The 144,179-nt window shown below is 43.3% G+C and overlaps 1 protein-coding gene across 1 annotated transcript; it reads right to left on the bottom strand.

Annotated features, from left to right (window-relative positions):
• Positions 1–41,728: 41,728 nt before the first annotated feature.
• SEL1L (SEL1L adaptor subunit of ERAD E3 ubiquitin ligase) lies at positions 41,729–101,394 on the bottom strand. The gene is made up of 21 exons (XM_045015065.1): positions 101,245–101,394; positions 90,609–90,646; positions 88,087–88,312; positions 78,140–78,307; positions 76,708–76,813; positions 73,982–74,144; positions 70,664–70,717; positions 70,525–70,584; positions 69,192–69,273; positions 68,365–68,519; positions 66,738–66,794; positions 64,915–64,983; positions 64,069–64,146; positions 62,409–62,471; positions 60,597–60,684; positions 60,102–60,250; positions 58,597–58,762; positions 54,502–54,576; positions 51,757–51,929; positions 47,721–47,849; positions 41,729–46,327 (listed from the first exon to the last, which is right to left on the bottom strand). Exons 1-21 carry the CDS (start codon positions 101,315–101,317, stop codon positions 46,124–46,126), a joined length of 2,376 nt encoding a protein of 791 aa, XP_044871000.1. The 5' UTR covers positions 101,318–101,394; the 3' UTR covers positions 41,729–46,123.
• Positions 101,395–144,179: the final 42,785 nt, after the last annotated feature.

The raw sequence follows: 144,179 nt of genomic DNA, 5'->3' as shown, positions 1-144,179 counted from the left end.
CTTTAAGCGCCTCTCTGTTATCATTTATGTGACACACAAAGCAGTTGCAATATCAAACAGAGACATTTAAGAGAAACGCATAAAGTTTAATGGTTATTCCCAGCTCTGCCAAAGATTTCATGTGGAACCTCGGGGAAGTCAATTAACATACCCCATACCTCAGTTTCCCCAATATGTATAGTTACCATGCCTAGCACAATGAAGGTCTGATCTTGTTTGGGACTTCTAGACACCAGTGTGACACAAATAAAAAAACCCAATAATAATATGCCCTAGCACTTATGAGACACTTTACATTTTTAGATCATTAACCATTTAATTAGTGATGAGAGGAAAAAGCCATTCCAGGCATGAATCCGCATGATATCTAACCTGTACTCAATAGAAACAGCTGAGCTCTGCTGATAGTTACCATTTAGAAGTCTTTGCTTGGGCTTTCCCACTTAGACCCATGTCAATGGACTCTGGGGTTGTGGAGACAGAACCTATTGTATCACATGCAACATCAAGTCAGATAAGTCTTTGATTTCATCTGAACTGTGTACTTAAAAGAGAGAGACGCAGTCAGGTAGTTTAGGATTCAAACTTAGGCTTTGTTTTTCAAACAATAATAGAAAGGTTTTTGTTACATTTTAAAACAAAATAATTGTAAATGTATTGTCTTATAAGGGGACCTGTGCTGCAGAATACCTACAATCTGTAGAATGGTATTAAAATACACAAAAAATCATAATTACCCTGCATTGCTAGAGACCCTAAAGCAGGGGTAGGCAACCTATGGCACAGGTGCTGAAGGCGGCATGCGAGCTGATTTTCAGTGGCACTCACACTGCCCAGGTCCTGGCCACCAGTCCAGGGGGGCTCTGCAATTTAATTTAATTTTAAATGAAGCTTCTTAAACATTTTAAAAGCCTTATTTATTTTACATATAACAATAGTTTAGTTATATATTATAGACTTATAGAAAGAGACCTTCTAAAAATGTTAAAATGTATTACTGGCATACAAAACCTTAAATTAGAGTGAATAAATGAAGATTCGGCACACCACTTCTGAAAGGTTGCCGATCCCTGCCCTAAAGTAAGGGCTTTGAGCTAGTGTAGGAGAACCAGAAAGTGAAACTAACTAGAAACTGAGAGGTAAACTGACTAGGTAAGTTTTGCTTTCCCAAGATGAGTGAAGTGCAAAAAAGTAAACAAAACTGCAGTAATAGTAAAAAGGGAATTGGATTCTGACCTTCTTTTTGCAGTAATAATCCAAAATGTTAGTAACACCAGTGATGACTCCAGGAAAAAAACATAATTTTTATCTTGACTGTGTCCCCCTAATAAACCTTTGCAGATGAAACAGTTCTAGTGTAATTGTGTAAACTGTAAAGCGGTAGTTCCCTCAGACAATTCTCCAAGTGAGCCTGAGCTCCTCCCTCCTTGGCCTGAAGCAGAAGCCAACAACCAGCTGAGCACATCACCTCCTCCTGATTATTAAACAATCTCCACACTGGAAATTTACACTAAAATTAAATACAATCCCCCTGCCCCCACCCCGCCAGCTGCATCAACTGGGCAAGACAAAAGTGATGCAATGGGGAGTGAAACAGAAATCGGAAGAAATAAAGTTTGAGAGAAAACAAGAAAAAAATGAAGCTAGAGGTTCCAATTATTATTTATCCTGTGGTAGCACTCAAAGGCTGTATTCAGGATTGGGTCTCATTGTGCTAGGCACGTACACATGCCTAGGAAGGCACTGCTCCTGCTCTGAAAAGCTTAAAATCTAAGTCTACAAGTGATATATGTAGGGAAGAGGAGAAGAATATAATATGTACAATTGTTCAAAATGTTGTATTCATGACTTATTGTTTCAATAAATACATAACTTAATTATCACCAACTGCCCCTCACCCAATTGCTGGTCAGACCAATTCTTCAGGGCATTCTCTAGCTTTACCCATTCTCCGATTCCCATGTGCACTGCACTGTTACATAAATTTTCCTACTTTGAGCCCCGGCCTTAGAGGTACAGTCTCCATTCAGTGCAACTCCCATTAGCGTGAAAGCAAGTGATGTGCAGCAAAGACACAAGGCACAATGTAAACAGAACTGAAGTCATTTGCAAAACTCCCACTGACTTCATTGGGAGTGGGAGCAGGCTGTACCCCCTTCCGTTTGCCACCTAGCTAACAACAGTACTAAGAATGTTGTGGCATCTTTAAATTGCTGCACAAACATGAGTTCATCCTCTCAACACCTGGCTGAGATAGGCCAATTTGGTTATACCCAGACAGGAGAAGTGATTTGTCCAATGTCACACAGCAAGTCACTTGCAGAGCCAGGATTAGAGCCATGGAGTTTGATTCTCAGGACTGTACTTATTCCTCTAGAACTCAGGAAAATCTTTTCAATTAAACCTCACGTGGGAGCTCAAGTTCAGAATCTTTCCATCTTACTGAGTGACAGTAAGAAGAGATACTTCAGGTGCCATGTGGATAAGAGAGTGATAAATAAGGGTTTCCCTCAGGGATACCTGTGTCAAAGCTAAGATAAAAAAGGTCAACAGCTGCTGTTCCCCAACCCATAATATCACATCTATCTGCCACTGAAACACTTCTATTTCTGACAAGAGATGCAGCCAAAGGGTCTCTCCTGAAAACGGTATCAGTAATATTTAGAAAATTCAGGAGGCTAGAGCCTGTCGCTATGTGCCTCTTGCTGCGACTGCATCTGAAAAAAACCAAAACTGTGTTCAGTTGTGGGTGCCTAATTACTAAAGAGAAACACATTAGATAGCATTCCAAGGGCTGGCGAGATTAACAAAGGAAGAAAGATTGTAGCCCCCATATCGTATATTTTATGCTTCCAAAACTCAATGAGCAAGGACTTCAGCCTGGGCCTTAAAAGAGCAACACTACATGGAAGGAGTAGGGGAGAATAAACAGTCCACAAACATTTGAAGCTCCACGGATGGAGACAAATTATTTTGAGTGATTCAAAGGGGTATAACTAGGTGTAATGGGATAAAACTAAGGGAAAATATAGGATGAATATCAGGACAAATCATTCCTGACAGTGAGATGTGTTCTGCTCCCAGGCTCCCCAGGGAAGTGGCAGAAACATGCTTGAGACATTTAAAGTTTGATTCTGCTCTGAAACCTTTTCTGTAAGAATGACTCATGGGGGGGATGTCCCTGTTTATTGCGTCTCAGTGCTCATTCCAAGTGTAATGTAGTCTCCTGTTACATAACTGCTTTACAAGTGAAAAAAGATAATTTTCCAAACTGCCAGCCCTGTAGACTCAGCCTGGAATGGGATAATTGAGCTAGGTTCCATCTTTCTCATAATAATCACGCTCTGTAGGGCAAATGCTGCTCTGACTTTTCAGAGTAAAACCGTGCTTTAGAACTAGACTGGAGCACTAGAAGAAATACAGTAGGGAACAATTCTGTATTGATGGGTGAGGGGAGAATGGACTAAGTTATTTAACAGCCTATTTCTGTGAACAATCACTTCACCATGCCAGAGATAGAAAATAATAAATAAAATAACAGCATGTGGTATATACTAAGGTTAGGCTGCAGACCACACCTACGTAAGGTCCTGAATTCTACAGGCCTAGATTAATTTTGAATCCTTTGTATAGAGAAACTAGGGAAACTGCTGTTCTGCCTGAAAATTCTGTGTTTCGCAAGAAGTTAATAGTAGGCAACCAGCAGTCTGAATACACTGAGACCATGACATGTGGTTAGTAACCTCCACTTATCAGAGGACAGGAGGCATATTCATCTCTGCAACTTCCTTGTTCTCTCAAGGCCACCATGAGCCACAATTCTACATCCGTTTCGAGACCCAAAGCTTCCAGATATCATTGTTACAAGCTGCACATATGTTCCCTGCCCTGCACCCACTTTGAATTGAGAGAGTCTAACTTGTCCTGCTAGGATAGTGAATTAATTGCAGAGCTGGGAGTCAGTTGCTGCATGTCTGGACACAACTGCACTGGTAAACTGTAAACAGCTCTATTATCTGGGAATGCAGCTGGCTTTACAAAGGGATTGCTTGGAGCCTTTCCTATAAAACACTAGGAAAACAAAGTTCTGAGACATCTAGGGTCAAATTGTTCAAAAGCAGCCTCTAATTGAATACTTGAGTGTGGGCATCTGTTTTTTGGAAATCTCCAAAATAGTTTATTATGTCTCTGCAAACTCTGAAAATTTTATATCCTGTTTCTTAGGGTACGTCAGCACAGCAACCCCTCCCTCCCCCCCCACCATCCCATGGCAGCAAGTCTCAGAGTTCAGCTGACTTGGGTTCACGCTACAGGGCTAAAAATAGCAGTGCAGGTGATTGTTCCCTCTCAGGCTGGAGCTCTGGCTCTGAAACCCAGAAGGGGGAGTGTCTTAGGTAGGGTGACCAGATGTTCTGATTTTATCAGTCCCGATATTTAGGGCTTTGTCTTATACAGGCTTCTATTACCCCCTGCCCTCTGTCCTAATTTTTCACACTTGCCATCTGGTCACCCAGTCTTAGGGTATGTCTACACTGCAGTTAGACATCCACAGCTGGTCTGTGCCATCTGACACAGGCTCACAGGGCATGGGCTGAGGGGCTCTTTAATTGTGGGGTAGACATTCGGGCTCAGGCTGCAGCCCAAACTCTGGGACTCCCCCATGTCACAGGGCCTGTGCTCCAGCCCAAGCCTGGATGTCCACACCACAATTAAACAGCCTCTTAGCCTGAGCCCCACAAACCAAAGTCAGGGTTTTTAATTGCAGTGTAGACATACCCTGAGAGCCCAAGGTCCAGCCCGGATGGGAACGTCTACACTGCTATTTTTAGTCCCGTAGCATGAGCCTGAGTCAATTGACCTGGGCTTTAAGGCTCACTGTCGCGTGGGGAGGAGGGGGGCCATTTTTCAGTGTAGATGTACCCTAAGTATAGAAAGTCTGTGTGAAATGAAGGTGAGCTTTAGAGACCTCAGACAAACTTAACCAGATGTGTTCCATTTGCTAAACCCTACAAAGCTACCTCTGTATTTCGCTCGCCCTCATGGTGATTACCACGGTCTCTCTCCTGTTTAACATGCTAACTTCTCTCCCTTGATCTATTCAGTGAGGTAAGACGACAATGCATGATGTACCGTAGTTACTCACCACAGAAGTGTCTGCATGTCAGACACTAGATGGTGACATCATTAAATAAAGCTGGCAGGAGGAGAATGGAGATCAGAAAGCAAGAAGCATCTTTATGCTTCCAAATTTCTTAGTAACCAGCAGTAATAAGACAGGAAATGGGAAAACGAATATGATGGGCTCATAAATGTTTGCCAGAATGTGGCTGTGGTTGTTAAAGAGATGAATCTTTCTAGTCTAAAATTGCCCTGCTTTTATAACTAGAATGCAGTGCTTCTCTGTCAGCCGCTAACGTTCTGGCACTGCATTTGCATCTCAAAAGAAACTACTGCCTTTTGGTTTTTTTAAAGCTAGGATTAAGCATTGCATTTGCAACTGAAATTTCAACTCCATCAGCAAACAGGGAAGACAGCACAATTCCTCCCACGCGCCAAGACTGGATTCAATTACACAAGCCGAATCAGGAGCTGTATCTTTTGAATCCCAGTAAAATTCATGCTATCGTTATGGTGAAGGTCAGGCGCCACTTTAGTTATAGGCAAACAAGGCAGTTGTCTAGGGTGGCAGATTTGACCCAACTGGCTCTCCATTCTTAGAGAGGCACTGCCAGGCCAAATTTGAGTAAATGGCATTGTGACTTGCCCATGGGTTACACCATCACTCACATTTGGCCCAGCTGGCCCTCTGCCATGATGAAGGGACAAGCAAGCCACGTCTCCCACCGTAGGCCTATAAGGAGGGGAAGGCACACTGAAGTTTTGCCTGTAGCATAGATTGTCTGGAGCAGTTCCTTTGGTGGGGGTTGGGTTAAACTTCGTTGAAGCTGGTGGGTGTAACAGTCGTCCTTCATTCAGGCTAAATATAAGAAGCAGTTAAGCTCCTGTTACAGTAACATAGCTAAAACAATAGGAGCCACCGTCTAAACCACAGCCATATGTCAAGATCTGTCAAGGGAGCAGAGCTACGTGGGTTGAGCGATTTCATTAGGACAGGAATCGGCAACCTTTGGCACGCAGCCCATCAGGGAAATCCACTGGCGGGCCGGGATGGTTTGTTTACCTGCAGCGTCCACAGGTTTAGCTGATTGCAGCTCCCACTGGCCACGGTTCACCGTTCCAGGCCAATGGGGGCAGTGGGAAGCAGTGAACAGCACATCCCTCAGCCCACGCCACTTCCCGCAGCCCCCATTGGCCTGGAACGGCAAACCGTGGCCAGTGGGAGCTGCGATCGGCTGAACCTGCGGAAGCTGCAGGTAAACAAACAATCCCGGCCTGCCAGCGAATTTCCCTGATGGGCCGCGTGCCAAAGGTTGCCAATCCCCGCACTAGGAGATGAATGAAAATGTAGAGGTCTGGGTATTGATTTGGTGAAGCTGTGCATGAGCAGATAAAGGGACAAGAAACACCACAGAAGCAGACTGTAAGGGGCTGGGACCTAGATAGTCTTGCCTAGCAGTCACAGCTGAGCTGGAGTTTACATGTCAAGGACAGCTACAAGATGGCAGTCCGTGAGCAGGGGTTGGAGGAATCGCCAGAACCAAATGCAACAGACCCAAGATCAGATGTTGTACTAGGCTGGAACCAGAAGGCCAGAGTCAAGGTGATGGCAGAACCTGGAGATCAGAAGACAAGGTGTAGTTGGGAGTAACAGCAGGTCAGAAATCTATGTGAAGGGCCCTACCAAATTCACGGTCCATTTTGGTAAATTTCACTGTCATAAGATTTCAAAAATCTGAAATTTCACAGTTTCAGATATTTAAATCTGAAATTTCACAGTGTTATAACTGTGGGGGTCCTGACCCAAACAGGAGTTGGGTGGGGGTTGCAAGTCTACTGTAGTGGGGTCACGGTATCGCCATTCTTACTTCTGCACTGCTGCTTGCAGTGGCGCTGCCTTCAGAGATGGGCAGCTGGAGAGCGGCAGCTGCTGGCTGGGTGTCCAGCTCTGAAGGCAGAGCCACCGCCAGCAGCAGTAAGGATGGCATGGTATGGTATGGTACTGCCACCCTTACTTCTGCACTGCCGCTGGAGGTGGGTCTGATCCAGCCCCAGGAGTGGCCTGTGCAGGGGAAGATGAAGTTCCGCCCCTCTGCAGCCCTGCGGGGACTAGCAGCTGGAAACCAGCGCCCAGTAGGAGCCCCCAGCCAGCGCCCCCAGCCCTACTCCTCCGCAGTGCTCAGGAGTTAAGGGACCTTGGCCTAGCTGGGTGTGTTTGCTCAGGGCTGACCATAGCACACACACCCTGACCACGTCGCCCCGGGCAGTCGCCCATGTCACCCACCCATATGGCCAGTCTGCCCTCCCCAAATATGACAGCCGCCCCCATACCATGCAACCCTCACTTCTGTGCTGCTGCTGGAAGTGCTGCCTTCAGAACTGGGTGCCAGGCCAGTAGCCACTGCTCGCCGGCCACCCAGCTCTGCAGGCAGCACAGAAATAAGGATGGCAATACCGTGACCTCTCAACAATAGCCAGATGTCATGGTCTGACACGCATTTTTCACAGCCATGAATGTGGTAGGGCCCTATTTATGTGCCTGCCCAGACAACTTGCTGGGCCACCCTCCAGGATTAAATAGTACACTTGGGGCCACAGCATACTGTCACTCTGGACCTTTTGGGTGGTATTTCCTGCTGCGCTCAAACTCCACAGTATTCCCTGGGTGGAGCTCTGTCTGCTCTCCTGGTGGCAATGTGGGCCTGTCAGCCCTTCTAGGCTCTACAACTCTGGGTTCTAGTCCCATTGATCCTTATACAGCCAGAGAAGGCAGCAGAAAACCTTGGACAGCTAGAAAAGCACTTGTAGCACGATCCTGTGTTAAAGGTAAGAGCTTTTTGGGCAGAGTTCTGGCTGTAAAAGGAGGCTTAGAATATTGAGCAAGGAAACCATATCCTGTTTGAATCCAACAGTTAGATTGTATCTACACACAGCTTTTAACCCATGTTAACATCTTCCTAGAGAAACTGCATTTAAACAGGAGTCTTGTTGGAAGGAAGCTAAAATCATTTGAAAACTTTGTGCAGATGGGACTGCAGAAAGTGGAATGGTCTCCCACGGGAATTAGTGGATGCCCCATTGCTTGAATTGTTTAAAGCTAGATAGGATAAAAACATCAGAAATTGTACTGCAGAGAACAAGCCTGCCCTGGCAGAGGGAATGACTGGAAGACCTAATTAGTCTTCCCCCACCCTCTAGTGTCTGGGAGAGCCAAGTACGATTACGCAATTTAGTATGATGCTCGGACACTGTCACCCTCCTGGGGCAATCTACAAATAACCTTTTTGTTTTCACTCTCTATTTTAGATACCCTAAATACAGGAAGATCAGACTGGATTGTGGTGTGGGTTTAGCCTGACCGCCACCATTTCAAGGGAATAAAGAGCAACTGTATGAAAAAGATGGGGCAAAGTTTGCTTTTAAAGGGACAGCCTCATGGGAAATATTTTATTTGCAGTTAAAAAAAAATCAAAATCAAATTCACACACAGTAGAAGACAAAAAACACACACACATTTTATCACTGTGGTATGATCCTTTGCATGATTGTTGTTGTAACCTGACAAAGTGAATATGGTGGACATGAGGCTGCCTGGGTGTTAGTAACAAAGGGAAATGTTTCCAAAAGAGCCTATTGTGGACACACGGTTGCCAGATCCTCAGTTTGGAAGAAGGCAAAACATTTCCTAGTAAACTGGAGGCAGAATTTTTTGCCATTGATTCTCTCTAGTCTCCTAGGCTAAGTGATGAGTAGACCAGGACCCAAAGACTTTCATTGCTTTGATGAATGGGGACAGACACCTTTGATGGAAGGGGAGAAGAGTGTCCTAGCTACTTCTAAACATTTCCCCTTTCTGACCATTTTGGTCTTGCCCTTGTTCAGTCTGAGCCAGCTGCTCTTTACCATGTGCTGATCTCCTTTAAGGCACTGTGAGATCTTTGGTTGTGGCTGTGGTAAGGGGGTATATGTACTGTGTGTTATTGGTGCATCATTGGCAGAGGAACCCATGGTGTCTTACCACCTCCCAACATGCTCTCATGTAGATATTGGAGAGAGGAGGGGAATGGTGGCAGCACAGATCGCTATGAGATTATACAACTGAGGGTTTTTGGGGAAAGTGGATCAGTTGCCTATTACCACACTCTGGCTCCTGTTGGGAGAGGAATGACCAGAGCCAAAGTAGTGCTGCACCACCTACATTGCACGAGAAGGTCAGCAGCACTAAGTGCTCAGATGCATCAAACGCTTCAGGGAGGTTATGTAGCATAAGCATTGAGATGTAGCTTCCACCCACTGCCAGGAGGAGCATGTCTTTTAGTCTCGTGAGGGCTATCTCCATGCTGGAGCCCAATTGTGAAGCATCTAGGATGCTGGCAAATGCCACTTGGTGCTAGAGCTCAGTGGTCAGTACCCTTATACATTCAGGTTCATCTGTACATTCAGCTGTCAGTCCTGATCTTTGGTTGTTCAGTGGGTGGAACAGGGAGAGCATGCTGGTAAGCATTGTGCCACTCTGTTCTTTTAAAATCATACCATTAAGTGTTGTCCATGGTCTGAAAGATCAGCATGTGTCGTAAGATGAAATGAATAAAAATAACAGAGTAGGGGATGTTGGTCATTTGCTCCCATCACAGGGCATTATTGCTGAAGTAGACAGTCTCTGTTCAGGAGGGGACCAGAAGTGGAACAGGAGCGGGTGCTCTGCTGGTAAGGTGCCCTCACAGAAGGGAGTAGGCCCTTGGTTAAGAGGGCTGTTGAAAGTCACAGAAAGACATGGATAGGAGAAGCCTCTGATGACCGCCTGACTTATGCTTGGCTCAAGTGAAGTGCTATGAAAGTTCTCCGTGTACGTGCATACTCACACAGAACCCACAAAATCTTCTAAAACTCAACCTCCCCCCGTCCCTCCAACTTCTTGCAGGGGTAGGGGAAAATTCCAGTTTTCAAACAAGATCCAAGAATGCGACTTCATTTTTTAAAATTCCACATTTAGAAAAAGCAACTGACCAACCCCTCCACATCAGTCGCCGTACTTGGAGGATTTGAAGTTACCAGAGGAAAAGGAAAGTGGTTGTGGTGAAAGCACTTTGCAGCTCCCTGCTTCACAGAGAATTTATTCACTCTTCACTTGCCTTGAGAAAGAAAATCTGCTGCCTTTTATTATTACTAAAGCTGCAGAGTCATCGATTTCCAATGGCAGACACACAATTAGTTGTTTATTCAATAGGATAAACTGGTAAAAATGCATTTAGCAGTAATTTGGGCATTCTGAATGCCTAATAATAAAATGCTTTGTATTTATACTGCACTTTTTATCTGATGCTATCAAAGCACTTTACCAAGGGGGGTGTCATTATACTCATTTACAGATCAGGAAACTGAGGCATTGAGGGGGGAAGGTCACATGGCAAGTCAGTGGCAGAGTCCTGGATAGAACCCAGCTCTCCCGATTCCCAGTCTCTTAGATAACAGAACATTACTACCTTCCAAATGGCTGGATATGAACGCCATTCTAGACTACAGTTTTAGGAGCTGATAGGTCATATTTAATGGGAAAGTTAATTTCCCTTAATTCAGATCTAAGACCTCACAGCTGATTTATGGCATGAGTGCTGTATTCTCTCTTCACTGTAGAGGAGATATAACATCCTAAAATCAAAGTTAAAATCAAGGAAAGGGTTAGAGATTGAAGTTTCCTTGAACTCTTATTGCAGGAAAGGAGCAGACCCATTCTCCCATAACGCCTATTTTATTTTAGTAATCAATGTTATGTATACAGAGCTAATTGTGTGGTAGGCAAGTGTGAAGGCAAAGGGCCTTCCCTGAAAACTTAGTATTTGAAGAGCTTCCCTAGATCAGTCACAGGGAAAAGTTTTTGAAAGCACCTAAATCCAACTGACTTTCAATGAGATTTAGGCTCCGAAGTGCCTAAGTCCCATTTGAAAATGTTATCGTGGACTCCTCAACGTCTCAGAGCCTGACAGAGAGGCAGAGAAGCAAAGAGCAGAAATATTTAAGTGACAAATTTATTTTCCTACTACTTGATCCACCTTGTTGATCTGGATGTTTATTCCTGGACATGCTACCTTCAAGGTAGCAACAAAGATAGGGAGAAACAATGTGTAACAGCAGTTAGAGCAGTGGGCTGGGATTCAAGAATCTGGGGTTTTATTCCCATCCCTGCCACGGACTCACTGTTTCACCAGCAATCATACATACATCTGACTCCAGCATATTTCATGCAGACACAAACAAAAATATTTAAGACACCATCCAAAATCAGCAGATTACAACACTGAGCAGTCTCAGTTTCAATTCCTTTAACTCTGACAAGGTTTCTGAAAACAAAGAATTAAAAGTTCAGGGTTGGCGCCTGTTTCAATGTGGTGTGGAAGAGCTTATTCCAGCTGCTTGGAGCAGCAATCCAAAAAGCCTGTGTCTTTCTCAATCAGTTTTAGCTCCAGGCACTTTCAAACCAATAGACTGGATTGAATGAAGGGTGTCTTTGCAATCTGCTTTGGAAAAAAAAGTGAATATAAATAGGCTGGTGCAAAACTCTGAACACACATACATACAGTGTGGTAGACCAAGGCAGCTGCCTCACTCAGAGACTTGGACAATTAAGTCAAATTGGAGAGGTCATAATGATGGGTCTGTGGTTAAGAAGAAAAAAAGTACAAACCTGCTGAGTGTATCTTGCAATAGTTCCACACTCTGCTGTGACAGTGAATAGACAACAATTCGAACCAACAGGGTCTCTTCCCAGCCCCCATTCATGCAGCTTACTGTACAGTGCTTTGAAAAGGAGGTCTGGGAGCGTTTGTCTGAAATGGTTCGAATGCACCCAAGACATGAGGAGGAGACATTTTCAGGGAGATATTTCAGTTGCAATATATTGCAAATGACAGGGTAGAGGAAAAGTGTAAGTAAAATCTCTTGACGGTATCTTTTAGGGTCAGCAATCCTTGAGAGCAGATAGTCAAACTGCTAAGAATTAAACACCATGGCCCAGTTCTTTTGTAGTACAACTCCACTGAAGCCAATATGCTGGTAGTGAACTGTGATTTAGAGTTTGACCAGCTCAAGTTCTGATTCTGTAGTTGGTAACATTTCTTTTCCTCCATAATGTTTAGCAGTGCAGTTTCCACATGCCTCAGTCATCCACATACCACAAAACCACCATGCAGTTCTGCAAAAGCAGTACCTTCTGCTCACGAGAGGGCCATGTTTTAGATAGACGGAGAACAAAATTATTACATAATCCTCCCACCTCAAAAATAAACTGAAGATAGCATTAGCTCTGAGCTGAAAGAACTGACAGCTGGTAAAACCCAGTCTGGAGCCCACAGGCGGATGGACTCCGTTGCCAGAAATGCCAGTTAGAACTTTGCATGAAATGAGCAGAGTGACTTCCAGCTGAGACACTCTGAGCACAGCTCCTACCCGCTCAGTAAAAGGGAGGTTTCTCTCCAGCTCACCGGACAGGTCTGCTGTTCACAGACCCCAAGAGACCCGTTTTGAAATTCAGCTGCAGATTCCACTGCTTGCTCTGGGGAGAAAATGAGGATGGCTGCATACTCCTACAGCCTCTTTCCAGGATCTTAAAGCACAGGCGCCAATTTTATCCTAGGTGACAGGCAAAGGAGTTACACTGGGGGTACACTGAGTTACATTTGGCCTAATGACTTTACCGAGTCACTATCTTGCCACTCTTTGGTCAGGTGCAGCCACTGAGTTTCCCTCCTCACTGGGAACTGTACAGCTCCTCGCTAGAGGCATATGTCTTCAGAGTGGACACTAGGGGTGAAATCCTGGCCCTAATGAGTTCAATAGTAAAACTCCCGTTGTCTTCAGCGGGGCTATGACTTCACCCCTAATGTTCACACTTTTCCAGGAAGATTCCATGCTACACCCCAAAATGCAAACACAAAAGCTTCCATCTCTGTTTCCCAGGATGCTGATCTATTTGGTCACACATATAGGTCAACATATGCAGTCCTGAAGACAGAACACATACTCACTGGGTACACTGCCTCTGTATAGTTAACAAATTCACTTAAATGGGCCTGTCAAAAGGTTGTCCCCCTCCTGTGGAACTTGCAGTCCTCTACTGAACCTTTTGTCAGCTTGTCCATGAGAAGATGGGGGTAATTAACAAAGCACAGTCATGAGACAGACTGTCAGATGATGTGCAGTGTAAAGAAATTAAAGGACCAAAATCTGTTTTTGCCACAAATACTTTATGACACAACAAATAAATCATAAAAGCAACTTTCAGAGACTCTTAATCAATACATGAATAATTAATAGTAACTTGGCATTTATATAGCACCTTCTATCTCAAAGCAATTTAAAGATTAAGGCGACAAGTCCCACCACTAGAGCTGGTTGGGAATTTTTTGTAAAAAATGGGTAGTCTGAAAATGCCAGTTTGTCAAATCTGACACATCAATTTTGACAAATCAAATTGATAATCAAAACTGCTAGAGGCTGATCTCTGTTAAACTTAGGGTGACCAGACAGCAAATGTGAAAAATCGGAACGGGGGTAGGGGTAATAGGAGCATATATAAGAAAAAGACCCAAAAATCGGGACTGTACCTATAAAATCTGGTCACCCTAGTTAAACCTAATGACCCAGTTTCTGCATACCATTTCCTATCCAAACCTAGAAAGTGAAAGCATTTTAAGATACCCAGCATTAACATTGCATGCATATTATTTCTCATGCTTTGTAGAAGCCAGATTTCACACAGCTTCAGAGCTGAAAAGCAAGGAATATAAACAGAATGTATTTAACCCACCCACTGTCTGTATTTAACTCACCCACAATCTGTATTTCCCAAGCATGGGAACATTATCAGCCATTAGCTCTTAACAACAAGTTAGTCAACCAAGTAGCACAGACATGGGTTTTGGTCACAAATGAGATGAGTTTATTCTCCTTTATTAAGTACCCATGAGGCATTTATCCAAATCACCACCCAACTGTGTATTAACACCACCCTGTATTTTAGCGACGCATAGCATTGGAATAACAGGAGATTCTGGAGATAAGGACCGAGGTACATTGGCAAAAGCTCTGGACAGACCAAAGACTCAAACAACTCATGGTGCTGCAGATCAGGATCGAGGTGTACAGGCACACTTGCAAGAGAAAACTTGACCAACGTTTGTTGTCATTAAGCTTAATTACCAAGGTTTTCTTTTGTATACCCTAACATAAATCAACTGAAAAATAAAGTTAAAAGCTAGCTGCGATCACTGTAGTTGTGCATTTGCCAGCTGCATTCCCGTATCTAGGTAGTTCCTCGTGTTGAGGGCTGCCACAACGCTACCTTTAATTAGGGTGACCAGATGTCCCAATTTTATAGGGACAGTCCTGATATTTGGAGCTGTGTCTTATATAGGCGCCTATTACCCCCCACCCCGTCCCGATTTTCCATACTTCTGTTTGGTCCCCCTACCTTGAATAAGACTGACCTGTTAGTGGGGATTGCAGTGCTGTTCCACCTACTTACTATTGCTGCTTGTTTTTTATTTGTGATCTCCATGGGAATATCATTAAAACCTTTTAATATTATTTAGAAATGGATATAAATGAAATCACTGTAACCAGCACAGGCCAGAAGTGTTGCTATGACAGGTTATTAAATATAGCCCAGGGAAACCACCACCTATAAAGGTCACACTTGTGCAAATTTGCTAGTGTAGAAATAACCCAGCCACTTGGAAAACTAATCTAATTTGGGGCATTTTATATGCCCTGTATATGGCATACCCCAGCATCGTTTATCTCAATTTAGAGTAAATATTAGCACTGGTGGAATAATCTCAAACATATTTGCAAATTACACAAATTTGATTTGCTACTATTCTTGGGGACATAATATTGATTACTTGAGAATATTGGAACAAGCTCTAGAACTCACAAAAGTGTTTGTGAAGTTCAAAAGTTCAGTGTATATGTATTGGAAGACATGTATTTTAGGGAGCAGAAGAAAGTAATACCATGCAATCAACCAAATGCCATGATTAGTGAATTAACATTTTGCAAACAACCCTATAATTTGAAAATTATTTGCCCACTCCATTATGTATTCAAAGCCTACATTTACACTAAATTTACTTGGTCCTGCCTCAGCGCAGGGGGCTAGACTTGATGACTCCTCAAGGCTCCTTCCAGCCCTACATTTGTATAATTCTATGATTAGCAGAAGTTAGGAATGATTCATAGATGAATCACGAGCCAAAAAAATGCCTGCATTTGCTAAATTTTTGCCTCAACAAATACCATTTACCATCATTAATAAAAATGCCCTCAAACTAGTTTCATGAAAGTTATTTCATGGGATAATTTCCATTCAAAAGTCTGACTGGTGCTAGGAAAAGGGGAAGTGCAAAGTATTACTTGATCCAGTCATATGGTCACATTCTAGCTTTTGGAAAAAAACAAAATGAAAAAAACACAGCAGGCTTAGTACAAGTAAGACTCTGCTAACAAGATTAAACAAGGGGAAGCAACCAGAAAGGGAAGGTCCTTGGACAAATTAAAAGCAAAATAATCAGAAAGAGTCAACATGTGAAAATGCAACTTTAGCGTGAAACTGACATTAACATGAGGACATGGGGGCAGTGGAATGGACAATGTAAAGATTTTCCCTTGTAGACAGACAGACAGACACGAGAAACTGCAAATACTCCAGACATCAAGCAACTTAAAGTTGAAAAAATTAGGAATGCAGAATTTCCATGTGTGTCTATGCACATTGTATGTGTGTAATATATACACACACAGAGACACATATGGAAATTCTGCTTTTCTAATTTTTTCAAGTTTAAGTTGCCTGATGCCTGAAATATTTAAAATATCCTGTAGTAACATCAGTAGCAATCATACTGACAGGAAATCATTAAAATACATTTCTCTGGAATCACGAAGGAAACCCCGCCCCCCCCCAAAACAACACAACACAACACATGAGTAATTGCATAGAGCAGCTGAGAAGGAGGTGGATGGGAGCAACTTCCACATATCTTTTATAAGTGACTCATTAACCCTTCCCTCCACACTGTACAATAACCCCCTGATGTTTATACAAGAGAGATAACATACTCTATATTACTGTAAGATAAGAGCTCATTTGGTAGCTCAAGGGTTGCTAGTTTGCATGTAAACGACAATCATCCTATACAGGTATCAAAAGGGTATAAGAGGTTGAGGAATGGTCAAAGAGAATATAGCTGGGAGTAATGGCATGAAATTGAGGCAGGGAAATTTAGGCTGGGTATTGGGAAAAACTTAGGTCTGTGAGGAGTCTCCAAGGGAAGCTGTGGAAGCCCTGTCATTTGAGTCGCACACAATGTATAAAACGCTGAAGGGAGCAGTCTTGCCCTGGCCTCTGGAGGATGACTGGGTGATTTTAAAAGATCTCTCTCATCTCTAATTTCTAAGTTACATGTCTCCACTCCAACAGGACTGTAAATCTGATCCCTGCTCTCTCCCCCGCCTCTTGCCCATCAAGTGACTTTAAAAGAATGAGGTGTGATATCTGCTCTTGGTTTAGAGGGGAGAAATCTCCACCCTTTTTACATTTTTTCCTCATAGAGGCGAGCGTATTCCCTGGACAACTTGCTGGGCTAGGACAACATGCAGTGCGTTCTGTACTAAAAGATATTAACAAACGCACCTTGCTAGGCTATAACAATGATCCTCCGCGCGTGTGTGTGTGTGTGTGTGTGTGTGTTGTAAAGAGCTACTGCTGCTGCGTGTGTGTGTGTGTGTGTGTGTGTATTGTAAAGCGCTGCTGTGTGTGTATTGTAAAGGCTGCTGTGCGTGTGTATTGTAAAGAGCTGCTCTCTCTCTCTCTGTATTGTAAAGGCTTGTATTGTAAAGGCTGCGGTGCGTGTGTGTGTGTGTTGTAAAAAGCTGCTCTGTGTGTGTGTGGTGTGTGTATGTATGTATGTATTGTAAAGGCTGCTGTGCGTGTGTATTGTAAAGAGCTGCTCTCTCTCTCTCTGTGTGTGTGTGTATTGTAAAGGCTGCTGTGTGTGTGTGTGGTAAATGATACACTTCCGAGAATGCTAGGTGGTCAGTAGTGAACAGTGGTTTCGGAGGAGGGCTCCGAGGAGTAACGATTGTCCAGGGAGACGCCTTCCCAGTCTCCACCTGCCCTGCCTGCTCTAGGGCACTTTCTGTGAATAAAGCCAGAGACACACTGGGGGGGGAGGAGAGGTCACATTACCTTGGAAACCGCCTAGAGAGTCCTCAGCCACCGCAAGCAGAGCAGGGGAATGGGCGAATCAAAGCGCCAGCAGCAGCGGGAGGAAAGTTGAGCAGCAGGCTCTCAGGTCAGCACCAGCAGCAACCCAGAGAGGGAGGCACAGAGCCGCTGCCCCTGAGCGGTCCCTTAGTGAGGACTCCAGCTCTCTCCTCCTCCCCTCCCCTTTAGAGGAAGGGAGCTTTGCAAGAGCACAGCCTGATTGGGCAGCATCCTGAGCCTGAGGAGGAGAGGCAGGGAAAATGGGGATTGGCTGGAGGGGGGAGTAGAAGGGGGGGTGTCCCCTCCCCTCTCTCACCCAACACTGTGGTGCTGCTGGCCAGGCTCTGGTGCCCAGGTTCTCACCTCTGGGGTTCGCTGCTCCTCCCCTTACAGTCGGTGAGCTCCTAGATTTGCACAGCCAGGTCTCAGATCTCACCCTGCTTATCAAGTTTCTTCTAATGCAGGGATGGAATGTACAGGCCCTTACCTGGAGGAGTCATTTGGGGGGCGGGTAGTAAATTCACAGGTAAATGGCAAAGCCTTTCTATAGATCATAAAATAACATAGTAGCATTTAAACCAACTCCAGATTCCTGGTTCACATCCCTCCCATGTCACTGTTTGAGTTTTCAATATAAAAAGAAGCTACATGTGTTAGTAAAATATTGTAGCTAAAAATATCACTTAACATTATGGTTGGGACACAAACAGGTGGTTACAAGCGAGTGAGTCAGTGTTTAAATGACACTGTCAAGGGATCTGGAATCAGATTTTTATTCCCTTGCTCATAATATTATTAACCCCCCCCTTTTTTTTTAAACCCTACACTTTGAATCCAAAAGCTGTTTTCCTACAACCCTCACCATATGGCTCAGATTCAGTCACAAACACACTGGTTACTGCAAGATTGCTCCTGAATGTTTGACTGTCTGGCCCAGTGGTGGACAACCTGCGGCCCATCAGGGTAATCTGATTGCGGGCCATGAGACATTTTGCTGACATTGACTGTCTGCAGGCACAGCCCCCACAGCTCCCAGTGGTCACGGTTCGCCATTCCTGGCTAATGGGAGCTGTGGGAAGTGGTGGGCTGCCGGTTGCTCACCACTGATCTGGCCTATTGCACTTAAAGGTCCAATTCTACACCATGGAAATCAATGGAACTTTTAATGTTAACTTCAATGAGAGCAGGATCAGACCCATAAAGCCATCTTCCAACAGATGGTCCCAGAGGACTTTATAACTACACAGCCTTCTCGATGTAAGCTTTTGGGGGCAAGGGCTGTGCCTCTTTTTGCATTTCTACAGTGCCTTGTACTATCATAAACATGCATCCGACGAAGTGGGTATTCACTCATGAAAGTTCATGCTCCAATAAGTCTGTTAGTCTATAAGGTGCCACAGGACTCTCTGCTGCTTTTATCATAAACAAATAATCAGAACAACCAAATCCCTGGGATGGAGGGAGTATTCTCTTATTTTATAGCTGGGAAACTGAGGTACAAAGGTTACATGACTTACCCAAGACCATGCCAAGCAGTGGCAGAGCTAGGAAGAAAACCCAGAAGTGCTGTACTGTATCCATGAATCCATATCTCTCTCAGAATAGATATAAAACATGAGAGCAAAAGGAGACAGTGATGGAACCGTGCGATTGTGTATGTTTGGATAATTTGCTAATGCCACAGCTGATCTCTGATCACTTTCCTGAATCTCACTGATTGTTTGTCCCTTTCCAAATGTGGTCCCTGACCAACATCAGCTATATTTCCTGTTGGCCTGTCCCCTCACACCCACTCATGCTGTTTCTTCCTAATACTGACCTTTCACTCTTCTTATCCAATTTTCTCACCTAATCTCAATTCTTCTAACATTTCCATCACTATCACACAAATGAAAAGCACAACATAACTGCACCATTATTATTACTAAAACCAGGTGAGACAACTTCAGTACTTCTGGCTTCTCCTGCCTGGTCTCTGTGTCCTTCACCGAGATTGTCAAAGCTGCTTGGGGCTTCCTGTCTCTACACTATTGACAGGTATTCCCATCCCCCACTAATTACATAAATATAAAAAATAAAATCAAGAAAAATTTCCTTTGCATGAAAAAAATTGACACACGGGTGCCAACTAATGGCAGTGAGGTGTTGTTACACTGCTCAGTTGCATAACTCAGTTTAAGGGTATGTGAGGGCTCCAGCAATGTACATCTGTGCTTTCTTAGGAAAGGAAGAGGAATACTAGTTGACAAAACTAATGCCAGGTTTATACATTGCCCAAAGGTCACGAAAGATTTAGGGTACTAGTTTAACACTATAGATGGATATAAGATCTTCTTTGCAGACATTCCTACAGCATTTACTGATCATTCACTTTGACAACGGGGATCGCATTTTCAGAGGAGCCTCTTAAATTTGTGCCTGCAAAATCTGTGCAAGCGCTTATGTACAGTTACTTATTCTGCATGTGTAAATGCTTCTTTTCAAATGCAGAATTAGGGCCCAAACCCACAAGGTGCGGTGAGCCTCCTACAAGGTGCTGAATTCCCTCAGTACCTATTGGCTTCCCTAGGAGATGTGTGCTTAGCACGGTGCATGATCAGGCACTTAGGAGACCCACTGAGAAGATTCCTTTCATTTATACATGATATGCAAGAGTCATATTTTCCATGTAAGCTTAATTTTCCCTGCAAGTGCCCCTTTCAGCATCCTTGCCATAAGACATAGCCCTTTTGCTCTTGTTGGGCAATCCAGCTCAGGTCACAGAACAGCAAATAACTGATGGAATCTTAAATGTTTATCCACATGTGTCACATGAACAGCAATTCCCATGTGCGGTTCCAGCCAGCACAAGATGTGCAAGCACAGAATTAAACAAGGGACTCCAATTGTAGAGTAACATTTTAAAAAATTGAAAGGACAAGGACTGGATCAATGAAGGGACTTGGGTATTGCAACACCGAGCATTGCAATACTTAACTTTTAGGCCCCTTGGAAAATCACTGGAATCCACAAGTCTGGGTTAGGCATGTAGGTTCCCTGTACAATCCATGGGGAGAGAAACACACTCAAGAATGGGATTGACAAAAGCCAGCAAGTAGCCTCCTAAATTAGCCAACAGTAGATACCGATGGGGGGGGGGTCCTAAACCCCACTCCCTCAGAGAATTAGGCACCTCAGCCTGAGTTGAAGGAAACCTCTGCTTCCAAGCCACAGTGGGGAACCCCTCTCCTGGAGTCAGGTGCCCATGGGGTGTAAGCTGTCTCTTGCAAGAATGGTTTAGGCACCTGCCTAACTCCACATGATGGGGTAGGGAGAAGGACAATGATTCCTTTACAACCTTTAGCCCAATGGTTAGGGTATTCATCCAGGATGTGGGGACCCCAGTTCAATTCACCCCCCCTGCCCAATGTGGAGACAGGATTTGAACAGGAGTCTCCCTGCTGTCAGTTCCCTAACTACTGCACTAGAGTATCACTCTCTCTCTGGCTCAATTAACATTTAATTATTTTATAGAAAGTGGAATGTCTTCAACAAGAGAGATTGAGGGAGTCCCACATCAGACTATCCCATAGTCCGGTTGTTACAGAGCACTCACTTAAGAGATGGAAAACCCCTGTTCAAATCCCTTCCCATCAGCCAATGGGGGAATTAAACCAGGGTCTCTGGCATTCCAGGCGAGTATCCTAACTTCCAGGCTGAAGGTTATAAGGGAGCCAGTCTCTCCCTCTGGCTGTTTTGTGTGCAGTTAGGCATGTTCTGGGCACAGCTGCTGGATCAGGCCCCATCTGTGAGCTGGCCAGGGCAACACCCATCTTCAGCTGGTTTGAGGACTGTGCGGGGGCTTAGACATCAGATACAGGTCCAGATTCCTAGAGCGAGGCATGGTGCATGTGCAGAGGCAGAAATTTAGGTGCCTAGGAAACTTTTACATAGAAGGTTTAGGTGCCTACAGGGTTAGGCAACAGCTGAATGAGGTTTTGTGGTTCATGATAATGCCTAAATCTGGGGTCTAGGTGCCTAAATCCTTTTGTGGATTTGGATCCAACCCTTTTTGTTTTTATTCAGATTACAGCTTGGTTCCTTGATTCCTCAGTCTTGCCTGCTCCTTAGGTGGTACTCCATTGAGCAATACATGAAGTATTTTTTTGATCTCAGCATGTGCACATCATCTCATAGTTAAGCAAACCCAATTACCACACCACTTCCACATCGGAATAAAATTCAAATTTCTTGGTAACTCCCCCACATGGCACCCCATATTCCAATACTTTAACTAGTACATTCATTGCTAGCTACAAATATACAGATATCTTAACTGCTGGGTGCCAGATCCTTAAAGCTGCATATGCTCCTAACTCCACTGAAATCAATACACAACAATGATTTACACCAGGTGAGCATCCAGCTCTGGATTTCTCAACGGCTTAGAATAATTGAGCATTGCCTGCAAGGTGATTAATTTATCTCCTTCTCACCTTCTAAAGAAAAACTCTAGGGAAAAGAATAACCCATTTTATGTTCCTTCAGCTCTAACACTTTGGGTAAAGAGTGACACCAATGATAGCATTGTCATTGATTTCAATGGGGGTTGGATTTCACTCTCTGTAAGATTAAGGGTTTGCCTTCACTGCAAAGTTATAACTTCAGTGCTGCCCCTTATTGGAGTACATTCCACACACAAAACCCTTTAATTTAAGCCTGTGGTGCTTTTAATCTGAATTGGCTGGCCCATCAGAGGGTATTGGCTAAGTTTAGAATAGAATCATAGAATATTAGGGTTGGAAGAGACCTCAGGAGGTCATCTAGTCCAATCCCCTTTTCAAAGCAGGACCAACCCCAACTAACCCCATCCCAGCCAGGGTTTTGTCAAGCCGGGCCTTAAAAACCTCTAAGGAAGGAGATTCCACCACCTCCCTAGGTAACCCATTCCAGTGCTTCACCACCCTCTTAGTGAAATAGTGTTTCCTAATATCCAACCTAGACCTCCCCCACTGCAACTTGAGACCATTGCTCCTTGTTCTGTCATCTGCCACCTCTGAGAACAGCCTAGCTCCATCCTCTTTGGAACCTCCCTTCAGGTAGTTGAAGGCTGCTATCAAATCCCCCCTTACTCTTCTCTTCTGCAGACTAAATAACTGCAGTTCCCTCAGCCTCTCCTTGTAAGTCATGTGCCCCAGCCTTCTAATCATTTTCACTGCCCTCTGCTGGACACTCTCCAATTTATGCATATCCCTTCTGCAGTGGGGTGACCAAAATTGGACACAATACTCCAGGTGTTGTGCCAAATAGAGGGGAACAATCACTTCCCTCAATCTGCTGGCAATGCTCTTACTAATACAGCCCAATATGCTGTTGGCCTTCTTGGCAACAAGGGCACACTGCTGACTCATATCCAGTTTATCGTTCACTGTAATCCCCAGGTCCTTTTCTGCAGAACTGCTGCTTAGCCAGTCGGTCCCCAGCCTATAGCGGTCATGGGATTCTTCCTTCCTAAGTGCAGGACTCTGCACTTGTCCTTGTTGAATCTCATCAGGTTTCTTTTGGCCCAATCCTCCAATTTGTCTAGGTCACTCTGGACCCTATCTGTACCCTCCAGCATATCTATCTCTCCCCGCAGTTTAGTGTCATCTGTGAACTTGCTGAGGGTGCAATTCATCCTATCATCCAGATCATTAATAAAGATGTTGAACAAAACCGGCCCCTGGGGCACTCCGCTTGAAACCGGCTGCCAACTAGACATCGAGCCATTGATCACTACCCGTTGAGCCTGACAATCTAGCCAGTTTTCTATCCACCTTACCGTCCATTCATCCAGCCCATACTTCTTTAACTTGCTGGCAAGAATACTGTGGGAGACCATATCAAAAGCTTTGCTAAAGTCAAGCTATATCACATCCACCACTTTCCCCATATCCACAGAACCAGTTATCTCATCATAGAAGGCAACCAGGTTGGTCAGGCATGACTTGCCCTTTGTGAATCCATGTTGACTGTTCCTGATTACCTTCCTCTCCTCCTAGTGCTTCAAAATGGCTTCCTTGAGGACCTGCTCCATGATTTTGCCAGGGACTGAAGTGAGGCTGACTGGTCTGTAGTTCCCCAGATTATCTTTTTTCCCTTTTTAAAATATGGGCACTATATTTGCCTTTTTTCAATTGTCCGGGACCTCCCCCGATTGCCAGGAATTTTCAAAGATAATGGCCAATGGCTCTGCAATCACATCAGCCAACTACCTCAGCACCCTTGGATGCATTAGATCTGGACCCATGGACTTGTACATGTCCAGCTTTTCTAAATAGCTTAAGTTAGCACAACTCACCAGCTGCTCATACAACTACTCTGCAGTGTGGAAGCAGGCGAGCTCCATTTGAGTGCTTGTTAGTCCTCGAATGCCTTTCCACAGTTCCCCCTGTGTGTGCAGATGAGACAGACAAGTTCTCCCCACATGCACTGGGAAAGAATTCAGAGTGGCTCAGCTGACTGCCTCACAAATAATGCCCCCAGAAGTTTTGGTTCTACACAAGAGGGAATGCAGCACCAGCATGGTAATGGGGGGAGAGGGGGAAATCATGATGACTAGAAAATCCTGAGAATTCAGTTTCAAAATTGTTTCTTCTTGTGTGCAACACTAGATGAAGAGATATGTCATGTTGTCAAAGGCACCAAAAAGGGGTTTAGGAAACTAAAATCTGAAGGAAATTACACCAACAATGTCAAGATACATAAATCTGCAACCGGGAATAAATATGTGCAAATGGAATACTTTAATGATACTTAGACTTTCCTATTTGTGACTTACTGGGAACATAATTTGGTTAGAACTAATCTTTGTCGTGCCTCTACTAGCACACACCAAAAGAGAGTATTTTTTTCATTGCCTATCAGACTACTTCATATTAGAAAGTTCTGTTCCCAACTACTACTCTTCTATTCAGATTTAAGAGATACTCAGACTATTTATTCCTGCGCTTGTCCTGCTGGGTTGTGACAACGGCTGGATTGGCAAATAACTAACTTTTTTAAAAGGATAAAAATTAGCAGTCACTCTTAGGATTTTTAAACCCATCTTTTCACAGAGAACTTGTATTCAAAATTACCTTTAATTACTGAACCATTTATTACATTCTGACTGAGGAAAGTGTAAAAGGGAAGCTTAAAGTTAACCATGTGTTTAAATGCTGGCCTGAATAGAAACTGACTTCAGTATGTGGCAGGGGTGGGCAAACTATGGCGCCTGCCGGATTGCCACCCCTGTGGCACTGCAGGCCCTGGGCCGCTCATGGAAGTGGCCAGCACCACGTCCCTGTGGCCCCTGGGTGGGGGGGAGGAAAAAGAGGGCTCCACAGAGCCCTCTGCCCCCTCTCCTCCAGAGGCTGCAAGGACATGGTGCCGGCCACTTCCGGGAGTGGCGTGGGGCCAGGGCAGGCAGGCAGGCAGGGAGCCTGCCCTGGCCCGTGTGCGCCACTGCCACCCCGGAGCCGCTCCAGGTAAGCAGCACCGGGCCAGAGCCTGCATCCCGAACCCCTCCTGCACCCCGCACCCTTCTGCACCTCACACCTCTCCTGCACCCTAACTCCCTGCCCTGAGCCCCCTGCTGCACCCCGCATCCCTCCTAATCCCCAACCCCCTTCCCTGAGTCCCCTCCTGCACCCCAAACCCCTCCTGCACCCAACCCTACATTCATGGCCCTGCATGCAATTTCCCCACCCAGATGTGGCCCTCTGGCCAAAAAGTTTGCCCACCCCTGGTATGTGGGGATGAGCTTCCCTGAACTAAGGACTAAGAAAATAAACTAAATATGGGTTATGAAATATGGTTTGCTCATTCTGAATATTTGTGATTGAAGAACAAAGACCATTTTCACTCCACTATTTTCTGAACTAGGACAACAAAGAAGCATGCGAGCTAACACTGCATATTGACCATGGCATATTATTCTGTTCCTGTGATATTTCCAGTTGGTCTGCATTCTAAGTTTTATTTAATACATGGTTAGAGTATCTCAGCTTATTCTGCGAGTGGGCATTGGCTGCACTATTCAACAAGACCAAAAGATCTAAATATCCCCTTCTGTAATCTAATCTGAATATACAGAAACACTGCTTTTGTTCATCTAATTTGTCTGTTTAAATTGATTAGGTTTTTTTATACGAAAACTTCATTATAAAGATTATACTAATAATTCAGGCTATTTTGGGAGGCCCTGGGATTTTCTGTTTTGTTTCAATCCAAAATGTGGATGGTTCTCAAACAAATCCCACTGTATGCTTAATTGAATTAGATTAGTTAGCACAGTGGAATGTTTCACCATATTGAACAATGTGAGGTGTTGTGGTGGCAGTGGGGTGTCTGCAAGGCCGGTGCAACCATTTAGGCGACCGCACTAGGATTTGGGGGGGCGCCATTTTCTTCGGCAGCGACTGCGGCGGCCGGATCTTCGGCCGCCCCAATCGCCGCCGGCATTTAGGTGGAGGGAACTGGGGCAGGGGGGCGTGGGAAGGGCCGCCTGCAGCAAGTAAGCGGGGGGCGGCATGCAGAGGAACTCCCCGCCCCAGCTCACCCCTGCCCCGCCTCCTCCCCGAGCACGCCGTGGCTGCTTCACTTCTCCCACCTCCCAGGCTTGCGGCGCCTAAGCTGATTGGCACTGCAAGCCTAGGAGGCGGGAGAAGTGAAGCAGCGATAGCATGCTCGGGGTGGAGGCGGAGCAGGGGTGAGCTGGGGTGGGTGGGATGCCTCAGGGTAGAAGGTGGGGGGTGGGGAGCTGCCACAGGGGAGGCACCTCAGGGTGTGGGGGGGAGCTGCCCTGGGGGGGGGCGTCGCCTCAGGGTGGGGGCTCAGGGACGGGGGAGGGCACAAGGTGGAAGTTTCGCCTAGGGCGCAAAACATCCTTGTACCAGCCCTGGGCAGCGCCTCAGGGCAGGGGCACGGGGGGCGGGGGCGCAAGGTGGAAGTTTTGCCTAGGGTGCGAAACATCCTTGCACTGACCCTGGGTATCTGCCTCCCAGCAGAATGATAATTTAACCTTTTGGAGACTACACATTAAGGTCGTGATTCAGCAAAGTACATGCATAACTAAGTGTGAGAGCAGTTCCATGGAAGTCAATGTGCTTAATGTTACACGTGCTTAAGTACCTTGCTGAACTGGGGCTAGAATTATTTATACAGAACCATATAAATCACATGCTTATATACAGAGCTCACAGACCTACATGCTCCTCGGCATTTTCACACACCCCACCCCTAGAGAGGGCTGTCCCAAGGCTCTCAGCGCCATGTAAGACCTACAGAGGGACCATGGAAGAGGAGTCTGGTTGCTTAGAAGCTACATCGGGGTGCCTGCTCATCCTATATGTGTGGGGGATTGGTCTCTGCTCCAGCGCATGCTGGAGACCACTCAGTCTCTCTCGGTACTTACATGTCCCCCATCACTAAAGTATCCAAGTGCCTAACATTCATTAATTGGGGACAGACCAGATATGGTCTAGGGAAAGGAGCCACTGAGTTGCGTTTATGTGCATCCAGTGGTCTTGGTACAGTGCTCAGCCATCTCTGGGTTTGTCGACACAGCAGCTTGTGTAGACAGGGCCGGTGCAACCATTTAGGCAACCTAGGCGGTCACCGAGGGCGCTAGGATTTGGGGGGGCACCATTTTCTTCGGCAGCGACCGCGGTGGCCGGATCTTCGGCTGCCCTGGTTGCCGCCGGCATTTAGGCAGAGGGAGCTGGGGCAGGGGAGCACGGGGAGGGCCACCTGCAGCAAGTAAGGGGGGGGTGGCATGCAGGGGAACTCCCCGCCCCAGCTCACCCCTGCCCCACCTCCTCCCCGAGCACGCCGTGGCTGCTTCACTTCTCCCGCCTCCCAGGCTTGCGGCGCCTAAGCTGATTGGCGCAGCAAGCCTGGGAGGCGGGAGAAGTGAAGCAGCCACAGCGTGCTCGGGGTGGAAGCGAAGCAGGGGTGAGCTGGGGTGGTGGGGGGTGTCTCAGGGCAGAGATGGCGAGCTGCCACTGGGCAGGGGTGCCTCATGGCAGGGGTGGGTGGGGGAGGGCACAAGGTAGAAGTTTCGCCTAGGGTGCGAAACATCCTTGCACCGGCCCTGTGTGTAGACATACCCCATCTTGCTCGGATACTAGAGCAGTGAATCTGTGGCAGAACAGGCTTCAGCATAATAAATACCCTGAGTGACAGGCTGGCTCGTACAGCCCACACTTAAGCCTGTGTTGCTGCGACTTCACTGCTCGGGTATGTACATATGAGCTACAGTCACACCCTGAGACTGCAGTGTAGACATACCCTTTAAGGGGTCGCGGCCACTATTTCAGCCCATAGGCTGGAATAGCAGAGGGAGGGAGGGAGGGAAGAAGGGGTGTGTATGTGTTAGAATTCACATTCCCAGCCACCCTGCATCCTACCCACCTAGAATCCAGTTACTCAGGCTTTATGCAGCAGAGGTAAATTTCACCTCTAGTGTGCAGTGCCCAGTGCCCATTACTTCAGTGGGAATTGGGGACATCAACAAGTCCGAGGCTTGAGCCATTAGTTATCTGCCAATTTGTACAATGACAGTGTTGCAAGGGTTAATTTCATAGAAAAAGGCAGGGAGACTTAAAGGCTTGGCAAATATGCTTGACTATATCATTTGAAATCCATCTCTTCTCCAGCTGCCAGAAATACAATAGTCACTTGTACTGTTTTCTGTATTGAAACATGGAACACTAACATTTCAAAGGAGCAAGAAAGACTGATGCAGAACCCAAGTATTTAGCTAGCAGCTTTCACAGTTCCTGTGTTCCAAGGGGCTTTATAGAAGAGCTACTAGTAAGATACTGGAAGTGTAATGAGTAGAAGTGTTGTGAAGGGAACTCTGTTTTCTGTTCGTGAAATAATCATGTTTTCGCCAACTGTATTCATTATTCAGAAGTATTTGCTGAATGGTTTGTTTGTACAATTTTCACCAAATGGATAATTTACAAAATGGTTGTTTTGACTATAAAACTACAAGGTAGTCACAGTCCATGAGGATGAGCATAAATACATAGGCAGACCAAATTTATCTTTGAATACTTGCTACTCATGGTGGGTGGTGGGTCACCTAAATTACACACGTGATCTGTGATTGGATTATAATAATTTATGGAGCAGAAAAATTGTGAAATGACAATTAGTGAACAACAAATAGGAAGCTTCTGCTACAAGTGAATCACTGATTTTTTAGGGTCCCAACTCTAGCACAACAAATAATAATAAAACAGAGAATTCACCATGTTTAGCTGCAAAACAATTGAACTGCTTTTTGTATCACTGCACCCGCTCTTGCACTGAATGTGTAGCAAACACAGCAGGCAGTAGTAGCTCACACACAGACTTAGCCAACAGAATCTGTTTTTAATTGGGAGAAGGAAGATTGACCAAGACACTGGAATTTATCTCATTTTTTTCTTAAAGTTCCATGAGTTCTTTAAACTTCCACCTGGATGCACTCCTCCACCACCCTGAATTTGACAGACAGTTAGTTGGCCCATAGGAACCCCACCACGCCTGTCTGGTTAGCAGAGTGGCAGAAAAATCCAACACAGCTGCATATAGTGAGATCACATTTATGTCACTATTTGGATTCTCTCATTTTAGCCACCTCCCTCCTGTGCAACCTTTCCCCTAACTATCAGAGTTAAAGGGACAAAAATCAGTTTAGGCCCAAAATTATTTTAAGAAACTTTAGAAGAAAAGGGACCAAAAAACCCCAAACCCACCTGACTATGGACAAATGACTTTTCAGAATTCACTACCAGTGGAACACTTTTTACAGTGGGGGGGGGGGGGTGCTGAAAGCCAGTGGTCCCCAAACTTTTTACTTCATACCCCCCCTTACCTGTGTCCGTGCCTCCTCTCCCCAGAGCTCTGGCTAGGACCGGGCTGTGGCTCCGGGAGGGTGGGGGGATGTGGACAGAGGTATAGGGGCTGAGGCTGGAATCACAGCTGGGGCCAGGAGCAGAGTCCCAGGCACGGTTCCTGTAGCCAGGACCCCAGGCGTGAGGCCAAGAGCAGAGCCCCGGGGATAGGTCCTGCAGCCAGGACCCTGGGCATGGGGCTGGGTGCCGGTGGCTGCCAGGACCCTGGGCATGAGGCTGGGAGCAGAGCCACAGGCGCAGGGCCGGCGGCACCGGGACCCTGGGTGTGGGGTTGGTGGCCGGGACCTCGCACAAAACCTGGGGGCGCTGCAGAACCCCAGCGCCCCTAGTTCCCACAACTACGTTCACTACAAAACAGTGTTTTTGTGGATGTTCTCCTTCCCATGCAGTGTGGTGAGCTGCAGTCTAACAGACTTGGCTGATGAGAGCCAAAGTGAGAACCAGAGAATGAAACTAAAGTACAAATTGAAAATGAACCTAACCAAACTCATCTCAATGGCCTGCTCTGAGGTCAAAGGAAAAAATAAACAAACAGCATCAATAATGAGGGTAATTAACCATTGGAACAACTTACTCAGGTATACTGCAGATTTTCCATGGCTTGAAGTCTTTAAATCCAGATTGGATGTCTTTCCCAGTGATATGCTTTCACTGAACCAGAAGCTATGATCTTGAAGCAGGAATCACTTGGTGAAATCCTCTGGCTTGAGTTATCCAGGTGGTCAGATGGTTGTAATAATCCTTCATAATCTTAAAATCTATGACTATGAAATGTTAATTAGATTTTTTAAATGTTAATTTTCAATAATCTAAAGCTGCTATTAGCAATATGGGTAAGATTTTTATTTAAAACAGATTGGCAGAGACCCTGGGGGTTTTCCACTTTCCTCTGCAGTGTGGAGCATGGGTCACATGCTGCTTTGAACTAAAGTAAGTGGTGGATTCTCTGTAACTTTAAGGCTTTGACTCAAGATTTGAGGACTTCAGTAACTCAAACACCAGTTACAGGCCTACTACAGGACTGGGTGGGTGAGGTTCTGTGGTCTGCAATGTACAGGAGGTCAGACTAGATCAGTCATTCTCAACCTATTTACCACTGTGGGACACATGTGCAGCTCTCTCCGTGTTATGTGGGCTGCATCCACACACTATATATACAACCTGTATGGCCCTGAGGATGTCACATGGGCCACAGCTGTGTGTTGATTGGGCCACAGGTTGCGAACCACTGGACTAGATGATCACAATGGTCACTTTTGGTCTTACAGTCTATATGTGATTTTAATCTTAAAAAAGGGTCCTTTCAAAACCAGAGCGATAAAGACATACTTAACTCCCCGCTTCCCCCTCGAATGCATAATTAACCTATGGAATTCATTACCAGTAGATAGCAAGGCTAAGAGCAAAGCCGGCTTCAAACCAGGATTGGGCAATTATGTGAAGTGAAAACACCTGTAGCATGAGGGTTTATACCGCAAATCAAATGTAACTATGTTCTCATTGTCTGTATAACAGTGATTTTTTTCTGAATCTCCATTCTAGTTTAATGAGTCTGACAAGAGGCAGGTGGCATTTTGACCTATTTTAATGAGAAGCAGTGTCCACACTCTGACACTGGCTAGTTATCAAATACTCCAGAGGCAGGTGCAAGAAACCTAGTAGTGGACAGTTATGGAAAAATCTGTAGGAAAAGCTGCTTCCTAGCACTAATCAATTAGAGTCCAATATAAGATTTTCAATAACCATTATTATCCTCTTAGCTGCAGGTCCTCTACTTCACCTGCTGTGTTTCCCATAGGTCTGACATTCCACTGAAGTCAATGAGAAAGCAGTGTTGCAACAGCCTTCTGACTGGAGTATTTAGCAGGATGTAGAGACTTTTACATGAAATATTTGAGCGCGTGGCAGGGGCATTACGTGTGGATGTTGAAACAGCTGCGAAAACAGAGAGAGGTTGCAAGAACACAGTGAAGGAGCATTTCATTGTTCCAATATTGAGAGAGGGAGAGAAAAGAGACAAGAGTGAAGATCAGTTTAGGCAGAGGGAGGGTTCATTAGAAAGGATGGGAAAGGAAGCAAAGGGGTTGCAGGAATAAACAAAGCTTATTTCAGGGCATAAAAAGGGAAGGGTTTTTAAATGATTGTTGTTTGAATTAACTTTGGTTAAAGGGACATCCTCAACTTGCAAGCTTCTTATTTTCAAATACAGGTTAACAATAGCATCAGATACCATGTCTGTCCTGGAGTCCCCTGCCCCCTTTTGTAAATTCATAATCAAGAAACTCTCCCCCTGTTGTGTGTGTGAAAGATCCCCCACACAGACAAACAAGGGACAGTCTGTTTGTTTATAGCTTGTGTATAGATACTTTTACTCTCTCTCAGTGCTATGAAATGCACAAATTAAACCAATTGAAAAGGAGGGAAAATCTACTATGCAGATTTTCTTAAAAACTATGTGGGCTCAAGTCTTCTGAGCCTCACTAACAGACCTAAAATATTCTTAAAAAGTGTCTGAAAGGTAGGTATCTTGCGCCCTCTGCTGGTTGAATACACAACCACATCTTGGACACATCCCACTTTCATAGCCAGAGGCATTGCAAGTGACAAGAGCTGGGGAGGGAAATGGATGCACACCTTGCTCCTGCCCCAGCATCTGCCTCCAATAGAAGACTACTATAAACACACAATGTGTTCTGAGAATTTTCAGAAACTGAAGCTAGTGCAGAATGCACCCAGCTACTTATTAAGTGATGTGTCACACAGTTAACACATGACATCATATAGTTTGGGATCTGTCAGTGACTGCCCATAAGTCTCTGGCTGGAGTTCAAGATGTTGGTTTTAATTAACCTATAAAGCTCTAAGTTGCTGGAGGCCTAATTACAGAGCTACCACTCACTGTCCAAAGAATACTGGTTATGTGCAGAAAATAGACTTCATGCATAGAAATGCTATGTCTGGTTCTGTATGCAATGGAAACAATTTAGTATAGGCATATACAAGTTTAATATGCTTAAACACTGGGCACTGAAATGACTGCCATGGATTCCTGATAGGCTTGCAAGGTCAGCATAAAATGCCCATGAAAGCTTAAAAATTCCTTATGGGCTCCTGAAGAACAAAGTTAATTTACATACATTTCAGCACATGAAATGTTGTGCAGGAGACTCCTGGTCCTCCTTTCCCCTGATAAAACTAAATAAAACTAAGTTTGGGGTCTCTGAAGAAGCTGGAAGCTCCCACGGGGATGGAGTTTGGAAAACTAAACAAACCTAGGCCAGAGGAGGATATTCCAAACTGCAGAATTTGTTAAAGAGACACAAATTAGCAAGGGGCAGGACTGCAGCTATTCAACTCAAAAACCTTTTTCTTAAGTATATTTCTATGCATAAATCTTCATCATTTGATCACCAACTATTGACGGTCATAAACTTGTATTTTCAACATCTGACTTATGTACATGACAGTGTATGTTATGAAAGACATCAGTGTCTAGTAAGCTCTGTGCCAAGAACATCCTAAGAGTCCCTGTCCTCCAGATTTCACAGCCCTTCCCTAAGTGTACATCACTCTGGAGTTACTGTAGCACTCACTAAAAAGCTCATCAGTTTTATACTGCCTCCCTAGATGGTAGAACCATCTTCCTTAGAGCTTGGGTGCCTCTTAGGCTAAAATTGTTTTCTCTGAAGATCCCTTCCAAAGCCCATTTGAGGGAAGTACTGCCGTGCTCTTCCCTGGCAATGGCCCAGGTGTTGGAAAAGTGGTTTAATATTAAGAAGCCAGCCTTAGCCAAATAAGAAGGCAGGCAGCTGGCTGCCACAGCCTTCTCTGAGCGCTACTCCACAAATAATCAGTTCAAAGATGCAATGACCTCCCCTTCCAGAGTCTTGTAATTCCACCAAGAAAAATCCCCTGGATTCTAAAGGCCCTGGTGGTTTTTGGTTTTTTGGGGGGCAGGGGTGTTTCTAAGAGAAAATAAAATCACAGCACTTTCTTAGGAATGAAATAAAAAGGGGAAGGTTGATAACTAGCCAAATTGTCAAGATCAATAAATCTCTTGAGCAAATGATACATTCAAGTCTCCTTCAAACCTGCTGCTATGCTGAAGGCATTAACAGTCTCCATCAGTAATAAATGCTGCACTTCCTTATGGGCCTTAACTAGGAGGGATGGGCTAAACGCACAGCTGATAGCTCAAAAGACTAACAGGTTGGTGAGCAACACAGGATGAAACGCAAGCAGGAAAGACCTGTTTGTGTCTGTCTTCCCTTCCCCCCTCCACCTCACGTCCCAGCATATTGTTGTGCTTCCAAGGAACTGGAGAATTCAGCCCACATCTGACCAGTAATAGGAAGGACTTTAATTGGCAACCATGCCCACAACTGGAGACAAACCAGCTGACTAAGATTTTCCAGATAGTATGATGGAGGCAAAGACCCTCTGCTTGGCCTCCTGTATAACCCTGGCATAGCACGTCAAGAAAACCTTGTGGAACAATTGATCAGATTTGCCCTGAGACATCCAGCAGTAGCTCTTTAGCTAACTTTCCACTTGGTTTGTTTAGCACAGATCTATAAACCACGGTGGCCTGTGAAGATGAAGCCACAGAAGATGACACCTGTCTACATGCCAAAAATATCCCACAGCACTGAGTCTCAGAGCCTGGGTCTACAGACTCAGGTTTTTGCTACAGTGCTAAAACTAAGTGTGTAGTTGTTCAGGCTCAGGCTCTGAAACCCACCCTCTTCCCTAAGCTTCAGAGCCTGAGTCTGAACATCTACAAGACTATTTTTAGCACCATAGTGCAAGCCTGAGTCTGTAGACCTGGGCTCAGACTCTCTGCTGCATTTTTTTATTTTTATGTTTCTTGTCATGTAGACATATCCCTAGGGGCCAAAACATCAATGGTAGAAGACAAGACTGCTCTAGGGTCCAGTTTTCAGGGAGATTAAGAAGTCACTGCTCCAACTACATTCAGCTGAAGTTGCAAGTGCTTGCACTTCTGAAAGTCAGGCCCATGCAGTCCTATTAAGTGACTAATCAGAGTGAAATGTTGAAGGAACAAGATCACACCAGAGATCTGTCCCAGCCTGCCAACAGCTGTTTCCATTGCTCATGAGTGGGTAGCTCCAGAAGAATCCACTCCTGCCTTTCCCCAATCTCTATCTGCTCCTGCTTCCAGAAGGTGAGGCTAGGATCCAATTTTGATTATCTTAGTGAGGAGGTCTCATGAACTCATGCTCAAGTCCAGAGTGCTTCATTTTTTATATATTGGGAGCAGAGAACATTCTGCTCTCTGCTAAAATCTGTTCGGGAGAGGTTTAATTCAAGGTACATTTCACCATCAAGCCCAAAATACAGTCATGGAAGTATTGCCATTCTTCTTTTCTATCCACAGGGGGAAAAAAACCACTAGTGATTATTTCAGCTGGGTCACTCTTTGGCTCTTGTTTCACTCATGTAATAGGACAGAAACCCCTTCGCTGACCTTCCCCCCTCCAAAAATAAATAAATAAATAAATAATCCAAGCAAAAACCTTCAGAAGATTAACAATTATGGATTTGATTTTCAGTTTTTTTCCCTTCTCCATCATTATCACTCATTTCCAATGCTTCAATACCCTTGATTAAATCCTTAGCAGGGCCGGTGTTAGACTCACTGGGGACCAGGGCAGCATCTAAGGAATGGGCCCCACCTCGCCTCCCAGGATTGAACTCTGAGCCCTGGGGGCTGAAACCTGAGCTGCCTGGCATCACTGCTTGCCCCTCCAAATGTTCCTCCAAGACCCCATAGGCATACCTCACAGTTTGAAAACTGCTGCTTTAGGGTGATTTATTTCCACTTTTAGAGATTAAAATTACTATAATGGTCACATTACATTTACCCACAGTGACTCTCTATATATGTTGCAACTTGGCTTTGCAGGGCCCCAGGCAAGTGCCCTGCTTGCTGCCCCCCTAAAGCTAGCCCTGATCCTTAGTACATTTTATTTCCAAGATTTTTGTTCCCTGGGATGAAATCTGTTCCCTATGTTATAAATATATTAAGTATTCTTTATTCAAATTCATGATTAAGCATCACCCTCTGAATGTTATGACCTCATTTGGAGTACTGTGTGCAGTTTTGGTCTCCCATGTTTAAGAAGGATGAATTCAAACTGGAATGGGTACAAAGAAGGGCCACTAGAATGATCCGAGGAATGGTAAGCCTGTCGTATGAAAAGAGACTTGAGGAGCTCGGTTTGTTTTCCTTAACCAAAAGAAGGTTGAGAGGAGATATGATTGCTCTCTTTAAATATATCAGAGGGATAAATACCAGGGAGGGAGAGGAATTATTTCAGCTCAGTACTAATGTGGACACGAGAACAAATGGATATAAATTGGCTGTCGGGAAGTTTAGGCTTGAAATTAGACGAAGGTTTCTAACCATCAGGGGAGTGAAATTCTGGAACAGCCTACCAAGGGAAACAGTGGGGGCGAAGGACCTCTCTGGCTTTAAGTTTAAGCTTGATAAGTTTATGGAGGGAATGGTTTGATAGGATAACACTATTTAGTCAATACGTCAATAATGTGCCGCCACTGGTAATTAGTACCGAGGGTCAATGTTGGAATATTGAAAGTCTTTTTCCCGAGTGTCTGGCTGGAGAGTCTTGCCCGCATGCTCGGGGTTCAGCTGATCGCCATATTGGGGGTCGGGAAGGAATTTTCCTCCAGGGTAGATTGGCAGTGGCCCTGGAGGTTTTTCGCCTTCCTCCGCAGCATGGGGCAGGGGTCGCTTGCTGGAGGATTACCTGCTACTTGAAGTCTTTAAACCAGGATTTGGGGACTGCAACAGCTGAGTCAAGGGAGAGAATTATTTCAGGAGTGAGTGGGTCAGCTTTTGTGGCCTGCATTTTGCGGGAGGTCAGACTAGATGATCATAATGATCCCTTCTGATCTTTAGTTCTATGATTTCATGCCCCTGACCTGTATTAAAGCTATTGGGCTGAAGGTGGACAGAGAAGATTATGAAAGGAACTTGCTATCACTTGCTTTAGAGATCCCACAGAAGATGCGCATGTTTCAGTTTGTTGTGAATTTGAAGCTTATGTTTTCAAACAGAACTCTGGTCTCATACTGAAGTAGTTAAAGCAACTGACAAGGGAGTACGGTAGGGCTAAGGGCCAAGAGACAGCATCAATTTCACATGCCTTTCACCATCAAGGTTTAGTGGTCATTTTATAGCATTGTAATCTGCATACTTGAGGCTCTCTTCTCCCCTGGCAGAACATGATAACTTCCCCCTTGACCACAATGTGAGTGATTCAATAGCCTGTGTGCGCAAACACTGGAAAAAGCAAGGAAGCAGTTTGATCATGCATTTGTTCTACAGCAGGATGTTCCCTTACTTGTTAGTCAAAACAACAGGCTATTGGAATTTAATCGAATCATAAAAGTGTAGGACTGAAAGGGACCTCAATAGGTTATCTAGTCCAGTCTCCTACTCTGCAGGCAGAACTACATAATAACTAGACCATTCTTGACAGGATCTGCCTACCCTGTTCTTAAAAACCTCCAATGATGGAGATTTCATAACCTCCGCAGGCAATTTGTTCCAATGCTTCACCACCCTGATAGTTAGGAAGTTGTTCCTAATGTCAAACCTGAACTTCCCTTGCTGCAATTTAAGCCCATTGCTTCTTGTCCTATCCACAGAGATTAACGAGCAGAAACAGTTACTGTATCTGTGGTTCTCTGAGATGCGATTAGGGTTGCCAACTTTCTGCTTGCAGAAAACCCTACACCATTGCCCTGCCCCTGCTCCGCCCCTTCCGAGGCCCCACCCATCGCTCACTCCATCCCCCCACCCTCGCTCATTTTCACTGGGCTGGGGCAAGGGGGGGTGCAGGAGGGGATGAGGGCGCTGGCTGGGGGTACAGGCTCTTGTGTGGGGCAAGGGATGAGGGGTTTAGGGTACAGGAGAGGGCTCAGGGTGTGGGCTCCAGGCAGTACTTACATCACGTGGCTCCCAGAAGTGGCTAATATTTCCCTCGGGCTCCTAGGTGCCCATCTGCCCCCGCAGTTCCAATTAACCACAGCACTCAAGGCTGCACCTCCACCTAGGAGCTGGAGGGAAACGCTGGGTGCTTCTGGGAGCCATGCCATGGCCCCGCTGTGCCGCTGACCGGAGCCACCAGGATCTCTTTTCAGCCGGGTGTTCTGGTCAAAACCGGATGCCTGGCAACCCTAGATGTGTTGGAGATGTGTATTCCACTTAGGTCTGTGTACACTTAGTGTGCTGGAGTGGGAGCATTTTCCTAGCAGTACCTGTAGAGGGGTGATGCTTGCACTTTGTGGCCATAGCCCCTCCTCTGGGTAATGAGGTGATGCCACCCCAACCCCTCTTGGTTCCTTTGCACCAAAAGCCAGGAGATGAGACTCTGATGCAAAGAGACAGAGGGTGGGTCATGGAATACATGTTTTCATCACATCTCAAAGAACCACAGTTACAATAAGTAACCATTTCTTCCTCTTCTTCGAGCAGATGCAGCCATGTATTCCACTTAGATGACTCACAAGCAATACCCCTCCCAGGAGGCAGGGCTCCGAGTCTGTCTAAACAAGGACTGCAGCATCACCCTTCCCCAGGTTGTATCCACCCTGGAAGATGCAGGAATGACATGATGGTTCATAAAAGCATGTACAGAAGACCAAATAGCGTTCCTGAAAACATCCCAGATGGAAACGTATTGACATTTCTTGCACTCTCATTGAATGAGTTCACACCCTCTGAGGTGGTGTAGCCAAAGCTATTTCATCCACAGTCTTGATACAGGATGTTATCCATCTAGAGATAATCTGTGAAGAGTCTATGCTTAACCCTTCATATGATCTGCATATGAGACAAACAGGCGAGGTGAAGCACAAAATGGTTTAGTCCTGTCCTAATAGAAGGCTGGACATCACCTGATATCTAATGTATGGAGATGCTGTTCCTCTGGAGACAAATGTGGCTTAGGAAAGAATACAAATGGTTCAAATGAAACAGAGAAACCGCCTAATGACCACATCCAAAATTTTTGGTTAAAGTCACCTTGTCTTGGAGAATTGTGTATAAGGAGGCTCTGCCATCAAAACCTGCAACTCTCACACTCTCCTTGTGGATGTTATTGCTACCAAGAATGCAGTTTTCTGACAAGAGACAAGATTTAAATGATAGGTTACTTACCACATTTAATAGTTCTGCAATTTCATATCTGAGTTCCTTCAGAACTCTTGGGTGAATACCATCTGGTCCTGGTGACTTTAATTAGTGTTTAATTTATCACTTTGTTCCAAAACTTCCTCTAATGACACCTCAATCTGGGACAATTCCTCAGATTTGTCATTTACAAGAATGGTTCATACGTGGGAATCTGCCTCACATCCTCTGCAGTGAAGACTGATGCAAAGAATTCATTTAGTTTCTCCACAATGGCCTTATCTTCCTTGAGCAATGACTGGAACACCGCTCTGGATGAAAGTCAAAATGGGTGTTTGAGAGTTGCCGGGAGAGGGCGCATCGACGGCCTGAACCCATCTGCTTCTTTCTGTGGGATCTATGCCCCTTTCTGGGGTAGTACTGCTGTCTTGGGTAAGAGAAAGAATGCCCAAACATGCACTACAGCTGCTACTGCAGTTGTTGCTGTTGAATGCCATACTGGTGCATCTGTAGTGCCAGTGTTTACACCCCCAAAGGACCTAACGGTAGCCCTAGCATCCTTTAAGGGGTGCAGTCTTCTCTGTTATCTGAGAAAAGTGCCTGGCAAATCCTCAGTGGCCTGCTGGCATTGGGAGCAATGCTCAAGTTCTGCAGACAGAAAGACCTCCTCATGGTCATCACAGAGGCCATCACTCTGGCTGAAGTATCTGTGACATCCAGTACGGACTGTCAAGAAGTCTTAGCCACCATGCTGCTCTTGGTGACAAATGTCCGAAATTTCTTCTGCAGGGAATTTGCTGGTTTACAAATTTAGATATAGCTGTTCAGTTAAGAAAGTCACATTTAGACAGTAGTGCCTGCTGATTAGCAATCTGCATCTGCAAGGAAGAGGTGTAGATCCTTCTGCTCATCAGGTCCCTTCAGTTAGTCCTCCTTGGGAGTGGACTTAATCTTGCTCTTGGGCTTTATTGTTCACCACAGTTACTATCAAGGAATTTGGGGCCAAATGGGAATAAAACCCCTCAAATCCCTATGTGGGAACGAAGTAGCACTTTGCCATGCGCTTAGCTGCAGGCAGAACCAAAGCCGGCGTGCTCCAGAGGACCTTAGCAGGCTCAATGAGCACATTGTTAATAGGGAGGGCAACTGCTGGGACTCCGCTTGAATACTCAGGAAAGCTGCCTTGCCCCACAACAGGTCCTGGTATGCCTTGAAATCCTCTGGTACTGAAGGGGAGGTAGAACCCTGCATCCCAGAATTGTCCCGGGATGAGGATGAGGCAGTTAACTGTGTCAGTGCTGGATCCTGCTCCAGGGCTGACAGGCCTGGGCAGCATGACTTTGGAGGCTTCAAGGGGAAGTTTCATTGGTACCTGGACCTGTGATGGATCGACTGTTACTACCACAGAGCTGGTTGGTGATCTCAGCTTCGAGTGGGACAAGAAGTGGGACCTCCATGACCCAGGAGCGGCCCACAGAATCCACTGGTATGGATAGGGCATTGGTGCCCAGTAGGCACTGAGCCAGGGGCCCCAGTCCTAAGCACAAGATGAGCGCCAATCCTGGTACCCAGAGCGCTCCATGAATGGCCTGTCTCAGGCAATGGAGAGCAGGAGTAAGATCCTGACTCAGATGCCAAGGAGTCTCGGGATTTGGGATATAACGGTGGGGTCAGGGTGCAGCCAGTCTGACTTATCCATAGCCCAGAATGATGAAGGGGGTGGCTCTCACAGTGGAAACGGTACTGCTGACACCAAGTATGGTTCCATCATTTCCAGTGCCGGGAGTAAGTAAGGGTGCTGAAATAGAGGCTGGTGACTGCTGCCATGGCAACACTGGTGGCGCCAGTTATGGGGGTACCGGAGAAGTTCTTATTGCCAAGGAAATCCTTTGTGCCGAGTCTGGTACTGGCCCTATTGCCACTGAGTGTGGGGTGCAGTGCTGATAGACGCATAGGTTCAGTGGTCTGCCCAGCCAACAGGGCTATAAAAGATACAGCCCTGGCAAAGTACTGGACCAAGGGAGAGGTTGGGACAAAAAGACGGAGATCTGCTTCTGTCTGATACACCACTGGGGTGGTAGCAGTCGGTGCTGGCATTGGTCTGGTCGGTATCAGACTCAATGGATACCCCAGGGCTGGAACTGATGTCAACAATACAGGTCCCTGCGTGGGGGTGGGGACAGGTTGACGGCACCTCCTCCATCATGCACACTGGTATTCACCCTGTGTTGATCTACTCTCCTTCTGGAGGAGAGACACGAGTCCCCACAGGACCTGGAGCAGCCTCAGTTGGCCTTACGTGAACTTTTCCTCAGACCACTCAATGGGGAACGACTCCTCCATCTCTTCGGAGAGGTGCCAACTCCAGGACGCAAAGCGGGAGCACTCCTCAAACTCAAGGGCGACCTGAAATCTGACAAAGGCCTCGATGCTGAAGTAGGCTGCATGGCCTGTTTGAACAGGTGCTGCTTCAGACAAAGATCTCTTGCCACTTGAGTCTGCTTAGTGAACAATCTGCAAATTGAACACTGCTGTTTGACATGGGCTTTGCCTAGGTACACCATGCACCACATGTGGTGATAGTTACTGGGAATCCCCTCCACCCCACAACAATGTTTAAACTAATACAAAGTCTAACACTATACTGGGGTACTAATATACAATTAGAAAAAAAAAGTCACTGAATAAAGGATTGTGAGGTTGAAAACTACAGAGTTCTGACTCTAGCTATGGGCGGGAAGAAGGAACAGAGAGAAGTTGGGGCTGCATATAGTCAGGGGTGGAGCTACAGTCATGAGATATGCGTTGCCCCCCTACAAGTACTGGTAGGCACATTCTCTGGCAGCATGCTGGGCATGCACACCTAAGTGGAATACATGGCTGCATCTAACTCAAAGAAGAATCTAATTCACTGAGCAGGTCACACACAGTTACATAAAATTACAGATCAGTGTTACACAGCAGCTCCATGTCTGCAACAAGCATTATTTCCATTTTAAATACTGGAAAACAGAGGCACAGAAATTCAGCAATATGCCATAGACTTGGTATGTGGACTTGTGCAGATCTGGCATTACAACCCAGGTTTCCTAACTCCCAGTGCCTTACCAACCATGAATTAGCAGATGCAATGCCTTTGTGGGTTCAGGGCAGCATTTGGAATGAAAATACAAAGAAGCAGGACTTTATATATAGTTTTAACCTATAGTTAGAACCCTTTGTTATCAGAACTACAGTATCTTACAGCATATAGGCTAACCATAGAGGTGGTAACTTTATTTCACAGGATTAAAGATACAGTACAAAATGAATCTGTACATCTTTCTATTAACATAATTTGTTTACACAATTATATTACACTTTATCAGCCTTTATGCTGCATTTCCATAAATACAAAATAAAATTTAAAAATCCCTACAATACCCTCTTAACAGCTGCAGCTGATAAAGACAAAAAGGACTTTTGCCAGTAGCCCTTGCCTGCCCTTATGCACTTGTAGTAGTTCTCAAGTCATATTAAGCCTTTTCATTGTTGTATACTTGTGAATATTCTCTGGAACCCAAACATAAATATCAGCTTATGGTTGCCTATTTATAAAGGAAAAGATTGGTGAAGTTGAGCTTTCCCCCGTAATAACAATGTGCCAAACTTAATTTGTATATTGATGGCAACAGGATTGGTACATAATATTTTTGAACACTATAAATGCTTTGACAATACATTTAACCTTCTTGAAAAGTCACATGGAAAGACAGGTTGATGAGTTTTACTTCAGCAAGTTTATCACAACAGCCAAAGTCTCTTGGAAAACTTTAAAAAGGTTTCACCTTTATGTTTTGAAAAAACGATCTAAGGACATTTGTATTAACGCAAGCTCCTTTCTTCTGCTACTTATTCCCCATTTGAAATTATTAGTCATAGGGTGAAATATTTCCAAACAAATGAATAACAACAACTCATTTAAGCAGATCCTTGGACAAATATCACCAAGGAAAATGCAGATGACAGAATCCTAAATTCTCAACTTGGAAGTTAAATCAAGTATTTAAGAGTTTTGTTTTCAAATTACAAGCAACATTTTTAAGTTGACAGGTACATAAGGTTAGTGATTTGAGGTCACTGGAATAAAATTCTCTCCTCAGATCTTCATCTTCCTAATTTCTTTCCACATGTAGAACTCCCACTGATGGCATTTGGATGCTCTACTGTTCAGTACAGTAAGCACTGGGAAGATCGGATAGGTAAAGTTTCCACTTAAAACGCTGCCGGAGTGGGGTGAGGGGAGGAGGTCTATAAAATTATTTCACTCAACACACACTGCAGTTCACATTCAGAAATCCTGTTCTCATTCAAGGTTCCAGAATAAATAATGAGAGAAAAGAAATATAGGGGAAAATAAACTGAACAGAATTCAGTGTCAGTAGATTTTTAACCAATACAATCTCAAATTATCACTTATTTTTGACTGAAGTTACCTAACTTCCCAATAGTGAAGTATTCGTCACTCGCATATTAGCCTTCAAAGTTTAGCAGGTGCATACTCAACTTTAGCAATATAACTTCACTGAATTAAGAATTTGAGCTGCTGCACCAAGTGATCAACTGAATGGAAAATTTATTTTAAATCCAATTTCCCTTCAAACTGCTCTTGCACACAACTAGAAAGACAAGGTGTGCCACTAAAAATGAAAAGATGCTCTTTAAAAACAAATAGAAAGATAATTAAAAAACCACTCCTACTTACTTAGGAAATTGAAAGAACTGGTTGATAAACTGTATGCACAACCTGAAATAATTCACTATTACTAAGTCTTTTTTTTGTAAGAAGCAAAAATATGCTGCAAAGTTTGGAGCAGAACAGTAAGGGATTATCAGAAAAACTAAACCACGTTGTAGGCAGCTGACCTAGAAAATCTACTCATATTTCTTTAATCCCTGAGTTAGTTTGATGTTATTCATATAAACTAGTTTCTGCTATTATCATTTTATTCAAATGGATGCCATTTGACAAGATTAAGCGATGGTCAACAGTAGGGGAAAAACTTCCTTATTGCTTATGTTGTACTTCTCAAAAGGCAATTCTATAACATGAAAAAATGTTTTGATGATATATTGCCTTCTGTTGATTTCTTTAATGTAAAATGTTTCAGCTCTGTGCAAAGCCAGCTACAAAAGACTGCTGTTATAAACCATTTGGTGGGAATGAATTCCCACATAACTAGGAGTGAGCCATTAGAATTTAGCTCTATTAGATTATAGCATTCAAAACCTTTTAAATAAAAATTAAGATTAGCAAATGGTAGAATTGTTAAAAAACAAAATAGATACACAATGCATTCAGTGGTGGTGAATTGGAAAATGTTTTCCATATCCAGCCTTTAACTACCTTATGCTGAGCTAGAGAGATCTACAAAATCAAGGGAAGAGGTAAAATACCGCAGAGGGAAAAGGTTTGGAAGTTCACTGAATTTTTTTTTTAAATAATGCAGTTAATGGACTGCTGTACATTTTAATCAGATCATGTAGAAATTAAATACTGTTCCCTCTCAAACAGAACTGAAACATCCCCTTGCCCCAGAATGGAACTTCCATGAAGACCTAGTGAGATTCTGACTCCACGCTCTTGGAGTATCTAAAAGTTTTGTCTGTATTCATAATACTGCAGTCAGCCACAAAACATTAGCTTCCAGGAAAGAATATTTAGCCCTTCTCCCAAAATGCAACAAGTTAACTGCAAAGAAACCTTGCCCATTCAACTCTTTATAATACATTATGTACAAAACGTAAAAGATCTCACAGTTTCGAAGCCTTTTCATACAGGCTGGTTCTTACTTAAATTCCAATCTACTGAACAAAAGCCTTTAAAAAGGAAGCAGTTAACTCTTTAAATGCACAATGTATGATCTAGAGGCAGCGTCAGAGTCTTGAATATTCAAATTTCATTTTGCTTTAAAATAGTGTATCCACAGAGTATAGTGTTAATATGGAAACAAATATCCGTATCTGCTACTGAGGGAAAAAAATAATAATACAGATTTCTGCCTTCTTCTCCCAGAAAGCTATTCTCCCATATTTACTTTGTGCATTTAGCTTCCAAATGGTTATGATCAGTTAAAACAACTATCAAGAATTTTACAAAACAAGAACCTTGAGTTTATGGGTCAGATTCTCTACCCCAGTGTGGCACCTTTGCACTGCTCCAGTGACACGAAGGAGCCGTAATCCATTGGGACCACCTCCATTCTGGATTCCCCCATTGAGGGGAGTCCTCAGATGCTATAGCCATCTGTTATGTCATTCTGACACAGATGGCAGAGGGAACACAGCTAGATGCTCCTGTGTTCCAATGAGGGGCTGTTACCAGCCAGCACATTTCTAACCACTCCTTAGGCTACTCTGAAGTTCAGCAATGCTGATGAAAATTCAGCTCCAAGAGTAGGGAGCTGGAATTCACCCCTTTGTACTTCCCTTCATTTAGATGTGCTCAGCAGATAGAGGCAGATTCTCTGCTGCACCCACTATGTATGTAGCAAGATATGTAGATTTTAGCTGCATAAAGACCTTGTGATACAGGTCATTTCCATTGTACTTACTGACTGGATTGCTGAAGTTGTAAGACTAGCTGGAGAAACACAAGAGTCCCATCTTTTAAGAAAAGAAACACTAGAAAAATAGTCTACCTATAACTGAGCAGAGAAGGCTTCTGGCTATGTCCTCCCATCAGAGTCTTTTCTTAACAATAATTCTTGCTGCATTCTACAATTAGCCACTCTCTCAGCTTACTATTGAGACAAGATTAAAAAAATAAAGCAGGAAGACTAACAAATTGCCTTTTTGCTCTTGTGCTAAGAAATCCCACAAGTTGCACAGAGGCCACAAGAAAATATTCACCACTTTTCCAAATGTTTGTGGAGGACATTCTGTGGAGGATTTGTTAAATCATTCTTTTATTTTACAAATGCAATCTATCCCTATTCACCTTCTTGAATAGAGACTGGCCATTAGCAAAAATGTATGCTGCAAGGAAAAAACAAAACCCCAAAGTGCAAATCACAGAGAACAAGAAGTTTTCTCACTAGTTACAGATTTTGCTTTTGTTTTTGCTTCTTCTGAATGGAACATCCAGTTTAAGTCATCAAAGGAAAATAATGAGATTACGTGAACTGTGAAACTATTATTAAGGAATAATTAAAATAAGGTCTGTAGGAATACTTGGGATGCAGATAAGAAAAACAAATTCTCTCACAGTTCTAGAGGATCTCTTTTTGCTCAGAAGAGCAGAGTTCAGGTCTTCAGCCTTCCAATATTTTTTTTCTTTCTACATGGGCCAGCTCCTATTAGCCAATGTTTTCCACACACTTTAAGCGATGATGAAAAAGGACTTCAAATAAAGAGAAATTGGATATAGCAGGCATCACTTTTGTAGTAGCACACTTGTGTTTCACAAAAAAAGCCATTGTGTTATTCCATTGGCACTGAAATAACATTCAAATCAGTCTAGAAAAAGTTACTTATCCCTGAATAAAGGCATCATTCTTTGAGCCTCTTCGGGGAGGGGGCGGGGGAGGGGGAAAGGACCATTGATCTGTTCTAAATCACAATGAAAATAGTTTCTGCTGGAGAATACAGTTCTTTTCACTGAGATTTCTGTTGCTGCTATTGCGGCGGCTGATGTTCTGGTGGAGGTTCTTGTTGAGGCACAGCTGGCCGCAGCCCCGCCGGTCTGGGGATAGCTTGGTGTTGCCTCTGTCTGTAAGCTATAACTGTTCCTAGGAGCAAAGCGATGATAGTCATAAGGTAAAGGTCCCACTCAGGGCCCAACAGCTGGTCCATGTCAAGATGTGACAATATCTCTCTGATCTAAAAAACAAAACAAACAACTCACCATTATGTTCTTCTGGCTGCATGAGTCAGAAATGTCGTAGCAGTTTCAGACATCTTTAATTCTGGGGAAAGCCACCTGCATTTTTTATTTTTAGCAGTTTTCTTTTAATACACCAGTACCAATATTTGCCATTATAGATTAACCAAAATCAAGCTCCAGTTTCAACAGCTACAACAGAAAATGCTATGCACTATAAAGGAACACCTGCAACTTCTTCTTATGTATTTACATATCTTTCATGTGAGCAAAGCCTTTAACCCACCAGTCTTAAGCCTGAGGCAAGAATAACCCACGCTGCCATATTAAACTAGTAGAAACTGTTCTGCTCCTCCTTCAAACTGAATTTTTTTCCTATCATATTTTCTTCCTTGGAGCTCAAGACTTAACATCTGCACGAAAACAACAGGAAAATAATTTTGCAGTAGTTCAGGTATCATTTGCTTATTTTCTGATGAAAGCTGAAATTTCTTTTTTTCTTTTCATTTGCTGGAGCCTGCCAAATGTCCTGAACAAAAGTGCAAAAGTAGAAACCAGAAGTGGAGAAGGGGATGATGGACTTATGCTTATGGCACTGAACCAGGTCTCAGGGAACTGAATCTCTGCCTCCTACTCTGCCCAGACTTCCTGTTTGACCATCAGCAAGTCAATTAATCTCTGTGCCTCAGCTCCCTTTCTGCAAAATGGGTATGATCATTGCTCTCGGCCTTTGCCTGTCCTGTCCTTAGGGATGTTGAGGGAATACATTAAATTAATGAACGTCGGAGGCAGTCAGATAATATGGTGATGGGGGCCATATAAGTACCCAGACAAACATTTCTTTAATGCCCATCACCAAGCACTATGTGGAGATCCTGTTGAGAGAACAGCACAATAATCATATTGATAATAGTTTCTGACTGGGGAGGGATGGAATTGTTATGGTTGCAGATAAGGCAGTGCAAATACAGTATGATCAAGCCAGAAAGAAGGAAAGCAAACGAACACTGGCATGCTGTCCCTGGGATGGTAAGCTTAATTCTTGGGAAACCTGCTCACATACATAAGTTATCAAGTTTTGGGCCAGGAAAGTTCTCCCGAAGGGAGTATTAGCACAGCATCTAGAATACTGATTGGGGGATTAATTATTAGAATAAAATGAGTATATCCCACACAGTTTCCTGCAACCTCAGAGGTAGGAAAGGCATTGAGACCTTAGTTCTTTCCATTTCTCTTGTGAAATAGAAGAAAACAAGACAGAGCAGAAACGCTTATCCTAAAAGGTACGGAGTTTAGGGTGAGGATGTGATGCTTTGCTTTCACTTCTAAAGAGGTTCCAAAGTTAGGAATAAGGATTCCTTGCCATCAGTCTTAAGTGTTTGCATTACTTACATTGGTTTCTCGTACATACTGCAAGGAGTAGACAATCCCGAGTTTACAGAGTGCTAGGAAGACAGGAACTTGAGCATCTGGGCTGGCTTCAGCGGCCATGTCATAGAAGCGTTTTGCAAGGTGAATATCCTGTAATTAATACATAATACAGTGAAATCTATTTCCAAAGAAACCCAAACAAAATTAAGGTAGTTAAGTTGGTGGTTACCTCAGGGCCAAGAACTTCTGATACCAAAAGAAGTTTTTAGACTTTGCTTGTTTGCCAGATAAGAGCCAATAATGCCCATTCATTAAAAAAACCCTTTTCAAAGGAAGAATCATTTTGTGGCCAACTTTCTTTCATTAAGATCTGTTCTACCTCACCTCTTTCTGTTTCAGGCCATGTATTTGCATCCACATCCATGCTAGGTTTATCTCTGTGTGAGAGTAAAACTGAACAGCCACTCTTGCATCAATTTCAACAATCAATGTATTTTAATACACACAAAGGACTTTGCAAAGCAGTAGGGGAGCCTTAATTGTAAACCCCTCTTCCGCAGACATTCCTATAGCAGACTGGCCACATACATTAGAGAATATCAACCAACCAATCAAGCCCCAGTATTTTAGGCCTCATTGAATCCATTTTAGAATGCAACCCGAACTGTGTAGATGCTGCCAAGTGACTCCATAATCTTTCTGCTTGTTGCTATATGACAAAGCCTTAATTTATATTGGAATTTTAAGAAATACAGAAAACAGTCTTATATACACCTTGTGCTAATGGGTTATGTTAGTTATTTTACTGTTGGTTATTTTATTTCAATAAAAGAAAGAAAAGGTTGAGAGAATTCCTTAGAAATCTCCCCTAGCAAGCTTTTTATTCAAGGTGAAAGGGAACACTTCCCTTTTCACACTTGTGCTATATTAACAGTAATAAGAGAAATGAAGTTAGCCATCAAGTTTGTTAGTGTTTTTCGTTAGAATCACAGTTATTGTGTTCAGTTTACACACTGCTTTATACATCTGGTATTTCCATTTCCTTCTGCTGTTTTATGAAGGAGAATGTTTAGTGAGTTTGGTCCCTACACAAAATATTTGCTATAAATTCATAAGGTGCAAACTCAATTTTGAATATTAATGATATCCAGTACCTGTTAAAAGCAGCCCTCCCCCCCGATTAAGTCTCTTTTTGAGAAACCTTGGAAAAAACAAACAAACCAACCGAAAAAAAACCTAATACAACATGGCAAACTCATTTTTCTCAAATATTAAACCAACACAATAAAAACAGTTCTTCTCAATCCATTCTCCATCCCTTGAAAAACTTCTGTTTTTAAATCCATAATCAAGCATCTCTCATTTGGAACAAATTCTAGAAATATCGATGTTAACACCATTTATTTATTTATTTATTTTTTACAAACACTTCAAAATTTGAGAACTATTGAAGTGTGGAAGCACTTGTAAGAGTTTAAATAAAAACCATGAGTTGACTAACTAGTGAAAGTGAAAACAGGGTATGTTCATATCCTTACTTATTGTAAACACAAACTTGGGCTTTCCTTTAAACTTTGTAAATTGCTGTGTTTTCTTAATGGCAAGAGTCTTATTTCGAATTTCTTATTATAATTCTTTAATGCTACTTTAATGTGAGTAATGATCCATATTTTAATACTTAAGAAGCTGCCTGAAATTCCCTCTCACACACACACAAACACACGCTCTCTCCCCGTTTCCCTGGAGGCAAATAAAGATTGTTAAAAGAACATTAAGGTTGCAAAGCCAAGCAATCAATTAAGGCTCCCTATGCAATTTTTCGAAATTTAGATGCTAAAATTTAATAACTCTACAGAGCACATAGTAATGATTTTTGAAAGGCTTATAGCATTGCCAAATTTGAATAGATTTTCACAGAGATGGCAAAAGGCACATTTCTGATTTCAAGTCCCTGTTCCAAAGCATGGGGACATGAAACCTTTTCAAAGAAAAGGTTGTGTAATTTTTTTAAAATGAGCAAAAACATTTCCCTAGCCTCATTCTTGCTGACCCATTTGGCTGAAATTTTCCACAAAGTATTCAGCCTGAGGCAGACACCCAACATTGCAAAATTTCTTCCCAAACAGTTAAAGTTTAGCAAAAAGTTATAAGCAACTGAAAACAGTCTTATAATGGGAAATGTTGGGCCACTTTCATAATAGGTGTTGCTACCAGCTCTGCCTATTATTATTATAACATATATCACCTCATACATTAAGAGAATATTAAAATTTCAAATGCAAATACTCTAAAATTATGAAGTGACAGATTTACGGTTGCCTATTGCAACCATAATTCTGCCTCCTTGTGTAACCAACCTATGCACTGAATATGGTAGAGGTTCAGTGGAAAAACAGTATATTACAGTGCAATTAAAGATACATAATGCATACATATAAGGTGGCAGAATGAAGATAGCATAGGCAATCGCAAATCTGGCATTTCTTAACTTTCAATGGCTTGACTTGTCAACCTAAATAAGTTTTTTTTGCATGCAATTTCCTGGCTTTTTGGGTGTACGTTAAGGAAAGGTAAAGAAAAATTGTACATATGGAACAATCTGCACTCCACCTCCTCTCCCATCACAGTTTGAACCCAGAATCTTCAGCATTGCATCACAGACTTCTATTGTTTGAGTTATAGGACTAATCACAGTAGCTCACAACAGGAGAAGGCTGCCATCAAAGGGGGGATTTTTTTGGGTGGGGGGGGGAGGGTTATGGGTCTATGGAGCCATGTGCTAGTTCCAAGAAGTGTATGAGGGTGAGTCTGGCTTGGCTCCTTTCTTTCCCCCCTGCAGAAGTGGGGGCTCCCCTGCCCCATGTAATGTTACCACAGTGGGAGACAGGACTGTTAAGGACATGTGCTGGGTCCATGTCCTGGCTCCTTGTCACCCAGGTGTTCTGTATATTGTCTGCTGCTGTTCTGGCAACAGCATGTGTCCAGCATTTTCATGATGAATTATCTTGGCATGCTGCCAAACATTTTCTGAGGCACCCAAGAAAGAGAAGAGAAATAGAAATTTTCTTTAAAAGTTTTCTCCCTGAGAAATCTGAATGAATTTCATTGGGGGGGGGGTACAAAACAAAAGAAAACCAAAAAAACGAAGCACATTTGCCTGAGTGTATGCTGGATTTCAAAGACCTGCTGCAAAGGAGGTGAGATATAAATAAATAAAAGGTCTCAAGAATCCTTTCTAGATGGAAAGTAATAGGCAACACAGAGACAGGTTGCTACTAATGCCCCTATAATAATGTATGTGAGTTCTGAGCAGTTCTTACATGTACTTATTCTTCACCACACATTACACAAAAGAGTGAGAGAATAGGGTTGAGGTTTACTAGACCAAAAGATGTATTTATTCATGCTTTCCAGGTTCCTTTAGATCCTAAAAGTGATTCACAAGTGGTGAGGGATAATGTTTCCTCAGGAACCAAATGTGTTGGCTTCTCTTTAAAGGAGTGTGGTTTGGGGAGAGAATCATAGCTTAGTTCAATGTGAAATCACAGCTAATATCACAAGACAGTAAAGGCTACTATTTGTTGCTTAAGAATAAGGATACATAAAGCCTGACAGGCAATCTCCAGAGCACCTGAACACGACCTCTGAGTGGAAGGACAATCTTGGGGTTAAAGCACTGGATGGGGACTCTGGACTGAGATTTTAAAGATGTCTAAAGGATTTGCACACCCAATTCCCTCTTCCTAAATCCCTTAGGACGCTTTGGAAGTGTTAGCCCAGGAGATTTGGGTTCAATTCCTGTCTGCCACAGACATCTTGCAACTTTGGGGAAAGTCACTCTTCTGTGTGATTGAATTCCCCATCTGCAAAATAGAGAGAATGATATTTCCTGCCTTCCACCCTTTGTCAGTCCGGTCTATTTAGGCTTGTATATAGTGCCTACCACGGTAGGGACCGATGTCAGTTAGGGCTTCCAGAGATTACTGCAATACAAATATATTTATTAATAAATAAATACTTTGAATAAAACTAATTACTCATATCAAGCTGTGCTCACCTGTTTGATGCCCAGTCCTTTCTCATGCATGTACCCTAGGTTAAACATGGCTTGGGCACTATGCTGTTGCTCTGATGCCAGTCGATAGTGAATAAATGCAGTTTCATAATCAACATCGGTACCAAAGCCATAGAAATGGTAATCTCCAAGCTTAATTCTAGCAACAGTGTAACCTAATTAGAGGAAAGACAGTACAAGTATAAGAAAGAGTGAGATATGCAAGGTGTGCCTCTAGTTTCATTTTAAGATGCACTGATGATTTCTAGAAAAGCATTTTGTTTCAATGTCTTGTAAATCATATCATTTGCTTTATTTTTCTTCTTGCACAATGAAAACACAGAATCTTTTATTCCCAAGGTGTTCATAAGAGCATCAGCAGCTGAACTGTCCTGCTTTCATGTAAGTGTTCAAAGTAATAAAATGATGAAGGGTTCCATAGTCACAGCAGTATTAGCAAAATAACTGCAGTTTAAGACCGACTGAAACCTCTGGGAAAGCTATAAAACATGTTTGGGTGTCTTGCATAATGGTTCAGCTACTATTTTATTTGCTAATTTTCTACCTTACATATTTTACCTTACAATGTCTTTATATTGGCTAATTTAAAAATATACTCCCACCCCCAACTGCTCAGAAAAGAGCCACTTTTATAGTTTTAGCTTTTTCAAAAAAGAATTGCCAAATGGGTTGGTGTGTTAGTCCTTTTCATATATCAATTTTTCCATGTTTCCAATGTTTTGTTGGAGCCAACACTGTAGATCTGTGCCACGTGCCCAAAGACTTTTTTGGTATGTCTACACTATAAATGCTACAGCAGCACAAGTGCAGCTACCTTGCTGTACTACCATAGTGTAGACACTTCCTACAGCAACACAAGGGGTTTTTCCATTGCTATAGTAAATGCAGCTCTCCCAGAGCTGTTACCCAAGCCAATGGAATTCTTTCGTCAACCTAGCTGCATCTACCACGAACATTAGGTTGACCTAACTACATTGCACAGGGTGTGAAAAATTTTCACAGCCCCTGTGTAACTAGGTCAATTTAAGTTTTAGATATAAAGCAGGGTTGTTTTTTTTGGCAATTCCTTAGGCCCTGTCTACATTGCAAACTTGCCCCTGTTTAACCCATTGGTGGCCAGTTGCTGATATGGCTGCACCAGTGTAAACCCTAGTTTAGAAAAGGCAAGTTGCAATTTGCAGTGGTGGAGCTTACCCCTGCTTTAATCAGGATATGCCCTATCAACACAAATCATATCCTAACATGTCTACACCAGGCATTTGCAACTACACTAGTGGTTGGCCACTGATTTGGGGCACACTGCCAAGGAGGCAAGGTCTCAGTGGTCAAATAGTAGTGTATTGTTTACAACAACTGATACTTGCAGCTAGTCTTAAAAACAAGTCAAAGTTGAGACAGATCATTTGACACTGTCCCTTCAACATTAAACTGTTTAAGATCCTATGTATAATTTCACACTTTGCATTGCTAGTTTGAATGGTAACTGACATTATCCAGAAAAATAACGTAGGTTTATACATTTATACAAGGCCTTTCACCTGAAGGATTCCCAGTTGCCTCATGCACTGAAAACTAAGCTATCATCATATGCAGTGTAGTTGTAGCTGTGCCAGTCCCAGGATACTGGAGAGAAGGTGGGTGAGGTAATATCTTTTACTGGAGATTGAAAGCTTGTCTCTCTCACCAACAGAAGTTGGTCCAATAAAAGATATTTACCTTGTCTCTCTGATACCACTGAAATACACCTATCTCTGGGTGGAAGGGCACCAGGTAAGCACTACAGAGCGTACCTGATGTAGAGAGGAAAGTTTCCCAACCACACACAGGTAAACCTCTACTCTTATGAAAGGAGCCATGGGACAGTCAGTGGCAACACTGTGCAGAGCCTCAGTTTATAAGGACCCATTCCAGAGATCATCATCACAGTTAACCGCATGGCACTCTAGCCTGGAAGGATGAAAGGCTGAATCAAGACCGTAGGGATTTAAATCTGGAATTCCAGCAAGCCTACATAGTTCAGTGTGAGTACTTAAATAATTAAATTATGTCCTTCAAGGATCAGTTCAGAGACAGTTAAACCAACATATGCTTGGGAGGATGTGCCATGTGCAAGAATCTTAAATATTTGACTTTTTCCTTCTCACCTAGTCTCTCTGTAACAGCACCAGGACTTACTTTAATCTTAGCCAGAGGCCAGAAAAACAGCTTTTTGAAAAATAAATCTGTTCTTTGAGTCACAGGAAAACATGACCCCCAAGAGATGTGCTCCAAACCAGCGAGCTATTGTTTGCACTCAAATCAAGGACTATCAAACAGATTTGAGACAGACTAAAACCACTGTCTGATTATTGTCAAAGTAATTATAAATCCTTCAAAGTAGTGATTTAGAAGGGAAATCACTGGGAGCAGTAGCCATGCTAGTAGGAAAGCCTATAAGGTAGGCAGAAAGTGTAAGACTGCAGAGCTGAAAGTCACTGAATCTCTTCTAATCCCCAGAAGACTCAAGTAGTATGTGAGCTAATTCTCATATTGAAAACTGGATAAAAAGTAAGTCCTGGACAGACAGCAAAATACTTCAGTCAAGGAACTACCCAGAAAGTAACTGTCTGTTTATACTACATTTGTTTTATTCCAAAGGAGAGGGTAACTTACTTAATAAATAACCTGTAGATAATAAACTAGACCAGGTGCTCAAAGTGAAATGATCATCATTGAACTGTGACTCACCTTGGGAGGCTGCTCTATTCCAATGCAGCAAGGCTTGGGGATAAGTCTCATTCTCTCCTACTATGCTGGCCTCTTCTGCAGGAAAAAAAGGAAGTAATTAAGTCAAGCAGGAACAGGGCACAGAACCTCCATAGTGTCTTCCTGATTACATGCATGTCAGTGTTCATGTTCACCATTTACAAAAACCTTTGCTGATCTGGATTAAACAGCTGTGCCTCAGAGATCATGGGTCAGATTCTGACCTTTGGTTCTTTCTTCTCTATGCTGCACTTGTGGTGCAAAGGGAACAGAATTTTGAGTGGTATAAAGCTGGTGTAGCTACCTCTATGCCTCACATTCTGTACCCTTTTCTAGGTTCCCATGTGGACCAGAATTACAAAGGAGCAATCCACATATGGCGCAACACTCCCTAGATTTCTCTAGCTGGAGTAACATAGAGCAGCCAAGTTAGAAAACATATGACGTGTTACAATATAAAGTTTATTTCTCTTGTAGACAACTTGTGCTGCAGATAACAGAGTACTTGGCACCTTTAATGAGGCCAGATTATCACAATTTTAGCTCCCATGTAGGCATTTAATACAATAGCCAGTTTTTTTTCAAGAGCTCAGCCCTCAGAAACTCCCACTGTTTTCACTGAAAGCTGGGCAGATTTGAAAATTTGGCCTTAAAAAGCACAGTTTTTGATACAGGAGTTGAACAATTCTAGTTATTTTAACTTGGGGTACAAGTTTCAAAAGCATATAACCTCCAAGCATGGTTGAAGGGACAGGATCTAAGTAGTTAAGAAAAATTACACACAGTGTGCAGTGCTAGAATCCATTTCAGAAATGTGTGGAAGTTTTAGGCTTTTATTGACAGTGTCACACAAAGGGATGGCTGTGGAAGTGCTGCATAGGTCAAAAGATTAATATTCCATTTCAAATTCTTTCAACTCTAAAGTATTGGTTTCAAATCTGAAATATTATGTGGCACCAAGTGATACCCTATGTAAAATGAATTAGTGTCAGTCTAGTCCCCATGGACATGTGATCACTTCTTAAGAGTGACACCACAAATGGCAGTCTCAGAGTCCATGGAAACTTGCCCTCTTACTCTTAGAGGTGATGTCTTCCAGATCAAGACAGACATACGGACAGAACAAGCTTCCAAAATGCCCTGCCATTGTTGTATCCTTTCTGGATATTGAAGCCATCAAGGTGCTCAGTGTGGCACCTTTTAACATCATTAAAAACAAAACAAAACTATGATGTCTACTAGCAGTCAACAGGTTGACTGACTTAGTAAGCTAATTACACAAAGCCCATAGCAGTTGTGTTTTTGAGATCCGCACAAAACTTAAATGCTGGGTTCCTGCACTTTCTGATAAATGTCTAGGTTTTAAAAAAAACAAAAAACGTGTATCACTGTACTTCTAATTTGTTCTGATAACCCTGCTGTATTGCAACAGACTTTACTCTGGTCACCCATTTTTAGTGAAGCTTGATTTAATTAGTAAGCAGTTCTTTCAAGTCTAACAAAAGAGCTCAGCTACCCAGCTAACTATTTGTCATTCTTTCTAGTCAAGAATAAGAGGGTAACAACTCTTCACGAAGGCCTGGTCTACACTACGCATTTAAACCGAATTTAGCAGCGTTAAGCTGATTTAACCCAGCATCCGTCCACACAATGAGGCCCTTTATATCGATATAAAGGGCTCTTTAAACCGATTTCTGTACTCCTCCCCGACGAGAGGAGTAGCGCTGAAATCGGTATTGCCATGTCGGATTAGGGTTAGTGTGGCTGCAAATCGATGGTATTGGCCTCCGGGCGGTATCCCACAGTGCACCATTGTGACCGCTCTGGAAAGCAATCTGAACTCGGATGCACTGGCCAGGTAGACAGGAAAAGCCCCGCGAACTTTTGAATTTCATTTCCTGTTTGCCCAGCGTGGAGCTCTGATCAGCCCGGGTGGCGATGCAGTCCCAAATCCCAAAAGAGCTCCAGCATGGACTGTACGGGAGATACTGGATCTGATCACTGTATGGGGAGACAAATCTGTTGTATCAGAGCTCCATTACAGACGACGAAATGACAAAGCATTTGAAAAAATCTCCAGGCTATGATAGACAGAGACCACAGCAGGGACTCAGCACAGTGCTGCGTGACAAGTGTAACGGAAAGCCAAAGAATCAAATGAACGCTCATGGAGGGAGGGAAGGGGTACTGAGGACTCCAGCTATTCCACAGTCCCCGCAGTCTCCGAAAAGCATTTGCATTCTTGGCTGGGCTCCAAATGCCTGAAGGGTCAAAAACATTTTCCTGGGTGTTTCAGGGTGTATGTCGTCAATTTACACCCTTCCCCCCCACTCCCCAAAAGAAAAGGGAAAAAAACCGTTTCTCGCCTTTTTTCAATGTCACCCTATGTCTACTGCATGCTGCTGGTAGATGGGGTGCTGCAGCGCTGAACACCAGCATCCCCTTCCCGGTGGCAAACGGTACAATATGACTGCTATCCATCGTCATCATCAGACCGTGAGTGCTCCTGGCTGGCCTCGGTGAGGTCGGCCGGGGGTGCCTGGGTAAAAATAGGAATGACTCCCGGTCATTCCCGGCAGATGGTACAAAAGGCTTGGTAACCATCCTCATCATAGCAGCTGGAGGCTGAGCTCCATCAGCCCCCCTTTCATGTCTAAAGAAAAGATTCTGTACTGCCTGGACTATCATAGCAGCGGGAGGCTGCGCTCCTCTCCCCCCCGCACCCTTTAATGTCCTGCCTGAACTATCATAGCAGCTGGAGGCTGCCTCCCCCTCATTTTCATCTCACTAAAAGTCAGTGTTTCTTATTCCTGCATTCTTTATTACTTCATCACACAAATGGGGGGGACACTGCCACGGTAGTCCAGGAGGGTTGGGGGAGGAGGGAAGCAACGGGTGGGGTTGTTGCAGGGGCACCCCCTAGAATGGCATGCAGCTCATCATTTCTGCGGGATCTCTGGGGCTCTGACACAGAGCGGCTATGCTCTCTGGTTCTCTAGTACACTTGCCCCATATTCTAGGCAGGACTGACTCTATTTTTAGACAAAACATAAAGAAGGGAATGACCCAGGGATTCATTCCAATTTTTGACCATGCGCCCCCGGCCGACCTCAGCGAGGCCAGCCAGGAGCACCCATGACAGCAGCAGACGGTACAAAAGGATTGATAACCGTCATCGCCAATTTCCAAATGCAAACGGTGCAAAACGACTGATAACCATCATCTCATCGCCAATTTACAATGGCAGACGGTGCAATAGGGATAGTAATCGTCTCTGCTACCTTGCAAAGGCAAATGAATGCTGCTGTGTAGCACTGCAGTACCGCTTCTGTCAGCAGCATCCAGTACACATACGGTGACAGTGACAAAAGGCAAAACAGGCTCCATGGTTGCCATGGTATGGCGTCTACCAGGGCAATCCAAGTGAAAAAGGGCGCGAAATGATCGTGAAAGCAACGGCAGACAGAGGAAGGATTGAGTGACGACATTTACCCAGAATCACCCATGACAGTTTTTGCCCCATCATGCATTGGGATCTCAACCCAGAATTCAAATGGGCAGGGGAGACTGCGGGAACTATGGGATAGCTACGGGATAGCTACCCACAGTGCAATGCTCCGGAAATCGACGCTAGCCTCGGTACATGGATGCACACCGCCAAATTAATGTGCTTAGTGTGGCCGCGTGCACACGACTTTATACAATCTGTTTTAAAAAACCGGTTTCTGTAAAATCAGAATAATCCCGTAGTGTAGACATACCCTAAGAAGTAAAGCACTAGGCCTCACTGTCTCACCCTCTCCTTCCGTAACACAGGTATGTCAAACTTCAAATGTTCATTAACATTCAGACCAGAAAAATATCTTTACAGGGCAAGAGAAACAGAGTCAATAACTTCTGAATATAGGAGGCAGTCAGGACGGGGGAGAATTCTTGCTTTCCAAGAAACCTTATTAGTTCAGACCAGCTACTTAATCCTAGGTATGCCTTGCTTGATGATGCATTGCATGTTAAATGGACAGTTACCACTAACCCACAACAAACTATTGTTTGACACAAGCTAGCACAGCCCCTTACTCTGATCAAGTATGAAGGCAGCATTGCTCTGTGCCACTTCGTAGCCTTGTTCTGCCAACAGGAGATATTGAACCACAGCAGCATTTGAATCACCATCTTTATAGCTATTGTAGGCAGTCATGAGTCTCTCAGACCAGCGCCCTCGTTCACATACGTTCTTAAATAACTGTAGGGAAAAAAAAGAACACCACACAATTATCAGGAGCTTCTTCAGAAGTTTATTGTTTAAAGGATAAGAGGCGGTATGTCTTAGACAGCCTTTCAAACAGTTTATTTAAGTGGACAGTAGTGGTTCTGGAAACAGGAAGAAACGTATAAGAAGAAGGACCTAAGTGGCTTAATAGTCTAATAGCACATCCTTAACAATGCAAGTACAGCAGGAATACAACAGCCTCAGAACAAACCAGTAAAACACTAGCTTTCTTTGAGTATAACTCTAGATCCAAAAGGCAGTCGCTGTTGTAGGAGGTCCATACCTCAACCAGTATGAAGAATAAGTGGCTAATCCAAGCAAAGTGAATATGTATCCCAGGCAAGACAGCATAAGGAAAAATGAGGTCACCAGTTTTCTTGTTTCTTTTAAGAAAGTGCTGTTTAGAATTCAAAATTGTCTGTATTGCATGTGTTTGTGCACAGGGCCCACACTTTCCACAAAATCTGTGGCAGAATCCACATTATTTCAAAACCTCAGCTTAAAAGCAAACAAGCAAACACTTTCTAGCTCTCCATTATAAAGATAATCTTGAGGCCCTCCCTAGCTGGAGAACTCACGTTTCAAAATAAATAGGGACTACTGTCTTGGTTGTATCATTTGCTTTCATATTAAAAATCCTTCCCCTTCCCCCGCTTTTCCCCCCCCCCCCAATTTAAGTGAAGCTACTGCAACACTTCCAGTCTGACACTGCAGAGTGCCACAGAATTTAGGAACCTTGCCTGGAATATATAGGAGCTTGTTCATTTATCAAGTTATACTGTGAAATAGGGTCCAAACTCAACAGGAAAAATTCAATACTAGTGGGGACTGGGGGAAGTGTACAATTCCACTGATTTCAAGTGGGTTGCAGCCTACTTACAGTCAGTAAATTTCACTCAGTTTCACATATTATTAGAACTAGATGAGAAACCCTTTTCCTGTCCCAAGAACATTTAAGAATTTGAAAATTTTCCTGTCCTGTATGGGGACAAAGTCAAAATCTTGAAGATTTTCACAAACAGACTGGAAAAAAAAATTGGTTGGAATCAATTGAAACATTGTTTCAATTTTGACCTATTTTTAATTAGCTTAAATTTCAAAACAAAAAATAATTTCTAACAAAAAACCCTGAAATTTTTATTTCAGAAGCATCAAGACATTTTCAATTTTTTTCAGAACAAAACCGATCGCTTCTCATGAACAGTTTTGTTTTGACAAGTCAGCATTTTCTACAAAAATAATCAAATCGAAACATTCCTGACCAGCTCTACGACTTAGCCTGGGTTGTAAGTTTATGAAGAGAGGTCCTCACCTCGACAGCAGTATGACAGGAGCGCATCACGCCGGTGCCAGTGGCGTGCATCTGTGCCAGATTATAGAAAGCCAGAATATGACCACCCTGAGAGGCCAAATTAAAATATTTCAAAGCCTGTTTATAGTCTCTCTTCACTCCAATGCCATCTACAAAGAAAGAAGCCACACCAGAGGTCAATACTATTCAGAGATTGCGAATGAATACCTCACAAAGGCAGAATTGCAACCAAAATTAAGGATATAGTACTTGTGTTTTTAATTTTAACAATTAAATAACAGTAGCTGAAGGCAATTTGTTAAGAAAAATTCCATCAGGTAAGGTCTAAGTATTCAAACTGAAGGAACATTAAGACTATTTTACTATATTTTGTGCTAGGTGGTCTAAATTCTTATGATGAATATACAGTACTGACTCATATATGTTAAACACACTACTAGTGTCCCAGCGCCATCTAGTGAATACTTAATGCAACAACATTCTGAAACCACTTACTGTAATACATTGAGCCCAGCTGAAGCTGCCCATCTACCCATCCTTGTTCTGCAGCCTTCTGGAAATACTTTAATGCCAGTTCATAATTCTGCAGGAAGACAGGTTGAGTCATTACAGAACCTAGCAAGGTGGCACACTAAGGAGATATATCCTCATCAAAATGAGGATGAACTTGTATGAATGTATCTGTGCATCAAGTATGGATTATATGCCCATAAATCTTTATAAGATAGGTTTCTGCTGACAACAGGAGAATAAATACATTAATGCTTCTTGTCCAGCTATGTAGAAGAGTTACACATAAAACACAAATAAGAGTTCTGTTGAGTAAGACAACAGTGTGATGCAGTTGTGAAAAAAGCTATCATTCTTGGGGGGTGTATTAACATGAGTGTTGCATGTAAGAGATGGGAGGTAACTGCCCCGCTCTACCTTGCACTGGTGATGCCTCAGCTGGAGCGTGTGGCCAGTTCTGGGAGCCATATTTTAGGAAAGATGTGGACAAACTGGATAGAGTTCAGAGGAGAGCTACAAAAAGGTTCAGCAAACCTGATCTATGAGGAAAGGTTAAAACAACTGGGCATGTTTAGTCCTGAGAAAAGAAGAGTGAGGGGGAACTTAATAATGGTCTTCAAATTGTTAACGGCTGTTACGGAGAAGATGGGGATCAACTGTTCTCTATGTCAACTGAAGGCAGGACAAGAAGTATTCCGCTTAGTCTGCATCAAGGGAGATTTAGATTAAGTTTTAGGAAAAACTTTCTAACTATAAGGATAGTGAAGTTCTGGACTAGACCTCCAAGGGAATTTTGGAATCCCTGTCACTGGAGGTTTCTAAGAACAAGCTAGATAGACAAACACCTGTTGGAGTGGACTAGGTATACTAGGGTCCTGCTTCAGTGCAGAGGACTGAACTAGATGACCCTCACAATCCATTCCAGCCCTATGTTTCTATGCTTTTTATGTTCTCTTCAGAGTAGACTATTCTCTACCACTTGATGGCAAGTGTCGAAAATAGGGCTATTATCTCAGTCTTTTAGGACACCCAAGAAATCACTAAATACTTTACAGGTTCTCCAACAAACCTCTGCTTCAAAAACCTATGCCAGTAGCTATAGGATGGATATCCATAAAGCTTTGATACTACAATGGCTGATTGCAATGCTGTGCATGGACATTAGTTTGTTAAGCTAAATGGAATGGACACATTGTACTGTTTCAGGAGAAAACAGCTCTAGAACTCTTAGCTGCACTATTTAGCTTTAAAATAGTTCAGCTCAACTACAGACACACCTTGAATTTTGAATGTATCTGTTTGCAAAGCTGAATACCTAGAACTCCAGGAAGGTACATCTTGCACATGGGATCGCTAGCAAGGCAAGTGATGTAAGCATTTGTCTCTGCAGATTTCCATAAAAATCTATACATAGACTTGTGTGTCCTTGAACCAAGAAATAGTTCAGAACTACATCTAATTGCAAGACAAAATAAAGCTGGATTTTAAAAGTATTCTACAGTATGTTTTGTATTTTAAGAATTATTTCAGTCCTGTGACTAGTAACATCTTTAATGGGCACTGGGTGTTCAAGTTATTTGAAAATATCAGGGTATTATGTTTCTCAGTACTGGAGTTTTACTTTTCCAACTTATATCCATAGGATCTGAGCAACTAAAAGATGATTACCTATGAAGGAAAAGTCAGCAAATAAGATTATGTAACACTTATCCCTCTCTTCTACCAACCAGGTATTTTAGAAATTGACTGATTTTTTCACTAGGTGATCAGGACTGAAAAGATACTATTCAGACTTACCACTGGAACTCCTCTTCCATACAGGTAAGCCATTCCTAGTCCACTCTGTCCAACTGGATTACCCTGACAAAGAAAAAAAACCACTCGAGGAAAAAAAAAGTGGGGGACCTGGCTACAAGTTTTACCAAAGTCTTTAATATGGTCCTTTAATGTCCTCTAGGATAGTTGTTGTTGAAGATTAACAGATTTTCATAAACTCTTTAATATGTCATTGTCCCTCTTTAAGCCCTATGGTGCTAGCCTCTCCTTGGCGCCTATTGTGCTACACTTGTTCTGTTACCACTCCATTGATTTCAGTAGAAAACTAGGGTGTGCCCAATGCCAGAAGTGAGATCCTGTGCTGTACCTCTCAGAGACACAGCACAGAACTTGCAGGCCAAGGGGAGGTGGCACTAAGGTAGCTTTCAGCCACCTATGTGCTCCTGAGTCTGGGCTGTTCTGAGGGCTGGAGGGGCCTGTGGTGTAGCAAATAGCCTTGGGGCCCTAAGTTATGACAACCTCTCTGGAATAGTCAATTTATGGCCTACAGCATAGCCTAGAATCTCTACAGCACTGTGTGCTATGGCTGTGCCCGACACCCACCTCTATACACCAGGGCTTGTGAGTGTTCCTCTGAAGGCAGCTTTACACAGCTGACTTCCACAGTGCATACACTGGGGGAATCTCCCCCAGCCAAGGCTGTTAGGATACTGTTATGCTGGGTAAAAAGTGCTGGAGTGGTGTAAAAGGTCTAGAAAGGCGTGAGAATCTCATCCCAGGTATCTTGACAAATTCAAGCAGTAATCAAGTTGCTAATGTTAGTTAGCTTGCAGGGCATGGAAGAGCAAGAAAAGTACACCTCTACCTGGATATAACGCGACCTGATATAACACAAATTCGGATATAACGCGGCAAAGCAGTGCTCCGGGGGGATGGGGGGCGGCACGGGGCTGTGCACTCCGGTGGATCAAAGCAAGTTCAATATAATGCAGTTTCACCTATAACGCGGTAAGATTTTTTGGCCCCCAAAGACAGCATTAAATTGAGGTAGAGGTGTACTAGGACTTCATCCCCAAACCGAAAGAACTGCATTCTCACCACATTTTATACATACACTGTATTTCTTTCCCAAAAAGCTACTTCTGCGTCAAGCTAATCTTCCCATAAAATAAACATTTTAAATGCTCAAGCTTCTTTTGTATTTAAAACTCAGTGAGATAATCTGAACATATTATCAAAGGAAATGAAAGCATATGGTGCATGGACAAGAGAAACAAACTGCAGCCCCTAGTAGAACACAGTGTCAGTTTAATTTATAGCTACACTATACAACCATTTTGGAGAGTAAGTGAAGACGACACACACCCCACACACAGTGCAGGAGAAATTTAGAGATGGGATTTAAACATCTAAAACAGAATCAACAGTTGCATGTCATAAGAGAATTGTTGCACCTGTTGCATTGAGCAGACTCCACAAAGCACTGTGGTCAGAAGCTTAATTTTAGGTCTTATGAAACAGTCTATGTTTGTAAAGTACTTTACATATGAATTTTTAAGCTATTTAAGTTACAAAAAATGAAGTCAAAGGGAGACTTTTGTGAACCAATCACGATCTACCTTTCAGCAGATATGGGCTTTATATTTCTAACTCATGAGTAAAAAAAAAACAAAAACCATACCATATCAGCAGCTTTCTTGAAATACTGAAGAGCAGTCTCATTGCTCTGGGGTATGATATCACTTCCTTCCGAATACATCTGGGAAACAAAAGCACAACTAACAGTTAATTAAGATAGGGGTATAGTTTAGTTTTAAGTGGGAGAAGTGAAGAACCTCGATTAATGTTCGATGTTGAATTCATGTCCGTTTCTTTTATTGGCTGTCATTGAAAATTTACAAAAAAATTAATGCAAATTTTAACATGTATAGATAAGAAAAGAGGTGTTTTTAGACTAAGGCTCAATAATTGTCTTTTAAAAATAAAAAAACCCTCACTTCTATGAAAAGAAATTGCTCTTTAACCAATAAGATGATGTTGATTAGGAGGCTTTGTTATGGGAAACTATTGTATTTCATCAAAAGGCATTCTGGAAAAAGTTGAGCTACCACATCGCTCCATTAACAGTAGTGTATACCATACACACATAGACCTAATATGCTGGAAAGGCTTAGGTGTCAATAAGGCAGAGCTAGAATTCTTGTATTACTGTGGCTGCTCAGGGAGACAGATTACTGTGAAGTTTCTTACACTTTCCTCTAAAGCATTAGGACTTGAAGAGCTCTGTGTAGCTCAAAAATGTCTCTCTTTCACCAGCAGAAGTTGGTCCAATAAGAGATTACTTCACCCTCCTTGTCTCTCTAAAGAGGCTTTGTTTGTTTTAAAACGAATGCCTAATTGAGGAGCTGAAGTCTTTAATCAGGCAACTAAATAATCATCCTGATTTTCAAAACGTGGAGAGTACCCAGCAGCTCCCGATGAAACAATCATCCACATTTGCATGCTCTGGAAAATACTTGTGTCTTACCTTTCCTAGAAAGGCCATGGCATGCGAGTTACCAGCATTAGCTGCTTGGTTGAAGTATTCAAATGCTCTCTGTGAGAAAGAATCCAAAAGTATTTTAGTCAATAAAAGCATTTACTCCATAAACAAATAGTGTTTGTAGATTCTATATTACACTCCATTGGTAACAGGTATATTACCAAATATTGCTTGCGATGTACAGTAAAGGTTCCAACATGAAGATGAACATCCCCTGGCATGCCATAAGTTAGCAAGAGGGGTCAGAAATAATGCTATTCATTTCAATTTACAAAGCAGCTTCATATCAACCTGTCTCAGAAGATTAATTCTCTAGGCATTTGCATAAGGTAAATCCACTCTATAATTACAATTCTTTTTCCATAATCCATTTTGAGAGCACTGTCCCCAGGTGCATTTTTTTTTTTGCTGCCATAGAAAAGGCTACACAGAATGTCTGAGGACAACCTGCCATGCATGAAACCTGCCTGGTCTTCCTTTATCTGCAGAATGGCTCTCGCTTTTAAGCACAGAATGGCCAAAATCCTGCCCAAGATTTTAACACAAAGTTGAGTGTCACTGTTGGGAAACTGGAGCTGTTTAATTAGATAGTTTGCCCAAGTCAACTGAATGATTAAATATACATAATAGGAGATTTACCCCACATAATTTGCATACCTAGACCAGCAGCCACTGTTGGCCTGGCATACCCCCAAAATTCAGGAGGCAATGCCTCATTTTTCCAGTTGTGAGCAGTTTATGCAGCTGAGCCCTACTAGCCTAGCCTAACTCATCCCAAAAAACTTAATTGCAGGGACGTGTGTGTCTATAGGATGTTTTCCAGTCTGGGTAGATATTTAGATTTTGTACTGTTCTGAGATTGTTTGATGTCAATAGGGAAAGCTCATTTAAGTCAGGTAAATTTAAAGTTCAGTTTGACCAGAACTAGCTGCTGGCTCTATGAGGAGGACTTGGTTTTAAATTCTTGATTGATACTTGAGAGGCAAGTGGGAACACTTGATCACTCTGGCAGCCACAAAACTGCATGTTAGGTATTTCAAATTGCCTCCATCTTCAGTGCAGACTCTGTGGCTGTGCCCAGTATGAATGATACATATGGATCAAAAACAATGCTGAACAAAGAATGTTTTTGTTTGTTTTAAGTTGACTTAAAGACAACTGCAGGGTTCATTCACTCTCTTGTTGGGAATTAGTCTGGAATAATCATCTTCATTACATGCCCACTCTGAGTTACACCAACTCTTCATTTACCATCACATAAGCTTTTTAAAAATTCTGTCTGCCTTTGCAGCAAGTCAATTTCTTCCTATTGCATAAGCCAACCCAGCACTGAGCTGGGAATTGTGAACACCTGGTAGTACTGAAAGCCACACATCCATTTGCTGCTTATTCAGCCATGAAAGAGTATATTTAGTGTATGGCAACAATTCTTGTAAACAACACTGGCCAGATTCTAATTTCAAATCTATGCATCAGCACACCACGAAAAGCCTCTTACACATGCAAAAGCCCAGTCACTGAGATGTGCAATGAAGTCTGTTGTCTCTTCTGTACAGGAATCCTGCGCCATGTATTTTGACTTCATCTCCAATGTCTTCAACTAATGTGGGGCAGGGAGAGAATCTGGGTCCTTCTACCAATCAGAATAGTGCATACAACTAGCTAAGAATGCCAGTCACAATTGCTGTATCAAGCCAACATTTAGACAAGAGTTTTAGTTTTTCAGGAGGACTAGACAATTTACTCTCTTGTAAATCATTATATTTATCACTAGGGCATAAATGCCAGCAATGACGTAAAATGGGTACCTGGTGATTTTGCTCCACTCCTCTTCCTCCATGTAAATGTAACTGACCAAGGCCAACCTGAAAAATAAAACGAAAACTTAAAGCATCGTGTCTCCCTGTATACAGAAGCTTTATACACAAGCAATACAATTACAAATTGAGTAAATTAATCACATGCACAGCAAACAGCATACCAAATTGTTTATCAGAGATAAAGATTAAAGGAAATAAGCTTGAAAACAAAAATTATTCTGCTTCAGTAGTCACCACAGTTTGAGGCAAAAGAGTGATTAAAGCAAATGAGTTGGCTCCCCCAGGTTTAAGATCCTTGTTACGATATAAAAAAAGATTGAGCATCTTTGAATTTGTTACCCTAGTTTTTAAAAATCCTATCCTCTCAATTTTTTTATTTGTTATGGTCAGTCATCTCTCAGTTCTTTCTGATTCCTTCCATTAATGTGGATTAAATATAGAGGAAGGGAGTCATGTTTACACTCTACAGACAGCAAAATCCTCTACCCACAGAATAGATACAATGTGGGCAGTGGCAGGCCAAGCTTCCTCCACCTGGCCCTACCAGTGTGCCCCAAACCTGACCTGGAAGGGCTATTTTATTTTCAATGGTCTCTCTGCTGAGATTGCTAACAAAGGAGCCAATTAAGGACAGTTGTGATGTGGACACTTGTCCACTGAAAACAATTCGTTTTACACGCAACAGATTATTTGCCATCAGTGACCACACAGCAGTATACGGAATGGAGTATTTCCATATATTTACAAGAATTAACTACAGCATCTCAGATAACACTGCAAGATCCCTGCTGGCAAACACTTACTTTAAATGATGACTACTATACATTTCTTCATGACAGCTTTGAACTCCACCAAAGACCCTTTGGCTTCTACTTAACTGTGTCACTGCTGCCATACATGGTTGGTATGCTGTTGGTCCAAAGGCCACTCCAGTGTTGTGCCATGTTTATTCCTTAGGGTGAACATTTCTAATGTAATGCTAGGTTGAGGCAGAGAACAGCAACAAAGGGGGATGGAGAACATTCATGGTTACAGATGACAGTTCTTCTAGTTAAATCTAGCCACCTTACAACCACAGACAAGATACCTAACTATGGTGATATTGGTCTCTCCAAGGCCCTCAGCAGTCCTCTACTCCTCTGTCCTGAAGGCCCTGCACTGTGACAGTCCTTCTGGCCAAGGCTCCCTCCACAACAGCCAATTCTGCTCCTAAACTGGCCAGAGGAGTTTGGAGTGTTGCAAAGCTCCCTCCTCCTCAGGGTGTGAGGAAAGCAACCATTAGAATGTTGATCAAAAGAGGAATTTTATTTTCCAAGCACACACCAAAAAAAAAAAGAAAAAATTTTGTTCGTCAATTTTTATTGGTGGAATTTTTAAGTTTGAAAAATCAAGACTGTTTCTCAACAAATACCTGAAAATTTTAACAAAACAAAAATATAATCAGAAAGCTATTTTCCATCAAAAGAAGTTTCAGTGAAAAATTTCTGATCAGTTCTAGTAATCATGTTGGTCTGGGAGTAAGAGAAAAAACTGGATTCTTGAGAGCTTCATACATTTGCAACTGCTCCAACAGCCTCCGGAAGAGTCCCACCCCATCATGTCACACTGATCATACCTGTGCTTGTACATCTCCTTTCTCTGCTAGAAACTGGTAATATTGAATCAAATCTTCCTCCAGCATCCCACTGGCCATTCCTGGATTTTCCACTTCATCTGCCAGGCGAATTCTCTGCACAACTGTGCCTCCTGTCAGAGATATATCGCTAGCCACTGGTGACAAGAAGATGAGAAGAACAAGGAAAGGAACATGAAGTTAACATACTAAGACATATGAAGTAAGCCATTTGCAGACAACTTTCAACTGAGCGCTACATTTTTGGCACACCACCAAAAAGACTGGTTTTATCAAAATCCAACATCCACCCAGATCCCATAAACTGGGCAAATAAGGCTGTATATTAAGTAAGTATTTCTCAAGAACAAACGAGATATTATATAATTTTGTGTATTGTAGGCAGGTGATAAAGGGGAGTAGGCAGTTTTAGCTGTGACTCTGCCATACGTGGATGGTGCATAGTGCAAGACAGTTTAGGTTCCACAACCAACATTAACTCTGAATTTCCAGAATTCAAAGAATATTTTTTAAATAAATAAAAAATCTATTAAGTTTTTCTAGAAAGATCAGTTAATTTAGAAGATTAATCATGCCTGGCAATACCCATTTGTGAAGTCCTTTGGCATCCTTCAGAATTAAAAGTTTAAATTTAAAGGTTATACATGGAAGAAGTTATCATAAATTGGTCTACAATATCTGTAAGAGCTAACTTACCAGTGTGTTCAACTAATGAAAGAATATAAAATTCTAAATATTTTGAAGTATGCCCAGACATATATTGTAGGTAATTCTAGATTTGCACCTTCGTTAATATGAATTTTTTTTACCATGATTAGCCACAAGTCGATAGTGAGTGAGAGCAGATTCACAACTCTGAAGGACTCCTATCCCACCCCAGTACCGGTAACCCTGCAAAGATACAAAAGCAAGGAACCATCAGTTGTTATACAGCCACTTATTGGACATTTTATGCAGTTAAATAGCTTGATGCACACGTGCGACTTTCATCAACTTTTCACAGCAGAAGAAATGCTTAAGATTAGACGTACTCCTAACACAAATGAATAGGGCCCAACCAAATTCATTTAGGTCAATTTCATTGTCTTAGGATTTTAAAAATTGTAAATTTCATGATTTCACCTATTTAAATCTGATGTTGTAATTGTAGGGGTCCTGACTCAAAAAGGAGATGTGTGTGTGTGGTGCGGGGGGTGTTGCAAGGTTATTGTTAAGTGGGTTGCAGTACTGCTATCCGCACTTCTGCATTGCTGCTGGTGGCGGTGCTGCCTTCAGCTGGGAGCCCAGCTCTGAAGGCAGAGCCGCTGCCAGCAGCAGCACAGAAGGAAGGATGGCATGGTATGATACTGTCACCCTTACTGCTGCGCTCCTGCCTGCAGAGCTGGGCCATCAGTCAGCAGCTGCCACTCTCTGGCCCTCTAGCTCTGCAGGCAGAGCTGAAGTAAGGGTGGCAATACTGCAGCCCCTCTAAAATAACCTTGTGACCCCTCTGCAACTCCCTTTTGGGCAGGACCCCCAATTTGAGAAACGCTGGTCTCCCCCATGAAGTCTGTATAGTACAGGGTAAAAAGCTTTCATGGGGGAAGACCAGATTTCATGGTCCATTATGCGTTTTTCATGGCTGTGAATTTGGTAGGGCCCTATAAATCAATGCAAGAGTAGTCAATGAGCCTTGTGTTTTAAATCAAACAAAACAACTAAGCAGATTTTGATGCCTCAGGAGCAACAATTTAACACATTCTGTTTAAAGGGTTTGAATTTTATATACCATATTCTATTTGTGTGTTTTATACGTGCTGTTGGAGAAAAACAAGATCCTGCTTTGGTTTTTAAGGGCTTGAGTCTCCTCTCATTTATACCAGTAACTTAATTGAAATCCCTGGAGATAAATAAGGACAAAACAGTTGTGAAGGAGACTCAAGCTTCCACCTTCTGTGGAAGGTTTCTGTATTAAATAGTAATGGAATGGGTAGGCAATAAGCAGCACTGTATAGACATGCTCTTGTGTTTAAAAACTGAGCACTTACACTTTTAGGAGAATATAAAACATTCATGATCTTAATAATCAGATATAAAATTAGATAAAAAAGGAGCATTTCTATTAACTTTAGTTCTGTGTATTAGCTATGAAATCTCACTTACCAAAATCATGTGCGCTATCAGATTTCCTCCGAGAGCTCCAAAAGTGTAATAAACAAGGGCCTAGAATAAGAATAGAAGATATTTAATCATTTGCATCTGAAGTGAAATAAAAGCAAAAGTGAAGATTTGACAGAGTTACCTTAGCTTGACTGGAATTAACACCAAGACCAGATGCATAGAGAAATCCAAGAGCCTGAAATAAAAATACAACTCAATGAATATTTGGAAATTTAAGGATTAAGGTTTGTAGACTAGGAACAAAAAAAAGGTAAATATGTTTTCCAGGTCACTGCAACATAACAGGTACTTGAGTGCATATAAGCAGACCAAAAAGCCAACTTTATTTGGGTAACCCCCATGTCTAATTCATTTATTATTAAATATAAAGCATATGATTTCTCCAAGGTCAAGTAGGCTAGCATGGATTTCTCTTATGTTCTAGAAGAGGCAGAGCTGTCTAGTATCCACTGGAGCGTAGGGCTGCAAGCCAAAGACTCAAGAGATCTAATAATGACTGACAAACTTGCTGAGTTGCCTTAAGCAAGCACCTTAACCTCTATGCCTCAGTTCCCTCATTAGTAAAACAGAAATAACTTCTCTCTCACATGGAGTGTTTTGCAAGGATTACTTAATTTTTTGTATAGAGCATTGAAAATTAAGTTCTATATAGAGAAGGAGCTGCTGGCAGGGTGTTCTCCAAGAGGGCTCTGGGACTGTGGAACTTACTTTCCACCTTGGCTCAAAATAGCCCAGAGTTGATGGATTTTCAGGTATGCTGCAAAATCTATTTGATAAAAATCTGGCCAAGGCAGAGTCTGAGTATGTATATTCCTGGGGGCAGGTGCTTTAATTTACTGGTTGGCTGAGCTAATTCATTATTTGTATATGATCAGTTTTGCTGCTGGGCAGTAATCATTTGCGACTGTAAATCTAATTAGTTATGACACCTAGAACTTTCTGAAGAAAAAACAAAAATAAGTACTGTTCTAGCTCCGCCACCTGGTACAGCTGTGTGGGCCATCAGAGAGAGAACATAGAAGATACAGTGTCACACACAAATATAAGAGCTAAACTTCCAAAGTTTGACATGTTAGGATAATCAAGAGACTTCACCTACAGTGAACAGTTAATATAATTCCACCAAAACCTGAAGTCTGTTGTAGCCACACCAGCTGATCAGTTATCAGTGATGGCTGCATACAGTATTTCAGAAGTAACACAGCTATGGGCAAGTCATGAATCATGCATCAGTCTTGATCTGGACCTCACTGCCTGAAATTGTGGAGACAGGATAGCCAACAGGTTTATACATACTAATCTACAGACATTTGTAACCACAATCAAAACATCTGTGTCCTGGAATGAAGACTAATATGTAATTCCACTTAAAAACCTCCAGTGTAGATGTATGGTAGTGATGGTACTGCAGTATGAATACTGCTAGTCAGTGGGCCTCAAACTTCTTTAATGGCGACCCCTTTCACACAGCAAGCCTTTGAGTGTGACACCCCCCTCCCCCAATAAATTAAACACACTTTTTAATATATTTAACACCATTATAAATGCTGGAGGCAAGCAGGGTTTGGCATGGAGGTTGATAGCTCGTGACCCCCCCACGTAATAACCTCATAACCCTGAGGTGTCCCAACCCCCAGTTTGAGAACCCCTGTGCTAGGTGAATAAGGGGCTTATGCTCTAGCTTTCTCCCTCAATAATTCTTTCTTGTAGACAGTCTTTAGTAACTGAAAAAAGATACAAGTGTTCCTGCTGATATTTCCAGTACTCAGCAGCCCTACACTGTAACAGTCACTGAAAAAGTTCTATTGCTTGTCATTTGCTCTCAAGATATTCAGGGCTGCAGACGCAGGGCTGAGGAGTAAGGGAAGGGGAACAGAACTCATTTAGACAACTGTTCAAAACAATAGTCCTACCCTTTAGACAAGTTACAAACAAACCTCAGTGCCGCTAACATGCCTTTGAATCACCTCCATTCCTTTGATAGAACATGGATATTAAGAGAATGAACTTCACACAGCATGCTCCAAGATGCCTTTATTTTCCCAGGAGGAGGGGTTGAATTAGGTTATGGAGTGGAGTGAGGGAGTTTACTTGAATGGGGCAGGAGATCTTTGAAGTAATACATTACTGGTCATATGTTTAGACTGTATAATGCCTTTAGACTCGCATAGGCACTTTTTTAACAAAAAAATTCCACTTAATGTGATTATATGCACATGGTTATATTTATAGGAATATCTGCGTTCCACTCCATTGCCAGAAGTTTGTATATTTTTATAAAAGACATTTAAATAAAAACTACAAAAATTATTTTTCAGCCTCCTACTTAGAGTGGGTACTTCAATGACATTAAGGTGTGTGTGAGGAAGTGGAAGTGGATGTAGACAGAAGAGAAATTAAGGGATAGAAGTGTGTGTGTGGGGGGGGGAACATCTCAGACTCAAGTTTAAGGTGTTAGGATGAGGCTTTCCTTCAGAATCAGATATCTGCACCTTGCATAAAGTGTATGTGTAAATATTTAATGAAAATTCTGTGTTGATACCTACTGCCTTTGAAACCAAAAGTCAACAATTATAGAACATTTAAAACATGTATGTTTGTGACTAAAAGGGCAATTATGTTTCATCCAACAGTTGTCAAATTCCCAGTGTAGCCCAGATAACCTTGAAAGAGCTTAACTATCAGCAGGTATCTTTATGGAAATCCCATAGCCAAACAAACAGCACCAGGCCATTGACTCAGAAGTTTAAAAGATATTTGGTTGGCTAGAGTCTTCAAATTGTGGCTGCCTGTATCTTCCTGACCTGTACCCAAGCTGGTAGTTAGTTAAGCGATGAACAGACCAGAACTCACTACTTACACATAGGTTTAAAAAAAATAAAAAAGAATTTCCTTTTAAATGTCATTAGGTCAAAACATAAGTTCTAGATGTCAGATTTATTTATTTAAGAGCAAAAAAGGTGCTGGATTGCAGCCCAAGAGACTTAAGTCCTGTTTATCCACAAAACATTTATAGCCCAAGGAAAAGCAGAGTCAGCTTCCCCCATCAACGTTCCTCATCCCATTCTAGAGATGAGAAGGGAGGTCAGTCTTCATGGCCCATCCCGCCCTTGGTCATGGCTGAAGCTGACAACATGAACACTAAACAAAAGCTCCCTTTAGAGCAGTGCCCCTTTACTGTAATCTGCCCATGCCCCCTTGGGAGTGGAGCTGTGGCTGGGAGCCACGGCTGGGCTCAGGAACTGACAGCTAAGGCTGGAAGCGGCGCCGCGGCTGGATCGGGGCTGAGCTGGAGGCAGAGTGGGACTGAGTGGCGCTTCTTCCCTGACCCCCATGGGGACTGGCCCAGGCCCTTCTGCATCCCCCCAAACATTCTTCTACAACCCCCTGGACAGGCATTTCCCACAGTAAGGGGACCACTGCTTTAGAGCATACATACCGTTTGCCCTTTAGGAGATCCCTCCTCAGTCAGTTTCTCAAACAGCTCTTTAGCAGACTGGATGTTTTGCTTCAGGTAATCCCCAAACAATAGAGCATAAGACACTTTTTCCATTGCCTTGGTATGGTTCATGTCGGCTGCTTTCAGAAGATACTGATATGCTCTTAAAGAAGAATGTAATTAAAGGTTTAGTCACCTTTAAACAAACAAAACAAGTTCTATCAGTAAAGCTAAAAGCTACAGAGGAAACTTTTCACTGCCTCACTCTGTTCTAATTGCCATTCTGTATCTACCACTATCTAATTTGCAGGCATTTCCCTTTTTAAACATGGTATAATATTCAAAACCTCACATGATTAAGACACCACAAATTAAGAGCCTATTTATGGGTTCACAATCCTCCACACTGTTAACATATAAATTAGTATTATTCATGAGCCTTTTTAACAGTTCACAGAGTCAGACACCTGCTCACTACAGAGGTTTTTTTTCTGTTGTTGTTCTGGTAATGGAAGACACCAGACACAGGATCTAGTGACAAAAGTAAAGTTACCATCACCACTGCTTTTTAATGGTTTCATATGTCACATGAAAAAACAGAAGGCATCAACTCAACTATCTTGTTTCACTTCACTATTAAATCAATTTAAACTAAAAGCATAAACTAAAATCCATACAAACACTGGGCTAAAATGATTACGTAGTTGTTACTGTTGTAATGAAGTGGCTAGATTAACCATGAGACTTTTTGGGAAAAGACCTTTTTGCTAAATTAGTTTTGCTGATTTTGCAAGATCCATGATTGAAATAGACAAAAGGTCTCTTCACTGTGATTCTGACATCTAGAACTGTGATTCCCCAAAAGGTACCATCTAAACAGGTTAACGTATAAAAAAATTGTTTTGTATACTTTAATCTGTCGAAGATATTAAACTATCCTGAAGAGTTTAAAGCAAATTGTCTCACTTCCTTCTTTGCTCCTATTTGTTTGCTTTCCAGTTCCTATTCTCTGGACGACTTCTTTTTCCCCTATAAATAAATTTTTATATTTCAGGCTCTATGTTGGTTTCTTTCGCACCACTCTCTTGTAGTCTTATGTTTAATAGAAAGGTGAGTAGTGACCTGAAACTGAAAGACCACTGCTACTAATTCCTATAATATTTAAAGCACAAAAAGTAGGATGATCTTGCAGCTAAGGTACTGGACTGAACCAGATTTTCAAAGTCCAATGCCTGGCTTTGTCAAAGATTTCCTGCATCACCTTGGATAAATCACTTAGCCTCTTGTGCCTCAGTTCCCATGTGTAACGTGGGAATAATGCTTCCTTTCTCCCACTCTGTCTTGCCAAAACTAAACTTTTGGAGGTCTTTGTCTCTTATTGTGTCTATGTAGAGTGCCTTAGTACAAGAGGCCCTGATCTTAAATGTGGCCTCTAGATGCTACTGCAATACACATGATTTACAATATTTACAGTAAGTCGGAACTACCTGACGTTGCTGCTGATTTACTAGATGGATGGAGCACAAAGAATCCAGACTGAGCAGAATGAGAGTTTCATCTCACCCTTGCTCTTCCTTGGTTTCCTCTTTTGCATTTATCCATTATGTTATACAAAACTAAATTGTAGTAACTGAGTTAGTTAGCTAGAACAGAGAATATAATCAATACTTTGCAGTTATATATAGTGCTTTCATGGTAACCAAGCAACAGTAGAGAAGTTCCTACTGAATCTTGTTAATCTAATCTTTGAAGAAGTCAGTGAAATCCTGAGTTGAAAGGGAAAAAGATCTCAGGAGTCTCAAAAGGTGCCAAACAGGCACTGGATATGTCAAATGTCAGTGAGTCCAGATTTGAGTTTTTAAGAGTTCATATTATGGCAGCTGTTACATCCTGCAGGGGCTGTTCTAAGATAGTCCTCTCTGCTGCTGAAGTAGGTACCACATTACAACAAAAACATTTCTACAATTCATGTTCTCAGTATAGGTTAGGTATAAAGAGGGCCAGGAATTTTTTGACAAAGCCTTTTTCTGATTTTTAACTCAGAAAATATCTGTCAAAAACTTTTCATGTAAACATAATAGCTTCAATGAAACCACAGACAAGTGGTTAAGGACTCAACAGGCAGAGCATGGACTTGGACCTGGATCTCCCACATCTCATGTGAGCATGCTAACCACTAGACTATTGGCTACTCAGGTTGTTGGCGGGATGGGGGGGGTGTTGTCTCTTTTTTCATTACAGATTTCAAAAGGTTTTAGGTTTGTCCTGCTATAGGATGGATTTAAAAAAAAAATCTTGAAATTGTGTGTGAAAAAAAACAAAACAAAAAAACCCAGATTCCTCCTGCCCAGCTCTTGTTACATGGCTAGAGAAAAAACAACGGTTCTTTTTCTGAAGTAGAGAATTGCATTGCTTAGCAGCACAACGAACATTGTTAGAATTATCTGCACACATTCCATAATGGAAAAAGTCTAGCTACTTTTTGTGGATCTACTCAAAGAAAGCTGTCATGAGTTTCTGCTCCTGTGAATGTTCTCTAATTACCATTTATTCTCAATGCCACATGACTGATTTATATAAAACTAAGTCTATATAACTTCTAGTATCACTCAAGTCTAAAACCCAGTGTCTCATTAAGCTGTGTCCTGGTTACAAGACATCATACCAAACCAAGTCATCCGTGTCTCCCAAGAAAGACCTATGTTAATGTTCAAGCATGGACTTACTCTTTCTTCTGTGCCTTTTTACTGCTCTCGTTAAGGATTTTCATCCCAGTCTGGTAAACATCCTCTGCTTCTTGCATCTGTCTTCTCTTATTAGACTGCTCTTCAGCTAAAAAAGAAAAAAGATAAGTGGTTTAATCAAATGCAAGAGGCTGGTCTCATAAACATCTGTTTCTGCTGGGTCTTCATGGCAGATTCTTCCTTGGCGACATGATTAGGGTGCTACCAAATTCACGGCCATGACAAATGCGTCACAGTCCGTGAAGTCTGGTCTTTTGTGTGCTTTTACCCTCTACTATATATAGATTTCACAAGGGAGACCGGCATTTCTCAAATTGCGGATTCTGACCCAAAAGGGAGTTTCAGGGGGGTTGTGAGGTTATTTTAGGGGAGTCGTGGTATTGCCATCCTTACTTCTCCACTACCTTCAGAGCTGGGTGGCTGAAACATGGTAGCTGTTGGCCAGGCACCCAGCTCTGAAGGCAGCGCTCCATCATCGGCAGCACAAAAGTAAGTGGGGCAATACCATACCATGCCACCCTTACTTCTGCGCAGCTGCCTTCAGAGCTGGGTGGCCGGAGGGTGGTGGCTGCTGACTGAGGGCCCATCCTTACTTCTGCGCTGCTGCTAATGACAGCTCTGCCTTTTGTGCTGGGCTCCCAGCCAGCAGCCACCGCTCTCCAGCTGCCCAGCTCTGAAGGCAGTGCAGCTGCCAGCAGCAGTGCAGAAGTAAGGGTAGCAGTACTGCAACCTCCACTACAATAACCTTGCAATTCCTCCACAACTCCTGTTTGGGTCAGGATCCCTACAAATTACAACACCCTGAAATTTCAGATTTAAATAGGTGAAATCATGAAGTTTACAATTTTTTAAATCCTATGACTGTGAAATTGACCAAAATGGACCGTGAATTTGGTAGGGCCCTACATATGATCTTGTTACTGCAAGACAAGATACAGAGGTTGTGCTGGCAATGAGGGAGAAAGTTGTCTCAATGGGCTGTTGGGTTTTTATAGCCACCCTTTTTTGTGCATTTGCCTAGTCTTTCATTTATTTTGCTATCACCATGCTGCTCAAATCATCCTCCTGGAAAGGTGGGGATAAAAGAGATAAAATATCCTCAAACACACATGTTTTGGCTTCCTTTCTGCAAGAGACAAAAGGGTCATATTTGTGCAGCAAGCCACTGACTTCAGTGGGATGTATACAGTGAATTCCCCATGTAACTCTCAAATTGTACCCATTAAGGTCACTTTCAGTTTCCATGAACCCAGGAAATGGGAGTACCACATGATAATGTGGGAACAGATATCTATGACACTAGGATGGCTCTCCCTTTCCCATTACTTCTACTGTGCAAACCTTATGTTTATGGAGACACTTGCCCACAAGGGATAAGGAGACCATTAAACTCAGTAAATATTCTGCTACTTACTTTCACAGAAGCCCCACTTTTGATCTCTCTTGTAATCATAGGTTGTTGCACACCAAAGCCTGCCATCTTCCCTCCCATCAGCAGTACATTCTGCATACTCCTTCTCCAGGAACAGGAAGGGGAAGTGACAGGGCTCACTGTCTGCAGTGCCTCCGATGGCTGTCAAAACTGGAGAAAAAAAACCCCCACCAGGAATGAGCTCTCTCTCATGATTTCTCCCCAAGTTAAAGTCTGTCTCTCACACACATAGCAAACAAACTGTTCACCATCACAGGGGACTGTTCCCTGTATGCCAGGTTTCTGAGTTTTAGTACGACAAACTAATTAAGTTAAAGTTTCATTATTCATGCAACACTATAAAGAAGGGAAATAAAAAAGGGACATATTTGATAAATAAGATTCGCATTTTAATGTTATAATTACTATATTATTAGCCGTTTTAAATTATTAAAAGTCTTAAGATATCAAAGCTGGAATCTGAAAATCTAATTTCGTTTCCAGTGCTCATATACTACTTGCTTCTGTATTGCACTTCACTCACCTAGGGCAATGAAAAAGACTGATTAGATTGTGTGGCAAAGTTCCTCCTCTCCCCTAGTAGGTCCTGCGCTTATTGGCGGGTTTTCCTCCCCTCAGTGGTCTTCCCCTTGGACAAAACCCACAGTCTGGATCAACTCTTGAGTCTGTTTTAGGAGTAGTGAGACTTGGGGGGAACCCGGTCCCACCCTCTACTCCGGGTTCCAGCCCAGGGCCCTGTGAATTGCAGCAGTCTCTATAGTATTACTTGTAACTGTTGCTTGACTGCTACAGCTCCCTGGGCTACTTCCCCATAGCCTCCTTCAAACACCTTCCTTATCCTCACCGAAGGATCCTCCTGGTGTCTGGTACTGCTTGTACTCCTTAGTCCTCCAGCAGCTCACTCTCAGCTCCTTGGTCCTCTTGTTCCCAGCTCCTCACACACACTTCCTTCCTCTGGCTCCTCCTTCTCAGACTGGAGTAAGCACCCTTTTTATACCAGGTGCCTTGTTTAGCCTGTCCTGATTGGCTGCAGGTGCTCCAATCAATGTAGCTCTCTCTGGTACTTTCTAGAAGGTTCTTAATTGGTATCAGGTGCCTTGTTTAGCCTGTCCTGATTGGCTGCAGGTGCTCCAATCAATGTAGCTCTCTCTGGTACCTTCTAGAAGGTTCTTAATTGGCCCCAGGTGCCTTGATTAGCCTGGAGCAACTGCCATTTTGGTACCTATGGTACTAGGGATTTGCTTAGCCTGGAGCTAACATACCTACTCCTCACTACTTTCCTGTAGCCATCCGGCCTTGCTCCATCACATATCCCCCCCCTCTGCTCAACACCATAGGGTTGCGCAACTTGGGACGCCAGGCAATGTGCTCGTGAAAGACCATCAGCGTTGCCGTGGTGGCATCCAGCCCTATGCCGTATACGGAACTGGAATGGTTGTAGGGATAAGAACCACCTGGTGACCCTTGCATTCTTTTCCTTATTTCTCTGCATCCACTGGAGGGGTGCGTGGTCCGTCACAAGAGTAAATCGCCGGCCCAAGAGGTAATAACGCAGCGTCTCCATGGCCCATTTGACAGCGAGGCATTCTCTCTCGACTACTGCATACTTCTGTTCTCGTGGGAGCAGCTTTCTGCTGAGGTAGAGTATTGGGTGTTCTTCATCTCCAATCACTTGTGACAGAACTGCCCCCAACCCCACTTCAGAAGCATCTGTCTGTAAAATAAACTCTTTGGTAAAGTCTGGGGCTATGAGTATGGGGTCATTACAGAGGGCCGTCCGAAGGTCTACAAACGCCCCCTCTGCAGCGTCGGTCCACTTCACCATGTCCGGACCTCGAGCCCTCACCAAGTCTGTTAGAGGACTTGCCCTGCTGGCGAAGTGGGGGATAAACCGACGGTAGTAGCCTACCACGCCTAGGAATGCACGGACCTGCTTCTTTCGGGTTGGCTGGGGCCAGTTTTGAATTGCTTCTAGTTTATTAGTTTGGGGCTTTACTATACCCCTCCCTACAATATATCCTAGGTACCTAGCCTCTGCTAGTCCTATGGCACACTTAGCAGGATTAGCGGTGAGGCCAGCCCGCCTTAAGGTGCGTAGCACTGCCTCAACCTTCTCCAAGTGGGTTCCCCAGTCTGGCGTATGGATGACGACATCATCTAGGTATGCAGCTGCATAACTAGTATGGGGGCGCAGCAGCTTATCCATGAGGCGCTGGAATGTGGCTGGGGCCCCATGTAATCCAAAAGGGAGAACAGTGTACTGGAATAGCCCGTCTGGAGTGGAGAACGCTGTCTTTTCTTTAGCTTCTTTGGTCAGGGGAATCTGCCAATACCCTTTTGTCAGATCCAGGGTAGTCAAGAAACGGGCACTACCCAGCCGGTCAACCAGTTCATCGATGCGTGGTATGGGGTATGCATCAAACTGGGATACTTCATTCAGTCGGCGAAAGTCATTACAGAATCTCATGGTACCATCAGGTTTGGGCACTAGAACAATTGGACTGCACCACTGACTGTAGGATTCTTCAATAACGCCTAATTCTAACATTTTCTTTACTTCAGCCTTGATTTCCTCTCTTTTGGCTGCTGGGATTCTGTAGGGTCTCAGTGTTATTTTGGCTCCAGGGATCGTGCGGATATGGTGATAGGTCTCAGTTGTCCGCCCCGGTTTTGTAGAGAAAACATCTCGGTTACGATTAATCATATCGGTTGCCTCGATCTTTTGGATTGGCGTCAAGTCGGGTGATATCTTTACTTGCTCATGTACATTATCCTCCTGGGGAAGAGTCTCCCGGGTGACTAAGCATGCCTCTCGATCATGCCAAGGTTTTAGAAGATTGATGTGGTAAATTTGCTCCGGTTTTCTACGGCCTGGCTGCCGTACCTTATAGTTTACCTCTCCCACGGCTTCAATTACTTCATAGGGTCCCTGCCACTGGGCCAACAGCTTGCTTTCTGCTGTGGGTACCAGGACCATTACTCGATCCCCCGGTTGGAACCGTCGAAGCTTTGCTTGGTGGTTATAATGGGTCCGTTGGGTCTCCTGTGCTTTTTCCAAGTGTTCTCGTACAATGGGTGTAACCTGGGCTATCCGATCCCTCATCTGTAGTACATGATCAACTATGTTCCTTCCGGGATTTGGCTCCTCTTCCCAGGCTTCTCGGGCTATATCCAATATGCCTCGGGGGTGGCGCCCATATAGAAGTTCGAATGGAGAGAAACCTGTGGAGGCTTGTGGAACTTCCCGGATGGCAAACATGAGGTAAGGCAATAGGGTATCCCAGTCTTTCCCATCCCGGCTCACCACTTTCCTGATCATGGCCTTGAGGGTCCTATTGAACCTTTCCACCAGGCCGTCTGTTTGTGGGTGGTATACAGAGGTCCGTAGAGCTTGTACATGGAGTAATGAACAGAGATCTTTCATCAATTTAGACACGAAAGGTGTCCCTTGATCAGTCAGCATCTCCTTGGGAAGCCCGACCCGGGAAAAGATCTGTACTAACTCCTTAGCTATTGTCTTGGAAGCTGTGTTGCGTAGGGGGACAGCTTCCGGGTATCGGGTTGCATAGTCTAGTACAACCAGCACATGTTGGTGGCCCCGAGCTGTCTTCTCTAGGGGCCCAATCAGATCCATGGCTATGCGTTCAAATGGTATCTCTATTATCGGAAGAGGTATCAAAGGGGCCCGCAAGTGTGGGCGGGGGCTATGTAGCTGACACTCTGGACAAGAGGTGCAGTATCGCCTGACATCTTCATGTATTCCTGGCCAGAAGAACCTCCGCAGGATCCTGGCCTGGGTCTTCTCTACCCCTAAGTGTCCTCCAAACAAGTGACTGTGGGCGAGGCTCAATATGGCTTTTTGATGTTTTCGGGGCACCAGAAGTTGATGTATCTCCTGCTCCTGCATTTGCACCACACGGTACAGGAGATCTTTCTTCACCATAAAGTAGGGTCCTGGACCTCGGACCTTCCCCTCCACTGGTATCCCATCTATCTCAGCCACCTCTTTCCTGACGTTATCATATCTGGGGTCCTCCGCCTGGTCCCGTCCGAACGTCTCTCTCCCCGGACTACCCTGTTTGAGCTCCCAGGGGTCAGCTTCTGCTTCTTCCAATGGCCTGTCGCCCTCATGGCTGGGGCCAGCCACCGGCTCACCTTCTGTATTGGTAGTTTCACTGTTGGTTGCTCGTGTCCGTCGGCCTACTAGCGCAGTCTTCTGGCTTTGGGTCAGGATCTGGGTTCCCAAAGCCTTCGCGGCCTTCCTCTCTTTTTTTTGTCTTCCGGGTCTTTTGGGGGGCTGAGAATAGATCCTGAGAAAACTCAGAAAACGTTGGGGGTTGACATTCCCCCAGTGATGAGTCGCTGTCAACAGGGTCTCCACTTCCCTGCAGCCTCTCGGGGGGAAGTAAATTATCAAACCCTGGATAGTCTCTCCCAATAACTACAGGATATGGGAGTTTAGGTACAACGCCCACTGTTACCTCAATGGGGTTCCCCTGAACCTCTATCTCCACAGGGATGGTGGGGTATTGGCTCATGGCCCCATGCACACATGTTACTGCTACACGTTTGGCTTGCAGCAGCTGGCTACTTTTTACCAGCTTACCCGATATAAGGGTGATAGCACTTCCTGAGTCCACCAGTGCTGTAGTCTCTGTTCCATTTATCTTCACTGGCCTGGTATAGTTATGTGGGGCTAATGCAACGCCCGCCAGGTGGATAAGGGAGCATGGGACGTCCCAATCCCCCAAGTTGCATTGCATAGGCTCTTCAGTGCTAGGACATTGTGCGGCTATGTGTCCCCACTCCCCACATGCATAACATCTATAACTATTTCTAGTCAGTCTCCCATCCTGTGGGCTAGGGGTTTTAGTCACCGAGTTCCCTCCACTCAGGCCAATCCCTTCCTTCTGGAGTCTCTGTTGGTTTTCAGCCCCCCTCTTCCCCCACCTAGGACTCCCCAGGGGTTTGACTGTCCCTCCTTCCCGGGTTGGGGTTGGGTGTTTGCTACGGAAAGGGCTTTCCTTGCGTAGTTGGGTCAATCCTTTGGCTGTCATGCGTCTTTCTACCAGCGTGATCATTTCATCATAAGTGCACGGCTCGTTCTGGCCTACCCATTTGCGGAGATCTGGTGGCAATGCCCTCGTGTACCGGTCGATGACCAGAACCTCCAGTACCTCTTCCGGACTCCGGGACTCTGTTTGCAACCATTTTCGTGCGAGATGGATGAGGTCATATAATTGGGACCGCGGGGTTTTGTCTTCCCGGTACCTCCACTCATGATACCGCTGGGCCCGTACTGCGGATGTTACCCCAGATCTGGCCAGGATCTCTGCCTTCAGTTGGGAGTAGTCTGCTGCAGCTTCGTCAGGCAGATCATGGTAGGCTTTCTGGGCCTCCCCACACAGGAACGGGGCCAGGATGCTAGCCCACTGATCTCGAGGCCAGGCCTCCCGTAGAGCTGTCCTCTCAAAGGCCAGAAGGTATGCCTCTATGTCATCTTCCCTTGTCATTTTCTGCAGCCAGTGGTTAGCCCGTATGAGCCGTGTCCCATCATGCCCACGGTTCATTTCTGCAAGGGTCTTTACCTGGCCCACCAGTTCCTGCAACACAGCTCGGTCTTGAACCGCTTGGTCCATCAGCAGGCGGTTAGTTTCTTGCTGCAGCCGCACTGCTTCTTGCTGGGCAGCTGCCTGGACACGGGTAGCTTCCTGCTGGGCCGCCGTGGCTTGTATCAGTGCCCGTACTACATCATCCATTGTGGTACAAATTGTAAACCCCCTTTTTTTTTTTTTTTTTTTTTTTTTTTTTTTTTTTTTTTTTTTGGTGTGTGTGTTTTAAATCACCCTCCTTCTTCCGCCGCGCTGTGCACACCAAACATCCCACCCCTGACACCAGTTGTGGCAAAGTTCCTCCTCTCCCCTAGTAGGTCCTGCGCTTATTGGCGGGTTTTCCTCCCCTCAGTGGTCTTCCCCTTGGACAAAACCCACAGTCTGGATCAACTCTTGAGTCTGTTTTAGGAGTAGTGAGACTTGGGGGGAACCCGGTCCCACCCTCTACTCCGGGTTCCAGCCCAGGGCCCTGTGAATTGCAGCAGTCTCTATAGTATTACTTGTAACTGTTGCTTGACTGCTACAGCTCCCTGGGCTACTTCCCCATAGCCTCCTTCAAACACCTTCCTTATCCTCACCGAAGGATCCTCCTGGTGTCTGGTACTGCTTGTACTCCTTAGTCCTCCAGCAGCTCACTCTCAGCTCCTTGGTCCTCTTGTTCCCAGCTCCTCACACACACTTCCTTCCTCTGGCTCCTCCTTCTCAGACTGGAGTAAGCACCCTTTTTATACCAGGTGCCTTGTTTAGCCTGTCCTGATTGGCTGCAGGTGCTCCAATCAATGTAGCTCTCTCTGGTACTTTCTAGAAGGTTCTTAATTGGTATCAGGTGCCTTGTTTAGCCTGTCCTGATTGGCTGCAGGTGCTCCAATCAATGTAGCTCTCTCTGGTACCTTCTAGAAGGTTCTTAATTGGCCCCAGGTGCCTTGATTAGCCTGGAGCAACTGCCATTTTGGTACCTATGGTACTAGGGATTTGCTTAGCCTGGAGCTAACATACCTACTCCTCACTACTTTCCTGTAGCCATCCGGCCTTGCTCCATCACAATTGACATTTGGTTATAGGAAGTTTGATTGATGGTTCTCATGTATTAACTTGCGCAATACTGCAGTTTGAGTCTCTAATATCATAGGGAAAGATTTAGATCTAAATCTCACTGAATTTTTATGGATTTTTAAAAAATGGATGACATTTCTATTAACTTTCATGAAAGCTTCTCATTTTACAAGCACTGCCAACTCTCATGATTAAATTGTGAGTCTCACAATTTGGTATTTTCATTAAACTCCCAGCTCCGAGAGTCATGTGAATAAAAAGATACTCTCTCAACTTTACTTTAAACAAAAATGTAAGTTTCTAGTCCTCAGGATTAGAGAGAAAATCTTGAAAACATGACCCCCTGAAGGCTCAAAAACTATAAAGCCATAAAACACTTTAAATGTTGTGGGTTTTTTTTTTAAAGTGAGCCCAACTTATGATTTTTGAATGCTTGGTGGTGTCAATAATATTTTAAAGATACATTATTTTACAGGTTTGGTTTAAGTCACCTCTATAAAAAAAACTCAAGTTGTTTACATACAGGTCTTCTAGAATTACTAGGAACACTGCTATGCTGGACAATTCCAAAGATTTCATTTTTGGGAAGACAATGACATATGAGCAAGTTAGTTGCTTGCCCAACAGTACACACTAACTAGTGGCAGAATGATTTTTCTTTAGAATATGCACACAGTTATTTGCCAGCTCCAGCACCTATGGCACAGGGGCTTAGCACAACAGTCATGAGTAACTGCCAACCCTGGAGTAGTCTGCAGAATTAAACTGACTACATGTATAGTCTATTGTCACCTGCTCAACTACTGAACTAAAAGATGTCCACAATCAGTGACCAACAAACTCAGCACCTTGGCATCAGCCCTGCTGAGAACTTGGATTTTGTCTGTATTGCAGTTATTATTTTAGAAGGTCTGACAATTTTTTCCCTGTAAAGGGGAAGTTTTAAAGTTACTTTTTTGGTGTCTCCCCTTTACAACCATGTTAATTAAAAAGCTATGGAAGAATATTCATTCACTGTTTATAAGAATCCTAAATTTACTTAGCATTATCCCCCTAAGCTGTTTTCACATAACACTATGCTGAAGTCTATGAAGTTAGAAAGGTCTTTAAGTACTGGTGACACAGCATAGCAGTGAAGGGGGAAAAAAGTAAATCAGCTTAGGCTGCACCTGCTGCGTCAATGTAGAGTAAAACTGAAACTCTGGTAAAGAACTTCTCTCTCTCAAAGTTTCATAAATAGACAAATGATGGTTTCCTATGAACCAATAGCAATGAACATTTCCCCCTCCTCCAATCATCAGTTCACCTTCTTGGAACTCAACAGCTTTTTACAGGCCAAGACTAGAGTTCAATAAATATAGGATTTGCCATACCAGATCAAACTACTGGATTCATCAAGTCTGGTTCCTGACCTCTAGTAGTGGAAAATACTGGATGCTTCAGAGGAAGGCAAATAACAAACATATAAAACGCACCAAGCAAATCATGTAGTGCTTTAGATGGTGGCATTAGTTTACAACTGCCTCTCACACCTTATTGCATAGCTATGATATTAGTAGTCAAACACTCAGCTAGCCACATCCCATTTCCTTTTCCACCCCACCTTCTTGTTTTTATTTTAAATCCAGGCACAGTATTTGTTTCTCCCACATACAGTTGTTTTTACTAACACCTAAAAGAATGCAAGATGCTACAGTCCATACACTGTGATAGTGCTGTTATGGGAGAAAAATGGAACCATGAACTTTGTATGAGAGGCAAGTATAAGATGAAGTTATTTATAAACTTATACATATTAAGATATCAGGTATGGGCTAATAAGCATATTTACTCAGGTGACAATCTAAGCGGCTGCACACAGTCTAGTCTGGGATTCAGCTAGCTTGCTATAGTAGAGAATGTTCCAGGCAACCAGCTGAGGCATTTTTACAGATCAGATTTGAACAATGTGAAGACAAAGCCCTTTCATGGCATTTTGATGGGAAGATACAAAGTACCTTAATGAAATTTCACCTTCAGTTAAGAGGCCTGGCTCACTAAACATGATGCTTGAATCTGAAGGCTACCAACAATTGCTTATACTACTAAAAATGTCTTTTTACTCACTTTTCCACTTCATTGATATCTTTCATCTCTGTACAATGTCATACTCACCTACAGCAACATATACAAGTGCCCAAGAAAAGTGTAGAGCATTTTGTATTAGCTAGAGGCTACTGATGTTTTATAGGAAGTCACTTTTTTTTTTTTAAGTGTATAGAGCTGGTGGAGGTTAGCAGATATTATTAGAGGTAGTTCTGCACAATTACTGCTTCCTTTCACCATGCTAATCTGCATTTGTGAAAAGGCATATGAAAAGAACGGCTAGAGAAAGTGTTGAGTTAAACATTAAGTTACCATGCAATCACCCTGTTCCATAAGGTTAGAGTAAAAGTTAGTTTACTCTGGGCACATTAAAAATGTTTCCTTTTTATGTACATCAGCCTATGTCAGGGATACCCAAATGCAAGCTGCAATGCAAGGATATTAATCTGATGAACTCTAACTTTTCATTATGAGTTAAAAAGCAATTCCTACTCAGCTTCCCTGGAACATCTAAGAACAACCAGGCATGGTTATGGGTATTTTTATTTGAAAAGTACTTAGTTTATATGAAATAAGGTACTGCCCTACAGCTCCTGAGAGGTTGTCAATGCACAAAGTTGCCTCAGTGTCAAAGTTTGCTTCCACTCTCCTCAATTTAACTCAAACCTGCATACAATCAACTACCAGAACAAGAAGACCACTTATAGTCTTCCCCCTCTCCCCCATACGACAAAGCTATAATCAGGCCAAAAAAGTGACTACTTCTGGGGAGAGAAAAGCATTAGATCGTAATCTATACTTCAAAATACGAAGATATGAGTCATGTTCATGTTAGAACTTCAGGATTTGGATTGTTCTCTCCATTCACTAGTTGTTATAAAAAAAAAGGAGCAGGGCACTCTTACTAACTTGAGTGAATTTTCTTATGCTGTGCAATCAACAGAAACTATGGAAAACATTTTAAAATGCATCTGAAGTAAATGATATAGGTATTAGCCAACATTACAGTTGGGAAAATTAAGGCTGCAATGACCATTGCATTCTGAAACCCTCTATTCAGTTAGACAATAGAGACAAACGAAGATTATTTCTGGATCCCATTGATCTCCCAAATTTTTCCAGATTGATTTTGCTTCTTGCTGTTGGTTTATGAAGCCTGCAGAATTCAAGGAAAGTTACCTGGTTTCTGCATTTCTACATCTTCCAAGTTCTTATTTAATAGGTTTGACATTTCAAGAGAGTTAAGCTCCTCCAACATGCTTTCTTTCTCCTCTTCTGGGCTCCTAAAGCTCTCTTCATCTTCAGTGTGAGAGTCTGATTCCTCTGACTCATGGAAGATCTGACCTGCTACAACACGGGTTCCTGTGGAGCGGTCCCCCACCTGTTCTTCTGAAGGCAAGGAAGTCTAGAGAAGAAGAGAGTAGAATTTAGGAGACTAGTCCTCTCACTGACTACTACTATTCAATTTCCACCCCTTTTTAGTTTATGAAGCCTACCAGGAAACTGAATTTCATATCAGAGGGGTAGTGACAAAGAGTCCTGTGGCACCTTGTAGACTAACAGACGTATTGGAGCATAAGCTTTTGTGGGTGAATACCCACTTCGTCAGACACATGTGCCATGTGGGTATTCACCCACTTATGCTCCAATACATCTTTTAGTCTATAAGGTGACACAGGACTCTGTCGCTTTGAACATCTTTCCACAATGGAGATGTCCCAAAACTCTCTCACAAAATTGGTTGCTCTTCATTCATGCAGATTGTGTGTACATCACTTCAGCTTATGTGAAAAATGGAGCTTCATTTGCGCTGCTTTGGAATGACCTGTTTAAAGCTAAGGCACTCAACTACAGTCTTGGAAGTATAGCAGAAGGGGAGACTAGTTCCCTTTGTACTTAAGGGAAAAAACTATCCCAAGTCACAGGAAAATCAAATTTGGACACATGGACCCAAGTGTTTAGTGGAGAGCTGACTGTATAAGGCTTTCTAAAGAGGAATCCTTTGTCCCAATGTCAAACAGCTAAGTAGACTGAAATTTCTCTGTACAAGGGTAAATCTTTTCCTGTACTGTCTTGTCTTCCACCAACAGTTCTTGACTCCATGTTTGAGGTATTCCATCTGAATTGTAACAGACTTTTCTATTACACTTTATTGAAAACTTCCTAAGGGACTTCACTTGCCCTATCAGTTTTGTAATATTAGTGCTCCCAACAAAGTTGCAAGTCTATCACCTTCTGACCACAATTCTTTGTTTCCTCTCTCCTAAAATTTCCCATTTATAGTCTAATATTAGTGAAAAATTAGAAGGCAAGTTGTCTATTATTTAGAGCAAAGAACTAGAATTGAAGATTGATGGGTTTTAGCCCTAATACAGCCAAATAAGGAGGGAGAAAGAAGTGGAAAAAACCCTCACCCCACCTAGTCTCTTTGCCTCAGTCGCCTCACCTGTAAGACAGGTATATCACCTATCTGACAGATATACTGTAAAGCTAAATTTGTGTTTCTAAAAACTTTGATGAAAGGTGCTATAAAAGTGCATCATAAGGGAAAACGACCTTACCTTTGCACTAAACCAGCTCTCCCTATACTTAAGGCTGTGAGTGTCACGGAGGTCACAGAAATCACAGATTCCGTGACTTTTTGGGACATCCGTGGCTTCTGCAGCAGCCGGTGCAGTTGGCCTGGGAGTTGCCTGAGCAGCTTGGGCAGCCCATGAGCCAGCTGCACTGGCCATTGCTGGGGCAGTCTCAGTCAACCGCCTCCCTCCCTCCAGCCCCAGCAGGAGTTTGGATGCATATGGGAGGGGGCTGAGGCACAGGAGAGGGCAAGGGCTCTGGGCGGCGCTTACCTTGGGGGGCTTCCCGGAAGCGGCGACATGTCCCTCCCTCAGCTCCTAGCTCTGCACACTGCCTCACTGCCCCTGCAGCTCCCACTGGCCACAGTTCCCAGCCAATGGGAGCTGCAGAGCCAGCACTTGGGGTGGGGGCAGCGCGCTGAGCTAGGAGCTGAGGGACGGACATGTTGCTGCTTCCAGGGAACCCGAGGAGCTGGGTAAGGAGCCTGTCAGCGCCCACCCCAAGCAGTAGGGGTCCCAGGCCATGCCCCCCCCCAGATTAAGGCAGGGGTATATAGTATGTCATGGGTGGGTCACGGCCCATGAATTTTTGTTTACTGCCTGTGACCCATCCATGACTTATACTAAAAATACCCGTGACTAAAACGTAGCCTTACAGATGCTACATTTTTAATACTTACATAGGTCTTCATTAGTATTACTTAACAAATATTCTTTTTTTCAAAGAGGTGAGCTGAAGTTCAGAGATGTTAAGTGACATGACCAAGGTCATATAGCAAGTTAGTGGCAGTTTCTAAATAGACTCCATTGAGTTCTGATTTTCAGACCCTTGCTCTAGTTCAGTGGTTTTCAAAGTTTTGTACTGGTGACCCCTTTCACATAGCAAGCTTCTGAGTGCGCCCCCCCTTCCCTTATAAATTAAAAACACTTTTATATATTTAACAGCATTATAAGTGCTGGAGGCAAAGCAGGGTTTGGGGTGGAGGCTGACAGCTTGCCACCCATGTAATAACCTCATGACCCCCTGAGGGGTCCTGATCCCCAGTTTGAGAACCCCTGCTCTAGTAGCCCCACAAAGAGGGAGAAGAAAATGGAACACGTTATTGGGTGAGACTTACTGCTTACCTTTGAGTCTAATGACTCATCCTGACTTCCTTCTTCATCTGTAAAGAATTTTAAAATTTAGTTCAGAAGCTATTTTAACATGTTATTGCCTAAATAAAAAGCTATAAATTTAGCTAGAACAAAACAATATTGCTTAGCATTACTCTTTTGAGATATTCTAGAGTTCGCTAGTACATCTAAAAGGCATTTAAATTAGAATTGCTAAGAAGCATCAACTTTTAAAGTTGCCAGAGAGTTTAATTATCGAAAGGCATTGACCAGGAAAGCCATGTTAGCACCGTTTTAGTCAGATATATTTAAACGTGGTTCTCGGTAGAAAGGTGCCTATGTGGTTTATCAGGCCAGCATATTCAAAGCCTCAGAGTGGAGATTTAGTCATTCAAATAGAACAATGTCAAGTTATCAGGGCACTAGACCATTATGTTGTCATACAAGGATCCAAACTTTGTTCTTTGCTTGCAGGCTGGAATTATCAAAGCCTGTTCAGTCCTGGGGAAAGAGGCATGTTAGACTAAGTCAGCAGAAGGACAAGGAACTCTAGAACACAGGTCAGTTGCATAATCTTGTTTGTTTTTATGATCTCAGGTAAGAGGGAAATAGAATTGTTCCATAGACCTATTTTTAGCAGCTTCAAATGTGTTTTGTAGACTCCTGTATTTCTCATATTGATTTTTCCTAGGTCCTATATAGTTGACACACTCACTCTATTGTAAACAGCTTTTCTTATTTTTTTGTTTGCACTAGTCTCCTGGACCAAGAGTCTCGAGTTGTCACACATGATGTGGGACCTTCCCAAGTATGAGAGGAGCCCTGAGCATTGTATCATACCTAAACATAAAATACAACTTGCACAAGCAAAAATACAAGATAACCCCCCAAAATACAGCAGTGTGTTAAAACACTGAATATTTCACTTAAACCAAGAATCAGGACAAATAAGGTTAAAGTTACTAGTCTGTCCTTAACTCACCTTACTATGTCCAGATTATGCATTGCAGAGCCTTAAAACAGAAAATATATTGTACTTCAGAAGAGATGGAACAGGCTGAGTTCAGAGAGACAAACCTTACTCTCGTCAATTTAGGTACCCTTCATATAAAATAATAGCTGTTTGATACCTTGAACACAAAATTCTATTTGAAGTACTACGTATATTAGCCACTTAAGGGCTGCTATATATACAGTAAGTGGAATAAAACACATTTCTCCTATTAACTTACACACATTGCCTTTGGAGCAAAGATGTGCTGGTGGAAAACCAACAGAAGGCCATCACATTCTGCTGCAGCAAAGGGGCTGAATTCATGCAGATTTTCTATCCCTAACAGCTCTGAAACAAGTGATGGAAACTGCGATGAACATGATATTTTACTGACTTCACAGCTCTGATGATTCTACTGACGCCATCTGGGAAGCACTACAGTTTACTGCCAAGCAATAGCCAGTGTTAGAAGTCAGCTATTAGAAGATGATGTCCTTGCCCTCTTTTGCTTATCTTTCATGACAGGAAGTCAGGCTAAGTACCAGGATTCATTCCTGAACCACTCAGGCCTTGCCGTGGCAGATTCAATAATGGCAGTAGGAAATTATAAAGGCACCTTAAAAGTTTAAGAAAGGAGCAATGCCTGCTGTATTTTCCATTTTGAAGCAGACTATAATGCTTTTCAACTCAGAATCACACACTGCAATTACTTCTCCCACTACTGGAGTGCAGCACCTTCATGGTGACATGCAGTGGATGTTTAGAAGTGCATAGTAAAACTGCACATCAGCTTAGGTAAGAAAGTGAAGAATCCAATATCTGTTTTGAAAATGTAGGGGAAATTAGGAAGCAGAATGTAATTAGCAGTTGCAGTTTAGACAGGACACTTAGATTAACATCTCCACTTTCGAAAGCGGTATAGTTTAGGCCAAGTCTACACTAGCAAGCTTACAGCAGAGCAACTATACTGATGCAGGTGAGCCGCTGTAAGAATGCTTGTGAAGCCACTCTATGCCGACTGGAGCTCTCCTGTTGACATAATAAAACCACCTCCACAAACAGCAGTAGCTATGTCAGTGGGAGAAGCTCTCCCCACAACACAGCCCTGTGCACACTACCACTTATGCCAGCAAAATCTAAGCAACAATAGATTTTGCTGGCATAAATGGTAGACATGGCCCTAGTGTTCTAAATACAGACTAGTAGTCAGGAATCCTAGCCCATCTTGCATTTTATTCCTGACTTTGACAACCTCTATGGCCTTGGGCAAATCATTTATCCCCAGTGAGGAAGGTCAGGTTACAATACAATGGGATTAACTGCTTGCAAAGCATTCTGAAGACGTCAACAATACTGTTTAATGCTTTACAAGCACGAGGATATTTTTAATGGCAACAACTGGTTAGGACATCAGCTTTAGGTGTCATCTGCAGATTCATTGTAATCATTAAATATCAGCTAATACATTCCTAAAAGAAAGATTTTAAAATAGCACTGATAGCCCCTCATTGCTAATTGGCATTGTATATTTTAGCAATTATATATACACATACACATATATCTACACACACACACACATTTTCATAGATTCCAAGGCGAAAAGGTACCATTGTGGTCATATAGTCTGACCTCCTTTACAACACAGGCCAGAGAACTTCCCTAAAACAATTTCCAGAATTCTATTTTGACTGAAAAATTGTCAGTGATGGAGAATCCACCACAACTCCTGGCAAGTTGTTCCAAAGATTAATTACCCTCATTGTCAAAAATGTACACCTTATTTCCAGTCTGAATTTGTTTAGCTTCAACTTCCAACCACTGGATTATATTATACCTTCCTCTGCTAGATTGAAGAGCACATTACTAAATATGTGTTCCCCATGTAGGTACTTGAAGATTGTAATCAAGTCACTCCTTTTTTCTTAGTTAAGCTAAATAGATGGAGCTCCTTGGGTCTATCCCTATAAGGCATGTTTCCTAATCCTTTAAATTTTCTAGTGGCTGTTCTCTGAACCCTCTCCAATTTATCAACATCTTTCTTGAATAGTGGGCACCAGAATCGGACACAGTATTGGAACAGCAATTGCATCAGTGCCAAATACAGAAGTAAACTAACCTCTCCACTCCTACAAGAGTCCCCTGTTTATGCATCTGAGGATTGCATTAGCTCTTTTGGCCATAGCATCATATTGGGAGTTCATGTTCAGCTGATTACCTACCACACACGCAAATCATTTTTCTGAGTCACTACTTCCCAGGATAGAGTTTCCATCCTTTAAATATGGCCTACATTCTTTGTTCCGAGAAGTATACACTTAGTTATATTAAAACACATTGTTCGCTTGTGCCTAGTTTACCATGCAAACCAGATTGCTCTGAATCAATGTCCTGTCCTCTTCATTATTTACCATTCCCCCAATTTGTGTGTCATCTGCAAACTTGATCAGTGATGATTTTATGTTTTCTTCCAGGTCACTGCTAAAAATTTTAAATAGCAGAGGGCCAAGAACTGATCTTTGCGGGATCCCACGGGAAGTACACCCTCTTGATGACGATTTCTCAGTTACAACTACATTTTGGGACCTATCAGCCAGTTTTAATCCATTTAATATGTGCCATGTTAATTTTATACTGTTCTCATTTTTTAATTAAAATGTTATGTAGTATCAAGTCAAACACCTTACAGAAGTCAACATCATTATTTTTATTAACCAAACTCATAATCTCAAAAACTATCAAGTTAGTTTGACAGGACCTATTTTCCATAAATCTATGTTGATTAATTACATTACCCTCCTTTAGTTCTTTGATTAATCAAGAGACTTTATTAATTGTATGGCAAAGTCATACAAAAGCCAAGTCACATACAGAACAAAAACCCAATAGTCTAAAAGGGTGTATTCCCTCCATACACATTCTATTCAATGGGCAAACACTGGTTAATAATTCCCTCTTATTTCCAACAGTGACCTACCACTGCTCATTAACAACAATTACATGTGTATAGGGACACAAATGTAAAATTAAGGTGGGAAGGGTAAGGGGAATTAATAGTACAAACCAGGACTAAATTTGTTTTGTTTTTGTCCCAAAAGCAAAACAATTGAACTGTTTCATTGCAATTGCATCATGTAGCTTCTTTCAGAAGAACCAGCTCTAAATTAACAGGCTGCAGGTATAACACAGTTAAGAGGCTGTTACACAGATGTTTTCCAAACCAGACTGCTAAAACAAGGTAAAAGCAACTTTAATTTATTTAGCTGTACTGGGCCCTTAAATTATTTTCCAGTTAAATTAGGTGGACTAACTTGCAGCGATACTGGATAATGCTAGCAGCAAAGGGATCGTTTACAGACCTACAATTCTTGACACAGAAATGCTGAACAGTACATGGACATTACCATTATAATTAAAAGCACGCCTACTTTGAGAGATAATGAAAAACGATCTTTTGGAGGTGTTAATGAGGGGCTAGTGGTAGGTCACCATTAGAAATAAGAGGGAATTATTAACCAATGTTTGCCCATAGAATCACAGACATTATAATGTTTATGCACTTGCCAAACAGTGATTAGAGCTAATTGTTCATTTGCTTTTCTAAATGCAAATACAAGCTCAGAAAAAGTGGGTCACTTACCATTTGCTGGATCTGTTTGAAGGGTTGCCTAGTGCTAAAGATGCTAATTCTGAAAGGGCTGATTAGAAATTAATCCTACCATTTTTTAAGCAAATGGAAGGATAGTGCAGATTATTAAAAGGTAATGAGCCAACAATACAAGACAAACAAAACATTTTAGTTAGAAATTTAATGCAAAATTTCTTCATCAGCCCTGAACCTTCTTGTACCCCAAATGAAATTCTACCTACTTAAGTAAGAGGCATTTCATTTGGATTAATTACTTGTTTTGCCACTTCTCACACGCTCAAGAAAACCCAACCTATTAATGATGAAGAAAGAGGACTGATAGTACACACTATCCACATTAGAAGTACCTCTAGGAACAAGGGCCGGGTAAGGCATTTTTAGTATTTTGTGTGAGGAACCAGAAATTAGGAAAAAAGTTGTTCAGTGTAGGCCACCTGAGGGTAGACCACCACCAGAGGTCAGACAGGTTTAGCCCAGATTCCGGAAGGGAAAAAAAAAATGGACAACTCCGGTGTCAATGTGCAAAGCTATGGAAGAGTCAGCAAGAGCAGAGAAATTCTGCTAGGTTTAGTCTAGAAAAACATTAAAATTACAGATTAAGAGGGCTACTCATCCTTTGGAAATAGCCAGAGATCTAATAGTGCCATAAGGAATCTGCTAAAGCCTCATGAATGGCCCAACTTATCTCTGAGAATTAAGTTTTTCCATCCAGATTTTTGTAAAAGATCCAAATTCTGAACAATACCACACAACCCAACCAATACCCAAGATATTTCAGTAATAGACCATCAATGCAGGGCCTTGTGTGTTATTAACTAGGGAACATTTCCTTCATTTGGAGGAGAGGGGGGTAATTGATTGTTTACATTTTGGAATAGAATTTGGCCTTTACTTATTTAAGAAAAAAAGAGAGGATAAACAAACATGAAACATTAAAAAATGACTTTCCTCATATGGATAAATTTTTCTGACTATGCCAAATTTTGACACAAAATGCACTTCAGGTAAGAGACACCTGAACCAAGTTTCTACACAATGCATGCTTATTACAGCCAATCACAAGGCATGCAGTGATTCAGTAAATGCCACTTCTGGCTGTTGCCTCAGCAAAATTAGTTTCAGATTGTCCTACTCAGTTATTTGTCCCACCACTATTCCATTAGTGCACTGCAAAGACTGTAGTCAGTAAGTATTACTCCTCTTATGGCAACATTCAAGGTTCCTTCAAACTCCTTTCGAACTACTGGCTAAACTTTTCCAAAGCTACCTCTACAGCAGTCCCCTTCTATAAATTACAATCTGGGGTTTAGGAACTTTGAGGGAATTATTTATTTTTGTATGAACAGACTTCAGCATACTACTTCCCACTCAAGTCAGCCAGTACGCATAGCACAGCAGCAAGAATGGAATGGAATGGAAAATACCTTCTCTCCAGTGGGGGGAGGAGGGGAGAGAGGGAGGGAGGGAGAGAGAGAAAAATCCCCACAAACAAACCAGGAATCAAACTTGCATCCTCAGCATAACTAGTGCAGGGGACAGCCTCAAATCAGACCAGCAATAGCTATATGCAACAACAACAAAAATAAAGGATAAAATTTTAGGCGACAGTTATTTGGTTTTGAGATTTTAGTGAAAAGGAATGAAGCAGAAAAAACATCAGTCTGATAGCTCACAAATACCAGAATACCTTGAAGTACAACTGAAACATTTCCAATATGTAACAACAGCAAATGATGTGAAACCTAAATGTGGGTGTACACAAACACAAACAGAAAATAAATAAATAAATACTCTTCCCATAAGCCCATGGTTATATTGAACCTTCATAATTAAGAATCAGATTTCTTTTAACCCTGCTTAACCCATCTAAGTGTTCTCACTGGAGGACTGTCAACATATTACACAGAAAGAATGTGATTTAAAACGAATGGATAGCATTAGCAAGTACAATACTGTGACTGAGGTGGTGGGTAAAAAAAAAAAAAACCAACCAGAACTGTATATGAAAGTCTGCAGAAACATCTCTAGACTCAGCAATTTCAGCATTTGTATTTTACATAGACTTTTTGGAAGCCACTTATGAAGCCAAAATAATGAAATATCAGGCCTTCTCTTAGTACTTCCACAATCTGGGAACTGATTTGTTGCAGGAAGATCAGTAATACCTGGTCAGGATTTATTTCTGACTCTGAGACATGAAATAAACCAACACATCAACACAAGTATCATACTCCATAAACATACCTAGAATCCCCCAAATAAGTCAATAAAGGAGAGAATGATTTGGAACAGTCTTTTTCAGGACTCCACTAAATAACTGTTTAGATATCTCCATACCAGATCTCCATACCCAATACAGATTAAAAAAAAACAAGCTTTTCTCTACAGTGCTGGCTGACAATCATCCAATAGCAGGGGGGAGTCCAACACCACCAGAGATTGCGAACTCTACTAACAAGTGGTGTGTACAGAACCTCAACCAAAATGGTAGATGTAATCCTTACCACATCTTCCAGTTGCTTCCCCCAATTTACCAGCATCTCATCAATTTTATCTGGATTGAGCTTCATCAAAAGAGTCCTCATCTAAAGCACAATCTCTATCAAACAAATGTACATCTTATTCTATAAACAGATGGTGAGGCTCATTCATTTGAGGCCCAACATTTCTCTTGGCTTAACAGCAAGCAAGCATGAAAGTCTCCAATAAATTACTGGTTTGAGCAAATTTTAAGATTTTCATTAAATTAAGATTTCAAACTAGAATTGCGAGTCTTGGTTACAAGGCCAAAGACAGTACTTGATAAGGTTTCTATTTGGGTACATAGCTTATCAAAAACTCTTGAATCCAGACAATTAAATTGTAGATTCAATAATCTGAGTTTGAGGTTTCTCAGAAATCATTTTTCCACAACCCAGATGATTTAGGATTAGCCTCCAGAAGTTATGGGTGAGTATTTAGGAATTCAAATATCCGCTTGGAAGGCCTGCTCCAAGCGTAAAACAACTGAGTTAGTATTCAACACCAAGCCTCTAGGCTTGTACTGGACCTTGTCAAAGAATGTTTCAGGTACCAATATTTTTGCAGGATATCAGATAATCCAATAGTAACAATCACAAACCAGAACCAGTTCACAAACTAACTTTCTAAAGCAAATGTTAGTTAAGAAATGCCTTTCCAGGACCACAGTGGCTGTCAAAAATCATTATGGTACATTCAAAGCTATATCTGGATCTTGACATGATGATCGTTCCAATTTTTAGCCATAGCAACCCCCTTAGCAATATATAACAAACCAAATACATATTACCTATGCATTTTATTACAGATGTTTGTACCTAACTTAAGCATCTGAAAATTATAATTTGGTGACAGCATCAAACTCTGCAATACATAATACACAGGTGAATGTGTGTTCCAAGCCCCGCTCTGTGCTGATCCACAGAGGATATGAGTTGTTACAGCCCTCAGCTACAGAGCCTTGGCTCTTTAGCTGTTCTTGCCCTTAGCTCTGGATATCCCCAGAACAAGCCTCAGTATTTCAGCCAAGAGGGCGGCCAACAGACATACATAGTGCCACGTGTTTTAAATATACCCTATTGTTGAGGATATTCATTATACCTTCAATATACTCACAATTTAATTTTGTATAAAAAAAACCCTTGAATACTAGGTTCAAAGTTCAACTACCAGGATATCACACTTAGAGAACACAGCCCTGTCAAAAAAATTACATGCTGCATACGAGCCATGCTAATCACATGCAGTTAAATATCCTGCATGTACAACTGACTGATTCATATGTGGTCGGATGAGACCAGTTTTCATTTTTAATTTCTTTATAAGCACTCTGACAAGTGGTAGTTCGCAACTGTATTGGGTAAGTGGGTTATGTTATCTTTCTGGCTTCAGAGCGCTAGATGCTTCTGTACTACACTTTGGGAAACACGCAGGTGGCCAATTATGTTATCTACAAAAGGCGTGACAACAGTATTTGAGATCCAAGTTGTCCTTGAACAAGGCAACCTTAATTTTTTAACCCTCTAGTTCAGGGGTGGCCAACCTGAGCCTGAGAAGGAGCCAGAATTTACCAATGTAATTGCCGAAGAGCCACAGTAATACATAGAATCATAGATTATTAGGGTTGGAAGGGACCTCTCAGCAGCTTCCCATCAGCTCCCCCACCCCACTCCTTCCACCCACTGGCAGCCCACAACCCATCAGCACCTCCTCCTCCCTCTCCACACCTCCTGATCAGATCAGCTGTTTTGTGTTTCCAGGCATGCAGGAGGCTCTGGGAGGGAGGAGGGAGCGAGGGCACAGCCGGCTCAGGGGAGGGGGCAGGGCCTGTGGCAGAGCCAGAGGTTGAGCAGTGAGCACCCCCCGGCACATTGGAAAGTTGGCGGCTGTAGCTCCAGTCCCGGAGTCGGTGCCTATACAAGGAGCCACATATTAACTTCTGAAGAGCCGCATGTGGCTCCGGAGCCACAGGCTGCCCATCCCTGCTCTAGCTGGTAGCATATGCAAAAGACAAAAAGTCTCGGACTTGTTTACCAAAAACCTATCAGACTGACTCTGAGGTCATATTCTTGAGTGACACCTTGCAAGATCACAAATCTTCCAAAAAGCCCCTGTTTGCAGGGATCTTTTCCCAAAAAAGTTCAGGGTGAAGCTGTCTCTGCCTATGTCTACACTACGGCCATTACAGTGGAACAGCTCTACTGCTACAACTGTGCTGGTGTAAGGTCTCCCGTGTAGCTGTTCTATGCCGGCATAATTAAACCACCCCTAACAATTGCTGGTAGCTACGTCGGCAGGAGATCATCTCCTACCGACATAGCGCTGTCCACACCGAAGCTTTGGTCGATCGGGGTTTGTTTTTTTCCACCCCCCCCGTCCGACAAAAGTTTTACCAACAAAAGTGTTATTGTAGACATAGCCTCTGTAGCCAGCTAACATCCTTTCAAGCATCTGTATGTAAATACATGGGATGTTTGTGTGAAGTGGAGGCTGAGAGGATGTGAAAGAGAAATAAATTAAACAATGTAATTAACAAGAAATAAGTATTTGGAATGACATAACTAAACACTGTGGATGTATTATGCACACTTACAACACTAGAGATGTTCTATTAATGGAAGAAACTCCAGCACTGCTTACTGAGTAAGGACATGTTCTAAATTAGGGGAAAGGGTATTTTAATTAAAAAAATATATATAATATCTAACATTTTGGTTACAAGATGTTTAAAAACGTTGGCACCCAGTGTGAACAATGCTTACCACCTTCCAGGATCCCCCTTAACAGCACTTCACAGACATGCTTAATAAAATCACCTTTTTTCTACTCTACATAAGACCTCACAGATTTCAGTCCTTCCCTAAAACACTTTATCAAAACAGACAAGTCCCTCACCAGCAACAAACCACAGTCAGAAGGCTAGAAGGTATTGACATGTGTTTCCACCTAATGCTACACCACAAGTTAGGTCAGCCACCTTACTGTTACCCATCCCCCTCCCCTTCCCCCCTTCCCCATCACCATCAGAGCACCCCATCCATCCTGCTGTCACCTATATCCCAACACCCTCTCCCCACCTGATCCTACACCACCCCATCCACCCCGCTGTCACTCATCCCCCACCATCCCGACACGCCCTCCCCAACTGACCCCACACCGTCCGCCCCCCCCAAATCCCACCATCCCACCCTCACTTAACCCCACACCGCACCTATCGCTGGATCAGCCCCCCCGCCCCGCTGTCCCCCCACTATCCCGACACGCCCACTCGCTTCCTCTCACCACGCCCGTTCCCGTGTCGCTGAGCCACGAGTCCCTCGAAGCCCCACGCGCTACTGCCACCCCAGTGCCCCCCTCCCCCCAGCTCTCGCGCTGCCGTCCCCGAGGGGCGGCTACCCCACGCGCAGGGAGGCGGCGGAGAGACGAGCCCCTTGCCCCGCCCGGGAGAGGGACGTGGGGGTTACACCCTCGGGGCCCCAAATACTGACCAGCGGTGGCTAGGCCGCAGCTCCACAGCGCCGCGGCGCAGAGTAGCAACGCCAGCCGCTTCCGCAGATCCATCGCAGGGCTCCTGTGAGGCGACAACGCCGCCGAGGAGCCCCAAGTCCGGCTTCCCCACCCCGCCCACCTGCCTCGAGGGGGCCAATCACGCCGCACGAGCTCCAGGACAACAACCAATTACTGTGGGCCGTTCACAGCGCGGGCGGCCCATTGGACGATGGCTTCTCCGACATGGCCCACTCGGATTGGCTGAGCACATTATTTGCCGACGGATACCTTCGCCCGGCCAACCGAATCTCAAGAAGGGAAACGCAACCCCGACAGCGCCGGCCCAGGGGGATCAAATGTCCGGACTACAATACCCAGAATGCATGACGGGCCTATCCGCACCGTGCCCGTCATGCGCCGTACTGAGGCGGCCCGTGTTAGGAGTCAAGTTCTAGTTCACCCCTCAGCGTGGGCTGGAAGCGCTTTGTGCTCCTTCAGCTGGGGGTGGGGTGCAACTAGGAGCTGGTGGGTCCCAACCGCCCTGGATTATCAGCGACGTCCCTTGTCCCCTACTAAATCTTCAGCCTTTTATCCCGCGTTCAACAGCAGGGAGCCAGTACTCACCGGTGCATCACCTTTCCACTCTCCTCCCCTCTGTGCTGCGGAGGGAAAGCTGCCAATTTTGGTTGGACATATTTTCGGGAGGTTGTGTCACATGACATAAGCTTTAATTAAGGATTAATCTTTAATAGCTGGAGACTCCAGGACAATCCTGGAGGGTTGGCAACCTGAGCAGATGAGGCGGTGCTCAAGGGCCAGGGTTGGGAGGGGAGTGGAAAGATGCAGCCTGTGAGTACTGGCCCATTGCTGGACAGGGTCCCTGCTGACTCCAGCCCTTAAGCACAGCAATCCCATCTGCTTTCCCTGCACAGGTTCTGTCAGGCAGAGCGAGTGTACAGACTGTGTGTCCTGGAGCTGCGCCGAAGGGTGGAGTCAGGCAGGAGCTCTGTCCAGCAGTAGGAGTCATTATTTCTGGGAAAGCAGCAAAGAATCCTGTGGCACCTTATAGACTAACAGATGTTTTGCAGCATGAGCTTTCGTGGGTGAATACCCACTTCATTGGATGCAAGTAGTGGAAATTTCCAGGGGCAGGTATATATATGCAAGCAAGAAGCAAACTAGAGATAACGAGGTTTATTATTTATTATTATTTCTGGGGTATAGAGTCTCTGCCAATGACCCCAGCATGATGCACAGTGCTGCAGCAGGCAAAGACCAGCAACTGTAGTCTCCAACTTGGTTCCTGGCATCCCTGCTGAACCTCAACAAGAGTTGCAGGGGCTCGGGCCCAGCAACTGAGGCCCTGAGTTCTCGGCTACATCCACAGCTGGAGAGAGAGAGAAACCCTAGAAAGCATAGGGGTGGGGAAAGGCATAGGCGCTGACTCCATCTGTGCTCTGCACCTATCAGCAGCCAAGTTTCCCGCCCCCTCCCAGCTCACCTCCACCTCCACCTCCTCCCTTGAGCGCGCAGCATTCCCTCTTCTCCCCCTAGCTCCCAGCGCTTGCCGCCGTGAAACAGCTGTTTCGCAGTGGCAAGTGCTGGGAGGGAGGAGGGGGACCAGGGCAGAGATTTGGGGAAGGAGTCCAATAGGGGCAGGGAGGGGGCACAGTTGGGGCGGGGACCTTGGGGAAGAGGTTGTAATGGGGGCGGGGCAGGGGTGGGTGCAGGGCTGGGGGTGAGAGAGGGGTTGAGCACCCACCAGTGCCAGAAAAAGTTGGCGCCTATGGGGAAAGGGACTTGCCTCCAGAGGTTCAAGTCAAAATTGGGGTCATCTGAGGTCTGTTCCATATTTTTTAAATACAGTGTTGGCAACCCTACTGGGAAAGACCCTCAAAGGGCAACACCAGAGCTAATGCTAACCCGCACCCGCTCTGCCCCCAGTTCCTGAGGAGTGGAGATCAACCACCAAGCTCCCCTGTGGAGCTGATCAGGAAAAGCTTTGTAGAAAATTCTTCCCATTTTATTTAAATCTCCAGATTTGATTAGAATTACAAAATTTGAAAACTCCCACCCCGCCATAAAACTGAACAGAAAACACGGCACTGGTAGCGAATTGTGAACCTCTTGTCAAAATGTCACCTACTTTCTTCCAGAAATTTTGAAATTTAATAAGAAATTGAAAAGTGTTGACCACTTCTACTGCTAGCAAACCCAACGGGAATTAGTATTGCTCAGACTCATACTTTGTGCTATCATATCTATGCAGAGGGGACAAATGGCAGCCTCTTAGCTCCTGAAAAGTAGGGAATGGCTATTTTAATTCAGCTGGGAAACAGAATGTGCTGATGCAAGAAAGCTTATTCTTGGAAGATTTGGACAAGAGCCGATGAGTAGGAAGGGACTAAGTTGCAAAGGGCTTTATGGTAAAGACTAGAAAATTGAATTTGATATGGTGAAGAAGAGGGAGCTAGTCCAGAGACTCAAAGAGTGTGGAGGGTGACATAGTGAGGAGGGGTGTCATTTCAGATTTTGTGAGGTGGGGGAATTTTAACATGTCATTTCAAGGGCATACCCATATTTTAAGGAAGCTAGTGAAGAGACCTATTCCAAGGCTGTAACAACCTAGTAGGATTAAGAGCCCTCCAGGGGTACATAGACTAATTCAAAAAAGAAAACTGTGACACTGAGCCACAAAGGGTTACGCAACTAGCAGGCTAAATGACCCAAATTCTACCTTTAGAGACATATTAGAAAAGTATGCAAATGGTAATTAGGGACATTCCTTATAAATAGCTAGCAAAGCCATGTTAGATGGACTAGAGCTTTGAAATGCAAACCTGTATTGTTAGAGAAGTAGAGGTAAATACTAAAAGGCATTTGTATGTGTTTACTTATATCTTATTGTTAGAGGTTAATGATGTAACCAGACATTTCCTGTCTGTTACTATATTCTATTGATTCAGAGATCAGAAGGGAATATTACATTTAGATGGAACTTGGGTGTGATAATATCATTGGCTATATTTCTCTTTGAAGTTTGTAGTAAACTGTCTATGAACTGCTTAATGAATAATTACTTTATGCTGATGAATGCAACTAATTACCTGTGTATACATAGGAAATAGGAGGTTTTATTTCAAAGCCACAGTGCTTCACCTAAGGAGTACCTGCATCCAGAGATTAGCAATATCCTGCCAGAGATCTGTAAAAGAACTCTAGGGACCTGATCCTGTTATCTCAGATCTGCTTAAGCTTGAGTCACAAGACTGAGGTCTCCAGCTCCAGTCTGGATTATCCTGCTAATTCTCATGGAAGAATTTGAACAAACTGTATGTGGACTGCCTATTTGGACTATAACCTGATGAACTGATTCTGGAAAGAACTTTTTGCAATTCAGCCACTCACCATCTTTATTATAAACCTGACCTAAGAATTTTATTCAGATCTTTATGTATAATGACCTATTAACCACAATACTCTCTCTCTCTTTTCTTTTTTCATAAATCTTAGTTTAGTTAATAAGAATTGGTTGTAAGTGTGTATTTGGGTGAGATCTGAAATATTCATTGACTTGGCAGGTAATGTGTCTGATCCCTTGGGACTGGTAGAACATTATCTTTGAGGAACAAGATTTTCAGTAATACTTATCATATTTGACTTGGCTGTCTGGGTGGCAACCCAAGGATGGATTGTTTTAAGGAAGCTGTGTTTTTGGCTTGTGGGTAACCAGTAAGGTATTGTAGAAACTGTTTTGTTGCTGGCTTGGTGAATCTAATTATTAGAATAATAATTATTAGAATATTAGTTTGGGGGGATTGTCTGCCCCGTTCTTTGCAGTGTGCCCTGATTCATAGAATCATAGAAGATCAGAGTTGGAAGAGACCTCAGGAGGTCATCTAGTCCAACTCCCTGCTCAAAGCAGGACCAATCCCCAACTAAATCATCCCAGTCAGGGCTTTGTCAAGTCAGGCCTTAAAAACCTTTAAGGAAGGAGATTCCACCACCTCTCTAGGTAACCCATTCCAGTGCTTCACCACTCTTCTAGTGAAAAAGCTTTTCCTAATATCCAACCTAAACCTCCCCCACTGCAACTTGAGACCATTACTCCTTGTTCTGTCATCTGGTACCACTGAGAACAGTCTAGATCCATCCTCTTTGGAACCCCCTTTCAGGTAGTTGAAAGAAGCTATCAAATCCCCCCTTATTCTTCTCTCATGGAGACTAAACAATCACAGTTCCCTCAGCCTCTTCTCATAAGTCATGTGCTCCAGCCCCCTAATCATTTTTGTTGCCCTCCACTGGACTCTTTCCAATTTTTCCACATCCTTCCTGTAGTGTGGGGCCCAAAACTGGATGCAATACTCCAGATGAGGCCTCACCAATGCCAAATAGAGGGAATGATCACGTCCCTCAATCTGTTGGCAATGCCCCTACTTACACAGCCCAAAATGCCATTAGCCTTCTTGGCAACAAGGGCACACTGTTGACTCATATCCGGCTTCTCGTCCACTGTAACCCCTAGGTCCTTTTCTGCAGAACTGCTGCCCAGCCACTCGGTCCCTAGTCTGTAACAGTGCATGGGATTCTTCCGTCCTAAGTGCAGGACTCTGCACTTGTTCTTGCTGAACCTCATCAGATTTCTTTTGGCCCAATCCTCCAATTTGTCTAGGTCACTCTGTATCCTATCCCTACCCTCCAGCGTATCTATCACTCCTCCCAGTTTAGTGTCATCTGCAAACTTGATGAGGGTGCAATCCACGCCATCCTTCAGATCATTAATGAAGATATTGAACAAAACCGGCCCTTGATACCGTCTGCCAACTAGACATTGAGCCATTGATCACTACCCATTGAGCCCGATGATCTAGCCAGCTTTCTATCTGTTGTACCAATATAATAAAAAAAACCAGCAGGATCTTATTAAGAGGGATAAGGCAAAGATGCCCCATTTATTGTAAATACCATAACAAAACAAAAGACAATGTTTTCCTACTTGTTTCCATTACTACTTATTCCTTATACACACACACACACATATTCATCCACACAATCATTCATTCAGGTTCTGTATAGATGTTATAGTTACCAGCCTAGATGTTGCTCATGCCAAGTTACTGGCCAGGTATCTTGGTCATGAGGATGGAGCCGAGTCTGTGTCAGATGCATCTGATGCTCCTGGAGGTTGGTATCAGAACCATAGACTCAAAGTCCTCAGTCTTTAGAGTCCAGTTTTATAGGGATTTTTCCCTATGTTAGTTCATAGGAGTTGCCTCATTCTGCTGTTGCTAAATCAATCAGCAGATGGCTGGCTCCATTCTGTCAGATGCTTGTTTTTCCTTCCTTTGAGGTGTGGTGGGTCATCTGGTTGATCCCACTTGACACCTTCTTCAGCCAACACTGAATTCTTCAGACTGGTAACTCCCTAACCATTCAGTCACATACATTCTCTATCTTAATCACATCTATTTCACTGTTTTGGCTTACTTAGAGTTAATTAATGTTTAACAAGTTTTATACAAAGTATTTCTTTGAGCAGGCTTCACACAGACACAGCTGGTGGCTTGCAGGTTAGAATCACAAATTTACTTTTAACATAAACCTTTAGTTATGAGGCATCAATTAACAATAAGTCATTTTTCATATAAACCATGTCTAATATAAACCTTCTTTAATATCCCTACATAATCCCCCTTTTGACACTACGATATACATATACTCGTTAGTGTCACTTTCTATGTAACCTGTTTAAAAGAAGGTACTGTGAGGCAACATGGGTTTGTGATTTCAATGTATTGTACATTGTTTTTATCCAAAAGCACATGCTAAACATTTCAATAATACAAATACAATTTAATACTAAGACAACTATTAAGGGATGTAGCATTACTGATAGGATGCCAGTAGTGGTTGGGGACCATCCAAAGAATATATTATACCAGTAATAAGTTGTTATTTGTTTAGTAAAAACAGTACTGACATTGCATTTACATTTATCTACTGGGGGCTGCTAACACTCTGCCCCTTGATCTATGATCATTACAGTAGTTGTTGTCATGGTAGGGCACAGGTGATCTGTTGTAAACAAACCAAACAATTATAACCAGGTGAATATAACTAAAACCATTACAATTGACTAAAGACCAGATATAACCTAAACACAAATCCAAACAATTATAGTTATAATAATTGGGAATACAATAAAACCATAACCATTACAATAATTGGGTACATTTGATGCTGCAATAGCCATCAAACAATAAAAGTTACTGAGGTTAGGACCTTTTTAAGCACACACAACAAATAAGATTTTGTTGGAGGACCGCAGTTATGCAAGGTTAAGCTGATTTGGACTTAAACTAACATTTATTTGCTAAAATGTTGCAGAATTCCCTATTTTTAACAGTTGTACTTAAGAGGTTTTTGGGGACCTGAAAGATGGGGCCCTGCAATTATGGGCCAAGGTCTTACAGGTTATGGGGACCCAAGAACTACCCTTTAGGACTTGGGGAAGTAGAACCAGAGTGTATAGAGAAAAGTGTGGAAAACCTAACAAAAAATAAACCTGATGCACTGGGGACCAAAGTCTTTTGGACACAAGTGGTGACTGATAAGTTGGATGGACATGGGGGAAGTAGAGAGGAAAAGACATTTGCTCTGTCTAGTGTAGTATTTTTTTTTTTTGGACCCAATGCTAGCACAGGACACCACTAGAGACAGACACAGAACATGCAACAGAGAACATTGAACACAGACTTTGTCGCGACACTATAACCATGGTATTTTATAACTCTTCAGCTGGTACCAGCTCTCCTGATGTTTTGGTTTTAGAGCCTGAAAGATAAAAGCTTAAAAATAAATTAGCACAGTGCTTCCACATGGCAGACCCTGCTTAGTCTCTGCCACAGTGTGTTTGGTACTTGGGGCTGCACAAATGCTAATTAAGTGGTGCAAAAAAAATAAATAAATTTTTTTTACTTTAAAATTTCCAGCCACTTTGCCATGGCCTGGAGGTCTGAGGCAGATGCAGGAATTCCCAGCCACTTTGCCATGGCATTTTGGCCCTGGGAGGAGGAATCTACCCAAATATCCCCCTTCCCACTGTCCAGAGGGGTCCCAAAAACCTGCCCCTTCTGGGGTCTCAAATGTTTTTTCTTCTGATGTTACTGCTGTTGTAGGATGTGAGAGTGCTGTTTTAACTCTCTGTACCCAACCTTAAGGGCATCTAACTGGGTTTGGGTAGTACATACATTTTTATTTTTCTGCTTTTGCAGCAGAGGCTTGTAAATCTTAATGCAGTTTTTTTTTTTTTTACATTTTCCCAACAGTTGTGAACAACAACCAACCACAACAACAAAAAAAAAAAAAACTGATAAATATTAAGCACTATAGCCCCTAATTCCTAAAAGAGCAGCTTACAATGGTTGTTTCACATATTTTCTTCCCATGTTTTTTGGGGGTCCCAAGCCTCTTTTTCCCAATGAGCCATTACTTTCCAATTTTCTACCCCTTTTTCCAATTGGGATAGCTTTTCTTTTAGAGGTATTTTCTCCTCTTTACAGGCTGCTAGGTGGAGGTAGCTGTCATTACAAGCCTTCCACAGCAGCCAGATCCCTGTAGCATCTCTTTTTACTGCATTTAGGGGTTTGTATATGAGGATATATTGGGCCAATCTATCCTCTAGGTTCAAAATGGTGCAGATATCTGCAAGGGCTTGTTCAGTCCAAGGACTGTGCCCATATCTTTGGAGAATTTTCTGAAAAGGCGTTCTCTCTTTAATAAAAGGTGAGGTAGAAGCTACTTTTGACTTCATTTCTTCCTCTGGGACTGTTTTCCCTTGCCTTTTCTTAAACATTTTAAATTTTGTTCAGCGAGCAGCACTGTCTGGTCCCTGGGACCCTCTTGTTGCTCCTGATATATATATATATATATATATATATTTCTTTTTCTGCTACCTTCACGGAGGCCAACAGATTTAGTTAACAATTTTCCTACTACCCACCCGGGGGCCAGCAGTTTTTGTTAACAATTTTACTTTTCCTACTACCCACCCGGGGGCCAGCAGGTTTTGTTAACAATTTTACTTTTCCTACTACCCACCCGGGGGCCAGCAGGTTTTGTTAACAATCTTTTCCTACTACCCACCCGGGGGCCAGCAGGTTTTGTCAATAATTTTATGAGCTCTTTATTTTCCTGCTACCCACACGGGGGCCAGCAGTTTTGGTTAACCAAGAATAGAACCGTGCTCTGTAGAGCCGGTTGTGTGCACACAGATTGGTTTACAATAAGTGAGGCAAAAATACCAATAATCCCCCTTTCGCTATTCTCCACCAAAATGTTGTACCAATATAATAAAAAAAACCAGCAGGATCTTATTAAGAGGGATAAGGCAAAGATGCCCCATTTATTGTAAATACCATAACAAAACAAAAGACAATGTTTTCCTACTTGTTTCCATTACTACTTATTCCTTATACACACACACACACATATTCATCCACACAATCATTCATTCAGGTTCTGTATAGATGTTATAGTTACCAGCCTAGATGTTGCTCATGCCAAGTTACTGGCCAGGTATCTTGGTCATGAGGATGGAGCCGAGTCTGTGTCAGATGCATCTGATGCTCCTGGAGGTTGGTATCAGAACCATAGACTCAAAGTCCTCAGTCTTTAGAGTCCAGTTTTATAGGGATTTTTCCCTATGTTAGTTCATAGGAGTTGCCTCATTCTGCTGTTGCTAAATCAATCAGCAGATGGCTGGCTCCATTCTGTCAGATGCTTGTTTTTCCTTCCTTTGAGGTGTGGTGGGTCATCTGGTTGATCCCACTTGACACCTTCTTCAGCCAACACTGAATTCTTCAGACTGGTAACTCCCTAACCATTCAGTCACATACATTCTCTATCTTAATCACATCTATTTCACTGTTTTGGCTTACTTAGAGTTAATTAATGTTTAACAAGTTTTATACAAAGTATTTCTTTGAGCAGGCTTCACACAGACACAGCTGGTGGCTTGCAGGTTAGAATCACAAATTTACTTTTAACATAAACCTTTAGTTATGAGGCATCAATTAACAATAAGTCATTTTTCATATAAACCATGTCTAATATAAACCTTCTTTAATATCCCTACATATCAACCTTATAGTCCATTCTTCCAGCCCATACTTCTTTAACTTGCCGTCAGGAATACTGTGGGAGACCATATCAAAAGCTTTGCTAAAGTCAAGGATTAACCCATCCACTGCTTTCCCCTCATCCACAGAGCCAGTTATCTCATCATAGAAGGCAATTATGTTAGTCAGGCATGACTTGCCCTTAGTGAATCTATGCTGACTGTTCCTGATCACTTTCCTCTCCTTGAAGTGCATCAGAATTGATTCCTTGAGGACCTGCTCCATGATTTTTCCAGGGGCTGAGGTGAGACTGACTGGCCTGCGGTTCCCCAGATCCTCCTTCCTTTTTTTTTTTTTAAAGATGGGCACTACATTAGCCTTTTTCCAGTCATCCGGGACCTCCCCCGATCGCCATGAGTTTTCAAAGATAATGGCCAATGGCTCTGCAGTCACATCCGCTAACTCCTTTAGCACCCTTGGATGCAGCGCATCCAGCCCCATGGACTTGTGCTCACCTAGCTTTTCTAAATAGTCCTGAAACACTTCTTTCTCCACAGAGGGCTGATCACCTCCTCCCCATACTGTGCTGCCCAGTGCAGTATTCTGGGAACTGACCTTGTTCGTGAAGACAAAGGCAAAAAAAGCATTGACTACATTAGCTTTTTCCACAGCCTCTATCACTAGGTTGCTTCCCTCATTCAGTAAGGGGCCTACACTTTCCTTGACCTTCTTCTTGTTTCTAACATACCTGAAGAAACCCTTCTTGTTACTCTTAACATCTCTTGCTAGCTGCAACTCTAAGTGTGATTTGGCCTTCTTGATTTCACCCCTGCATGCCTGAGCAATATTTTTATACTCCTCCCTGGTCATTTGTCCAATCTTCAACTTCTTGTAAGCTTCTTTTTTTGTGTTTAAGATCAGCAAGGATTTCACTGTTAAGCCAAGCTGGTCACTTGCCATATTTACTATTCTTTCTACACATTGGGATGGTTTGTTCCTGCAGCCTCAATAAGGATTCTTTAAAATACAGCCAGCTCTCCTGGACTCCTTTCTCAGTGTGCCTCCCCCCACCAAGGCAACAGCTGGTCATAAAAACATTTTTATTTTCTGATTGAGAAGTTATAGGTATGTATAATAACGTCCTCTAATTTCCACTAGCAGCAACTGAAATGTATAAGGGAAGCACTGGCTGTTACACTGAAAATAAAACTGATCAGCTTTGTGGGAGAGAGAGAGAGAGAGACTTAAGATCAGCGCTCAACAGGCCTCTTCTCTTGGTCATGGCTATCCAGAAACTGCTCTCCCCTGTGTTTTATCCTACCAGATGGGTAACAAGGAGCTATTTACTCACATGAAGTGCTTTGAGTGCCCCTCTGGTCCCAGAAATCTGAGTTATTTACAAGGTTAAAGCAGGTAAACATACAAACACAAATGAGTTACAGTCTCAAGTTTGAGAAGGTAATAGAAGCTGCTGTAATGTGCAAGCTAGGAAACCCATGCTAAGCAGCTGGGGATCTTTGGCTTATGCTTAGTAATCTTTGCCCCACAGAGTCTAAGCAGCAGGAAGATACCGTTCCTTCTTGTCACGGAATTTTATTCCTTTCCCTCAGAGTTCAAGCTGATGGGATGAGTTCACCTACACTTCGCCTCTTCATGGGTGTGGGGAAAGTAATCAACAAAGTCTTTTGTCTACTGATCCATAGTGGCTTGTCTGGTGTCTATGGGCCTTCTTTTGTTGGAGAGGAGATGACACCTCTTGTGAGAAACTAGTATTTCACACTTGGTAATGCTTCTCTTCTGACTGTGGAGGTTTACAGTTTTAGAGCAAGTACATTTACAGTTACAGCACAAACACTTAAATATTGCCTTATATAAACCTTTTGCCAGGTGGAATCAGCAGCAACAAGAACAGGGTTCAGTATCTAGGGATTCCTCCTACCAATACAAAACAGAACAAACTCGGGCCCATACCCAGTAATCTGGAAAAATTAAACACCATCGCTGGGCACCTCTAAGAGGCAATACTTTCCCACTTGCAAGCACTGAGTCTATAGCAAAGAAAACTTTAATAAAAAGAGAAAAGGAACCCAGCATTAATTCTGGAAACCACCACCACCATGATTCAAAAGCATATGACCATGATCAAACAGTTTGTTGGGCAATATTCTTTGCCCAGTTTCTCACCTTGCGGTGTGAAAGTCCAACAACAAATGCTCCTTTAATACATCACTCCCTTCATCCTCCACTGCACCCCACTCACAGTTGCTGTCCTTGATCAGTGAAGATCCAGAGTTCAGACGTGAGTTCACCTCCCACCCCCAACATCGGGAGAGTGCGGGGGAAAGAACGTCAAGCAACACCTCAGCCGCTGCACCACTGGTGCAACTGGCTGACAGTTGCCACTGTTTGCTTTGCTGTCACTGCCCGCCACAGGCTGCTGTGCCATCATTCACTCTTCTGCCACCGTCTTTGCTGCAATGTCATATTCTGTGGTTCCACTACTTAACCCAGCTCTCAGCGATTTCATAGGGTAGTGGAGAACCTCACTGGTAGTGCAGGCTGTATAGTCTCTTTCACTGCAGTATTATCCTATACCAGATCTAAAGATCAGTGCCTGGTTATCAGCAATTTCAGCTCTAGTGAACACTGAACAAAACAAGGACTTTCAACTCAGTCTAATTATCTCTGTCTTTAAAAAGTGGGAAGGGGCAGGTCAAATGGTGTCAGACTCCTTAGGCACCAGCCATACCAGGTAGAAACTCCTATGCTCACACCTTTCTCATCGCCACTGAGCTTTGGCATCCCTACTCCTTGCTTAGCAAATGAGCTTCAGTTTAGGGGGAACCCCTCAATCAGGGCAGGCTAAGTACTGTTCTGCTGCCCTTTACTCATACAATAAGGATAACAACATTTCATTAGCCTGCACTCTATACTAAAGTGATTTATAACCCAACACCATCCAAAACTGATCACTTTGGCAGAGTAGCTCCCTCTGCTGAATACCTAGGCAGAGTAGGCGTGTCTATGCAAGCACGGTCTGTTCCTGAAGGCTTTTCCCCCAGTTCATCAAGATATCAGGGGAGAGCTCATTCAGACCCTGCTTACACTTATAACATGGGATACAGATTTCATAAGTGAGATTAATGCATGCAGCAACTCAAGCATTTCATAAAGCCCAAACACTAAACCCATTTTTATCAATCTAATACCTATCTTAACAATACTAACACACAGGTAAACTATGTTTCCAGCTATGCATTTGTCTGTGTTCAGTGAGGCCGAGGGGCCTTGGCATTGTTTGCCAGTGTCACAAGGTTAAAAGTCATATGTATTTTTAAAAAGCCTTCCTTACTTTTGTTACTAAAAACAGTCAAAGAAAATCTACCTTGCTTCATTTTTAAAACTTTTTTCACATTTCCATCAACTTTGAAAATGACAATTGATGTGTCACTCTAGATTTTCTTTACATGCATATGACATTATTATTTGTGTGTATTACCATAGTGCCTAGGAGCCCTAGTGATGCACCAGGATGCCATTGTGTTAGGCACAGTACAAACACAGAACAAAAATAGGGCCCTGTCTCAAAGAGCTTACAATCTAGGTACTTGTTGCTTTCATTTTTGTTTATACTTAATTTCTGCTTAATTTCTCTTTCCCTCCTTTGTGCATTAGCACAATCCTGCAATGGTAGGGCTGAGGACATTGCAGAAGAATATTGATTTATTCTTTTACAAATTTCCATTGGAATAATAATAACAAATAGAAACACTTTCTATTGGCCTTAGATATAGGAACAGCTTTTAAAAAAGCTAAAATCTAAATTTTGGGCTAAAAGTTTTCCTGGTAGTTATCTCTTCAACAGCTTTGATATTGTGCAGTGGGAGTTTTGCTTTGAACAGCAAAAGGAACTGCTGTCTCCCTAACATAAAATTATTAGAAGAACAAAAGATAATGCCCTTAATGAAGGCTTAATCAAAATGGATAAACGAAGCTTAAAAGTAAGCAAATTACTCTGAAAGAAAATAAAACCTATCTAAATGACAAAGTGTTCTGTTGATTAGAATTGAACAGAGCTATGGGTTATTTAGCTATCGATAGCAGAATCCAGAATGGAGCTGTGTGAAGAAAAAAAGTAATTAAATAACTTTCCAACATTAATTATAGGGAAGAAAAGGCCCGTGGTGCAGTGTGAGCTACAGAAGTCAAAATATCTCAACAGGAGGACTGGCCGCCATGTTTTGATGTTAGAGTCATTATGAAGTGATAGGTTTCAGAGTAGCAGCCATGTTAGTCTGTATCCGCAAAAAGAACAGGAGTACTTGTGGCACCTTAGAGACTAACAAATTTATTTAAGCATAAGATTTCGTGGGCTACAGCCCACTTCATCGGATGCATAGAATGGAACATATAGTAAGGAGATATATACACATATAGAGAACATGAAAAGGTGGGAGTTGCTCTACCAACTCTAAGAGGCTAATTAATTAAGATGAGCAATTATCAGTAGGGGGAAAAAAACTTTTGTAGTGATAATCAAGATGGCCCATTTCATACAGTTTGACAAGAAGGTGTGAGGATACTTAATATGGGGAAATAGATTCAGCGTGTGTAATGGCTCAGCCATTCCCAGTCTCTATTCAAGCCTAAATTGATGGTATCTAGTTTGCATATTATTTCAAGTTCAGCATTTTCTAGTTGGTGTCTGTTTTTGAAGATTTTCTGTTGCAAGATTGCCACCTTTAAGTGATACTCTTCCTGCATCAAGGTCACCCTGCAGTGTCTTATATGCTCTGTGTCTGCTTATGGTCTGGGTAGAAAGTTCATGTGGTATAATGTCCTTTAGGTTTGTTGGTTTCTCTGAAATATTTCAAACACCTGCTTTACTTTTTTGTAACATTTTCTTTGTGTTGCTCTTAGGAAGTGTGGACTGAATTTTTGTGCTCATAAAAGCAAGCAACTCTCCAGTCAGAAATATAGTGGTATGGGCAAGTGGGCTCTTGCCTCGCAGTTCTGCTAGTGCCCCTGCTTTCTGATATAGGGCTATATTTTCAAAAACTCAGCACTTACAATTGAGGCCAGAATTTCGTAGTTGCTCCGCACCCAAAGTGCTGAGTTCTTTAAATATCTGGTCACTTACTCTGATGCTTAAACAGGAGCTGAATTCTTATAGATTTCTAATCCCAGCTGTGGGTTCTGAGCACTTCTAAACATTATGGCCTATGCACCTGCTATTCCAGCTCAGTCTAGATGCACCAGTGGTCCTCTGTTATTCTAACCCTGACATCTTCAGCTTGTTCCACCGATGACCCTTAATTCTGACCTGCAGCAGTCCCTGCTATCCTATTCCTGGACCTCTTGTGAACAGAGAGGACTAATCAAACTGATCAAACTGACTAATCAAAGTGAGTGCAGTGGGGCAGGCATAGTGGCTCTGACATGGAGGCAGAGCCCACCTGCACCAAAAGCCAGAGATCCATAGGTTGTCTCCTTGAAAGCCTGACCTCTATAACAGGTCCTGCCTTCTCCCAGATCAGCACTGCTCCAGGAAGACAGAGCCACATAGAACCTGAAATCTATCATCCACTTCTCTGTATCTGAAAGTGCGAAGTGGAGGATGTGGCCTTATTTAAATTACATTTTTATTTGAATATATTTTTATTATATATTTCCTGTTATTCCTGGGGTATATGCTATTCATTTGATTTTACATTTCCATTTTCACCTTGTTTCCAGTCCAAAAGCTATGAAGCTTATGATTTTAATTTGTCTTTGAGGGGAAAAGGAAGTCCCTTGAGTCATTCTTTTGTTTTGTGCCCCCTCTAAAAATCTCAAGGCCAGTAATATTTTCAGAAAACAGAATTTCAGGCAACCCAACAAGTTTTCTTTATTAGACGCTGGGTTACAAGTGGTTGATTAAATAGCTACCCAAAAAAGCAGATCTGAAATGAGAAACTCACAGAGGAGCTAATTAGCCTAGCTTTATCTTCATAAAAGTGTCAGTTCCAAGAGGGATCCAGGAGCTGTTTATTATAGAGCATCACTCTCAGCTTTCATGAGCTTCACGGGTTTCTGCAGATCAACTCTCTCTAATATTAAAGGAATAACAACAATAATAAAAGAGAAGGAAAAGTATTCAATAGTCTCAGACTGTGATGGATTTAAGACCTGGCTGCACAGTAAATCTTATGTCACAGGAGCATACTATAACACGGTAATGCCTTCCTTGCATTATGTGGTCTGATCTTCCTTGCGTAGATAGTGCCAAGCTCTGTATTACTGCCCTGGTCTTTCCAGTGCTTGTGTAACAGAACTGTAGCCACAATTGTCACATGGGGGGGATTTTCAAGAGCACTCACACAGTGGCTTAACTCTTTTCTCCACTGATGTCACAAGAACTTTATGGTGCTGGCAGGGATAGAGCCTAATTCCACCGATTCCAAAGCAAAAATCCATACCTCTTGAGCTAAAGGATACTCCCAATAAGCCAGTATCCATATAGGCCTTTATGACACTGTTGAGCAGTTCTGATACCACTGCCCCCTACTTGATGGTAACACACATCATCCAGGTTTCCATATCTCTAACGGTTCAGTAACATAGTTATAACAAAGTTCTTACCCATCCAAACAAATAAGACCAAACTGTATTACAACATAGTTGCAGCACTATTGTCTTATGATGAAATCCCCACAGCATGCTAACATTTACTGGGTGTTTGGAGAGTGTCTTAGGCATTTTCCAAACTATGCTAGGAAGAACTATGTTTAAACATGACTGCATCCATCTGTAGGATCTGAGAGCAACTAGAAAGCCAAATAATTATTTGTCTGAAATGCTTGGTGGATGGAGAGAGACAGGCTCATTAGAGTTAGGGGCAAGCTGAACAGTTCAGATGTAGATCCAAACCTTCCCAGAGTTCTGGGTTGCTTGGATCCAGGGATTTGGGGCTTATTTTTTAACTGGTTAATTTGTCCCTAGTCAGTAATCCATTAAAGTCTTCAGTGTGAGTTAGTTCCAATTAATTTGGTATATGCTGTCCTGTATGAGCTTGATAAATTTATTGCTGCCTCTCAATCTACCTGTGCACCAACCATAAAATTCCCATTACTGAATTTAATAATTTTATTCTGTAAAATTTTTAATAGATACTTATTTTTCCGTGCTTTTTTCCATTTTGTCTATGCCAAAATATGTACTTCACTTATGCAGACATGACCTGGGGCTTCCGTAGAATCCATTCCACAGGCATTAGACTGAGAAATGCAGGTCATGATTAGTGCTGCTTCATTCCAAATGAACTGACAATTCATGAGTACTCAAAGTTTAAATAATACTTTAAAAGCACAAAGTACATTTAATCCGAGGAACTCAAAGCATTATGGGTTTTGTCTAAAGTCCATGGAAGTCAGTGATAACACTCTTATTGACTTCAATAGGCTTTGGGTCAGACCCTATACAAAAATTAGACTCTCAGCTTCTATGTAAAATGTTAAAGAGTCCTGTGGAACCTTATAGACTAACAGACGTATTGGAGCATGAGCTTTTGTGGGTGAATACCCACTTCGTCGGATGCACCCACGAAAGCTCATGCTCCAATACATCTGTTAGTCTATACGGTGCCACAGGACTCTTTGCTGCTTTTACAGATCCAGACTAACACGGCTACCCCTCTGATACTATGTAAAGTGTTGCTATTCCCATTTCACAGATGGGAATGAGATAGAACAAAGAGGACCAGAGAAGTTTAGGGCTAGATCCACAAATAGATTTAGGTGCCTACGTCTAAAATTTAGATCCTTAAAACCCCTGATCAGCAGCTACCTAATCCCGTAGGTGCCTAGTTTCTTCCAATAAAGTTCCCTAAATTTCTGCTGCTGGACACATGCACAATTGCCTAAGTCCTGATGCCCAGTGCCTACATCATGCTGAAGGCCTGCTGGGGCTTAATCTAGTGGGCATGTTCAGAGCATGCCTAGTAGCTCAGGCAGACCCAGTACAAAACAAAGCCAGAGGAGGTGCTGATTCCTTTATACCCCTAAGTTAGAGCACTCACTGAGGATGTAAGAGATGCAGGTTCAAATCCCCATGCTGCCTGACTTGAAGCAAGAATCAGAACTCAGGTCTCTTATCTCACAGATGAGTGCCCTAAACACTGGTCTTTGGCCCTCTTGATGCGTTGTATGAAATATTTAACTATTAATGGGAGTAAGGATTGGAACCCCACTTTCCTACATCCTTGGAGAGTACCTTAACTGCTAAGCTATAGAGTCACTAATTCTCTGGCCTACCAAATGAATTATGGAATAATTTGTCCAAAGGGAATTCTGTTGCTACTGGTTGATGTATGCCCTGCTGCATAAGGGCTTTAACCCAAATTCAGTTTTTACCCAGTGTAAAGTTACTGTGGGTGTTATTATCCATGTAAATGTGTAATCCTTTTTAAAAAATCCAATTAAGCTGTTGGACTTAACGATATCTTGTGGCAGCAAGTTCCACAGTTTAAGTTTGTTGTTGAAAAAGCACAGATACAAGAAAAAGGACCTGCCCTCCCACCTCTGACTTAGGTGCCAGTGATACTGCAGGACATACACTGGGTATTGCACATAATATGAGGTAACTATTTTGGATGTCATTATGGATAATGATCACTGGACTGGAATTAGGTGGTTGCCTATGGGCCAGTGATCATGATATGATTACATTTAGTATGGCCAAACAGGATATTCCCAACCAGTAGTATATCTATCTGGTGCTTCAAAAAGGCTAAATTTCTCTAAATTGTGAAAAAATTTAGGCAGAAAAATGTGAATGTAAAATTGCAAGTTAAGGAGAATTTATTAGATGGCCAAAAATCCACAATCAAGAAAGGACAACTTTGAGTAAAAGCCCCATCTAGCTAGGAGGAGAAATGAAGGCTTCAACAAAAAATAAAAATTCAAAAAAAAGGGAGCCTCATACAGCAAACAGTATAAATGAGAAGTTATGAAGTGTAGATAATTGATAAGGGAAGCTAAAGACATCAAGGAAAAATCCATGGCAGGTGAAACTAAGGACAGTGAGTTTAAATACATTAGGAACAATGAACAGCAAACAATGGTATGGGTCCATCACTGAAGAGAGATGATAAAATTGTTAATGATGCAGGGGAAAAAAAGGCAAAGGTGTTCAATAAATACTTCTAGTTTTGGAAAGAAGCAGAATTATGTACTCATATCATATGAACAATGAATTACTTTCCAATCTATTTGTAACTGAGAAGGACATTAAAGTGCATATATCAGGAATAAACATTGTTAAAATCAGCAGACTTTGATAATTTTAACCCAAAAGTTCTAGATGAGTTGGCAAAGGAGATCACTGGGCTCTGGGTGTTAATTTTTAATAAATATTGGAATACTGGGATAATCCCAGAAGACTGGAAAAGTGCTAATGTCTCATGAGAAAATATTTTGTTTGAATTTTTTAAAAATCAGTCCTACTGTATACACATGTAAAAGCATTATCACATTTGGAGTTAGTAGGGCTTGCTAGTGCTGCTCTCCCAGGCAAAATACTAACCTCTTGTTCTAACTACACTGATCTGTTGATCTTGCAAACCACCCCGGAGAAAGGAAAATGGCTTGCTTTTCATATTCTTGAGGCTCAACAGTGACCTGAGCTGATGAGTAAGGAGCAATTAGCTCTGAAAAGTATTCCATCCAATCCCTTATGGCCAGAAGGATGTTAGCTGTGATATGGAGCCTTGAGGATGACTGAGATACAGAGGACTCCATAGATGCAATAAAAGTAGATAAGAATATAATAGTATCTTATTTAGGAAAGCTGGCACAATATTAAATTGCTGCTAAATCTCATCAAAAATGTATTTACCGGTATATATATATATAAAATGACCAAAGCTCCGATACAGCAAAAAGGTCAAGCAAGGCCTCAAGAAATTCATCATTCCCACTGACAACTGGGAAAATCCTGCCCATAATTCTTCAAGTTTGCAAACACCGCAGAGAGCCACCAGATCCCAGAATGAGGCCTGCAGGTAAGCCAGGGAACCGTGTATGCATCAACTTCTTTTGGTGAGTGGACCTGTGGCCACTGTGGGAAGGTCTGCTGCTCGTGCATCTGGCTCTTTTCCCATACCACTGTTAAGCACTACTACTGGACTGACTGTGTTGCGCCTCCTTTCATCTGTCAAGATGTTGGACAGCCACATCCATAAATTACATGTGCAGCTCCCATTGTTGCTGACAGAGATTAGAGAGAGAGAATATTAATGAGAAAGTGGCCAGAGTTTCTGCATTCCATTATTAAAACCTGATCCCAAACCCACTGAAGTCAACAGAAGGACTCTGATTGACTTTAATGGGTTTTGGATTAGGTCCTTATCTGGTAACTGCTGCACTTCTCCTAATCCAGAACTGGCATGCTTTGTTGCCCACCCACTTCCTTCCTGCAATGATTATGTGGAGACATAGGTGCTGGAAATAGGAGTGCTGGGGGAGCTGCCGCAACCCCTAGCTTGAAGTGGTTTCTATCATATACAGGGTTTACAGTTTGGTTTAATGGCTCTCAGCATCTTTGTTACACTAAGATTTGAAACTCCAATTATTTTACCTACAAGAGTGATTTCAATACCCTTAAAAAGGGTAACTAGATTGTGATCCACCCTAAAAGAATTGCCAGCATATTACCAGGCGCTTGTCTCTGACCTCCAGAGGAATGAAGGCTTACAGTATATTTTAGACAGGCAAGAAAGAATACATATCAGAGTCAAATGCAATGGAATTACAACTGAAAGAATTAAAATGGCACAGTAAAATAAAAAGGCACAGATTGCACAGGACATTTAACATATACAGGAAATACGGTAGTTTCAATGTAACAAGCATATAGAGGGTCCCGTATATCCAGAGACTCTTGACCCTAATGTTACAATTTAACTCTGCACTTAACACAATGTGGCATGAACAGACTCTATATACACATAGAAGAAATAATTGTAGCATTACAGATTTAAAAGAGACATTTACTTAGTACTTAACATTTAATATTTAAATTAAACAGTAACATTTAATACTTAATATCAATTATTCATATTAATATTTACATAAGCATCCTGTGAGGGTCAGCTGAGTTCTCAGAGAATGCATAGGGGAGATCGCACTTAAACACAAACATCCAGCTTTACTGATAGGTAAAACCCACACATTCCTTACATAACAGGTAGGAAGAAGATCAAACTTATACAGATACCAAAATCCCTCTGACTCATCAGAACAGACCTTCTGCTCTGTCACAGCAAGCTGATGTGAAGAGCTTGTCCGGAAGATTGGGGCTTCTGTGACTGCTTCCCACCAACTCTTGAGGTGGTTAACGGCAGGTTCTCTGTTGTAGAGATGGTGGCTTGCTGGAAGGCAGTTCCTCATTGCCACAGCAACCCTTTAGAATTCTGTCATTGCTGCTTCTTTTCTAAGTGGCTGTTTCTCAGGTAGTTTCTTCTTTGCATGTGTCTTGCAGCTTCTGCTCCTCTTTCAGCCCCAAACCCACTACAAGTTCAGCCTGCCTGCTGTGGGCCTTATATATTGGCTGTTCTCTCAAGGTCTGCTCTCAGCTAATCAGCTGCTAGCTTTCTAGCTCTGCCCCAGAACATCATCTGGTCATATATACCTACATGTGCTTTTTCTGTCACTCTTTTATGATGTAATCTTTAAGCTCTGCCTAGTCACATGTACCTACATGTGCTCATCTGTCATTCTCTTATGACATCACCTTTAAGCTCCACCTCCTGATGCAATTTTGGATTCTAGAATTGTGTTCAGTCAGTCCCCATTTCTACATCAGCCCTATATCTGCCATCTTGGTTGAGTTTTCTAAATTTAAACTAACATTAATTTCTACTTAATTGAGCCTTATTCCTGAAACTAACTACTGCTTTGTGCAAACCAAAGTGTACTGATATTGTCATCACTCTTTTTATGTCCATTTGAGATAAATGATTTTTTCAGCAATTTAAACCCCTTCCGAGGTTTTTCTGCAAGCCTCTTTTTAGGTGCTGTAAGATGTCTCAGAGCATTCAAGTCAAAATCTCTTGTTACACCCCTACTATAAAAATTGTCCCAGCACCCCTGTGAGGAGATCTTTGTTCCTTCCTCACATTTTCATATTGTTCCTCACATGTGAAACCTTTCCCTGTTTCTCTCCCCACACTTGGTTCTCTTCCCTACAGACTGACCAAACCACCTAATAAAAGCGGTTAATGGATCTCATCAGTAAAGGATTGTCTTGGCGCTTTACTTTCAACAGTAAAGACAATACGAAGGCCTTGTGTGATTGAAGGCTTCAGGGTCCTGGGCTGATTTATCAACTCACAGGCTGAGCTCATATCTTCCTCCAGTAGCTGGGAAGACTGAGTAGGAAGTGTTACTACCTGACTTTGCTGAAGGTTCCCGATTTCTGTGCTAACAAGATCTGTTCTGTGTTGTTCCTGTCGACTAATAAACCCTTCTGTTTTACAACGCTGACTGAGAGCCACTGGTGACTGTGAAGTTGGGGTGCCTGTTCCTATGGGCATATCCCCATGCTTCCCCAGCTGTCCCATCCAGGTGGATTTGCCTTGGGGAACTCACAGGGTGGAGAGGGGAGCTGAAGACTGCGAGGTCAGACCCAAGAAATGCCAAAGCCAAAGAAGCTTCTTGCCATGGTGCAAGGGTGCCCTGAGGAGAATCACATTGCACCAGAGTCCTGACTGGCTTCACTCAGGGCAGTTCCAGAGCACCCAGGCCATGACTCCTGTGACAGCTTCATGTTTCATTTCTGCAACGTTTGAAAATAGAATCTGAAAAGCTGCTTTAATATTACTTTTTTTTAAAAACTAGCAGTCAATTGTCCCCCCTTTATCTGGTTGTGTCATTGTACTGTCCCTCTAAACTGCAGGTTCCACAAGGAGAGGATTGCTGACATATCTTGAGTAGATGTGGTCAAAATTTTTCAGACAGAACAGTTTTCTGTTGGAAAATGATCATCTGATGAAATTACAACCTTTTGTGAGAACCATCAGTTTTGTTGAAATTTTTTACAGGAAATTATTGAAACATTTCATTTTGATATGGTTGAAAAGTTTCATTTTGATTTCACCATTTTGACTTTTATGTTATGTTATAATTCAATGTTTTGATAGGTCATTTGTTTGCAAAAAATATTTCAGAATTTTAGTTTTGTGATAAATTCCAAAATTTATATTTGTCCCAATTTGGAACAAAAGAAAATTTTGAAATGTCAGAATTTCCTGCGGAAGAGATATTTCATCCCCTGACTTGACCAGCTCTAGTTTTGAGTAAAGCTGGCTAGAAAATCTACATGAAAACAGTGTAAACAAAAACAGAAACAAAACTTGGCAGCGATATTACCAATACCCACTACCTCCGCCCATCTTTTTTGTGTCTAGTGCTAGTCTACCTCACAGGAGGGTTAGGATGTATAAAGCATTTTCTCTCTTGGAATTTAAATGTTTCATAAAACTATTTAGAGCTGTCCCCTCCCCTCAATCAAACCAATATTCCAGTGGTAGTTCGGGTAAACTTGATTAACATGTCCCTTCATCCTGTTACCCATGGGTGGCTGGTGAATCGCGGGCTTCGGGAGGCTAGTCCCCAGCCGGCCTGCCCCTTCTGCCCAGGGCCCCGACCCTTCTGCCCCGCTTCCCCTGACGGAGCCCAGAGGCCCCCCCCACCAGTCCTGAGCCATCCAAGTGCCCACTCCCACCCCAGCCCCGGAGTACCCAATAGGCGGGCGGGCAGGCAGGCTGCATGGCCTCCAGCCTGAGCCATGGAGCGGCGGTCAAGCAGGCAGTTGAGCGGCGGGTGGTCAGGCAGCTGAGCACGGTCTCCAGCATGGTGGTGGGTAAGCAGTATGCCCCTCTCTCCCCCGCCCCAGAGCACCGGGTGGGTGGGCAGCACAGCCCCCAGTCCCGGGTGGGCAGACGGTGCGAGCACTGGCTTCAGCCGCTGGGAGTCCCTGGCTGTAGGCTGGCCCCCACTAGCCCCAGCCCAGGGCAAGAAAGCCAGAGCCCTCCCCAAAATTGGGGGTGGCAGGGGCTCCAACCCAAGATGGAGGTGAAAGCAGCCCCCTGCCCTTGTCCTAAGCCCCCTGCCCAGGGCAGGTGGAGGGACCCAGGCTCCCCAGAGCTGCCCATGCAGCTCTCCCCGACCCTCCCACGCAGCTCTCCCCGACCCAGATCCAGCTGGGGGGTGCCCTTGGCGCTGCACCCTGGCCATGATAAGAGTCAGACAGGCAACTGTGGAGCCGCTTTCAGTCTGCTGCGGCTCCCCAGCTGATCTCCACATGGCCAGTCTGGGGGTGGGGCCGGGGGGGGGGGAGATGAGGTGAAGGTGGCGGGGTCCACCCTTGCAAAAAATGGATGGGTCAGGCCCATCTACTTTCAAAAAGTGGGAGGGCTATGGCCCCCTGGACCTCCCCAGTTCCGGCACCATGGCCTGGGGCCCCGGACACATGGGAAGGAAGAGCTACAGTACAGTGTGGCAGGAAGCAGGAGGAGGCCTGGGGGTGGGGTGTGGGTGGCTCCATGCAGGCAGTTTGGGTAGGCTCAGCCTTCCCCTGCCTTTGATACCTGCCACCCATGCTGTTACCATATGATTTTTGTACTTAATATACAATAGCCCATCACTAATTACTCCCAAGCTACCTTTATTTATTCCTCAGGGTAATAAGTGACCCGGGGGGAAGGCATAGTTAAAGTGACCTAATAGTGTATATGTGGGATTCATAAAGAGGCCATCTGCTGGCACTAACATGAAGCCTGTGTGCATGAATATACTGGATTGACAGGTATGTGAGAGAAAGAGATAGAGCCTAGTTATTTCTATAGCCCATTGCCTCTCTTTTCAGCGGACATCAGTGTGTCCTGCTTAGGGTGTGGCAGACCCCTGATATATCACAACATTATCATTTTATTTTATATATTGTATTTATCTACCCTCCTCCTCCTCCTCCCACTGAGTTGCAGAAAGGAGCTGGCTTGACAGTCCTGGTTATTGAGGTGATCTAATTATCATAAGCTTTTCAAATGTATAAGTAGGAGAAGAAGGGAGGTGTTATTACTTTTCTATATGACATTAGTGAGATGATTGCTGGAATACTGTGTCTGGTCCTGAGGTCCACACTTCAAAAAGGATGTTGAAAAATTGGAAAGAGTTTCAAAAAGAGTAACCAGAATGATTTGATGTCTGGAAATCCTGTCTTCCAGTTACCGACTTAAGAAGCTCAATCCATTTAGCTTATCCAAGGGAAGGTTAAGGGGTGACTTGATTGAGATCCATACGTACCTTGTGATGTTCCCCTCTCGTGTTATCTGGACTGATGATCTGCTAGGTCACTCCAGTCCTTGACTCTGGGAGCCAGCCTTACCCTACTCTGCTGTGAGAACATCCACTCCTGGGCTATTCACGCACAAACTCTAGCATGTAAGCTGCTTGGATTGTGCAACCGAATGACACTAGCCAATATCTCCGGTCCCAGACACAACCCTGGAAACCTCCATCTTGCAGTGTCCAGTTATGCCTGCTGGATGCTGCAAGCTTATATGAGTTCATCAATCTAACAAAGACATTGATATTTACCAGGGTTGTTATCCCAAGGGGAGTCTCTGACACGCTTCACTACTTCAAGTAGAATAAACAAACACATTGATTAACTACAAAGATAGTTTTTAAGTGATTATATGTCAAAGCAAAACAAGTCAGATTTGGTCAAATGAAATAAAAGCAAAACACATTCTAAACTGATCTGAACACTTTCAGTACCCTTACAAACTTAGATGCTTCTCCCAACAGACTGGCTCATTGCCCTTCAGCCAGGCTCTCCCCTTTGATCAGCGCTTCAGTTGCTTGGTGTTGGTGGTGTCTGTAGATGTAGGTGGAAGAGAGAAAGAGCATGGCAAACGTCTCTCCCTTTTATCATGTTCTTTCTTCCCTCTTGGCTTTGCCCCCCTCCCTTCAGAGTCAGGTGAGCATTACCTCATCGTAGTCCCAAACTGCCTAAAGGAAGGGGGGTAACTCACTTGAGAGTCCAACAGATCTGTTGCTGCCTAGGCCAGTGTACTTTGTTCCTGTGAGGCTGGGCTGGGTTTGTCCTATACATGCCCTGATGAGGTGTGAACTGCCCCTCTGCTCTTGGAGAGTTTTTGCCTGAACTTGTTTTGAGCCATGAGGAGACATTTTCAGCCTCATAACTATATACATGAAATTAAAACCTATAACATAACATTACTATAACAACAATGCTTAGTGCATCATGAGCCTTCCGAAGACACCTGACACAACTAACTTTGCATTGGATACCACATATTCATATTATAAGGATGAACATGGGGGTGCTGGGTGTTCCCCCAAGGTACAGAATGTCACATACCTACATGAAGAGGAGATTTCTAATAGTAGAGGGCTTCTTAATTCATCAGCCAAAGGCATAATAAGATTCAGTGGCTGGAAATTCAAGCTAGACAAATTTAACCACAAGTGTGATTAGCCATCACATTCACCTAGGTACGTGGTGGATTATCCACCACTTAAAATTTTTAAAAAGAAAATTGAATGTCTTTCTAAAAAGATATGCTCTAGCTCAACCAGAAGTTATGGGATTGATGCAAGAATTACTGGGTGAAATTCTATGGCCTGTGTTATATAGGAAGTCAGAATAGATTATCATAATAGTCCCTTCTACCTTAAAGTCTATAATCAGGTATCTAGCACAGATGTCAGCAGCAGTGTAAGCTTCTTCTACACTTCCTTGCTTTATGTACCTCAAACTTGACCTGAAAGCATCACTTTAAGGCCGGAGGGTAGTTGGGTCTCTATTACCAAGTCATTTCTTGGCCTCTTTACTGACATTACCAACCTGTGGATGAATTATGGTGGTGTTTTTGTGGACATCTGTCTTCTGCAATGGATGGAGACCTCTCCAACTCACTTCACACAGGTGACTGAACAGCCAGCAGATAGTAATAACTTTTGGTTACTACCCTCTTGGACCAAATGTGTGACCTAGAGGTAAAAGGCTCTGGAGCCCAGTTGTAAATCCCCACTCTCCTAGTTCCCACTCTTTGACTCTGTTTTTTTCTTCTTCTACCTTTTGAAGTATTTCTATCACACATTTTTTATTCATAAGTTTATCATGGAACAGAGCCAGTTATCTTTGCTGAGGTTTCCTGTAGAAAATAATGAAATCTACACACTGCACATTTGTCATAGCTGTTACAATGTGTCCATCAGGAAAAAAAAGGCTTCTTGATGCTGTTGGGTTGTTGTGTTCACTTGCCTGCAATCTCCCATGTCTCTGAGTTGTTTGAGAAGCATCGGCTATGACTATTTGGCAAATGTCCTCTCCAGGAAAATATACAACAAAAGCAAAAGAAAGCTTTGTTCAAGAATTAACATAAAGATGGTTTGTTTTAGTTAGCGACAGGGAACATTCATGTGCTGTCCACCAATTCAAGCCTCCTGAAACTCCAGGATCAGCATGAGGAAGCATGGGGAAGCAATAGTGCTAGAAGAGATCTGTTGGAGGTGATGGCGTATAGCAAAATAGTTGACTGTGCAGTTCAAAATGGCTTGACATGCATCCCCAAATCACAATGATGCTTAATGCAGAGGCATCACAAAAGCTGGGAGATAAATCATTCTATATAAAAATCTGATAAGACTGCTTCTGGAACATTGTGCAATTCCAGTAATCTCAGTACCAGAAAAATGTTGATTAAATAGAAAGAATTCAGGAAAGACCAACCCAAAACTTTAAGCGGCTGGAGGAATGGATTTATGGGGAAAAATAAAATGAAAAAAACAACAACAGCTATTTTTTAATTAGAAGAAGCATGTCCTAATAGTTAAAGCACTGAACAGGAACTCAGAAGCCTTGCTTTTCTAGTCACAAATCTGCCTCAGTCTGTGTCTATAAATATAGGTAGATGCTGTACCTCAGTTTCCCGCAAATTTGTGCCCAAGAGGTTGCAATGTAGGATCACTAGGAAAGGAACAAATTCTCATCCTTTGTGCCTTAAGGAAAAGACCTTGCTGCTTTTTGCTTCAATAATTTAACAAGCAAACTTCCGTCCTCCTGGAGCTGCTGGCACAGTGGATAAAACTAAATGTCCTCTCCCTTTAGACTGCAGGGACCAATTTCTACAGTCCAGCTAATACATTAAAAGCTAATCAGATCTTATCACAGCCCCCTAATGGACACAGGCTGTATCACTGAGTGGCCACATTAGCTTGCAGGCACACAGCAAACTACAGTCTCCACTGTTAATAAAAACAGGAGTACTTGTGGCACCTTAAAGACTAACAAATTTATTTTAGCATGAGCTTTCGTGAGCTAAAGCTCACTTCTTCGGATGCATAGAATGGAACACACAGACAGGAGATATTTATACATACAGAGAACATGAAAACTGTTAATGACTCCCTTCCCCCTCCAGCAACATTTCTCAACTTTTATTGAGATGGCAATTTTATTCCAAAAGGAATTTACAGTTGTAAAACTTGGTTAGATGCAAAATGTAGTTGTGGTGATGAATATAGTGATACAACTTGTGTAAATGGAAACAAGCACATCAGCTTCTTGTAATTCCTCCATCGTTGGTGGACAAATTACACCAGGAATGAATTGAACTCCTGTAGTGCAGGCTAATTTAAGCAAATCTAGGTTGTGTTCCAAAGACGTTTGATCAGGGGCTCTCTGGATGCAGATTCAGTAAGTTGCCTTCCCCAAATTTCCCTGATGAGCAAGCTGGGCAGCAGAGGAAGAGCTAGTCCCCTCTGAGGGAGAGAGGCAACAGAAAATGTATCAAGAATTGGCAGGTGTGTTTTTGTACAGGGAATAGGACAGAAGTTTCCTGTTAAACAAAGTCAGAGAGAACCTGAGAAGTGCCTCATTCTTGACAGTGATAAAAAGGGAGACGCCTTGATTCCTGTGAGGGTGTAAGTTATCACTCCTAAGTTTTCTTTCAGGCAGTAATCAACAGGAAGCACCACATAGCACTGGAGTACGCATAATACACATCACTCTAGCCCAGGGACTGGCAACCTTTGGCACGCGACCCGTCAGGGAAATCTGCTGGTGGGCCAGGACTGTTTGTTTACCTGCAGCGTCTGCAGGATCAGCCGATCGCAGCTCCCACTGGCCGTGGTTCGCCGTTCCAGGCCAATGGGAGCTGCAGGAAGCGACAGCCAGCACATCCCTCAGCCCACGCCACTTCCCACAGCCCCCATTGTACCCAAATTATATCGTTCCAGGCCAATTTGTTCAGACATATAATTAAACCATTATAAATAATGAACAATATTGGGAAAGTAACCACTTGTTGGATAAGCAGCAAAGAATCCTGTGGCACCTTATAGACTAACCGACGTGGTCCAGACTGTCATTTCGACCCTCAGGAGGAGTCCATGTGGAGTTCTTCTTCTTGTGCTGTTGGTGGGAGGGTAACTGTGTATCCGTGCGCTGTTCAGTGTTGTCCTGAAAGAATTCTTTGAGTCGGAGACGGCGAAAGTAGGCTTCCAGATCACCGCAGAACTGTATCATATTGGTGGGGGTGGCAGGGCAGAAAGAGAGTCCCCGAGATAGGACAGACTGTTCTTCTGGGCTGAGTGTGTGGTTGGATAGATTAACGATATTGCTGGGTGGGTTAGGGGTACCACGGTTGTGGCCCCATGTGGCAGGTAGGAGTTTAGACAGCTTACAGTCCTTTTTCCTTTGTAGAGAGGTGAAGTGAGTAATGTAGATCTCCTGTCTTATTTTAGTGAAGTCCGTTTGTATGGAAGTTTGGTTATTGATGAGAGTCTCCAGGTTGGAGAGCTCTTTTTTGATGTTTTCCTGTTTGCTGTATAGGATGCTGATCAGGTGGTTCCTCAGTTTCTTCGATAGAGTATGGCATAATCTCTCACTGTGGTCTGTGTAGTATGTAGATAGTAGTGGATTTTTTACCTTTAGTCCATTAGGTATGATGTCCATCCGTTTGCATTTGGAAAGGAAGATGATATCTGTCTGTATTTGTGCAAGTTTCTTCATGAGGTTGATGGATTTCCACTCCATACGGCTAAATGCAGTGCCTTGCATGGTGTCAAGTATCAGAGGGGTAGCCGTGTTAGTCTGGTTCTGTAGAAGCAGCAAAGAATCCTGTGGCACCTTATAGACTAACAGACGTTTGTTAGTCTATAAGTCTATAAGGTGCCACAGGATTCTTTGCTGCTTCTACAGAACCAGACTAACACGGCTACCCTTCTGATACTTGACACTTGTTGGATAATTTTGAATAGGAAATAAGTTTTTTTTAAAAAAAAACAAATAGTTCACCTATGTCTTGGGGGTCCAGGCCTGGGATTGTAGGATTGAGTAATGGGAAAGCTGGGGGTCAGCACTGAGGTGTAGTGGTAGATAAGTGTTGGAGTCAGCCCTGGATGAGAATAGTGGAGATGCGATGCTGGTCAGGCTCAAGGTGCATCTGCAGGGATCTGTTTGGGGTCCCAGAACTGGAACTGCAGGGGATGCAGCAGGTCAGTATTGATGTGCATTGGCTGGTATGTGACGGCACAAGAGTGGAGTAAGTGTACATTTGCAGGCCAGAATTAGAAGGCGCTGGTAGGAATGTTTGTAGGGAACTTTGCCATTACAATTTTAGCTCCATGGAGTCCATGACTCCATCACTACATTTCCCCTGCAGTTAGTTTCCCCTGTGTTTTCTCTTGCAGTCAGTCCCTTTTGTAGGTCCACACAGGCCCCCACAAATTGGCCAGATAGGTACAGGATTCAAGAAGAAAAAGCCAAAACCAACCAACCAAAAAAAAAAATGCCGCCTATAGGAAGGCCTACGACCTGACCCCAACTGGCAGAGTTCGTAATTCTCCTATTGTTCTAAGATACAGACAGGCATGCTGACTGGCTGGCTGGCCTTAGGTGCCAGGTCAAGGGAGGAGCCACTTAAGCCAGTTCACAAGGCCCTTAGTTCAGAGCCTTGTATTAGTGCAGCCAAACATCAGAAAAACAAAGTGCATAGGACCCATGTCAGGCTAGTGGCTGATGGCCTGCAACCTGCCTAGCAGGCAGTAATAGCTTCTTTGTGGTTGCTTGGTCCCTCTTGCTTAGCTTCCTTTTCACATTTATATAGCCCAGCCCCAAAGGCAGGAAAAGGTGTTCCTTGATTGCACCCAAGTCTTCTTGGTTATAAACTCCAGACTGTCCCTTAAAGAGGTAGTGCCACACCCTGCTTATGCCATTTAACTCCCTCAACAAACAAACAAACCCTCTCACTTTATTAAAAGTGATCATACTAGGCCAGTGGTTCGCAACTGATTACACATTGGGGGCTGCATATACATATATTACCTGGGCCACAGGGGCCGGGTGGCAGGGCAGCAGCAGCCCCGACCCCGATCCTCACCGCGCAGGGCTGCCTGCCCCAGATCCCGCAGGGCTGGGCAGCTGCTCCGGTCCCTGTGGGGCCAGGAGGCCGCCCCAACCCCTGCCACGTGGGCCGGCCGGCTGCCCCAACCCCTGCCACACAGGGTGGGCCAGGCTGGGTGCCCCAGACCCAGGAGCTTGCGGGGCCGGGTGGCTGCCCCGGACCCCTAGGGGCTGGCAAGGAGCCCCGGGCCCTCGACCCCATGGGGCGGACCTGCAGCCCCGACCCCACCATGCTGGGCGTTGGGGCAGCTGGGAACCCAGCATGCCCCGAGCATGCAGGCCACTCTTTAGCACACAGCTGAGCTGGGCCGCAGCTAGGGGCTAATTGGGCCGCACGTGGCCCATGGGTTGAGAATGGCTGCACTAGGCAGTGTAGGCTTTGCTGGTTTGGGGGAAACTGTTCCACTGATCAGGAGCCAAGCAAAAGGAAAATGGAATTGTTTATTACACTTGTTTTAATAGTATTTACCTCAGTGAAGAGACTGAAAAAAAGATCAGCTAAACCATCAGGGAGACCAATGAACACAGATTATCTGCAACCCTCTGTGTTAAAAGCAGAAGCCGTAGTAGGTGTGCAAATCCAGTAGCACTACAGAGGATTTTTAGGCTGTTTATAGCACTTTACTTTGCAGCATATTCATTGACTGTGTCTGAGTATGCACCAGATTCATGGCATTCACACCACCTAGTGCAGGGGTAGACTACCACCACCCCACTTCAGATCAGTCATTTGCTGGAGAAAGAGACAGCTCTCCTTGACACACTTGTAGTGTGTTTGTGGAAAGGCCAAGGGAGAGAGAACAGAATGGGACTGGCATGAAAAGATCAGGAAGAAAAATAATTAGGCCGAGAAAGAAGAAATGAACAAAGAGCAGGAGAAATGAGACATGAATAAGAGAGAGAAAGTGATTGGGAAAGATAAAGAAAAGGGGTCAAGGAATGGTTTGTGTTGAGAGTCAGGAGGTACAATTTGGCTGGGGCAGGGTTGGGAGAGAATGATCAAGTATTCTATAAACAACCTAATTTGGATTCTTTTTTAAAGAAATAGCTTCCGCCACCGATTTGTTTGTGACACCCATCAGTTACATCTTGTATTTTAGAATGTAAGCTCTTTGGGGCAGGGACTTGTCATTTATAATACATTTTTACACCTGCTAGCAAAATGTGGCTCCAGCCTGATTTGAGGCCTTCAGGCACTACTGCAGTAAAGACAAACAGTGATCCCTGAGTAAGGGGATGAGAGTTTTGTTCCTCCTCCTTGAGGGAACTGATGGTGCCCAGATACTATGAGACTAGATACCTTATACCAGGGATCAGCAACCTTTGGCACGCAGCTCATCAGGGAAATCTGCTGGCAGGCCGGGACAGTTTGTTTACCTGCAGCGTCCACAGGTTCAGCCTATCACAGCTCCCACTGGCCACAGTTCGCCGTTCCAGGCCAATGGGGGCTGCAGAAAGTGGCGTGGGCTGAGGGATGTGCTGTCCACCACTTCCCGCAGCTCCCATTGGCCTGGAATAGTGAATGGCAGCCAGTGGGAGCTGCGACTGGCTGAACCTGCAGACGCTGCAGGTAAACAAACTGCCCCGGCCCGCCAGTGGATTTCCCTGATGAGCCTCGTGCCAAAGGCTGCCGATCCCTGCCTTAAACAGATCACACAGAAACCAGGACAAAACCCTGTTTTCAATATAACCTGTGGCAGCCATGGAAAAACAAGATGCATGTCACTCTTCTCAAAAGAAGAGAGAAGTGAGAGAAAGAGAGAGATGGAACAGGGATTTCAGACAGGAAGCAGAGAATCACAGAAATGTAGGGCTCGAAAGGACCACAAGAGATCATCAAGTCCAGCCTCCTGTGCTGTGGCAGGACCAAGTAAACCTAGACCACTCCTGGAAGTTGTTTATCCACCCTGTTTTTAAAAACTTCCAGTGATAGGAATTCCTCAACCTTCTTGGAAGCCTATTCTGGAGCTTAACTATCCTTATAGTTAGAAAGTTTTTCTTAATATCTAACGTAAATCTCCCTTGCTGCCGATTAAGTGCATTACTACTTGTCCTACCTTCAATGGACATGGAGAACAATTGATCACCATCCTCCTTATAACAACCCTTAACATATTTGAAGACTGTTATCAGTTCCCCTCTCAGTCTTCTTTCCTCAGGACTAAACATGCCAAGGTTTTTAAACCTTTCCTTATAGATCAGATTTTCTAAACCTTTTGACACTTTTGTTGCTCTCCTCTGGACTCCCTCCAATTTGTCCACATATTTCCTAAAGTGAGGCACCCGGAATTGGACACAGTACTCCAGCTAAAACTTCACCAGTGCTGACTAAAGTGGGACAATTACCTCCTGAGTCTTACATACAACACTTCTGCTACTACTCCCATGAATATTGACTCATATTCATTTTATGATCCACTGTAAACCCAAGATTCTTTTCAGTGCCTACCTAGTATTGCCATTCAGCCAATTCCCCATTCTGTAGTTGTGTGTTTGATTTTTCCTTCATAAGTGAAGTACTTTGCACTTGTCTTTATTGAATTTCATCTTGTTGAATTCAGACAAATTCTCCCATTGTCAAGGTCATTTTGAATTATAATCCTGTCCTCCAAAGTGCTTGAAACCCCTCCCACAAATTTAATAAGCACACTCTTTTACAAAAATTAAGGTATAAAACAGGGATCGGCAACCTTTGGCACATGGCTCGCCAGAGTAAGCACCCTGGTGGGCTGGGCCGGTTTGTTTACCTGCTGCATCCGCAGGTTCGGCCGATCGTAGCTCCCACTGGAGGCCAATGGGGGTTTGTGGAGGCCAGTGGAGTTTGCCACTCCAGGCCAATGGGGGTGGAGGGAAGTGGCGGCCAGCACATCCCTCAGCCTGCGCTGCTTCCTGCAGCCACCATTGCTTACCCTGGCGACCTGCATGCCAAAGGTTGCCGATCCCTGGTATAACACATCTACTACGTTCCCCCCACCACCACATTAGGCCAGTAACCCTGTCAGTGAATAATTATCTGAAAATACCACCCTCTTCCCTAGCCATTATTATAAAAAAAGGGAAATATAAAAGGAGAGTCACTCTGCTTTCACAGGCTCTTTTCCTCTAAGGATTCTTTATTGATGTGGTAGTCTGCCTTCTTCCCCTCCATCTCCTCTTATTCTAGCTTTCATTGTTCCAGAATCCCCCCCTCATTTGTTTTTTTCCCCCCAATCATTTTTTATCTTTTTCCTTTCTTCTCTTCCTTCTCTGTTTTCCCTATCCCACCTTTTCTTTCTCCTTTCCTCCTACATCATCCTCACTGAACTGACCCAGAGGGGGATGTCGGAAAAGCCCCACGTGCTTTCCCTCCTCTCCCCGCCCTCATGACCACTGTTAGCATCAGTGTACTGTGCATGCACAAGGTGCACCAGTACTGAGGAGCAGGCCCTAACGGGTGATTAGCCAGGAGAAACACTGAGGTGAGCATCACTTGCCTCAGTAGGAGAGGGTGGAAGGTATGGATGGTGCCACCTGCTTTCTTTTTGCTCTTATCTGATCACAGCCACTCTGTTTCATACCCAGAGAGCCCCCACAGGCAAAAAGACATTCAGACACTACAGGGGTGAGAGTGGTATAAGTATTTAGAGAAACAAACAGGCAAGGCCAACACAGATAGCAATAAGAGGTGATTTACTGGATCAAAGGGCTTTAAGTCAAATCTATTAAGGATAAGATGATGGAGTACTAACCTAAGGCCCTTACATTACTATGGTTACCCAGAGGATCTGAGTGGTGGTAAAGTAAGAGCCTGAGAACAGGTCAATAAGCTCTCTCAAGAGCAGAAGCAGGGTGCATGCCCTTCTTTCAAGTGTATTATCAAAGAGAACCAGGCCTCTAATGATTTCAGCTGGCTGTGTGGCCCCTCTGGGCAGTCCATTAAGTAGGGCTCCTCTATGCAAGGAGTCTTTAGGACAGCAGAGAGCTTAAGCATAGCAGCAGCAGGGTGATAAATAATTGGGACAGTAATTGAAAGGAATCCTGAGTCCTGATAGTCAAGGGTTTTTTTATGCTTTCAGTTATGCCACACAGCTTTGTTGATTTCAGTGAATTTATGGTTTAATTAAGAGCTGAAATTGGCACTGTTTATTTTCATGCATTACTTCCCCACCACTGAAACGCAGTCACCTCTTGGGGTGAACTGTGGCAGCTGTGTAACTGCAGACTAAGTCTACACAGCTGTGGCAGACAGGAAATGCAGAAGAATCCTATATTTCCCACTGAAACAGCAGGAGAATTTTCAGGGGGCAGAAAGTAGTAACTGGAGATGTGCAAATTCTGAAATGAAACCTATTTCAGCGTTCATCACAATCAAAGTTACCAGCTACCTAAGGATGATGATGAACATTTCAATGATCCCTGGACTGTTTGAGTGTATGGTCAGGTAGCAGCTAATATTGGCTATCACCCTCCTATAGGGAGTAAGCATATAACAGTTCCTGTGTCTTCATAACATAGAACCCAGATCTACAAGTTACTCAGGGAAGGTGTACCCCTGTACTCAAGCCCAGCCAGAGGTGCTATATAAGTAGTTAGTGGAGATAGAAACTGGGACTATCAAGATCAAAACCACCTTCCTTATCACTTAATATATATGATTAACTCCCTTAACTGTAACTATTGTGATAAACTCAGGACAGACAGCTGCAAGGGGGTGGGTGGGTAGAAATCAGTCTCAGAGGGTTAAAAGGCCCTCCTCCCTATCAACTGAGTGGGGGTAATTACAGATCAATCAGGTTCAGCTGAGAAGGGGTTATCAGAGTATCAATTAGAATCAGCTGAGAGGGAGCTGCCTGAGGTTAATTAGGATCCGCTGATTCCAACTAAGGGCTGCCTGAGACCTTTTTAAACCTTCCCCTGGAGGGAGGGAGGAAGAGGAGAGAGAGAAGTTCTATTGCCAGTAGGTTAGGGGCAGCAAGCCTCACCAGGAGGGGAGGCTGCATTCCCTCCCATAAGGGAGAAAAACAAGCTAAAAAGACTGGTAGAGAGAAGGAAGGGACTTCTCCTGTGCCACCAAGAAGGACTATTTTACATAAGCTTGTCTCACCAGGGCTAAAAGCAGTGGAGGCTGGGGGGACAGAGAAGGTGCCTTGCCACACTATATATGAGGCTTTTATTCCGTATGTGCACCAGCACTACTATAGAGGGCAAAACAGATCACAGATGTATAGCCACTGTTTGATAGTACTATACAGCAGGGAATATTTTCTTGATGTGTGGCTGTTTGCCTGCACCCCAAACATAAAGCAGTGCAAGGGTGCCATTTCAATCATGCTGCATGTACACAGATATATTTATGATTAAAGCCAGCCTAGTTGTGTTTGTTTGAATGATTCTGTTCTGGCCACCCAAAAGTCCTGAGATTTAAAAATAAATAAATCTCAGGCTTTTTTCTTTGCTTTCTGGTTTGAGCCTGCAGGGTGTCCTCAACTCACTTTTCAAGTTTTTCTCCATAACTATGTGAGTTAGAAACTTACTGTTTTTAAAATTAAAGTTAGGATTCTTGCATAATCACTAGACTCCAGGAGCCGGGGCTTTAAGAAGAGCAACAAAAGTCTCCAGACTGTTGTTAAAAACTGCAAGAAGTGGCAATTACTGTCTTGTCGCTACCTCTATACCAGGGATCGGCACCCTTTGGCACGCGGCTCGCGAGGATAAGCATCCTGGTGGGCCAGGCCGGTCTGTTTACCTGCCACGTCTGCAGGTTCGGCTGATCGTGGCCGCAATTTGCCGTCCCAGGCCAATGGGGGTTGCGGGAAGTGGCATGGGCCGAGGGATTTGCTGGCCGCTGCTTCCCGCCACCCGCATTGGTCTGGGACGGTGAACCGCGGCCAGTGGGAGCCGCGATCGGCTGAACCTGCGGACGCAGCAGGTAAACACACCAGCCCAGCCTGCCAGGGTGCTTACCCTGGTGAGCCATGTGCCAAAGGTTGCCGATCCCTGCTCTATACTGAGCTGAACCAAAAACCTGGATCTGAACCTCCCTTGAAACTTTGGTGATGGAGAGGCTAGAAATTCAGAACCAAATTTCTGCAGCTTGGGACCATGTCTATTATTTTTATTTATGTTTCTTAACAGCAAATTTGGGGGAAGGTGGCAGATTGACCGTCCCGGAGAATGACGTCCTGTATTTACCTACAGAGGATGTAAAAGATCGTAACTGGCGGAGTGCATTAAAGGGAAGGAAGGGGATTCACCTTCCTCTGAATTATCTGTTGTTATCCTGCCTCCAGCTGTGGCTATAGACTTAGTAGACCTAATGGTCTGATCATGTACAGCAGCAACTCTACAGTTCATGGGTTTTTTCCCTCTCTCTCTGGTTCCTCTCAGGTGCTTCCTATACAGAGAATGCTCCAAACCATGTCCCTTCCTTCCTTTTAACTCCTCCCTGAGCCTGATACAACCACCAGGTGCATCAAGATGGGCCTAACACAGCTCTCAATGTCTAGTTAACCCCTTTGTGTCCAGAGTGGAGTTTATACACCACATCTCACCAAGGCTTTGGAAAACCCAAACAAGAGACTTCTTCCAGAGAATTCAGCCTTGGTTTATATTCAACCCCAGTGCATTCTGGACCAAGACTTTGGCACTTCAGCATGTATACAGCGATGCAGACATGATCAGTACTTCTTATACTTCTGTACCTAATCATCAAATCACAGGGCCTTGATTTAAAGAACTGCCAGTCAGTGCAACTACCACAAATAATTCCACAATCATGACACTTATGTGATTAGACCTAGGCTTGCAAGTTGCCATTCCATTAAGATGAATTAAATAAATATGTTCCTCTCTTGGTCCTGTGGTTTCAGTCTCTCGACAGAGTCAACCAGATATCAATGCATCACACTGTGAAAGGTGATCATCATTATGCTGTGAAAGGTGATCTTCACAAATGGAAGGGCTACAGGTTGCATTTTTATGAAAAGGGAGCATGTATTCTGCAGCCATCAAGAGAAACAAATCTAATTTCCTGTGGGAATTCTTAAATGTTTGGCATTTGAGATTTTTTTCCCCACTGGAGTTAAAGCTCTCCCACAACAGTAGCGTTTGCACAGGTGGATTGCTACTGGTTTGACGTAGTCCTATTGTGTTACCATCTGGTCACTGTCCAGGGGCCAACAATATATGAAAAGAGTTTGGTGGAGCTCAGAACAGCTGTCAACATAAAAAAAAACATCATTACAAATTTAATTGTTGGCAGGCTGAGCAAGGATGCCACAGACTGACACCTAGGGAGGTGGTGGAATCTCCATTCTTAGAGGTTTTTAATGTCTGACTTGACAAAGCCTTGGCTGGGATGATTTAGTTGGTGTTGGTCCTGCTTTGAGCAGGGGGTTGGACTAGATGACCTTCTGAGGTCTCTTCCAACCCTAATCTTCTATGATTCTATGAAAGGGTCCTGGAGGCTCAGCTATTCTCTTGTCCCCAAGGGGGGCACCTTGCAAGTCAGGGTTCAGGGGTGTTGCTACTGGGAGAAAGGTGGCAGCTTACAGGAAGCTTGCACTACTGGTGCTTGTGTTGTGCGTACACAGAGGATATCCATTTCTGGGGCTGTTAATGAGGCACCTTTCACTGGCAATGCATGTTCTAAATAGTGAAATAACGAAGTGAACTTTGCAGAAGACAAAATTCCTGTGAAAGAAACAATTCACTTTGAGGGTGGAGGGGGGTGGAAGTGAATTTGATTTGATTTACTAGTTGGTAGATGACCCTTGCTGCTCCCAATACTCCCTTCCAGGTTGTATGTTGGATTTCAGGCCAAGGTATGCCTGAACCAAACCTCAGGATCTGGACATCTCAAACTTTGGGGAAAATTCAGACCAGGATCTGAACTTTATGGCTCAGGCCCTTCCCAAATATGCACCTGGACAATGTAGGTTCAGCACCAGGGCCGCCCGGGGGGGAAATGGGGCAATTTGCCCCAGGCCCCCACGAGAGTTTTCCGGGGCCCTCGGAGTAGGGTCCTTCACTCGCTCTGTGGGCCCAGGAAAACTCTCATGGGGACCAGGCCCCCAGAGCTTCTTCCGCTCCGGGTCTTCGGCGGCAATTCGGAGGCGGGGGGTCCTTCCGCCCCAGGACCCGCCGCCGAAGTGCCGGATTTTCGGCGGCAATTTGGCGGCGGGGGGCCCCCACCGTGGGTCTTCAGGGCTCTTCGGCGGTGGGTCTCGGAACAGAAGGACCCCCCGCCAACGAATTACCACTGAAGCAGGGGCCCCCTGCCGCCGAAGACCCCAGGCCCCCTGAATCCTCTGGGCAGCCCTGTTCAGCACTAGGGTACGTTATATTGTTTTTCCTATTAGAGAACAATCCCTCCCAGCCTCTGGAGCTATTGTCTGCTCAGTTTATTAAGGTATAGGCCTCGCTTGACATAAGTAACTTGAGTCATTTCTTGGTGGGCATGACTGGAAAGGTGAATGGAAGGTTAAGTTGTAAATAGGGGCTTGACAAAAAGTATACTGGAGTCAGGACATGTGTGCTAGCTAAGGTAAGCAGCAACACCTTGATGTCATGGACTATGGACAAGATAAATCTGGAATGTAAAGATCAGATTCCATGTGAACATGGACATAACATGCTGAACAGCACAGATTGACAACCTTTGGCCCGCAGCCCACCAGGGTAAGCCTCCAGGTGGCCCGGGCCAGTTTATTTACCTGCAGCCCCCATTGGCCTGGGACGGTGAACCTCGGCCAGTGGGATCTGCAATCGGCCGAACCTGCAGACATGGCAGGTAAACAAACCAGCCCGGCCCACCAGGGGGCTTACCCTGGCGGGCCGCATGCCAAAGGTTGCCGATCCCTGCTGTACAGGGATTGGTTCCTGCAAAGTAACCAATCCAATCAAAAAATGTGATTTAATGTATAGCAAATGCAATGTAATGTGTAAACATATATAAAGGAAGAGGTTGTCTGTGTAACTCTGGATGTGTAGTACTCACTAAACCCACCCCCTATGCTTGAGTCTGATCAACTGATCAATATAGGAACCTGAGTGATGAAATCCAGAATCGAACTGAGTGTTTTGGATCCCAGAGAACTGGATGAAGTGTTCTCCCAGAACTGGAGAAGGTGTTCTGGATTAACCGAGTGGAAATGGTTTTAGAGGGAATCCCAACATTAGGATAAATCTTATTCCTATGAATTAACAATCTGACCCACCACAAGGTAACAGTGGAAATACTCTTTGTCCACTAGATGGCATTGTGGTATCAACATTGAACTTTCTGTGACTTGAATTGGCTGGTACAACATAGCTGAGAATGTTTTGGAGGCTACATTTTACAGACATTTCAAATACAATAAAATCTAACAGAGTGGGGTGGTTGTTAGAGAGAGAAGGATAGCTTTGCGGTAAAAGCCCTGATCCGGGACTCTGACGAGTTAGGTTCAGCTCCTGGATCTGCACAGACTTTCCTGGCTGATTCTAGGCAACTTGCTCAGAGAAAATTTTCAAAAAGTGGCTATTGATTTTGGGTGCCCAGCTTCAGACACCTGGGACCTGACTAATTTCACGGATGCTGAGCACCTGTGATTTCAATGTGAGCTGCAAGTGTTCAGCACCTCTGAAAATAATGACCAAGTTGGGCACCCAAAATCAGTGGCCAGTTTTGAAAATATTGGCCTTAACCACTCTGGCTTCAGTTCCCCATCTGTGAAATGGAGTCTGTAATACTTCTCTACCTCACTGGGGTAGCCTGAGAATAAATGACTAGAAGGTGCTCAGATATTACACCAATAGGGCTATTTAAGTGTCTAAATAGATAACTAGATAAATACAGGAGACCGAGAGACAGGAGACAGGGCAGGATTAATTTCTTCAGTAGAAAGAACAATATGTCCTATAATCTAGGTTTCTTGATCCAGCGTCCTTGTGAATAATTTGCAACACAAGGCAGTGAAATAACAACTATTTTCTATGGGGTGCAGGTAAATTTGGGTATTTAATGGTTGGGGCACCTCGTGATGAGGGACAAAGAAAGGTATATTTTGGAAAGGCCTAGAGATGGTATTAGGAAATAGAGTTAGCATGGTTTGTCCTCATCTGTGAGGGGGGGCCTTGTGTAGTCCTGGCCTTTTTAGAAAGGTGTATCCTTAGTTGGCTGGTTCAGTTGAGTTATCCTACAGCAGTGGTTCTCAAACTAGGGCCGCCGCTTGTTCAGTGAAAGCCTCTGGCGGGCGGGCTGGTTTGTTTACCTGCCGCGTCTGCAGGTTCGGCCGATCGCAGCTCCCAGCGGCCACAGCCTGGAGTGGCGAACCGCGGCCACTGGGAGCTGCGATCGGCCGAACCTGCAGATGCATCAGGTAAACAAACCGGCCCGGCCTGCCAGGGGCTTTCCCTAAACAAGCAGCGGCCCTAGTTTGAGAACCACTGTCCTACAGCAGTCCTCTGCAACAGGCAGAACTTGTACCAGGACTGGGTAGGTAACAGTGATTTGGTTTCTTAGTAGTTTTGCACAAACCTTTAACATTTTTTTTTAAAATCCAGGGGAGCTTTGTGTTGACTTCTGACTTCCAAGAATCCAAAATATCAAAGCAAAGCTCAGCCCCAGTCTCCACATTCTCCTGGTTTGGGGATGAAAACATTGGACCACTGAGTTTTGTGTGTTTTCCATCCAAAGTCATAACACAGTTCTGATACTATTGGAGGCCTAAAACAACTGTCCTGATTTTCAGAGATTCTGAGTACTCACAGCTGCCAGTAAAGTTAAAGGGAATTACAGGGGCCCAGCCGCTCTGAAAATGATGACATTTATTTCTGTGTCTAAATATGGGGTTAGATGTCTAACTGTAGGCCACACAATTTGAAAAATGTCACTAATCTCCTGGTGGCTCAGTTTCCCCATCTGTAAAATGGAGATAATAGTACACATTGAGAGAAGATTAATTTGTAAAGGCCTTTGAGATCCTTCGATAAAAAGTGATATGTACATGGGAAGTATTAATTATTGCTTTTATAAAATCTCGTGCCCATTTAAAAGCATTCCCTAACTTATAGCTACAAAAATGTGTGTGCACTGTAAAACAACTAAACTTTCTCCATACTCCAGGTTGGCATTAACCCATTTGCACTCTTACAAACAGGGCAAAGTATGATTTTTAAAAAACTATCCTTAATAAATACAATACAGTTCATGTGTGTTTATGTGGATTACAAGTAACAGATGCCTCTCCTGGTATCTTTTAAAGCTACTAAAAATAGTCTCAAAGTCTGAGCTGAAATTAATGAGACAAAATTTTCCTTGATGGAAAATATCAGGTTAGGAGGCATTGCAACAATTAGCATTGTGCCAACAAAGGCATCTGCCTTGGGGGACTTGGTAATGGGATACACTAGTGTCTTTAATTATGGGTCACTGGTTTGAATTCAGCTCTGGGTTTTAGTGATCAGAAATTGGTATCATGTGATGGTTGTTTGGAGACCTACGTGAAATGAGTTATGGTCTCAGGCCAGTATGACTGCATTGTTAATTATCTATAAGCATTGCTTCAGTTGTGCTCTTTAATTGAGTTTATATGAACAGCAACCATTTCCTTTTTCTCCTTTCTGTGACTATAACATAAAATAATAATTTGAAAAAATCTATCTCCACAGTTGGCACCTCATTATCAGTCTTAGCAGAAAGGAGAAGGGCTGAATGGGCGATGGAAACTACATTGCTTTCTTACTAAGACAGTAGATACTACCAGCACAGAATTAAGATTTAGCATTCGATCCTGCAGGGTGCTGAGTATTCCGCCCTCAATCCAGCAAAGCACTTAAGCATCTGCTTAACTTTGAATACAAGTAGTCTCATTGAGGTCAATGGGATTACTCTTGTGCTTAAAGTGAAGCACCAAAGAGTCTTGTGGCACCTTATAGACTAACAGACGTTTGGGAGCATGAGCTTTCGTGGGTGAATACCCACTTCGTCGGATGCAACTTGGTAATGGGACATGCTTCACTGGGTTGCGTTTGGAGTGCTCAGCACCTTCAAGGAACAAGCCTATTATGAGGGTAACCTTGCACTATTGCTGCCTGGGCTGTATCTTTTCTGAGGATGATTAAAAATCTTCAGCCTTGTGACCCTAGACAGGATTTCAGCACTAGTCTATTGTTATTAACAATTATCTCATTTTTTTAGCAGCAATATGCCCAGCACAGTACAGTTTACAAATAGAAAGAAGTTCACTGCCCCAAAGACCTTTACACTGTACAATCTAGACACACACAAGAGACAAGATACATTGGGACATCCAGGGATAAGAAAGTCTTTTACCTTTTTTGTTTCTTCCTCAAAGTTACAGCACACTCACTTCTCTTGG

Source organism: Mauremys mutica, chromosome 4 (assembly GCF_020497125.1).
Source record: "Mauremys mutica isolate MM-2020 ecotype Southern chromosome 4, ASM2049712v1, whole genome shotgun sequence".
Classification (NCBI taxonomy): domain Eukaryota; kingdom Metazoa; phylum Chordata; order Testudines; family Geoemydidae; genus Mauremys; species Mauremys mutica.
This window is presented reverse-complemented; position numbering and strand designations above follow the sequence as displayed.

Coding starts and splice junctions, on each gene's coding strand:
- SEL1L (XM_045015065.1), bottom strand. CDS start 101,317: ATGGATCTGCGGAAGCGGCTGGCGTTGCTACTCTGCGCCGCGGCGCTG. Junction 78,308..88,086: donor TGTAGAAATGCAGAAACCAG/GTAACTTTCCTT, acceptor TTTTTTCTCCAG/TTTTGACAGCCATCGGAGGC. Junction 58,763..60,101: donor CCTGTCATACTGCTGTCGAG/GTGAGGACCTCT, acceptor TTTTCCCTACAG/TTATTTAAGAACGTATGTGA.